This window comes from Dendropsophus ebraccatus, chromosome 11, assembly GCF_027789765.1.
Source record: "Dendropsophus ebraccatus isolate aDenEbr1 chromosome 11, aDenEbr1.pat, whole genome shotgun sequence".
NCBI classification, from domain to species: Eukaryota; Metazoa; Chordata; class Amphibia; order Anura; family Hylidae; genus Dendropsophus; species Dendropsophus ebraccatus.
In genome coordinates, this window is record NC_091464.1 from 52,984,831 (window position 1) to 53,129,009 (window position 144,179).

The window sequence follows — 144,179 nt, forward strand, 5'->3', positions numbered from 1 at the left end:
AGCATATGATAATATCTAGAACCCAGTGCTCCAGACACAGACATATACTGGCTTGAATCTTAGCGTCAGTGTCTCTGTAATAGTAGCTACAGTCTAGTGGATACCCTAACAATTATACACTTCCAACAATCTTTTACTGCCCTCCACAGCATTACAGCCACTATGATAATCATCAAGACGTTGCCTGTGCATTCGCTATTCATCAGCTCAGCTGCCTTCTTACCTTATATCTCACCTGGCGTCCATTTATCTGTGGGATCACTATGCACCAGTTTTTGCTTCCCTTTTGATTTTGCCGTTCACAGTGGAATTGCATAATGACTACAAAAAGGTCTTATGGTTTTTTTTCTTGTCAGAGAACTAAGATGAATCTATTCATTCTCACTGGACTATACATTAGTTTCCTGCGGGAAAGGTTGGTCTTCTCAGGGTGAGGTATTTGCTTTTAAGAAGGACAGGAACTTGTATTTCAAAGCAGCCTGAAGAATAGTCATATAGTAAAAATGGCTCCAACAGAAAGTGCATATATAGAGAGCAAAGAGAGTACAGTCAAGTATGATAATTCATGAATGCGCTCAAATGTCTCGCTCTCAAATGTTCCCTTGGAATTTGGGGGGTAACTGATGTTTATGTCCAACAACTTGTTCCTAATGTCCGCTTGTCGACTGATTTGATATTTTGTGCAATGGTAAAATATATTATTATCGGTCGCATATCTCTCTGTGTAAACAGGAGATATGCAGCCAAGAACAGTGCATGTCAATGGCTGTACGAACAATATAGCGATCATTCGTGCAGTCTGCAAGCCGACACCGATGACATCATACATGGTCCTATATTGGGCCACATAAAAGAATTCCTGACTCCATGACACCTTTACTAACCCCCAGATCTTTGCACATAACTACTTTTTTTTTGTACTTATCCATCCACCAGTTCAAGCAAGCAATATTTTACTACAGGTGGTCCTCGGGTTACAACGGTCTCGAGTTACATCGTTTCGTGGTTACAACGCTTTATTCAATGCCTTATTCCGACTTAAACGGTATCGACGTAACTCGAATACATGCAGCGGCAGAAGAATACAGCACGATACTATACTGGTACAGTACTCAGTTATGCAGTTCGAGACTGAGGATATTGAAAAATTATGTAGGGTACTATGTTAGGATAGGCTAAGTGTTTACAGGACAGTACTGTTGTTATGGTACAGTACTGTATGAACATATGATCCGACTTACATCGAAATTCGGTTTACAACGCTGCGTAAGAACGGATCACTGATGTAAGTCGAGGACTACCTGTATATTTTCTGACTTTGTGGATGGAAACATCCGGCTCTGTACTTTCCTCCTATGCAATAGTCTGTTTATCCATCTTAATTGTTCTGTTAGTAAAGTTATGCTTGACCTGTTATCTGTTACACAGTGGGCAGAAGGTCTTTGCAATTTCCCTGAACACATCAACTTAAAGGGTTACTCCAGCAAAAATGTTTTTCTTTCAAATCAACTGGTGTTAGGAAGTTAAATTACTGACACCAGTAATTTGAAAAAAAAAAAACATTTTCGCTGGAGTATGCCTTTAACCTCTTAAGGACATATGACGTACCGGTACGTCATATGTCCGCACTTGCACTTCAAAGCGGGGCCGCGTGGCGGCCCCGCTTTGAAGTGCCGCGATCCCGGGTGCCGCGAGTAGCCCGGGACCGCTGCTATTAGCGGGCACGGTCTGATCGCCGTGCCCGCTAATTAGCTAATCGGAGGCAGCTGTCAAAGTTGACAGCTGCCTCCGATTACCGGAGGCAACGTTTCCCTGGGGTCTAGTGGGGGAGATCGCTCCTCCGGGACCTTGTCCCGGAGGAGCGATCTCTGTTACTGATGCCGGCCGGGGACACGTCCAAGATGGCGCCGTCCTCGGCTCGGCACTCGTTCGTTTTCGGCTGCAGCAGCCGAAAGCAAACGAGTGCCGATCTCATGGATCTCTGCAGCATATCTATGCTGCAGAGATCTCAATGAGAGATCCAAGTGTATATACTAGAAGTCCCCCAGGGGGGCTTCTAGTATATGTGTAAAAAAAAAAAATAAAGTGTTGTTAATAGTAAAAAGCCCCCTCCCCTAATAAAAGTCTGAATCACCCCCCTTTTCCCAGGTTTTAAATAAAAGTAAACAAATAAATAAATAAATAAATAAACATGTTTGGTATCGCCGCGTGCGTAATCGCCCGAACTATTAATTAATCACATTCCTGATCTCGTACGGTAAACGGCGTCAGCGCAAAAAAATCCCAAAGTGCAAAATTGCGCATTTTTGGTCGCATCAAATCCAGAAAAAATTTAATAAAAAGCGATCAAAAAGACGTATATGGGCAATCAAGGTACCGATAGAAAGATCACATCATGGCGCCAAAAATTACACCTCACACAGCCCCATAGACCAAAGGATAAAAGCGCTATAAGCCTGGGAATGGAGCGATTTTAAGGAACGTATATTGGTTAACAACGGTTTGAATTTTTTACAGGCCATCAGATACAATATAAGTTATACATGTTATATATCGTTTTAATCGTAACAACTTGAGGAACATGCATAACAAGTCAGTTTTACCCCAGGGCGAATGGCGTAAAAACACATTTCCCCCAAATAAAAGAAATGCGTTTTTTTTTCAATTTCACCACACTTTGAATTTTTTTCTGGTTTCGCAGTGTACTTTATGCAAAAATTCAGCCTGTAATTGCAAAGTACAATTAGTGACGCAAAAAATAAGGGGTCATGTGGGTTTCTAGGTGGAAAAATGCAAGTGCTATGACCTTTTAAACACAAGGAGGAAAAACCGAAAACGTAAAAACGAAAATGGGCCATGTCCTTAAAGGGTTAATAGAGACTGTTAACAGAGGCAGCATGTAACCAGTGTTCATTAGAGAAACTATAGATTTGTCAACAAGCTTTATTGGAATGACAGTGATTTTGCTATCCTGCACTCAGGTGAGTAATTCTTATAGAACAACAGGAATGCAGTTCCCCATTGTGTCAATTGGTATATCGCCAAATCCATTATTTTGATTTCATTGATCAACTATAAACAAATAAATGTAATGAAATGTCATTCTGGGCCATGATGCATACAAACATACAGTACCTAAAAAGTGTCACTGTTACCAACAGCAAACAATCCGATCTCTTCTTCTATTGTAAAATCTACACTAGGAAGATGGACTATAGCAGGTTGCTATGGGCAGCACTAACCCATTTTCTTAGAACGGTTCTTATGCCTGAGGCCTATTGTGGTACGCAGCACTGAATGACCAACAATGCAATATTTTTCTTTCTTTTTTATGAACAAAAAAAAAAAGAATAAAAAAACAAGATAAAGAAGAGACAATGGCACAATCAATGATTCATGCTTAAACAGCTTCTACTATAAATTCCCTGCCACAAAGGCTTTCCATGTTCTTTTCCCTGTAAAGTGATTGCTACTCTTATGTAGAAATTACCAGCGTGAACCAAGACTCTTCTCTAATTAATCTGCATTTCTAAGCACTCGCTCCCATTGTCTATGTGCATGAGTGATAGAAAAGAGTAAGAGATTGCCCTAAACCTAGAATGTGGGCATGAAGATAGAGAGTTTATTCACCAGGCAGTATTGGGGGGGCACAGCAAGGGTTTCTGAAGAGAAGTTTACTGTAAGTGAACTAGAAAGATGGTACTACGCTTTACATCTACCTGCACAAGCAAAGACTTTACTGTCCCAATTCATCTGTGTCTTGGTTCATAAAACACATTGCAGTAGGTTTAACCCCTTAAAAGGAATCAATGACATGAAAATTAGTTATAATGCTAAGGAAATTTCTAAAGCCCCCGTTCCTGCCCGATGTTTTGAGAAAACGTACATTAATTAAGTCCCACGCTGTATGTAAATCACCCTGAGGTAGTCATCTGGGCGTCTTCTCATTTTCAAGTAGTCACGATCCCTTGGACGTTCCAGCGCTGTAATCAAGCCTGTCACAGGCAGAGGTGGCAGCAGGGAGAACTGTGTTAGACTGGAAAGAATACTTCACTTCCTGCCGGACATACAGCAGCTGATAAGTACTGCAAGGCTTGAGATTTTCAAGTAAAAGTTTTGCCTTAAAATGACAGCTGTCAAAAATTAAAACATAGCCTGAGTGTGTGCGCATCTGCAATAGATCAGCTACATATGTGACTCTTTCTTATGGTGCGTTTACACAGAGAGATTTATCTGACAGATTTTTGAAGCCAAAGCCAGGAACAGACTATAAACAGGGTGCAGGTCATAAAGGAAAGACTGAGATTCCCGGTCTTTTCAAGTCCATTCCTGACTTTGGCTTCCAAAATTGGTCAGATAAATCTGCCTGTGTAAACGCACCATTACTATCCGATAACTCTTTCAAATCCAGGTTATATTGCAGCTCAGGCATTTTTAGCTGATTTAGTAGTTTCTATTCTACAGTTTATCCATGCAGTGTAACTCAATGCTATAAAAGCTGATAGTAGTATACTTATTTATACTGCAAAACAATAGAGTGCTAATTAAAGCCTAACTTTTATTATTTATGCTTAATAAAAATAAATCAAAACAATCAAGTGAAAACCGCAACATATAATTAGGCTGATTATCTAAAACCATATGCAATTAATGCATAAGCATAAGAAATACACCAGGTACCTTTCACAAATATAGTGATACGAAGGGTAGTGATTAACTCCCTCTACTATCTAGGCCTTGGTATACAGTTCTCGTAAAGTAGTACAGTCACCCCAAAAAGCCTAGCGCCCCACACTGGACCCTGACCTTACTTCACCCTGGATAACCCTGATCTCCCTACACATTTTTGCCACCAGTGATGGTGATTCGATGGTGTCCTCAGGGGTAAAACTTTGGTAAGGTAGCTAATAACCGTAGTTAAAGGGTACCTGAAACCAGGGGCACAAACACCCCAGGCAATGAAGTAACAATTCTTCAATTACATTTGTTCAGCTTCTGCCTTTGACTATGTGTTCAGGTATTTTCTTGATAGCAAGAATTTATTTATTAAGTCTAAATAATAAAAGTTATGTTTTAATTAGTGCTACATTGATTTAGTTTTGAACATCTAGCTGAGGTTCTAGTCCTTGTCATTTGATTTGTGTAGAAACTTCCAGTCATTATGTCTCTGTTATACTGGATTTAGCCATCTCTGCTGAAAGTTTCGAGTTTGAAGAGCATGTAGTGCCTGTGGGCTCCTGAGATGTAAATCTGATGCTGGCTAGAAAGAAATACTTTATCTTCCAAGTGTCAGGAAGCAGTCTCCTCTGAAAAGGAACTGATCACCAAAATCTTCCATTGGCAATTTTAATTGTTCCTTTTTTGTATGCGATGTATTATTGGACAGCATACACCTGTGATTACACATGATATGTATTGAGTCCCTAGCATTGACTCTTTCTATGTCTAATATGCCCGAACAATCCTGCTCACTCTCATGTTTGTAACATTTACATATAAATCAGAGTTATAACGAGTAGCCATGGGGATGGAGAGGAAAACTTATATCAGGACAATTAAAGGCTTATAATTATATTGCTCTCCCCTCCCCCCAGTTATTTTTATCATATCTTTTGCCTCGTAGTAATCTGCATACATCTTTCCACTCTTTTCTTGATCCATACTTATCACCAACTGCACTTCCCTTCAAGTGGAAAATGGAACCTTTAGTTGTCGGATCCCGTAGCAGCTGCTCTATCTGCCACCTTTAATGCCACCTGACCAATGCACCTCTAGTGCTTTGAAGGGATTACAATTACATCACATATAAACCTAAACAAAGCGTATCTCCTTATCTGTAGATATCTGTAGAAAACGTTCATGTGGGTTTGATCGCTTTACAGCAGCTATAGGAAACAGGATTGTTTTTTGTGTATAATTTCAGCAAATTTTTGAGTAATCAATAATTTGCTCAAAAATTTGAGAGTATTGCTAAAAAAAATGTAATTATGACTTTTTTCCAATACTTTTCCGGTGAAAGCATTAATAAATCCCCTCCGTGTCTTTTTTGATGATCCATCCAATTCTCAATCTCTTTAACCTCGCCCTTTTGGATGTTTTCTTAAAATAAATGTGAATCATAAAGAGTTAATACACTTCAGATTTATACCTTATATCAATATAGAATCAGCAAAAAAGATTCAAAGATCTACACCATAAAACCCAATGTTTCTATAAATTAAAAACTAATCCTTGGATTTTCAAGTCCTTCTTCTTTGTTCATGTATTCGGCTTTCTATATCCATCTGTACACAGAGCTGGTTAACCTCTATGTGCAAACAGCAACACATGTTATTCCAACAGATTACACTGACTAAATTTCCACAACAGAACTGCTCATAAAATATTTACTGGCTAAATTGCTTGGAACATTGTAACTAATAATGTCCATAGCTGGAGTGTAAACAGGAACACAAGGAACACCAGGAAGACAAATCAATGGACAGTTGCACTAATTGTATTTTTCCCCTTCTCCTTGCTTTGTGTGTGTATATATATATATATATATATATATATATATATATATATACAAAGCAAGGAGAAGGGGAAAAATACAATTAGTGCAACTGTTAACAGACATAAAGAAAAGTACTTCATACATAAACCCAGAGCTAATAAAGTTCATATCATCTCATAAGATGATCTCATAGTAATGAGAAATGGTACACCACACACTGAATAACAAATAACAGGAGATCCTGGTGCCCATTTTTCATGGATTTCCTCTTCCTTTTTTGCTAACACTAATGCATCTGTGGACAGCAAATTCTCACCACCCATTAACATGGAGTCAAAATAAACTTTCAATGGGCTTCCTTCCATTGCATCAGATTTTTGACAATTCTGATTTTGTCCCCATTGTATTAGCCATAACACGCTTACTGTAAATATACAGACAATAGCAGTTTCCCTTGCAAATTTTGTAAGACAGCGGGGAAAGGGGGGGGGGGTTCAGAAACTGCAATTCTCATTGCATTCTTATTATACTTTTGTCTGCTGTACCCACCTCTTGACTGACAGATGATACACTGACAGATAATGTCGCTGGAGATAGGACTCATGATGCATGGTGAACAATCACTGCCCAGTCCCTTAAGGCCCTACTCCACGGAACAATTATCGGCCGATAATCGTACCGTGGAATAGAGGGCAACGATCAGCCGACATTGTTCATGTCGGCTGATCGTTGCGTCGCTTGTTTTTCAAACATGTTGAAAAACGACTGTAATATCAGCGATCTGCAGCTGTCGCTCCGTGGAATAGGAGCGGTGGCAGCAGACCGCCAATATCCTCTATGGGCTGCCCGGACAATCTAGCCATCACCTGGGCAGCTCTTTTGCTCCTCTGCATCACAGAGGATGGAATAGGGGCTTTAGTTCTCATAAAAATAAGCCACTGTCAGAGCAGTCTGGCTGCAGCTTACCCCTCTCCATGAAGAACACGGAAACGCTCAGCCTTACCAAACATTGCTGTGTATAGGTAAGGCAGGAGATGTATGGCCACCATTAGACAGTGTAGGACTAGACTAGAAAATGTACGAATTAACCAGATTTATTTAGTTGCTCAAGCTGTCTGAAAATCTGGTTTGTGTTTCTTGCTGTCTAGTTTAAGTTTGCACCTCCTAAAAGTTGCAGGGCACTATTCAAATCTGCTGTAGTCAACACTAGACACATGTATTTGTCTCTCTCAGGGCATAAGGAGCACACAACCTTATCAACTTGGGAACAATCCGGTTTGGCTGGGACAGACCTCTTCCGATCTAGTGACTTCTCATGCATCCACATCTCTCACTCACCTGATGAGACTCCTGCCATTTTACTACCCTGCCTGTCACATACCAGATTGCCCCTGGAAGAAAAAAATTAAGTAAATGGGAGCTGTGCTGCAGTAACCTGACTAAATCAATAATCATGTGCACTATAATCGGGGGAAGGGGGTATTCAAAAATCTACAAACACATTGGGCCATAAGCCCACAAGGGGCCACCCCAGCTTGTATTCCCCGATCTAATAAAACGTAACTTTTAATAACTCCTATAAAACAGGATGAACTGTGCTACTAAACAATATAAAGATACGTGAGCTAAAAACACAGTGCGCTCAACCACATAGATTTGCCCAAATATCCCTAATAAATCATCATATAGATGGTATAAATATAGATATTGTATTATATGGGAGCATCACTGCCGTTAAAACACACAAACACACATTGTCCCTGCGACTAGTTTCGCCCTAGCTTGGGCGTCATCAGGCACGGGACAAATGGCCTGACATCACCATTACACAGTACAGTATATGGAATTGAGGCTTCTGGTTGGATATATTGTTTAAATACTGCCAGATATTGGCACTTTGCCGATGAGTTATTTATGGCCCCCATCCATGTATAGATCAAGGGTTCCCTGGCCTCTCTGGCCTGTTCACAGCACATTTCAGATCTCGAGGGGCTCAGCTTTTCTTGGCTTCCCATAGGTTTTCCAAGTAGGTATAATCCTTTAATTCCCATTTAATTCACTAAATTGTTAACAGGTTTATTAACTTTTATTGAAAAATGTCCCTCATCCCGAATGTAAAGATAATAATGTGATAATTACTTAGAAGTAAATCTAATAATTTTGGGTCTGGTTCAAGAAGTCTGACTGTCAAAATGGATCACAAAAAGTTCTGATTCTAATTAATCCACATTTTTTGTAAAATTTGGAGCAAATAAAATTTAGACTGAATCAATTAACTTATCTACAGTATACTGACCCCTCATGAAGCTGCTGGAGTTGGCAGCTATATGCCTAGAGGGGCGTCTTATGTATTCCCGTATTAATTCACATACTGTAACTTATTTTCCTTTACTCCTTTTTTCTTTTATGCTGATTTATATGATTTATAGTTTGCCTATTATTGCCCATTTTTCTCCATTATTGGAGAGCCACAGGCTGGGGAACAGTGTTGTGTATATAACTCTAAGGCCTTCTTCACACGTCCTGTAATTGACATCTATTGGGTTATTCACATGATCAGTAGATTACAAGGACGCAAACCAATCCTGGGAAAAAAAAGGACATGTCCTTGTGTGGACCCAGATTTTTTTGCAGATTCTCTCTGTTATTTTCTACGGACTGTAACCTTTTGGCATCTGTATTTCAGTTAAAAAAGTAAGGATGAGTCATTAGTTGAGTCACACGTTAAAAGGTTGTGTTTTTAAATTACAGAAATACGGATGCACTACATATGCCCAATCTGTAACTTTTTAGCGGATTGTACGGGTGGATAGCGGGAGGAATCTACGGACATAACAAAATACTGAACGTCTGCATAAGACCTTATAGTATAGTCAATTGATGGGACCATTTTCAGCATGAATCCTGTTTAAAGGAAAGTTCCCATGAAATTGTAAAACAAGTGGGCAGGCACAAGGACAGATAAGTTTACTTTGTTTATTACTTTCTCGCACCCCCCTGCCTTCCTCCTATTTTTCACTTTCATGGGACCTCTTTGGTCGTTTTTTGTTTTTTTTTAATTGTTGTTAATCTAATTTTTGACCTTTTTAACTTATTTAATAGAATCTTGTTATAAGAGTTATAGCTTCTAGTCATTCCATATTTCATTTGTTTTTGTGATTTTGTGACTTGTGATTTATCCTATAATCTTGTTCTGGGAATTTTAGTTCACACTCCTTACACATGTTGTTTTCATTGTTTTTTTTATCTTAAGTCCTGATATATATATATATATATATGTGTGTGTGTGTGTGTGTGTGTGTGTGTGTGTGTGTGTGTGTGCGTGCGTGCGTGCGTGCGTGCATGTGTGTATGTTCTATAGATCCTATAATGGGAGTTATACTTGATGTTTATTACATGTTCATTACGTGTTCTTTTTCATGATGATAAAAGTTTGACAGCAGATGAAATCACCTTTACTATGAAGAAGAAGATGATGATGATGATGATGATAAGGGTGTTTTCCTAGAAAGTATCCATCACCTGTTCATCTGCTTTTAGCTAAGACCTGCCAGGCATGGTTGATGCAGAGAAGTGACTTGCATGCAGCCATGCTGGGTGTTCAGCACCAGGGCCAGCTCCCAGGCTGCAGCCTGCACTCCCCAGTCACTAGTGAGCTCACAATCCATCCCATCCAGGTGGAGAGCTGTCAGTTAGTGGAAACACACTGTTGCACACATACACAGAGACACAAGAGCACAAGCCCCACCTCTACCCACAATCCCCTGACTGAGAGAGGAAGATAGGGGAGGATGTGATCGCAGGAGAGCAGTGTGCCCAGCAGCAGACGGGATGTGATTGCTGCAAGGAGTCGGCTTTGTGCTAGAAGAGCAGAGGGGAGCAGCATGTCTGTCCATCTTTTCCAGTAGAGAGGACCCAGCCTAGCATTAGAATGTATAGACAGCCTGTCTAAGCCCATCACCAGGCTACCCACCCTCCTGGGGAGAGTACAGAGATAGCAGAGAGTCATCAGAGATTGCACTGACCTATATTTATCTATAGGATGCCCATCCATTGTGACCCCATACACTGAGAGCCATCCCCTCCTAGAGAAAGCTTCAGCAGAGACCTGTCCCCTCTTGTCTCCCAGCAGCAGCCCCCCCAGTGGACCCTCTGAGGGCTGAGGATGAAGGATCGCACCCGGGAGCTGCGTGCGGTGAGTATCTCTGGTTCCTGCCTGTACTTGTTGCATATGAGAGGTGCCTAGACATGTTGTTGGCATGGCTGTGTAACAGCTCTACCAGCTCTAGACTACAAGGAGTTTTTGTATTTTTTATGCCTTATGATAAATATTTGATTCCAAGGCTGTCTGTGTGATGCTGCCATGACATGGGGACAGTTCACACTTAGCTGGCAAAGATAAGCTCAAAAATCATGATATGATGTGGGTTGGAAACATGTTTTTTTTTTAAACTGGGTGTGATGACCATTTATTCCAAACTGGTGAAGAGTCTCACCTGTAAGTATTCTTATACACCCATGCACCTATGTGTCTTCAATATGGTGACCAGTGGTGATATACTGTAGATGCTACTTTCCTAGACTTTATCTATGATATCCATGTAATATCTATAAAATATTGTTTTTCTTTTTTTTTTTAAGTTGCTCATCCATGAATAAAATCCTATGTCTGGTCATATGCTATGTGAAATGGTGCCATCTGATGCAGTTGCAGTGCTGGGGGGTATATAGATAGGAAATGGTTAACCAGCGCACATCACACACACTGCTGGCTCATTAACAGAATGCGTTCCAGCTCATCAGCTTCATATGTAGTATATCACCTTTAAGTATATATTCTAAATTCAGCTCTTGTTGGCTGATGGGAAGAAGCAGGGCTCTGATATATTGTGTACAATGCTGTCAGTGCAGTTGCCTCCCTTGTCAGATTCGCTCCTGCGTGCAGCTCAGCATAACATATAATTATAGTGTAACAGATGCCTGTTGCTTGAAACTAGATTTCAATTAGCGCTTTGAAGTCTTGCATAGGCTCTATGGCTTTACATAGCGGTCTATGGTGTTTGGTGCATGCTGGGAATTGTAGTTCTCTAATACCTGGAGAGCTACAGGTTGGCAAACACCAATGAAAAGGTGTTTGTTTTATTGACCAACTGGATATTACGAGACTGCCTTGTTCCTGGAGGAATATCTGGCTATTCCTGTGTTTTGTGATTTGCAGCTGTGGCTCCACGGACCCTTTTTTTTTTTGCTTGTCCACTGACGTCCTAGACACATAGGTGTGCACAGACACTTCCATAGCTGATACTATATTCTCCACCCATTTCTAGTTCTGCATGCTTGTCCTGATAAAAGAGCATTCAGCATTCTGCTAGAAAGCCCAAGTGCAAGCAATAGCCTCCACGTCACGGCTGGAAATACCCAATATGTCAAATCCACTTTTTATCAGTCTACTGGCCGCCTCCCTGAACAATCCTTTATGGCCAAAATCTGACCCAAGTGTTCGTCATTTCTTTTTGCCAAAGTTTTTCCAAAACGTTTCCATTTTGTCCGTTCATGGCTTGCACAATAGTAGCAGATCATCCCTAATACAGTGCCCAGCTGGTGTTAGAAAAAAAACACCCAGAGATAAAAGCAGACCCTTGCTTGGCACTGCCAATAGTATTCTCATGATATAAAATCCATCTATTGTTTGTATAAGCAATAATGCATTTCAGGTATAGTAGGGCAACTGTCCCTAAAAAGCCATATTGCTTGGCTTTGTTTTATGGAATAAACAACAATTGAATTTTATTCCTGGCGTCTCTGGAGAGTACTAATGGCAGTGCCCAGCAAGGATCTGCTTTTATCTCTGTACAATTTTTCCTACTGACAGTTTCCATCCTCAGTTTGCGGACTGGATCCTCTAAAGCTTGCAGCCTGATACAGTGTCCAGCCCTACCTCTGCATAACAGGCCTCTATCTTCTAATAAAAGGTGAAAGTCACGCCTAAGGGGATTAACTACTCTTGTGCTCTCTTCCTTTTTCCTCTCTTTTTCTTTCTCCTCTCTATCTCTCTCTGCATACCTGGTTTTTGGACCACTGATATGTATACATGGGGTTTTCATTATAACTGGTGCGGATGAAAAAAAATCAGATCCCAAACTGCAACCCAATGCCAAGCACACTGGTAATTCTTTAATGCAGCCTTCTGCACACATGACTTCTATAGATTTAAAATCCCCCAGCAATACCATCTGCGCTGTGCATACACATCCCCCTCCCTGTGAAATGACAGCACAGTGTTTGCATGCATGTATCTGTGATTACACAGCAAAGCCTATGTTACAGTAAATACTAGGCTGCATGGATTGCCTGCTGTTTAGCCTGTACATGGAGTTGGATGCATACTGGTTATGTCATAGATGACATACAAAGTTTTTCTCTAGATTAACAAGTGTTACAGTCCATCTATTTCAGACTGGACCTAAGCCAGGGCTACATCATATGGGCATTGACGTGCTGTTAAGAGTGCAGAGCAGCGGCTCTTACATGCTAGTCACGCCTGTGTACTGCAGGCAGTGTAAATGCTGGATTCCTGTCACATTAGAGAAGATATGCTCTGTGAACAATGCATACATTGTTCCCTAAGCTTATCCGTTTCTAGGTAAGAGAAGCTATGCATTTGCATTCTTTTCAAAATCTTACCCAGCACGTAAATGCATCCGCTTAGGCATATAGCAGCTTTGAACGCCTTTGCAGCATTGAACTTGCCTTTTCCTATAAAAATAAAAAAAAGTAAGCTGTTGCACTGACTCTTTTAACTGAGCCACTTTTAGGATTTTTAAACCAGTACAGACTTTAAATATGATAATGTTTTACAGGGTTGTCAAACTCAGGCCCTTCAGCTGTTGCAAAACTACAATTCCCATCATGTCTGGACAGCCAAAGCTTTAGCTTTGGCTGTCCAGGCATGATGGGAATTGTGGTTTTGCAACAGCTGGAGGGCCTAGCTTTGACACCTGTGATGTAGTAGTTCAAGTCCTCTACAGACATGATATAGATAGATAACATAATGTCAATGGGAGGTTCAAGACCCTGGCCCCCCCAGCCTTCTTCTCTGGTTTCCACTAAGATAGGTCATACTCACTTATCTCTGCCCCCTCCCTAGTTAGTAACCATGCATATTCAGACAAACTAAACATACATAGCAGTGAAAGAGCTGGGAGCTGGATATCATATTTCCTGACTAGCAATCACAATTTTTGGTCTACCTAAAATCACAAAAACATATATATATATATATATATATATATATATATATATATATATATATATATAGGCTGTGACATTTGACAAACACAAAACTGCTTCATACAACAAATTCAGTCCAGTTACAGCTATATAATGTACTGCATGGTTATATTGTAGCTAGAAATAAGCTTTAAATAGATATACATAAGACATTATACCCACTACCTTCAGCAACAGTTAATATCCACACTCCCACTCTCTCTGTACTCTAATTAAAGCAGGAATATTTGCACGCCCAGCAAATTCTTCATAGAAGCACAGGTCTAGAGAGACGTGATATAGCTGACTCTCTTTAAGTGACTGTACGGAGATTTATGTAGGCTTTTTTGTTATCTCTTATTATACCATGGGGCTTTGTTAATCCTGTGGCGTCATGTAATGGTCATGGCAAGATAGTTTAATTAATATTCATGCCTGCACTTGGGAAGGATCAGCGGCTTCTGGGGTATTTTTCGCAGGTCTTTGTTTGTAGACAAGACAATTATTTATCAAGGTTAGGCCCCATGTGTAAGTCGGCTCCCGGACCATAGACCCGGACCATGTTGGAGTGTAATATCTCAGACTAAGCTTGAAAAATATAGAAATATCTTAATGTTTTCTTGACTTGAAGACAATTGCCAACTTCATTCATTTTCATACAACCCACAGTGAAGGAGAATGAAGGAGGAGGTCTCCTTATTTCCTTAAAGGGGTTATCCCACTAAAATAATATTTGTTGTAGTTCAGCAGTATTTATGAAAATAAATATGTTATCCATAGCAGCTGATTAAAAAAGCTGTTTCTGTTATGAGATAGCAGTGCTAGTGCCTCCTGCTGTTCCTTGTTCTGCTGGTTTCTGTGTTCAGCTTCTGAAGATTCACTGGTGGACACACACGTTCTGTAGCTGACCTTCTCACCAGGCTCATTGATATCTTTGTGCATTTGTACATCATATAATTCATTTAAATAAGCTAGTACAATACAGTTCATAAGGAAATGTCTTTCTCTTAGGGAGTGAGAGAATGGATTTATGGGAAGTACTGTTTTCCTCTCTATATTCACATATATAAGTCTGTAGAAGTGCACAATAGGATGTATATGAAGCGCAATTTAAATAAAAAAAGAAGGATTAATTGGCAGGGGAAGTGGAAACCGGGGATTTACTAAGGGCCAGACTGTAATGCACTTCTGGAAAAAGCAGCACCTTGGTCACATGACCACATTGGCACCCACAGAAATTAAAGAGACCAGAGCTGCAGAGAAGTGAAGAAATAGGCTACAAGGGTCAAAATGACACTGGAGAGTGTCTGTCTTTACATGCATAGTGTTATAATATTGGCACGTATTACTGCAGGGCATCATTTTTCATTTTGTGAGATAACGTCTTTAAGAAGCAGTGGTTGTGTTTTTGTTGTGCAAGCTATACACACCAAGGTTGCATTCAGGTGGTAAAATGAATATGACTAAAGATGTTTTCCCAGTAACATCATTTATGATATATACACAGGAAAGGAGATAAATGTCTGATAGCCAGGGGTCTGACAGTCAAAATGCCCATTGGTTAAAAAAAAAAAAGCAGTGCATTGCACACAAAGCAGTAGTGCACTTGTATCACTGGGGCTCCATTTGCTTCAATGGGACTCATGGAAATGGTACTTGGCTCTGTCATTCACACAGAGACTCATGGACGTCTGTTCTCATGTGATTAGTGGAGGGGAACACACTTAAAGGAGAAGTCCGACGAAAATGTTATCTATGTTATCCAGGAAGTGAAGCCTTGATGCAGTAGTAAGTACAGAGAAAAAAAGCACTTTATAAGCATTTCCCATAATAAGTGTATATTGGGGATTTGTATAACTTTTGGGGGGCAATACAATACTTTAATAAAATTTTTTTGCTGGACTTCTCCTTTAATGTTTTTCCTTTTTATTATTGAAATTTAACTGATCTAATAAAATCATCTCCTTTCCAATTAGACAATAAACTTGCTCCCTCCAATGGGATTTTCCCTCTATTAGCCAATGAAAAGTGCTGCTTATAAAAGTGGTCCATTAATGTATGACTGGGTCAATCACTCAACTAAGTCCACTGTGGAGCAGCATGGGTGCAGGTTGATGGGACTGAACCATTGCCCTTACTGATAAACCAGTCCTTCAAAAAAATTGTAGCACTCAAACAAATAAAAAAAACCTCACAAGTTTATTTCACCAATGTGCACAGACAGCAACGTTTCATTAAGGGGGACATGTGTGAAATGTCCGGCTGAGGTATACACCAGGGAGAAGGTGCAAATTTGCCCCTTCTCCCTGGCGTACGCCTGCCATATTCCCTGCTCGCCCAATGGGCAGGCAGGGAGGGTTTGGGGGGTGGCTTCCTGCCACGCCTCATTTATCAGGATTTACACCTGCTCACCTGATGGCTCACCATGCTCGCAGGCATAAATCATGATCAAAATCTACACCTGTTGGAAGCAGGTGTAGATTTGGTACACTGGGCACATGTTTGGGCACCTGGCCAGCCAGATTCCCTAAAAGCGTGTGCCTCTTAGTGAATACGGCCAGGGAAAAGGGGTTTCGCTTTTCAGTTAACGTTCTAAAAGTTCAGGTTTCAGCATAATAAATTAGACACAAGTTTCCAGAACAATTGTTTTATTAATAGGAGATTTTTGTTTTTATCAATAAAGGACAACTCCGGCAAATTTTTTTTTAGCTTATTTAACACACATTACAAAGTTATATAACTTTGTAATGTGGTTAAATACCCGGTCTGGCCCCCTTCCCCCACTTTCGGACCCACAACCCCCCCCTACCCCCCCCCCCCCGGAAGTTAAAGAATGTATACATTACCTATTACGATCATCACGGTCCTCTTCTCCCGGGCGGCATCTGGCGGTCCGGGTCTTCTTCCTCCTCGACGTCTTCATGGATAGTGAATGGGACGGAAAAGGCTGCTGGCTTGCGCACCAGCAGCCTTTTCGTTGGCTGGAGCGCATCACATGGCTTCCAGCTTGTTCAGCCCTGATTGGCTGAGGTTGCTGGAAGCCATGTGATGCGCTCCAGCCAATGAAACTGGTAGCCTTTTCCATCCCCAGGACCCGGAAGTCAGAGACATCGGAGACATCGGACACCCGGAGGGATGGTGAGTATGGTGTCTGTGTGTGTCTGTTTTTTTTTTTTGGGGGGGGGGTCCCGACGGAGTTGTCCTTTAATGCAATGACCTCATTATTTGGTTAATAGATATACCACATGACAAACTATAGATTTGGTGATGATCTGTTATGAACATTGGTTTACTGATACCACACCGACATATTGGAGATCTTTGTGGTGTAGCAGATTTTATCACAATTTTTTTCAATGGTTCAATCTTGCAATATCATATGTAATGTGATGCATTCTTTACCACAATGCAATATTTATCATTGGGGGAGAAGCCGATTCAGGTCCTGTGTCGAATATCACAGGAGCTTGGCTGTTGCATGATAGCAGGGCTCCTCTGCGGCACCTAAGTGGTTTGAGAGCATCTGTCACCCCATTCTCACCGGGGTGGCAGCATTACTGGAATGTGGAGAGGTTTCCATGGCAGCTGGGAGCCTAATAAAGGCCCCCAGTTGTGCCATGCATTCGCGTCCACTCAGCTTTGCCATTGGCAGGGTCAGGTAGGTCCTCTATTAGCTTTATGTTGACAGGCACCATTCACTGCACTGCAGTGGTAGTACAGTATTTTATGAAGATATGAAGATAGCAAGTAAGTCCTCTTGCCGGAATAATTAAAAGTTTTGCATAATATAAATTTTTCCATTAAAAAAAAATCCTCCTCACACCTCCCGCCAAAAAAGAAATTCTTCTCTTTTATTTAGAACTTTAAAAAAAACTTATAAGCATACATAGTAGTATTGTCACATCCTTTACCACCTGAGCTATAAAATTATGTCTATTTCTTTTGCATGATGAACACTGTAAAGTTAGAAAAAAAACTGTGCCAGAACTGCTGTATTTTATTAATCCACCTCTCAAAAACAAGCAGAACCAAAAAGTTGTCCCACATAAAAACCTTCACCTGTTGCCTCTTCTGGCCCATTTTTTAGTAAATACATCCATTCTTTGTAAAGTTACAATTGTTTTTGAGGAACGGATTCAAAAGATGATGAATAATAAATGTGAATAACAGTCCAGAAGGAATGAATGGAAAAATAGCTAATTTATTAAATTTCTCAAAAATATTAACATATATACACACAGCCCATGTATTGATCTACTTCAAATCACTTCAAATTTCTTCTTTCTGCCTTGCATATATTTCTCATGTTCTGTTTTACTGGGCTATAATATCACTGACAGACTAATCTATGTACAGTACCCTCTTACGCAATGGAGGATAATAGGAACTTAAATGTGTATTGAATAGCCATAAGAATGCACCTAACCAGACAGTTCCAGCAGAAGAGATTTATCACTATGTATGTGAGATCAGTCCATCTGTCATTAATGGGTAAATGCACAAATGCTGTCTCATATACAGCTTATCTACTCAAGTCCACTATTGCTCCCTAATTCCCGTAGTCCAAGTCCAAGATAATACTAAGACTTACTGGTGGGCTGTCAGGATTTTTCCCTCTGCAAGCTCCCTTAGTGGTGGGTTGTCCCGCATTACACAACTTTTAGTATATTGCTATCATATAGAGAACAGTAAAGAGCCTATACTTACCTCTCCGCGATCCCCCAGTGTCGCTGGTGTCTTATCTCACTCAGTGATTGGCTGAGCGGGCTGCCACTCCCGAAACAAGTTCATCTCAGAAATGGAGGTGCGGCAGTCAGCGGGGACACCAACGACACTGCAACAGGACACCGGGGCAAGTATAGGCTCTCTATTGTTTTCTATATGATGGCAGCAATATGTTAAAAGCTGTGTAATGTCAGACAGCCCCTTTAAGTGCACCATAGACCCAGGTTATTCATAGAGCTTTGGAAGCTAACTATGACAGCATTAAAGTGGAGCTCACTATACAGGATCATTAACATTTTATATATATATAATCATAATAATATAATATTTATGTTTATAAATGTAGGTACCTGTAAAGTTTTATGTGCCTAAATACCTTAATGTGAATGTACCATTATGAATAGTGATTTTTTTTTTTTTTTTTTTTTCACTACCCTGTCAGCACCAGTGTGGGGATCCCGCTGGCGTGGTCCTTTTTTCACAATACCGCTTATCATCTTGTACACCAACCCGCTTTATGTGCTAGAAGCAGGCCTAGCGCCCACAGAGTAACAATAGCCCCTCCTTTGGGTGAGATGACTATGCTTAATTTTTAATGGAGACACGTCACCCAGTGGAAGGGTGGGCGTCCTTACACTGGGGGCGCCAGGCCTGCCTCCAGTGCATAGAGCGGGTCGGAGCACAGGATGACAATAGCGCTGATCGTGGGAATCAGGCAGTGCTTTGAAAAAAGGACCCGGCCATGAGGATCCCTGCACCAGCAGGGTAGTGGGAAGAAGAGTTTCACTATTCATAATGGTAAATTCACTTTAACGGCACTGCTGTTCCTGCTCCCTGCTGCTTGTAACTGTGCATTAGGAGACAAAGCTTTTCTTCTGCATTTCCACAGCCCCTATCCCCAGCGTGAGACCTAGAAACACATTACATTGGGCGCCTCCATTGAGGTTTTAGGCACCATAGCCAATATAGAAGTAATTTAGAAAAATGACAGTTGTGTACTCTACTGCATGATGGCCATTCTCTATAGCTTCTCACGTACCGACTCGCAGCATTAATAATGCTGCGAGTCGGCTAGATCCTGGCAGATCACTTTCACTACATACACACAGCGGTCTGAACGACCGCTGCATGTATGTAATTCTGCCGACCGCTTAACCCCTTCAGCTGCCGCCCGGCTCCCGCTCTGTATACATTACCTGTCCTCGCTGCACGGGGTCCTGGAGTACTGCTCACCCACCCAGCCAATCAGTGTGTTGCCCTGCCGCAGCCACTGATTGGCCGGGCGGGAGAGCAGTACGCCGAGACCCCGTGCAGCGAGGACAGGTAATGTATACAGAGCGGGAGCCGGGCGGCAGCTGAAGGGGTTAAGCGGCCGGCAGAATTACATACACGCAGCGGTCGTTCAGACCGCTGTGTGTATGTAGTGAAAGTGATCTGCCAGGACCTAGCCAACTCGCAGCGTTAGTAACGCTGCGAGTTGGTACGTGTGAAGCTACCCTCAGGGTACGTTCACACGTACCAAATCCGCAGCGGATTTTCTGCTGCGGATCCGCAGCAGATTTCATCCAAATAACTGAACACAGCATCAAATCTGCACCACTAAATCTGCTGCGGATCTGCTGCAGATCCTGTACGTGTGAACGCACCCTTACCCAAGTGTCACTGTCGTTAAAATTGTTATTGCAGAAATCAATAGTACAGGCGATTTTAAGAAACTGTGAAATTGGTTTTATTAGCCGAAAAATGAATTTTTATCATGAAAAAGCATTTTGAAGCTCTCCCCCTGTCTTCATGGTTTCCCTATGGAGAGAGAAAGTAAAAGCAGCAAAACAGGACAACAAAGAGTTAATTTACATTCACATCGGGGGCTCTCTCCTTTGACAGGCATCATGGACCTCTCTGACCTCTAATTAGGGCTCTGAATAGCTCCCACGCTGAGCAATCCTTTGTTCTTAGCTCTCAGCTGCCCCCTAATCTCCCTCCTTCCCCCTCCCCCCTCCCCTCTTCATAGACCAGACAGATCCGACTGATGAAAAAACAGTCGAGATTTTCTGATTCTGAGGAGTGGATAACAGAAAGGAGAGGAGGGGGGACCTGGGAAAAGGCTTTTTACATGCAGATAATGGCAGATTTGGCTAATAAACCCAATTACAAAGTTTCTTAAAATCGCCTGGACTATTGATTTCTGCAAAAAATTTTTACGACAGTGACTCTTTAAGCTTTACAGTTACACTTTATAATCTTCTCACACAACTCCTCCTCCTCTGTCTATTTGGTGTGTTCATTCCACTCCCCATCCCAGACTGGTCGCCCCCCTCCAGCTGATATTTACCCTGTGATTACTCTATTATATAGGTGTTACAAATTGACTAGTAACACATCTAACCTGATAGCTTGTTTAAGCAGCTGCTTTATTGCATTGGGCCTTGGTGGCTGAGGCCAATATACTATGCTAAATACATATTTTTGGAATAGTTCCAGGACTTTTAGCTTTGTGCAATAAATTATAATCTAGCTGAAAAAGAACATTGACAGAAAATTTTTAACCCCCTCCCCTCAGGAGACCTAGTTTATCCTGTATAAATGCTTCTTTCACTATTAAACGCCGATCTCTGGGCTGTAATAATGACATTAAATTGGATGGATTTATAGACTTTGCAGTGTTTTACCATATGTTTTTCCTCCTATCAACATAAAAGGTGCCAACCACACCTTGCATGTATCTATATAGCTATAAAGTATACACTTACAATATACAGCCTATACAGTAGCAGTTGCAAGAAGAGTAAACAAATATGGCCAAGTCGGCCTTAGTACAAGTGAATAAGACATCTTGCAGCCAAGTGAACTGAAAAAATACTGAAAACTCAGGGTAAAACAAAGGGCACATTCAACCATTCAAACAAAGGGACTTGAATATATAAAGTTAGGGTGAAAATTATTTTTTTTATGTATTTTGTTTAGTTTTAGGTATTTTCATGTAGTGTAAAATATAAAAAACTTAGGGATACAAAGTCCCCTTTAATCTGGAATCAACTTAAGGTCCAGAATTTTTACAGAATATTTGCCAAACACAAGAAAAGTAATCGTCATCAAGTATTAAGTTGCTTCAACACTTGCGACAGTATAACTTGGGCATCTCTACAGTGTCTTATTCTGTTCCGTCTTCTCAATGATTTCTTCAGGATTAAAGGGCATGTATCACCTAGATTATTTTTTTACTGACTAGAGTCAAATATTACTGAGTGTACTCTGGGACCTTTGAAAAGGTCAGTCCACAGACAGCTACTATTGTCTTCTCTATCTACTGGTGTCAGCTGTCGCTGCAATGCTGTACAGATCACTTTACAGCAGTTTCCTTTTATCTTAGCCCCACTGGTCAGAATGAAAGTTGCAGAATCTCAGGATTATTAATTATGATATAAATGGAAAATGAGGGGAAAATTTCACCAAAAATTCTTAAAAAATATGTTTAACATAAAAACATTATTTAAACAATAAGTAATTTTCTGATGGCACATTCTCTTTAAGTGACAGTATTCTTCTATCTTGTTTCTAGGCATACTGTATTTCCTGCTCTTTTCCCTACAGAGCTGTAATTTTAAATAGTGTTTTAATAAAATGTCCATTATAAGATATGAATTTCATCTGGTTATTAGGTTTTTTGTCAAGTGTAAGAATAGCCCTGATTATAGTAGAACAACTTTAATATCCATTGAATGGACATGGTTATGAACCGAAATGCTTAAAGGGGTTATCCAGCGCTACAAAAAAATTGGCGACTTTTGCCTCACTCTTGTCTCCAGGTCAGCTGTTGTTTGCAACTAAGCTCCATTTACTTCAGTGGAACTGAGTTTTAAACACCACCCAATCTGGAAAAAAGAGCGGGGGCAAATGGCCATGTTTTTGTAGTGCTGGATAACCCCTTTGACCCCTTCCAGTCTTCCTGATTTTCTATTTTTAACCAGAAGCAGTTTTATCTAGTGTTTTATTAGTTAGCACATAACTGTATTTATTATTTCTACAGCCCAAATCCATAACCTTACATTTATGCACATTAAACTTCATTTGCCATTTCTCTGCCCAAGCCTCCAGCTTCTCTAAATCCCTCTGTAATATGATAATATCCTCCTTAGTGGTGATTACTTTACCCAGTTTAGTATTATCTTCAAAGATGAAGATTCTACTCTGTAACCCCTGTACAAGGTCATTAATAAAAATATTAAAAAGTAGACCCAACACTGACCTCTGTGGTACCCCACTAGTAACTAAAACCAAATCAGAGAATTTTCCATCAATGACAACCCTCTGTTATCTATCACTCAACCAGTTATTTACCCATATATATATTTTCCCCTTGTCCCAGCATTATCATTTTATGTACCAACCTACATGCGTTACAGTATCAAATGCCTCTGAAAAGTCCAGATACACAACATGCACAGCCTCCCCCAGGTCCAGTCAAATAACTGACCTCTTCGTAGAAGCCAATCAGATTAGTCTGACAGGACTCATAAATCCATGCTGGTGCTGCGTTATAAGATTATTTTCATTAATATACTCTAGTACAGCATCTCTTACAAACCCCTCAAATACTTTACCCAGTATAGATGTTAGACTTACTGGCCTATAGTTTCCAGGATCACTCTTTGATCCCTTCTTGAATATTGGTACCAAATTAACTATGCACCAGTCATGTGGAACAGTCTATGTCATTATGGAATGTTTAAATATTAGGAATAAGGGTCTTTCTAACACAGTACTTATCTCCTGCAAAACTCTGGGTTGGATACCTTCTGGGCCCAAGGATTTATGTGTTACATATAACAGATTTATTCTCCTCTAGAAATAATGCTTATAGGGGAAAACACCTCCTCGATATGACATACAATAGAGTAGAACACCTCTGTGGGCCCATCTATCATATTGGACCCTAAGAAAGGTACAGTATAGGCCAATAGATTTTAGTGGATGCTTCGTTTATATGGAGCCATAATGTGGTCATATGCATGAGACCTTAGTCACTTGACTTTTTTTTTTTTTTTTTTTTAGCAGTAGCAGTACTACCATATAGTAGTAATACCATGTAATGTGATTTTTATAAGAATTTACATTTACCATTTCATTCTATAAAGGGAAACATTCACAGATCAAGCTGCAATAAAAGAAGGAGAAATCACTAGCAAGTGGTTTGGTCTTTTATATATTTATGTGTTTTTATATATTTGTATAGATAATGATTTCTTGCTGTATTGTATCAGACTGAGACAAACACAAACACGTTCATGTCAATGGGATTGTAATGACTCTTATGACCATTGACCATCTCGTTCTTGTATGGAGCCACATGCTGGGTGGCAGCACAGTGTAAGACTCTTTCTTTACCTGTTGATTGAGATCCGGAGAATATCTTCACAGGAAGAACACTTCACTGCATAATGCCTGGAGAGCTTCTTTTCTGCCAGCGGCTCACGTCAGCCGCAGCCTCGAAGATGTGGACATGGCAGAGTGATATGGTAATGGCCCTTGTGTTATAATCGTACACCGTTTCCTGTGTTTTCCATTATGTCAATAAAGCCAGGGCACACTTCTTAAACCATTAATCCTTCTTGCTTAGTAAGAGGTCTAATTACTAGAGGGAAAGAAATTGCACATTTTTACATGCCATTTACTATGACTCATCAGCAGACATCCATTGATTCCCAGATTGTTGAGATAATCTATTCATTCAGGTAAAAGGGAGAGAAGGAGCCAAAAAAAAAACTTGTTTTTATATTTGTACATATGTATATATATATTTAATATACAAAGAAAATAACTATTCCCCTTTTTTTAAAGGGGAAATATTGCCTTATGATCTATGCGCATTATGTTATAGATCTGCAGGGGCGGAGAGAATTAATATGGGGGCAAATATATAGTTTATAATTTGTCAATTTATAAACCTTCTTATTCTTGGCTTAGGAGTCAAGTGGGTGGTCTTGTGAGTGAGTGACTGACTGACAGACTTCCATTTATAAGATAGCTGTCAATCACTGAGTAGGGCCACCCAACCTGGCAACATGTCTCCCAGCACAGCTTATCCAACTGCTGCCTTTGAACTCTGTGCCACTTTGTGCTGCTCCGCTCTGGGTGCTGGAAAAAGCTGGATCCAGTCCTGGGAAACTTCTCCCAGTTTCCCAGGACTGGATCCAGCCTTTCCCGGCACCTGGGAAGAAACGGCACAGACTCCAAAGCCAGCAGCCTGACAAGCTTCCAGCTGATCCTAAACAATCTCTAGCTGCAGTGGTTATGTGACATCTGCAGAAGAAATACCAAACCTTTTTAAAGGTTTTTTTTTTTTTGGGGGGGGGGGGTATACCTTTAAATCAAGAATCTAAAAGTTATTCAGCAGAAATTCAGCTAAAAATACTTTATATCACTTGTGCTCTCCTACTCTACAACATTATGCCTGCAGATTAGGCAACATGTTTAATGTGACTGGTTCCATTTAACACTGGCCTGACCAGAAAAAAGTTCAGTCTTGCCTTACTACTTGGAAAATTGTTTCTGATCTACTTCGATCAGTTAAAGGGGTATTACCATCACTTAAACTTTTGTTAGGTGATAGCGAATGCAAAAGAAAGCAATTTTGCAAATAATTTTATTAACAAAACTGCTTTTCTTTGTAGTTTGGCCTCTTTCTCTCCCTTTACTTTTACCAGCTCATTGCCTAGTTTCCTGACCACCGATCTCCGCATGAGAGAGGTGGGCGGGCTGTAAAGCATATAAATTGTGGGGATTCTTGGGACTGGTAACTATAGTTCCACTATCTCCCACTAAGCTTACATGTATCTCCACGGCTTGGATTGCCTCTAGAGACATGTGTAACCTCTGTAGGAGAAGCAGCGATGCCAAGCTGATTCAGCTCATCACCGCCTTGTCCCATCCGCAGTGGTGCTGAGTTGAATTCCCGATGTGAATTCCCCTATAATAACTTAAGGCTTGCCGATGACAATCACCGATCTTGTTGATCAGCGCTCATTTGCTGGATGTTAACATTTACAATAAATGCATCATTGTTGCCTGCAAAGCAGCTGTTTACACAGGGCGACGTGTGGCCGATAGCGACAATAGAAATGGATGCACAGAATATCAGCTAGTGAAAAAGTATTTACTTGCTCCTCAGCTGATGGCTGGCCCTTTTATATGGGGTAATTATCGGGAACAAACGTTAATTTGTATAAACACATTTACATATTGCAAACAAATATAGGAACAAAGCGCTTGCTGTGATCATGTCATTCTCTTTGAAGCACTATAACACGGGGTCCCAAAAGAAAGAGAATTGAACTACCAAACTATATTTATTGTTAAATTTATGAACAGATCTTTCATGTGTAAAGCAGTTTTTAATGCTTTTGCTTTTTGTATGTGCCAGCTACATCCCAATTTAATTATCAGTATTGCCATACAAGGTAACTTAAGATTAATAGGCGTTTAAAGGTGGCAATCAATCGTTTGGCTGTCAGTTCTCTCTCCCAACCGGCTCCCATCCTCCCCATACATAGGAATGTTTGGCATAGCCAAGTATTCCTGTGTTCTTAAAGGGAAGGTGTAAACAGCAATAAGAAGACTCTCACTGCAGCTTACCTCTATTGTAACAAAGGGATTAGGCAATGACTTTCTATCATGCCTGACTCCTATCTCCACCGACATCATCTGTTAGGTGCCAGAGTCCAAACACCAATAAATAAACCAAAGTCTGCAGCACACCATTGAGTTCAATTCCAGTCCAGCAGTGATTTATTCAAAGATAAAGCACATAACAGTGAAGCGACATTTCAATCCTTACAAAGTGACCATTTTCAAGCCTTGAATAAATCACTGTTGGACTGGAATTAAACTCAATGGGGTGCTCTGGACTGCCCTACCACGGGGGGGGCTCATCTCATTCCAGGGCGCATGCCGGCGAGATGTGCGGTCCAGAAAGGTGTGCGGGTAAAAGTGGAGTGTGTTCCATACAACAAGGTCTCTCACTATTATAGATGTTTAACAGTTGTTTTACTTTATTACTGATGACGCTTGATGAGTAATACCCAGCTGCTCTGTATGAATACATTGATTATTACTGCTTTTGTGATCCATATTAACACTGAATATTTACACAAGTGGATATACATGGCTTTTGTATATGCTTTCACTATTGTAATGCACTTATGAACTTTGTAGTGTGTAATAATACACCGTTTACCCGTGTCACGGGCTGGGCCAAACGCTCGGCTCCCGGCCTCACCAGAGCACGCGGCACACCTGTCGGGCACGCTGTTGCATCCCTAGTAGCCGGCTCAGCTGGCAGTGCATTTTGTTTTACTGACTGGCGGCCTGCACTGCCAGTCAGATTGAAGGATAGGTCCTGGGGCTGGAGTCTCAGCACCAATCACACCTGGGGCTGGGACTCCAGGCTCCATAAGTATTCTCCTCTGTTTATGGTTCCCTGCCTGTGATAGAGCCTTGTGCTTCAAGCGTTTCTTGACCTAGCATTTTTCCTGAATTGCTATACTGGTATCCCCGACTTTCTGGCTTTGACTTTAGAATACTCTTTAGGATTACGTTTTTGTACCACACTGACTGCTAGTGGCTAACCCTGACCTCTGTCCCTGATTTATTGTGTTTTGTATGGTCTTGTCTGCGTTCAGTGTTCACTTATACAGGTTAGGAACTGTTGACCAGTTGTCCACTGCCGCCTAGGGCAGTTGAGACAATTAGGCACGGACGGTGGGGTGGGTGCCAGCGCCAGGGCAGCATCTGTCTATTGTTGTCCAGTTCCCTAACACTGACAACATGTTTTTATTCATTTTGTTAACAAGGCCCAATTCACACTGAGCAAAAAACAGCGGACATGTCAATTCTTCGAGCGGAGAGCAGCGGCAGTGGAGGCGCACACGCCCTCCCATAGAGATACTGCAGGACACTGAGCACGGCGGGATTCCGTGGTGGAATTCCAATATTTATACTCAGTGTGAACTGGGCCTAATTGATTGATGAAGATTGCAATTGTCACATGATTATATAACATGTGTGGTTGAGACATGTTCAAATGCTCAAGGTCTTGATTGTGAGACTGAAACGTTGCATTTGCCTGTACATGGATTGAATAAACCACCTTGATTTTTTTCACAGACTCTGAAGTGCCGCAGTATTTTGCTTTCTAATAACTACATACCGAGTGATCCCCAGCTGGGACCCACCGCTAAGATTTCACTAGTATGCTGCTTCTTTTGTTGACGATAGATGAGTTAGATAGATAGATAGATAGATAGATAGATAGATAGATAGATAGATAGATAGATAGATAGATGGATAGATACTGAGATGGGAGTGTGGTCTCTGTATGGGTGTGTCTTTAATTGAAAAGTGAAATTAAAGTGAAAAGTAAAAACAGTGAAAGGACGGTGAATAAAGAAAAACTGTGTGAACAACTAAAAAAATAACCACTGTTTGCAAAAGAGGTCTAAAAATTATTGACATGACCATTTTGTCTGTCATTTTATACACTGTGTGCATTGGACGTCTGTCATTCCATAACGGACATCTTTTTAAATATAAAAGGCGGACATCTTTTCTCATTTTTTTGACGTTGTGTGAACATAGCCATTACATGGTTTTGTTGATACGTTCACATATTGCAAAGAAATATTAGAACAAAGCAATTTCTGTGATCATTTACCTCCCTTTGAAGAAACATCACAAGGGATCCCATCAGATAAAAAATTAATAATAATCCATAATTACTTTCATATTTATTGTTAGATCTCTCATCAACAAGACTTTTTTATGTTTTTAGTTTTTTTTATAACATGCTTGTTATAACATGACTTTGAAAGGATTGCCAATACCCCATAGCTATTCTATTGTTCCTATAATAATTTTCATTTGACCACTGATTACTTTCTTCTAGATAAATAAGTGCTCCTTATATTTAGAAGTATAAACGTATTAATAATTATGGTGTTAAATGGTTGTTGAATGAACCATGTATGTTCAGCTTCTTTCTTGGACTTTTATTTCACATTATACTTGGCCATAGAATTACTTGCTAATGGAGTAACACAGTGAGAATGCGATGGTGTCCGCAAATCATTGTAAGCCTGAGCTCCTCCGGGTTTGAGAGTAGGGACAACTATATAGACACAAGGGCCCCTTGCAGCTGTGTTCTTCATGTATGGTTTTGGCTTGTTTAGTACAGTCAAATCAGTCTTATTGTCTCAGTGTTTTTAGCCTCTGGATTGTTTAGTTCAAACATTGCTTCATAAGTCCCTTGGGTTGCTGCAGAGCAACATACCGATACTTGACAGCGTCTTTATTGGTAACCAGGCTTGAAACCTTTTGCCCTGGGCCGTTCATTAATCTGCCTCCCTCTGAGATCTGCAATACAATAAAAGATGGGTTTACAAAGTCCATTTTCCCCTACTAAATATAAAGCTTCATCACAATCAGTGAAACTACTTTGGTAGCGCAGTTGCTAGGACATTGGCCTACATGAGTGAATATCTGCATGGAATCAAACTATGAAAATACTTGCTCTATCAGATTATACGGGCACATGAATTGCATTTATATAGATTTTAATCTGTTTTACATCTCACAAATGTAAGAGCTTCAGAATGTTGGAGAGTGCACTTGGATCTGTCTTACAGAAGGGTTTCCAAGCTTCTATATTGGCTGGCAGATATAAGTTCTGTATAAGGCCTAAAGCGAATATATCATCAGGTACAGCGCTTTGGGTATTATACCTTAATGGATTGGTGGTGGCGCGGGGATAACGGTGGTGTAATCCTTGTAGTCCTATCTGAACAGCACCCCAGGAGGGGAGATTATCACACTGGGGGCAGGCCCGTGCTCTGTGGCGGGCCAGTGCTCCTGAAAAGATTGGTGCCATTAACCAGGGCGGTGGTTAAAAAAAAAAATAACCATGCCACCGGCATCCCCGCGCTGGCGCTATTAAGGTATAATACCCAAAATGTTGTAATTGGTCGTCTATTCACAAAAAAAAAAAAATGCAGCCACATGTTAGCTGGGAGTCCATGAGAATGCATGCCATACTCACATGGCATTTTTCCAGCCCTTTTTGTTGTTTTTAGGTTCAGTGGTAGTTTTTCTAAATCACAGTATGCAATAGTATTTTTTTTTTCCCCATAAACTGTGGCATTTTTCCTTACATAGATGGGTGGATGCAGCCAGACTCCAGCCTCCATGTCCTAAAGAACTGATAACTAGACTATATGGAGCAGGTGGTCTTTTCCTGCTGACAGTCTTCTATGTTTCTAACTAAATATTCACCATACGTAAAGAAACGCTGCTAACAATGCCAGATCCCTGTGATATAGAGGTCAGAAGTAGTGATATAGAGGTCATACAAAGACCCACATTTATCAGCTCTCTGTCAGCGCTCATGAATCATCAAGGCCCCAGAGGAACTACCCGCTCAGCTAGCCCATGACTAGAGCTGTGTCCTGCCTCACTTACTGATTGGCTGAGCAGGTATTTCTGAGTGGGGCTGTGACATCACAGGATCGGGAGCCTAGAGGGGGACCAGGAGCCGTGACGCTGCACTGCAGGGGCACGGGGACGGGAAAATAAGACTTCTTTATTATGATTCCATAACCCATGTGCCCCCTGGATTTTTCACTGTTGCCCTGAATACTACTTTAATATCTGACCCTCTCTCTCTCAAGCACACAGTCTGCTGCAGCCATAGGGCACACACACACACACACACACACACAGCCTGCTGCAGGCATAGCACACGCACACACACAGCCTCCTGCAGCCATAGCACACACACACACACACACACAGCCTTCTGCAGCCATAGCACGCACACACAAAGCCTACTGCAGCCATAGCGCACTGAAAAAAAAACACACAATCTTCTCTCAGAGAAAACACCCCATTGAGCACAGAGGTTACTGCTGCACTACTACTTCTCCTCCTCCTCTATATTACACAGGATATCTTCATATTACACTGCTGCTCATATACAATCATCCAGCATGGAAAAAAATGCTATATAGTGTCCGATATCTTTTCCCCGACCATCACCTATCTAATAGGGCCAGTGCTTTATTACTGATATATGGAGGAAACTAAATGTATGTAAGAAAGTGTTTTTCATTTTTTTTTAAATAAGGGCCTTAGATTGATAGAGCATAACATATATTGATAAGAAACATTTATAAAAATCATATAAAAATTCAATAATAAAATTTTGAAAGACTTTTTTCGGTACACTTTTCCCAACTCCGACTCCAACTAAAACTAGCTCCAACTCCACCTCCACAGCACTGAGAAAAACACCAAAGCACAGTAAAATTGGGTGGGCATTTTTTTTTACGTTTTTATTTTAGACAAAAAAAAATAAACACTATGCAGTATTTGTTAATATAAAACAATAATAGCAAAGCAAATCAATATCAAATCATATAAGAAATATTTAACCATTGTGAAGTGCAATGTCTGTATAACCACAGAGCATAATTTTTCTATATTCACAGTCCTCATGCCTAATAATGCATGGCAGTTGTACTATAAAACAGGATTATTATCATATATAATTTGTTTTTTATGTGTTTTATAAAACTGACATTGATCAGAAAACATTATTGGAAAATATGCACATATAAAATAGAGTAATAACAGTGACTATTAGAATGAACTGTGAAATTAGCAGCCACAGAGCAGGTGGTAATGTGCCTAGTATTACAATAAGAAGAATGCCAATTGTAATCAGCATGTTTCCTTCTTATTATTTAATTTGAATACAAAATACAATTTTCAACTTTATTGATACAAGAACGTCTTGAGTGCATACTTTACATGGGATGATGCAGCACTAAAGGTACAGCAGCGAATAGTGAAATATTCGAATATTCGATATTCGAACGAATATCTCCCAAATATTCAATCGAATATTCGATCCAATTAAAGTCTATGGGAACAAGTATTTGATTATTGAAAAACATCTATTCGACCACTTGGAGGTAAAAAACGAAAGCTGGGGGTTTTAAACGCTTATCGAATATTTATCGAATATTGTGTGAACTATTCTATAATATTCGATAGATCGAATACCTTACTATTCGATCGAATATCTATTCGATTGAACAGTATTCGCTCATCACTAATCAGGAGCACTAACCTTCCTCCACTGGCTCACTAAACCCCACCTACAGCTGTATCCTCTGCTGTCTGTTTCAAGTGTTTGAATTAAATTCTGCAGAGCACAGAGAGCATATATTTTCTAGCTTTTTTAGCTTATTGTATCTAATTTTCCTTTAAAGAAAATATGTCAATGGGCATACATCACTTAAAGGGGTACTCCAGCGGGAAGAAAAAATCTTTCAGCTGATGTCAGAACGTTAGATTTGTAATTTACTTCTATTTAAAAAATCTCCAGTCTTCCAGTATCAGCTGCTGTATGTCCTGCAGGAAGTGGTGTATTCTTTCCAGTCTGACATAGTGCTCTGTGCTGACACCCCTTTCCAAGACAGGAACTGTGCAGAGCAGGAAAGGTTTTCTATGGGGATTTGCTACTTGTCCCCACTAGGGCTCACAATCTAAACTGACCTGTCTCTATGTGGGAGTAAACCTGGTGGGATGTTGTCCCTTGCTGAGGTGTTGGGTGAGCTTATTCCAGGTCAAACAATTCAGATGTGTGTGTACATCAAGGTGTCTGAAGCCCAAATAATAAGAGTACAAGCCAAAAAGACAGAAATGGCTGCACATCGCACCCATGGTTGACACGAAAGCTTATTCAGCTACATTTAAAACCAACATCAGAAGTTAGTATATAATTTGGCCAAACCATATTGCCTCATGTACCACGTCCAGGTCTTCTGATACACATGAGTCCCTAACCAAAAAACATCCCACTGCCGGTCAGCGACCATAATCCCCGCAAAACGTGCGCAAGCAGAGAAGAGGGGCCACGGAATGGCCCTGCAACCCCATTGTCACAGGACCAGACCCTAAAGGGCCCCCCTGAACCCTGCAGGTGCCACCGGCGGAAAAAGTGGACGACAAGCAACACAAGTGTGAACAAGCTCTTACCTCTCTCCATTCCTCTGCAGGTACAATGAGAGAATACTAGGAGATCCTCCCCTTATGTACACAAGTGCTTCCTGCTAATTTGGATCACATGGGTCTTACAAAGCACGAGTGCTAGCCACAATGAAAAAAGGGACAGAATACATATAATATGTACAAGCCAAAAAGACAGAAATGGCTGCACATCGCACCCATGGCTGACACGAAAGCTTATTCAGCTACATTTAAAACCAACATCAGAAGTTAGTATATAATTTGGCCAAACCATATTGCCTCATGTACCACGTGCAGGTCTTCTGATACACATGAGTCCCTAACCAAAAAACATCACTGTGACGGTCAGCGACCACAATCCCCGCAAGACGTGCGCAAGCAGAGAAGGGGGGCCACGGAATGGCCCTGCAACCCCATTGTCACAGGACTGGCACGGTGTGGACTTAGTGTAGGGACCCATGTGTATCAGATACCTGCACGATGGTACATGGGGCAGTATGGCTTGATCAATTCATACACAAAATTCTGATGTGTTTTTTATTTAGCCTAGGGGCACTAGTATCAGCCATAGGTGTGAGGTGCAGCGCTCTTTTTCTTCCCTGAACCGTATTTTGTTTCTCTCTTTTCTCCGTGTTTTGCACTCCTCCTGGTGAGACCCACATGACCACAATCAGCAGGAGACACCTGAGTGCTCATGGTTTTAATCCCTCCTGTCTTTTCCCATTCTGTCTGCAGCAGCTATGGTGAGCGCAATACCTCATCCAGACTTGTGCTGTTTGGGGGCGACCTTCTCTGCCGGCGGTGCTGGCCGGGTTCTGGTGTGGTGTTTTTGGGTCTGGTCCTGTGGCATGGGGGTCGCAGGGCCGTCCCATGGCCCCCGTTCCCTGACTGTGCACGCCTGCGGGGTTGGTAGCCACTGACTGGCACGGTGTGGACTTAGTGTAGGGACCCATGTGTATCAGATACCTGCACAATGGTACATGGGGCAGTATGGCTTGATCAATTCATACACAAAATTCTGATGTGTTTTTTATTTAGCCTAGGGGCACTAGTATCAGCCATAGGTGTGAGGTGCAGCGCTCTTTTTCTTCCCTGAACCAAATAATAAGAGGACCAACATCTCAGGTAAGTCATTTGCAAGCCCATTAGAAAAAGATCTGAAGGTCAGAATTGGGAGATCAGCCAAATGCTTTACTAGGCATTGCTCCCACCTAGCCACAATCCTTCTCCACATTGATGAGGGGCAACACCCTGAAACAGCTGTATGTGGATGGATACCTGGCCTTGGTTTTTCCCTTGTCATTACATTGACTTATAGGGCCACTTAATATGGTGGTTTTGGTGGTTTCCCTACAGGAGCCACCCCTTGGCTGGGTCCTTCCCAGAGGGATATCTGGCTAGTCCTGTGTTTCGAGACTCTTTAATGAGGCTCCACCGGCTCTTCTTTTGCAGAATTGAGACTAGTGAATAGAATAAGCCAGGTCATAATGGGTCACACCTCATTGATAGATTGTAGGGATGATAGGGACTTTCTGTAATGACAGCTTTCTATAGCCATCTTTTGTGGCGTATTTGTTCATTTCTCTACCTGATGAATGTTTTTTTTCTCTATAGTAACTTATATAGAGTGTATTCTTCTATTAATCTCATACAGTTTCTCCTGGTGATTAAAAAAAACAGTCCACTTAATGCTCAATCTATCATTACTATCAGTGTAACTGTGTGTTATTATAGCAAATGTAGCAAATAATCAGTTAGCGCCCCAATAATTTTCTCATCTAGTTAAGTTGTTCGGTTATATTTTCACAACAAAAGAAGCCGTTTTACCTCCTCTTATCTCAGTCGGATTCTTGTGGTATAATAAACCTATAGAATAAGAGAAGTATGTGAAGGCAGAGCTGGATTAAGTATAGGGTGTAGACACAGTGCAGTTCCTGGTCACTGGGGTTTCATTTATGCTACCCTATAGGGCTCGATTGCATCAATTTCACTAGATCATCACATGGATTAAAGTCACAATGGTAGATGAAGATTAAACACTATTATTGAAATAAGATTGTTTGGTATACTGTAGATCTGGTCTTGCAGTAGAGAATAAGAAAAGGCGACGCTCACATATAGCATATACTGGTGAAGGATGCCAAAGGGTTGGGTATCCCACCATACCAAGTTTGTTATAACAATATTAAATCACTAAATTTTAACCTACATGGTAACTATGTTTCTTGCTGGCTTCTTAGACTGTACACTTGAGTCCTCTTGAAAATACCCAATGTCTCAGATTAGGTTTACAGTGTGTTTACAACACCTACCACAGTTATCCACTTTTTCCCCTTGGCATTACAATGACTTATAGGGCCACTTAATATGGTGGTTTTGGTGGTTTCCCTACAGGAGCCACCCCTTGGCTGGACCCTTCCCGGAGGGATATCTAGCTAGTCCTATGTTTCGAGACTCTTAAATTAGGCTTCATGGGTTCTTTTTTTGCATGTTTGTATTTCCCAGGAAGCAATGCACCTAGGATTTTACTGCATTCAGCACTTTAAACGGAAGCCGACAGTGTTATCTTTGGCTGGTCTCCATGAGATCAGTGAACTGTTTCCCATATGGCTTTACTAGGCATTGCACCCACCTAGCCAGAATCCTGCTCCACACTGATGAGGGGCAACACCCCGAAACAGCTGTATGTGGATGGTTACATGGCCTTGGTTTTTCCATTGTCATTACATTGACTTATAGGGCCACTTAATAGGGTGGTTTTGGTGGTTTCCCTACAGGAGCCACCCCTTGGCTGGGCCCTTCCCGGAGGGATATCAGGCTAGTCCCATGTTTTGAGACTCTTAAATGAGGCCCAATGGGCTCTTCTTTGCACACAGTTATCCATTGGCTTAATGCCAAGTATGGGATGACAATATATACTGTGGCATACACCCATTCATTTTAGAGGCCCTAACCACGCTTTTGAGTAATATTCAATTAGCATACACTTGTAGAAAGCATCTCAAGCATACTCACTAATAACCACATTCAGGTTATTGAAATGAATGGGCCTGCCACTGCTCTCAGTAAGTTGGAGCATTTTTCATTGCTTCCCTTATGGTAATATAAGATTGGGAATTCATAGCCTATAACATATCTTTTGATGCAAAACTTAATTTGCAAAGCTTGCCAACCAATATGTCCTACACCACAATATAGTGAATAGACCCCTGGTTTTACTGGTTTGAAGAGAAGCTAAATGTAATGGAATTCACAACTGAATTGCAGAAATTATTACAACTAATCATTTGTGAAATCTAATCCTATACATAAAATATAGAAAAAAAATCTACTATTCAATATAATTATTACAGTATGTGTGTACGTGACATTATGAGTAATGTTTTAGCCAACACTGAAGTGGAAGACCTATGTCTATATATATCATCTCAGTAGTGTGCGGTCTAAATAAAATGTTCTTATTTAACAGATCAGAAAGTAGGCTAAGCAGCTCATCCCTCACACACCTTCCTAACATATCTGCTTTCTCTCCCCTGTGAGTTGGCCTAAGCATTCATTATAAAGATGTGATGATAAAATAGCTTTTATGACCAGCGGAAATTAGGCTGAAGAGCTGTGATGTCTTTTCTGCCTTCTTGAATCCTACTGTAGTAGAACATTTAGTAGCAGTGGCGGGTTAAGTAGACCATAAGCCTGAGGCTGTTCCACAAACGTGGACCCTCCTTCCCCACCCTGCCATGCTGTCTTTCTATACTGCCAGGTTTAATTCTCAAACCCAAACAATACTCCTTTTCTTTTCTTGAATGAATTTTTGTTGATATGACAATTGGGTTTTACCAAGCATCTTGCCAAAAGGGTGGGTCCCGATATAGTCTGACCGTGTCCAATCATAAGGATGTGTCCTCTTGACAAGAGGAATAGTAATACACAGCTTGTCCATCAGGCCATGGGGGGGTATATCAAGTGTGGAATACCTATATGCTGGTATTACTTAAATCCATGCCACATGCCGCAGATTTACTGGGATGCACATACTACTGATACCATTTGGACCCCTAAGTTTTGCGGTCATCACCAGCTATCATCTATAGTACACCCAGACCTGACCTTACAAGTAATTCACACATAAATAATTGCAGACCTCATACAAGATTCCTACATTAATTTAGACAACAAACCAGACCCCTAAAAAGTATCAAACCCCAGATGACTAAAATAATCCAGAACAAACCAAAATAAATTCTACGCATTATTTATGGTAGTGTCCCACATTTTTATTTGCAGTCATTTGAGTATCTCTTATGGTATGGCTTCCAGAGTTTAAATCCCATATACCATTAACCCCACTTATAACCTATTCAATATGGTAAAAAACTGGAGGTCGCTAACAATTTCAGCTGTTGCTTAAAGTGTATCACACAGGGCACATACAGGATTTCCTTTCCCATAGTGCTGAAGAAAGAACACTGGACTGAGTGGGCTGGTACTGTGCTGGACTGATGATTTATTCAGTACAGTATATTTGATGGCCTGCGGGCTGAGAAGGGGTTACTGACGCACTGGGTTTGTAAAGTGCTATGTCAGCAGAAAGTAAAGCAGCAGCAATGCAAGTGAACTGTTTGGCTATGTTCACACTACATAAGTGCCGCGGAAATCACGGCCGTTGTTACAACGGCAGTGATTTCTGCCGCACTTACGTAGTGCTGCAGCCTGAGGGAATCCCGGACGTAGTGAATACACTTGGTATACAGTACCAGCCAGGATGCAGTATTGCGTAGTGCTGCAGCCTGAGGGAATCCCGGCTGTAGTGAATAAACTTGGTATACAGTACCGGCCGGGATGATCTTTTCAGAGACCGGGTCACGGAACGGCCGGTCTCTTACTGAGTGTGAACATGGCCTACCACTAAACTCTGAGCTGCTACTGTTGTTGCTGTTGAGAAGCTTATGGTGTGGGGCTATGCAGCAGAACTAGGTATATATCCGGCAGTAGGCAGATACACAGCCCAGATTCACAGCTGGAAGGTACAGAGCCCAGACTCTCTTCTGCACAAAGCACATAATAAGCCTCAACCAAGTCTCCAGTAATTTGTCCTGCTGAAAGAACTTCCCCCTGAAGCTTTTTCTCTAGGGGTAAGGAGTCATTTTTAGTAAATTAAGTGATTTACAAATATGTTAGAAATTGCATAGGCTATAAACTGAAGTTAGGTCATTTAAAGCAACAGTTATCATTTAAGGTGATTGAATAGAATAGAAAACCAAGCAAAAAAATTATTTAGTAAAATATGGCAACTGCTGCTTGAGTAATATACTCTACATACAGTATTTATATATCTATAATTTTGTAGTATTTAGACCCTTTTTTCATAGACTCCCCAGTTTCTTATATTTTTCTCATATCATAAATAAAGTGCACCACACAAAAGAATCTTTGCCAGGACAACAACTATTATTGCCCCTCTATAGTAATGATCTGAATTTTTTCTGTTATTTTTTTAAGACTTCCCCTCTCATAAGTGAGCATAATGGTGTGTTTACACAGAGAGATTTATCTGACACATTTTTGAAGCCAAAGCCAGGAATGGATTTAAGAAGAGGAGAAATCTCAGTCTTTCCTTTATGACCTTTCTCTGCTTATAGTCTGTTCCTGGCTTTGGCTTCAAAAATGTCAGATAAATCTGTTTGTGTAAACAAACCATTAGTTAGTACTATATTGCAATAAATACCGTATGGAGCTATATTGGTTTGTCAGCTAGCATGAAAATAACCAATTCTTTGGGTTTAATGTGCCTGTTATCTGCATTTGCCATTTAATTTGATAGTTTTAGCAATTATAAGGGGGTATCAGTCATTTGTCCATCACAAAGTCCTTACAGAAAACATCAGACCTCACTTATTATCTGATAAGTGTGGGGGCTATTTTACAAAGCAATGCAATGACTAGTTCTTAAAATTACTGTCAGATGTATTCGTTCAGTCAGTGTCGGGCCCTGAAGACTTCACCAGGATTTTGTTTCACTGTTGATGCTAATTACAACTGAATTGTTTGACTGAAAAATCTCAGATCCGGCATTTTTTCAGCTCAGAAAATAGCCGGCCACTTTTGACAAAGACATGTATTATTTGCTGAATTCTGACTTCTCTGAAGCCATGGGATAACGTTTATATAAATTAGGGCAGACATAAAGATTAAAGCCATGATACAATTGGCTTCCATGAGTACAGAGTTTTTTGGGGGACATGCTTATGGGAGAGGTTGATTTATTAAGACCATAATCTCACCAAATCTCCATTCAATGCACGGGCACACTGGATTTATGTAGCGTTGCCCTCTATGCACTCTTTCTCATGCATGCCCTCGAAACGTCACTGGCTTTCCATGTTCCCCCTAAGGCTGTTTCTCCCCAGATGATGGCCGCATGTTAGCTCTGAAGATTCCTGACCTTAGGGCTATGTATGAACTTGAGTACAATTGGCTGATTTAACTTCTATATGTGAACATTTGATATGTTATAATTTACAGAAACTTTATAAACATTTACAATAAAGTACCTTTGTGGTGTGTTTGTACTACTTTGACTATTGTACTGGAATTTTAGCAAACTTTCAGGAACATACCAAAACACCAAGGTAGGAGTACTGCCATAGCTAACCTGTTTCCCTAAAAATAAGACATCCTCCAAAAATAAGGATTTACAATAAAGCTTAAAATAAGGCATCCCCCGAAAGTAAACCCCCTCTGCCACCATGCCGCTAAGGAGCGGGTGGGTTGTCTGGTTATGCTGGTTTGTGATAACAACTACTATACAGTATATAATGTTTTTTTTGTTTTGTTTTGTTTTTGTTTTTTGTTCAACAAAAAGTGTGAATTTTTCTTCATGAAAAAGTGAGACATCCCCTGAAATTAGACATAGCATATCTTTGGGAGCAAAAATTAATATAGGACATTGTCTTATTTTTTGGGAAACAAGATAGGGCTACATGATGCAACAGAAAATTGCATCAAAGTTGTGCAACCTAAATAATTGTGAAACTTGTCTGCAACTTGCTGTTGTGCAACTTTATTACAATTTGCATTGTATCTCTAGTCTAAAACTTTGATTTTCCTTAAGTGTTTCATCATTTCCAAGTATGTCAGTGCATTATAATACGGGAGCCGTATTTTCATTTAAATAAACTTCTAACATTTTATAAAGAAACATCAAAGTTTAGATTGGTTTTAGGGGTGCGACCCCCTATGATGTCTAGATATAGCTGAGAGAAGCCCACAGCAGAGCACTTCACCCCCGACTCCCACAAGCTGATTGCATTAGTCAGACTTCCTGCAATCAGATTGAGAGCCAAGCTGGATACCAAAGCATACTGTTACACATCTAGTGATCAGAGGTGGCCCCAGCACTGAGACCCTGACCAATTGTAAACTTTTGACATGATTTTGTGAAATGTTTATTCAAATGACAGTAACTCTTTTAAAAATTTAGCATGTGTGGAAACAGCTAAACAGCCATGATGCATTTCCATCTGCTATTTACACCTTTGGCCTGACTCTTTGCACCTAGCATCTGACATCTATATTTGGAAAAGGGATGTGCATACGAATAGTGAAAAATGAGATATGGAAATGACAGCCTTAGGCTGCAGCTATGTGGTAGTCATAACCAAGTACATGTATCATAGGGAGCGCCAATCATTGTCAATGCACAGTCCTACATACAAATACATATACACATATTTGACTAGAGTTTCCCTAAAGGACCCATCACTGCTTCTGTGACAATAAGAAACAATATTCACCAAGCAACAAGAAGACAGAAGCAGGCCATAAACGTTGTATAATTGCTATGAAGGTGATGTTTTTGCTGACAATTAACAGTACCAATCTCCCATTATTATGCACGTTTGGCTTGGATGAATGTGTCCATGGAGGATGGAGGGATAAGACGCTGCCAGACGTCACCAACGTGTCATCTATCCCAGGGGGAAATAATTGTAATCATTTTGAAGTCTTTAATGTTTATAACATACATTTAGCCTTGGTACAATGAAGTAGTAGTAATAATTTTGTCAAATGTATAATGCATGTACATCTTAAGGGTTTAGAAGAACATACAGTGTGTCAGATAAAGGTTTAATCATCCAGGAGATGAGTGCAGTGCGTGTGTGGGAGGCAGCGACTTGTCTGCTCTTGTGATTCTGTTCCTGACGACAAGCAGCTCCAGGTAGCAGGGGCATTTTCAGGATCCAGGGGGAAATCAGACCAAGATATTGCTATAGGAATAGCAGAGCGGCAGTGTGAGAAGCAGGTTTTGCAGCAGTCTCTTTTTAAGGTTTGTCCCTGAGATGCATACATTGTGTTTAATGAAGTGATGACTCATTGACTAAGATAACAGACTACAGAGGCGTGACAAAGAATCACCATGACCTTGGAAAGTTAAGCTCTTTCAGGAACATTGAACTGTACATTCAGCTGTACAATGACTATTCACCCGAGAATGCTGGCAATGGACGTTACACTACTGTATATCAGATGTGTATGGTATGGAGCTGCAGATTTGTACACTTGAGTTTCCCCCTAGGACAGATTAACTTTACCATAGACCCCAGACTGTGCACCAAGCTTGGGCCCCCCACCCCACGGTAACTATGGCAGTACTAGTGTGGTGTTCATAGTACGGGATAGATAATGTCATATTCACCAGGTACCTGCAAAGTTTTATGGAAAATGATTATCAGACAGCACTGTGCTCACTTTTAATTTTTTAAATGACTTCTATTTTGAATTTGTATCCCTACCCTCACCCCAGACTGGTCACCCTGTATCCTCCTGCCCCAACCCTAGACTGGTCACCCTGTATCCTCCTGCCCCAACCCTAGACTGGTCACCCTGTATCCTCCTGCCCCAACCCTAGACTGGTCACCCTGTATCCTCCTGCCCCAACCCTAGACTGGTCACCCTGTATCCTCCTGCCCCAACCCTAGACTGGTCACCCTGTATCCTCCTGCCCCAACCCTAGACTGGTCACCCTGTATCCTCCTGCCCCAACCCTAGACTGGTCACCCTGTATCCTCCTGCCCCAACCCTAGACTGGTTACCCTGTATTCTCCTGCCCCAACCCTAGACTGGCCACCCTGTATCCCTCTGCCCCCATCCCAGACTGGCCACCCTGTATCCCTCTGCCCCCATCCCAGACTGGTCACCCTGTGTCCTCCTGCCCCCACCCTATATTGGTCACCCTGTATCCTTCTACCCCAACCCTAGACTGGTCACCCTGTAACCCTCTGCCCCCATCCCAGACTGGTCACCCTGTGTCCTTCTGCCCCCACCCTATATTGGTCACCCTGTATCCTCCTTCCCCAACCCTAGACTGGTTACCCTGTATTCTCCTGCCCCAACCCTAGACTGGTTACCCTGTATTCTCCTGCCCCAACCCTAGACTGGCCACCCTGTATCCCTCTGCCCCCATCCCAGACTGGTCACCCTGTGTCCTCCTGCCCCCACCCTATATTGGTCACCCTGTATCCTCCTACCCCAACCCTGGACTGGTCACCCTGTATCCTCCTGCCCCAACCCTAGACTGGTTGCCCTGTATCCTCCTGCCTCCACCCCAGACTGGTCACCCTGTACCCCTGTCATTGTCCTCCCTGTCCCTTTTCTACATACCTGTAGCTTTATTCTTCCTCCTCCATAGTGCAGACTGTACAGGACAGGCAGCAATTCTTTTCAAATTATGGCAGAACTGGAGCCAGAAGATAATACCAAAAACAACAAATTTTGCTCCGCTTTTGTGTGGCTGTGTAAACGAGGGCTTGTACCTCGTGAAGTCCAACGGAAGAAAAATCACACAATGCGGTTTCTTTTTTAAAAATGATCACTATATTGTAAATAAGTTTCACAAGATATCAGGGTATAACATATTCACCCATATGTGCAGAATGTCCAGATGCAGACACAAGAGGAAGATAGTTCATATGCTCATGTTCGAGCTGCAGACATCTCTCTGAAAGAGAACAGCGCCAGGAGATAATACACCAGTGAAAGTATGAGTCTGTTCGGGGGACCATTTGCCCCCCAGGGCTGCTGCTGCGGTCTGTTTCTCCCCGGGTCCCTCACGCTCTAACTTCAGAGCGACTTGTCAGTTGACAGGCCGCTCAGCCAATCACAGGCCGCGGCGGTCCCGGCCTGTGATGTGCTGAGTGGCCTGTCAGCCGGCAGGCCGCTCTGAAGCTAGAGTGCGCGGGACCCGGGGAGAAAAGGACCGCAGCAGCCCTGGAGCGTGGATAGATAATGTAGATTGTCAGTTGCAGGCCACGCACCGCTATTATTCGTAGTGGTGCGCAGTCGTCGTCGGACAATTATAGGTTCTAACCTATATCAACTGATCATCGGCTTATCGTTGTCTTTATTACACAGAACGATAATCGGCCAAAACGGACCAATTCAGCTGATTATCGTTCTGTGTAATAGTACCGTAAGTTCTGCAGGCAGACAATAGATCAGGTGGCAATCACCTTATAGCAGCTTTATAACTAAGCTATATTGCATTGGTCTACTGTTTGGCTAAACCGTCCATCTTTATCCAGATTTTTTAAGATAACTGTTGGCTAAATGCCCATAAGGAAGATGCTATTCCTCTGAGCCCCAGTATTGTTTCAGTTGGGAAACAAATGATCAGGCATTTGAAACCCCAGCAACAAGGGAAAAGATGAGTCCAGCTCCCGGCCAGGTAAATGCAATTCGAGCTTTATTGACACCTTCGCACCGTGCGCACACTGCGGCAACCCCCCCGAAAAGACGCCAACGTGTTTCAGCTGCCCACCGCAACCTTAGTCACGGCTAACCTGTATCTGGAAGGTTCACAGCTTATAATCACAGGTACCCAGCGTGCACCGGACCAGACTCCTCCCCTCACTCGCGCCGGTGACGCGAGCACCTGGACTAATTAGCTAGCACGACCCAGGAGGTCAAATTCGTGTGCCTATCAGGGGTGGCGATACATCAAAAATGCTAAAAGACAAAGAGGCATTTTGGATGTTCTGTCTCAACACCTGTTTTCCGCATGGTATGAACCTACGCAAAGAAATGTTGCTTTACTATTAGATTGCCATACGTTTTCCATTCTCATTCTTTTCCTCTGTCCACTAATAAATGAATTCCCATAGCTAGAATTGCCTGCATTGCCTGTTATTATCATTCTATTCATTGTTTCTATTATTGTTATGACTGATTATGACTGAAGCTAATTAGTCCAGGTGCTCGCGGCATCGGCGCAAGTGAGGGGAGGAGTCGGGTCCGGTGCACGCTGGGTACCTGTGATTATAAGCTGTGAACCTTTCAGATACAGGTTAGCCATGACTAAGGTTGCGGTGGGCAACTGAAACGCGTTGGCGTCTTTTTTTGGGGGGGTTGCTGCAGTGTGTGCACAGTGCGAAGGTGTCAATAAAGCTCGAATTGCATTTACCTGGCCAGGAGCTGGACTCATCTTGTTGCTTGTATCTACACTTGTTGGAGCGAGAGCCCGTGCTGGGAGGCCAAGGTGGAGGGGGTAAGCTGGCTACTTCTTTTTCCCAATGCGGAGCAGTCGGAAGACAATCATGCATATTAGGCAGCCAAAATCAGCACTTTGGGCTTGCATTTATCTAATATGTATACCTTGTTTGCAGAGTGTAGATCAGCTTTGCATTGGATGACAGCCTGACTAATGTTACCTTGCTGCACAGGTTTTTGAGGTATTCTTCAGTGGTATTTACAGATGATAGGTAGTAGCAAGCAGGGGCAGCCAATATAATGTTCGTAGAGGTTATCAACAATTTTTTTCCCTAAATTGCATTTCTATGCTGAGTATACTTTCTATTTTATTGCCCTGCCTGTGTTTCAGTATTTACTTTATCTGTGTCTTTAAATTCCAGGAGTTTAGGATTTTACTTACTCTCTCTTAGGGTGCGTTCACACGTACAGGATCCACAGCAGATCTGCACCAGTTTTGATGGTGCAGATTTGAATCTACAGCAGATCCACAACAGATGCGCAACAGATTTGATGGCCCAGATTTAATTTGCTTTGAATCTCCAACTTCAAATCTGAGCCATCAAATCTGCTGCAGATCCTGTACGTATGAACGCACTCTTAAGTAATATCTATTAACTTAAAGTGATTCCACCAGTCTCCTCACTTAATCTTTGCACAGTGTCACTTAGGTGGGGCTTCATGGCAATTGGGCCCCATCTCCTGGCAGGTAAAAGGGCCAAACTGCTGCAAAGCCCTGCCTAGTTGACACTGTTCACCGATTAAATGATCTGATTATTCACAGACAAGTGTTATACAGGTATATATGAAATGTGCAGCATCTAAGCTTGTACACATAGAGTAAGGGGGGTGATAATATCACTTTTCTAATAATATAGTGTTTTATACTAAACAGTGGAACTATAAAAAAAAGATCATTTTTGAGGACCTTTTAGAATAACATTTTAAATTATTATTATTATTATTATTATTATTATTATTATTATTATTAAATAATATTATTATTAGGTTTTAGATGGGCACTGTAACTAAAAAATTACTTCTGAAATGTCTTAAAGACTGCATTTGGGAGTGAAGAGCTTAGCTGAGCTCTTCTTGCAGCTTCATATAACACCCAGACCGCCCCATGAATCCTAGTTATGTCCTTGAATATCATCCATAATAAACAATACATAATAGTTAGCACTCTGTCATCAGATATAATAGATAGTACTGTATCATCAGATACAATAGGTAGCACTCGATCATCAGATATAATAGGTAGCACTCTATCATCAGATATATTAGGTAACACTCTATCATCAGATATAATAGCTAGCACTCTATCATCAGATACAATAGGTAACACTCTATCATTAGATATAATAGGTAGCACTCTATCATCAGATATATTAGGTAACACTCTATCATGAGATACAATAGGTAGCACTCTATCATCAGATATAATAGGTAGCACTCTATCATCAGATATATTAGGTAACACTCTATCATGAGATACAATAGGTAGCACTCTATCATCAGATATAATAGGTAGCACTCTATCATCAGATATAATAGGTAGCACTCTATCATCAGATATAATAGGTAGCACTCTATCATCAGATACAATAGGTAGCACTCTATCATCAGATATAATAGGTAGCACTCTATCATCAGGTATAATAGGTAGCACTCTATCATCAGATATAATAGGTAGCACTCTATCATCAGATATAATAGGCAACACTATCATCAGATATAATAGGTAGCACTCTATCATCAGATATAATAGGTAGCACTCTATCACCAGATATAATAGGTAGCACTCTCTCATCTATCACTAGCAGCATGTCTTGATTTTATTATATTTGACCTTGCTTTGCTTTACTGGTTGATAAGTCTAGTGCACTGGAGGTTAGCCATGCTCATGTACGTCTTATTTGTGGTACACTTGATTTATGGCTCCAACCAACAATATCTCCACAAAGACTTTTAACCCGTAGTTTGATGCACAAGAAACTGTATGCTACAATGCCCACAATACTGTGTAGTAATAATCCTGTCCCTTTTACAATGGTAAACTGTAGTGTATTGAAAATATTACCATTATACCCTGTAGGGTTACACATAGTCTTCCTCCATGGTGTTTTACTACAGTACTAAAATCTGAAGTGCATCCTATGTAGAGAGAAAGCGGAAGCAAGGATGTGGGATGCTGCTAGATAAGATGGCTCATCTCACACTAAGAGCCTTTCTTTATCTTAACAGCAGCAGATAAAGACATTTAATCCAAGCCAGAGTTAACCCTTTATTTCCCATTGCTGATAAGTTCCTATGATACCAAGGTCACTTATTCATGTTGTTGTTGTTTTTTTATTATTATTTAATTTTTTTATATATTTTTTTTTTCTTCTGGTTCCCTGACCGGGTTGTTACATGCATCAAGGCTGTTATATGTAAAAGTAAAGTAAAGGAGTACATATGTCTATAAACCTAGCCTCCATATGCAGAAAATGTCACATTTTTTCGAGGACCATCATTTGGACCACCTACAGGATCTTCAGAAATCAAAAGTAGGGCTTTAGATGTCAGATCTTCCCCTACTATATTTTCCAGCATGCCATCAGAAGTGCTCAGTAGCTTTCCATACACTCTCCTATCCCCTGTCTGCATTCTTTCCTGCACACATCTTTCTCCTATAGTGGATTATTGAGGTTGTGCATGAGTGGTGTATGCCATGATACGCACATGTGTCCAGATGTTGCCACGCATCCCTAGCCTAGTAGTTTATACTTAATGCACATACGGATTTAGGATGGCATGAATTCCACAGTACTTCTAGATTGCTGCTTATCTGAATGTTAACAACTTCTGGCATAAGCAGCCAGGCTCTCTATTCTAGCACATTGCATTTTTCAGTGACAGTGTGAAACCTGAGAGGGAAGACAGAAGGTTTTAACCATGTCTGTATTATTAATAGCTATATACACAGTACTCAAAGTGTATACAGTGAAATTAAAAGGCGTGGAGGAGTAAATTTCCTGCTTGCTGGCTTGTAGCCATCACGGCATCCAGAGTATATCAGCCCAGAGTCAAATTATGGCTGTCAGGGGTTGCATGGGAGGCCTATGCTTTTTCAATGGCAGTGTTTTTGCACCATTGTTTCAGATGGATAGATTGACCGTGTTTCCCCGAAAAAATAAGACCGTGCCTTATATTTTTTTCAAAAACAAGAGGGTGTCAGCGGCGGGTGAGCAGCAGGTCAGGCATGCAGCAGGACGTGGGGAGGACATGGACCAGGCTGCCTGCGGTGGGTGCTGGCTTCGGAGGTCCATGAGGGGATTAGGTGAGTCCTGGGTGGAGGCGGGTGGCAGCGGCTGGTGGTAACGGGCAGCCATGTTTTAGGGGAGCACCTTACTTTCGGGGGGGCGTGGGCTGGTTTAGAGTAGGGAATGCCTTATTTTGGGGGGGATGCCTTACTTTAGGCTATAGGGTTGAGTAGTTGGGGTGTCCTATTTTAGGAGGGTGATTGATATATATATATATATATGTATGTGTATATATATATATATATATATATATATATATATAATGTGAGAGCAAGTGGCATGGAAAAGAACAATAAATCAGCTTATTCTTGTGTTTCCTCCTTGAATTTGTCAAAGGTGCTGAAACTGTAGTTCTGCATCGACCTGGATTGGAATCACCCAGTGACAATAGAGGGTTGTGCCTGATAGAGGCATCATGTCTTTGTCTGTTCCTCCCCAGCACATGACACATAGCACGTCAGCACAAGGCTGCAGTCTATAAGCTTGCAGCAGATCAGCTGGGTAGGTACATGCACAATCCCTATCTAATCACTCACCTTACAAGGGTTTTTCTCCCAAAGCCTACATTTCTTTTCGTTTCATCTCCTGCCTGCCTGTAAATGGAGCACAAATAACCTGGCATTTTAATCAATATATTTATAGCTTGGCCTATTTTCCCAGCCTTCATGTTCCAGCTGGATGTCATAAGTATATAAGAGTTTGTAATAATCCAACCTGGATATAGTCTGGATCAGAATGTAGACACAGAAGCAAACATAAATTATATAGGACAGAGGAATAATGCGTGCATACAAGTATGTAAGGTTTTGTTACATAGAGTGTATCTATCCATGTCTGTCTATCTATACCAGGAATGGGAAACCGTTGACCCTCCAGCTGTTGCAAAACTAAAATTTCCATCATGCCTGGACAGCCAAAGCTTTGTCTTTGGGTGTCCAGGCATGATGAGAATTGTAGTTTTGCAACAGCTGGAGGACCAAAGGTTCCCTATTCCTTATCTACACACACACACACAAGTAGATCAGCCAACCATTACAGCCACTGACATGTGAAGTGAATAACACTGGTTGTCTTGTGACAAGAGAGATTACAGAGAGAGGCAGAAAGAGAACAGTCAGTTTTCGTATTTGATGTCTTAGAGTCAGGAACAATGGACAATTTTAAAAGGCTTTTAACACTGGACAATTAGTGATCAGCCAATGAACGGCACTGCTCATTTGTTGGCTGGTTTCTGGGATTTTGCCACCTTAAAAATGTTTGTTTGTTGGAGGACCACACATCTTCCTGTGTAAGAATTTGACAGATTCATCAGACAACACGTTGCATTTTGATCCGATGCAGTCTTAGGCTATCTAGTGTAAGTTTACACCGTCTTAGAACTCAACAGTTTTCGTAAATCTGGGTCGTTGTGTTTATTGGTCCATATATTGCTTTATGTGTTCTGGATAATAAAATGTTTGTTTTTTACCTCAGATAATCCCTCTGAAGTATTTTTGACTATTGACGCCCTCTCTAATTGTAGCAGATGGCGTGAAGTAAGATCTTTTAACTAAATGCAGTAAAGCAAAACTTTAATGTTCTGATATCACCCAAGGGAGATAGAAAGCAGGCGTAGGAAGCGGTGCAGTATGAGACTGGTCTGTTCCTAGGAAGTAAAACAGATGAAATGGAAGTAAAAAAGTAAATACAGATTGCTAGGTAAAAAAAAAAGGGGCAAACTATTTTCATGTTTATTTTTGGAATAATTGGTTAAGAAAAGGGGGTTAGTTATCTAATGTGCACCGAAACCTTAAAGTGGGTATAGCAGACTGCGAGTGTAGACCTGTTGTGCTACTCAAACAGTTTGGCTTTGGGCCACACCAGGGGGGGGAGTCTAAGTTCCCTCTAGGTCTTCACCCTTTATCCCACTCCAGGATGCGGAAGCTGGACTTCGATGGCCAGAGGATACCGGGTCACTCCACAAGTGTGGTCCTAGTGTGAGCAGTAGCTGGTCCCCAAAGACCAGACAAAGCTCTGAGGAACAGGCAGAAAAAATGTATTTAGCAAGCCGGGTCATCAGGAGAAATCAGTGCAGTACCAGGGATGGGACGGGTATCATATCAGCCAGGCGGCTTCAGGGGCAGGTCAGACAAAATGAGTCGGCAACATGATACAGGCAGAAATCAGGAAGAGAAGAAAACACCGGAAGATACAAGCAGCTCTAGAATGAGCATGGGGTACAGCAGAGGAGCAGACAATGCGGTAGTAGCAAGTGGGTGAAGAAACTGGATGGCGCTACTGGTGGGTATCACCTAGCAGAGTTACAGGGGGCTAGTAATCTAATGTGCACACAAGCATTAAAGGGGATTTCTCTTTATAAACAATCCTTTTTGCATTGGAGCAATCACACTGATCAATTAATGTTGCTGGTAAAAATCCAGTTAGACATTTTTCATTCAGCTCCTAAAAGCGGGTCTCAATTCTGGATGACAGAAAAGGTTCCCCAAGCCAAGATCCACCTTCTGTTGTATTTGTATTCCCTAATGGGTTATATAGACAGGGGGTATCTTTATGAGACAACCCCTATAAAGATTTAATTTCATTTAGAAGAAGTCTGGCTTTTTTATTTTTATTTTAAAAGGCATTTCCCCCCAAGTTGTGACGTCATCAAATTGCTGACCCGGCTGATGGACATCCCGCTCAGCCAATCAGTGACTGGAGCGGTGTCCCACCCCAGTCACTGACTGGCTGAGCGGGCTGTCCATCAGCCAGGTCCTGATCCCAGAGCCCAACAAGGGTCCCGGTGATTCAACGCTGCACAGGCACAGTGATGGATAGTTGTGCTTGTTATGTTCGGTTCCTGCCCCTGCCTTCTCCAAAAATAATTGCAGCCCCGGACTTCTCCTTTAATGTCACATTAATATGTTAGGAGATGGTATTGGTGGCATCTTCTAAACCAGAAAGATTCCCAAACTGAGTAGAGCTGGTACACCAAGCTTGTATGTTCTTGTATGTTTGGATATATTTCCTCTAGAATTCTGAAGATATTGCTAGAAGAAGTATCCTTCTGTGATAATTGGCCCTAGCGAGTATATTTGGTATATGGATTTGGTATTGTAAGATGTTGTGGCCAAGTCACTGTGAAGAAATATATCATCTGTACAGCAGATTGTGCCAGCTCTACATAAATTACAGACATGTTGTTTTTGCTAATAACTACACATTTTGCAGGGTTTTTTTGTGTGAAACAATATTTTTGGGCTGATGGGAAGTCAGGAGGATCCATCAAGATCCATTGCAAAACAGATCTGTCATATCCGTTATGACATTTATTAAACCGGAGCTCATGACTATAGTAGACTATGGGTCATATTAGAGCAGGGGGGGGGGGGTGCAAATACAATAGATCTGTGGTACTAGTAAAACACCTGGGGCACTTTCAAGATAAAAGTGTGAACAGAGCCTAATATAATTTCTGCAGGGCAATGTGAACTCACATTACCAGTAAGTGTAAATTTAACAGCCACGTCTTTCATCCCTAAGGATGGGGCTCCACAGCAGCACCTTGACAGTAAGCCATGCGACAGTAGCATTTCCCTTTCAACCAAATGCATTGTAAAATGTTCGATTGTTTAATGTTTTTGCCTTTTTTCTTGGTACAATGACCAAGCAAACAGTCCAGTCACTGTTTGTTTTCCAGCCTGTAAAATGAGAACCGTAGCCTTATAGGTAGACATGGACTGGGCCTTGACCCTTCATGATTGAGAAATTTCCCGTTCTGCCTATTACTCCAGCACCTGCCATCATACATTAATCTATACGCCTAAAGAAGCATTTGTGCAAACCATTTGTGGATATAATGAAATCATTCACGTGTGGAAATTGATCTACAGACCTTAAAATAAATAGCAAGATAAAAAAGGAAATGACAGTGGATTTTTTTTATGGTAATTTACTTGTTAACCATCTAAATTCTGAGCCTTCTATCTTGGAGACAATCTGTTATTATGGCTGACTGTTCTCTCTATTCCATACCTGGATTTATCTGTACATATAGAGGCACATTTGTAAAACATGTAATTCTGCTGACAGGTTTGCAAACATAGCACAATGTTCATGTGATATTCACCAAACTAAGAAAATATGTGCAGTAGATTCAAGCCAGTGTATATGTCTTATTGACGGCTACAGATGGATGTGGATTTGGCAAAAATACTGCTTTTTCGAAAGTCTTTCTGCAGAGCTGTAGTAACTTCCATTCCTGTATACAGTATGTCACAAGTTAGCATAAGTTTTCCTCTTTCTTTCTTTTTTTATCTTCTTTTGTAAGAAAATGATGGTGCACTGTGCTGTATTTTATGAAGACACCCGCCATATGGTGCTCAGTTACTGAACAAACAACTATACCATACATAGCCTAACTATCAGCATCATACAGGATGTACATATAACAGTGCCATACACTTATCTCAAGCTGTACACTGCTGCTGCTTCTGCTGCTGCCACCACCATACACTACAATATACTGTATAGTGCCGCACCCAGGGTATACAATAATCTGATAACAGTGTTATACTGCTATATAAATAATATAAAGATTCCTTGTGGTGCCCCCTTTAAGAGGTTTGGCTGATACTTCATGTAAAACACTAGGGCTGGCCCTGATCCCACTGTTGGAACGCTCTACAATTTGCTCAGCTTTAAAGAGCTTAATTCTCTAGCAGCATCACTGCAGGGAATGTGAAGGATAACATGGAACCCAATGAGTGGCCAGTAGGCTATGCTTCTTTTCTCCAGCTAGGGACAAAGTACGCTGTTTATTCAAAGGATATTATTTAATATGTCTTAATATGTTTTGTAAAAATTACTTTTCTAAACCAGACAACTCTTCCAAGCCTTGTAGATTTGAAGACACATGTCGTAAGCCGGGGTAACTATGCTTTGTTGTGGCTGCTGTGTGGGTGTGTAGGGTCACTTGGGCACTTGTCACGGCGGCCAGGAGTGGTGTGTAACCCACCACCGGGCAAATGGGCACTGCGCTTAAGGTTTGAATAACAGGTGTATAGGTGCAGGAGCAAAAGAACAGACCAGAGTCCAATGACTTAACCAGGATTACTCGGTTTACTCATAAGAACTTCAGGGCAATACAAGATAAATACACTTTGGTAACTGCAGGTGCAGGCAGGAGTCAGTAAGGAAAATGTTGTGACAGCAGGGTAGAGGAATGTCTTGAAGGCCCTGTCCAATACAGCAATGTACTCTGCCGGGATAGCGTAGTAGAAGATAGAAGTAACCTAAGCCAGGCCCTGGCTTCACTGCAGCAGGAACTGTGCTCTCTGTGTCTCTTCACTGACTCAACTAGAAAACCCTCCCACCAGGAACTAGCTCATTTTTATAGGGGTACATTAGCTAGCCAGTGATTGGTGGGGCTGTGTGTAGGCAAGACAGCAAAAAGAGGATAAGCAAAAAGTGAGGAAAACGAGCCTGCACCTGTGACAGGAGGAAACACAACATATGACATACAGTAGTTAACCCATTTCTACCGTTAGCACTGCATAGTACGGTACATATAATAAATACAACAATGACACCTAGTGGGGAAAAATACACAATACAATCTCCTTCATCCCCTTTTGTGTGAACCTGAGAGAGAATTACTTTACCCAGGCATATAAAGACTTAGTGGCACACATGTGCTGGGACACTAAACACATATTTAAACTTTGGCAGTCTATATGCAAACTAGGTAATCCCCATGAGTAGAGTTGAACAAGTTTCGAGCACACTCGGGTTTGCTCAACTCTATTCACCTCCTCTCTTTCACTCTCCTGCATGAGTGAAGTGCAGGGCTTTCAGACCACTAAAAAACCTTGGGATCATTCAGTTCTGGTTACAGACACCCACAATCATTAGAGCAAGAAGCACTGTGAGCTAGACTTGTTCACTCCCCAGTTGGTCTGTGCAACAGGACGCCAACTGGAATAGAAAGTCTATGGGACCATTTCTGGTCTTGCACACAGATCAGCCACATACTTCTCCTCTCTGGTTCTAATGACTGTGGGGTCTCAGCATCAAGACCCCTACTGATCAAAACCTTTGACATGTTGCTTTTGTTTTGTTTTTTTTTACAGTTACACACTAAGCAACTGTTTTGTTTGTTTTTAAATACTGGTGCTTGCATATAATGAGTCAAATGTCTACACTGAGATAGGCTATCCCATCATGGTTATTTATGTATGACTATCATTCCTCCTGAAGGTGACTATATGTGGAACAGTTTTCTATTGTGTACATTGATGTCATATTCATGTCCGTGTCACGGTCATTTTACCGCTGTGTACATTGATTGAATCTAGGAAGTGAATCTATTGCCTCTATGTGCGCAGTGTTTGCTGTGCACACATTGCTGGCTTTCATACACGCTCACTAATGGAGCTGAATCCAGAGAAAGATCCTGTCATGCTGGATTTTAGCTCCGCTGTAATCCAGAAGTAGGTCACAGGCTGCTTTCTTTCTGAAAGCCAAGAGAGGCCTGGTTGGTTAAAGCAGATCCCGCAGGCTTGCACAGAGGATGCCGGCAATCCCATTGCACTCTGGGGGAGGCACCATCAAGGCCAGAATCTGAGAACAGATGGGCTTACACCAAGAGTAGTAATAGAGGCACCATTACAGTGCAGAATGGAAGGAAGTATACAAATGAGAACGCTTTAGTGGTACACAGGGGGATGACAAAAGGAATTTGTGAAATACACACCCTGCAGTTATCTTGTATTAACTCCACTGTTACCTTGCACACAGCCCTTCTGCAAAGACCATAATTATTTACAATGAAGATGTCCAATTCCCCCATAAACATGCACATTAATTATATAAAAAACTTGCATGTTTATTCTATATGGCCCCTATGCAAAGAGAAGATAATGGCTGTCAGACACCACCAATGCCTTCCATCTAAAAAACAAACAAAGCTGTTTTCTCCTGTTGAGATTCATCCCCAAACTTCTAAAATCTATGGCCAGTGATGTTATATATTGTAAGTTCAGGGTGAGGCCTTACATAACTGTAAAGGGTTAGGGTATGTCCACAGTACGGAACCTAAGCAGATCATCCGCCACGGATTCTGCAGCTTGTCCCCACTCGCAGGCGCACACATATCCGCCTGCACCATAGAATCCATTCTATGGTCAGGCAGATTCCACCATCCGCGCAAAGAATAAACCTGTTTGATGGAATCTGCCACCCTGGTGTTTCCCTATTTATGTTCCAATTTTTGCAACCGAGTGGGACTTGAGGGGCTATTTATCAGGGTGGTGTGGTGCTCTCCCCATCATGGAAGCACCCCGTGGCATATCTGGCTACCCCATGTTTTGAGACTCGCAACCGAGACTCCACGGACTCTTGTTTTGCATATGTGCATAGAATGGAATCTATGGGACAGGCAGATTTGCGCACGTCCGCGAGCAGGGACAAGCTGTGGAATCTACACCGGATAATCCGCCAGGATACTGTAGTGTGTACATTCCCCAATGCGGCAATGTGCACCCACAATATTATGGTCAATAGTTTTACCAGATGCAGGAGAGGAACTGACAGAGGAAAACTATAACTGAAAGATTTGCACCATTTTCCATGTTTTGGACACTGGTTTGGGGAAAAATTACTAATATAAAACCTAAAATACTGTGTGTAGATCCAGGCTATAGATGCCAGTATCAGTCGGAAATTATTCAGATAACATCAGATGTCCAGGTTTCTACACCACAATTGCACGAGCGTGTCCCAGTACTGGGAGGCTGCAGGAAGACATTTTCCATAGCAACATAGCTCATTTGCAGAGGAGCACATGTAAATTCTCAGGTGATAGTACTTTTAATGTATACCAGACCAGCTGAGAAAAGCCATATTTGAGCATATTTAACAAATTCCCATTGGTCAGAGCCATGTAAAGCAATGTAAGGGTTATTATCGATAATTGCATCTTTCACTAGATTTACCCTTGCCTTATGAATCATGTATGGTATAAAGTCCCTACGCACAGCAAAAAGATTGTTGGCCTATTTTTATTAGAATCGATAAATGTCAGAATGTTATATAAGAAAATGTAAAAATCGCATGGTACCCTTTTAAGTTGGCCCCTAGCTCACTGTCACAGGTTCAGTAGCCCCTGTCTATTCTGGTTACGTTGGTAAAGCATTGAGCTCCTTTAACAATATAAAGTGGAGTTCCTGGTAGCTCTGGCATAGGTCCAGTTTTGTATGTGCACAAGTAGCTGCTATACCAGGTGTACATCAGGGCTGATCCTGGTATTTTACTACATGGGATGTTGTGCTCCCTGCATAACACCCAAAGGCAGGTGCCCTAAAATCCTGAAAAAAAACATCAATAAAAACCGTGTGGCATTGTTGTTGTTTGTTTTTGTTCTTTTTTTTTGCAAAAAAATGCAGCAGGCAGAAATTAGTTGAAAGTCAGTGGAAATTTATCATCTGCCTTACATAAAGCGTTTTTGGTGTGACTTTTTTCTCTTCTCCTTGGTGTTTTTGAGGCTCTTTGGTAGTTTTGTCAAAAAACAGCATGTTGAGGTTGTGGCGATTTTTTTTTTTTCCGGCAAACTGTGGTGTTTTTTCTCCCATAGACTTCAATGGGATTGTTCTGAAAAATGCCATTGTTGTACACATTTTTTTTCTGGTGTTTTTGTCACCTTTTGTGGTCCACCAACTAGGTCATTTGATGGCACAAGAAAAAAATTAAGCACACAAAAATGCCTAAAGCACAAAGAGATTATTCACACATATAAGTCAAAAAGACTAGAAAACATTCCAGGAAAAAAACACAGTGCGCCTCACAGCTCTACACAGGCCGTGCACACCCAGAACTGACTACAGTTACAGTGTATGACTCACAGGAGGCATCTTTGTTAAGTGAATTACAGTGGACTTCTCTGATCTGAGTCACTCACTTTTCCTCTCCATTCGGCCTGGACCATCATGAGGACTTCTCTCAGGAATGAGTCGTCCCGGTAGGATCTGCCAGACAAACATTTTAGGCTCCTTGCTCGTACACCATCAGCATCCTCCACATCTATGTTGCCCCGTCTGTGCCCTTATATAGTGGTTAGTTCCTTCTGTAGCCACATAGTAGTTAGACCCTTCTGTGCCCCCATTAGGCCCCTCTGTGCCCCTACATAGTCAGGCCTCTCTCTATGCATCTGTGTATGTATGCATCTATTCCCTGTGCAGGTAGCTCCCCTAGAAGGTAGTATTCCCCATATTGCTATTTCCACCCTTGGGTAGTGTTCCTGGTGGTTAGACATACCCCATGTAGACACTCCACTATAGGTAATCACCCCCTGGTAGTCTCCCCCCTCTCTTCATGTCGTCATTCTTCCATAGGCATCCCCCCATGCAGTTTCCTCCCTCCATATAGGTATCTCTCCTCCTATGTAGTTACCTCCCCTAGCAATTAGTCCCTCCCATATAGGCATCTTCCCTAGTAGTTAGCCCCCTTCCTGTGGGCTTGTTCCACCCCCCCCCCCCACACACACACACACACACCTACCTTTCCCCCAGTACAAGCATCCCTGTGTAAAAACAAAACACAACCAATACTCACCTAGTTGCAGGTGCTGTGTCTTCTTCCCCTCCCTGCTCTGAGATCATCACTTGTGCAGCGGAGAGCTGGAGGAGGGAGCGGGCTATTGTGGCCAGAGGCAGAATGCTGCCTCCGGACACAGGAGTGATTGGCAGGGTCAGGAGCCTCTGTCATGGACAGAACACTTTACCTCTTACAGGACTCCCTGCATCATAATTTATTATCATGTAGTGAACTCCAGAAGGACTAGGGAAGTACGCTGCTGAATTAACACAGCTGTGTCAGCTAAATAGTGAAGGGTTTTAAAGTAAACCTGTCATGACAGGCCACTGCCAGATAAGTTGAGCTTTCCTCTGTAAGAGTGCGTTTACACATAACGGATCCACAGCGGATTTCTCACTGCGAATTAGCAGCGAGATCCGCTGCTGATCCCTGCCCTGTATACTTTATGGGCAGACAAACTCGCAGCAGGATGCACATCCCGCTGTGAGTATGTCCGCAGCCCGCCCTGTTAAACCCCCCACCACCGGAGCACATACTTCATCTTTTCCCCGCTCCGGCTTTCTTTGGGGCTCCCGACGTCTTCACGTCCCGCTCAGCCAATCAGTGCGCTGCGGCGGGGCAGCGCACTGATTGGCCGAGTGGGAAGGGCTGGGAACCCCCGAAGTAAGCCAGAGCGTGTAGAAGGTGATGTATATGCTCCGGCGGTGGGAGGTTAAGGGGCGGGGTGCTGACATACTCACAGCTGGATGTGTATCCCGCTGCGAGTTTGTCTGCCCATACAGTGTACAGGGCAGTGATCTGCAGCGAGAAATCCGCTGTGGATCCGTTACATGTGAATGCACCCTTAATCTGGAACACGCAATGAGACCACAATGCATGAGACCCAATGGGGTCACACGCATTGCAGTGTCATGGCATGTTCGTAGCCATGGAGACCCAATTTCCAAATTAACAGATGAAATGACAAGTACACTTTTATCTGTTCCAGAGCTCACTGTGTCATAATAAATTATGATGCAGGGAGTCCCGTAAGAGCTGAAGAGTTCAGTCTGTGGTATACAAAGAGCATACAGACCACATATCATCCGTATATCACGGACATGTGAACGCAGCCTTGCGCTATATGACAGGATCACAGCTTGTAACACTTTGGCCATTGCACCCAGCAGTCATGTGGATGGCACATAACCATTGCAGGTGACATCAGTAAGGCCGACATTTCATCTTGGGTCTATCACAACATTTTTATTGTGGCTATTAAGTTTATTTTTGTTAAAAGTATTATAAGACTGGAGTGCAGAAAAGTGAGGATAGAAGTGTAGCTGGAAATTAGGGTACAAAGCATGGTCAAAATAAAACAGAGACTAGGAGGCAAAACCATAGCAATATGTACATCTGCATTTAGTTGTATAACTTAACGATTGTCGTCTATGCAGAGGGACGTAGCTGCATCATAGCCGTTATAGTCTCTTCATTGGAGTCCTGATATTCCTTCTACAACTGCCTCAATTTTATAATCATCCCTGTAATTTATTACATTGCTCTAAGCACTTGCACTTTTCTCATTGATCGTAGTGCATGTTAACTCTTGTCTGTATACTGGGAACACCTGACACATCGTATGTTAATAATGCACGGTGGGTTTAATTAGCAGAAAACCACAGTTTGCCCTGCATGACCCAGTTCTGTGAATTTTTCTGCTCCAGTGAGATAATCTATAATATGTTCTCCTTATAGGAATCAAATGGTCAGCATTATGCATTGTACTGGCTTTCCACTCCAAGTAGTCTGGAGCGTCCTGTCGGCAGACACCCCTCGTCTTAATGGCATTAATTACTCAAGGCTCTGTAATCTTCTTTATTCACTAATAACTTGAAAGAGTCTTATCCCATTCCTCCCTTATAAGACTGTGCCTCAGGCATGTACTGCAATGTTAGGAGATGGTGGACATAAGTAATAGGTTTATTTTGTCGTGATATATTAAAATAGATCAGGTGCATAGACACAGGAGCCTATTAGATGGAGTCTGGATTTTTAGGTTTTGAGTGGCTGCAATATCTGGATCTTTTAAAGGGGTTTTCCATCGCGATGAGCGAACCTCCAGCATGCTCGAGTTCATCTGCACCCGAGCATTCGGCATTTCATTAGCGGCGGCTGCTAAAGTTGGATAAAGCTCTAAGGTTGTCTGGAAAACATGGATACAGCCAATGACTATATCCATGTATTCCACATAGCCTTAGGGCTTTATCCAACTTCAGCAGCCACCGCTAATAAAATGCCGAACGCTCGGGTTCGGATGAACTCGAGCATGCTTGAGGTTTGCTCATCTCTAATCGTTACAAAAACATGGCTACTTTTCCCCCTCTCTTGTCTCCATTTCAGGTGTAGTTTGCAATTAATCTCCATTTACTTCAATGGAGCTGAGTTCCAAACCCCACCCAATCTGGAGACAAGAGAGGGAAAAAAGTGGCCATGTTTTTGTAGCGCTGGATAACCCCTTTAAGGTTCTACTGAACCAGAATTAGATCATCATAGGATCCTTTGGTGAATTGTGTCTGGTACAGCAGAAACCTGGGAGGTCTGAGCACCGAGACTGTAATACAGACATAAAGATACCTTTAGGCCTCATTCAGACTTTCATATGAAGGGGAAAAAAGTACGGCTCCCGGCCGTACATTACACTGTGGTCTATGGCAAATCTGAGTGCAGACACAACCAAACATTTCAATTGAAATAAAGTGATGCTCATCCGGCAGTCCATACTGCAGTATCGGCCGGGTGAACATCTTAGACATAGGTCATTGTTTGACCTGGCCAGGTCGTACAAAAGCCGATGTTCATACAGTGTGTGAACATGGCCTTGATGTTAATTCTGTGAGTACAGGCCAGTGGTGTGTTCATCTGTTGACTGTAGCAAGTTACACTGGTAGTAGTTAAATGCACCATTTTTATGAAAGTACAAAAAGCAATTATATAAATAATTGAGAAATAACGGACAATATCGCTCAATTCCTTAATCTGGAATATATAAAACCAGCAGCATTTCAGAAGTATTCACTGTGTGCCCCTCCCAAGGACTAAAAGTGGAAGGTTAGATATTTCACATTATTTATACATCATTGCTTATGTTATTCTTATGGCATCAATACGTTTCCCAAGGGTGGCTTTTCTTTTTCATGTGCTGTGTTATGTGCATAATAGATATTGTATATGTACAATATGTGCTGTGGGGGCATTATGGCATCTTGCCCACTGTCTAAGGCCCTATTACACACACAGATATCTGACAGATTGTTGGGACCAAAGCCAGGAATGGATTTGAGAAGAGGAGAAATCTCAGTCTTTCCTTTATGACCTGTTTATAGAACAGTCTGTCCCTGGCTTTGGCTTCAATGATCTGTCATCTATGTTTTTACATAAATCTGTGTCTAATAGGGTCCTTATTTGACAGATAGTGAAGCTTCTTTGTTCTGGATTACCTGGGTGTAAGCAGTGTCTGCATGAGCGGGTGTCTCTGAGAGCACCTGCAGCAGGAGGCCAGTGACGTGAGGGCCGAGGGGGGGGAGGGGGGCACACCAGATGTTCCCTTGGACAGATGGTGTTTCATTTTGCAGGCTGCCTCTTAAACAACACTGAGTGTTTCAACGCCATTAACTCCTTCACTGCCACCTTTTACAGTGTAGGTGCACCAAGAAAAATGAAACTGTAGCCTGAATTGCAATGCCCCTTAAAACATTGAAGCCGTCAGCAGTATCTGGCCATTTTTTTCTTGTAAATCATCAACATTGAATCTCTGGTATGGAGACAGGTTGATCTGGTCTCCTTTCCCAGTCTAAATAAATACTTAGTAAGACATCTCCCTCTAGCACTAGGATGGCCCCCTCTATTTGCTTCCTCTATTGAGGACAACTGATAGCCATGGGTTACAAGCACGTCCATTGATTTCAATAGAAACAGTAAAATGCACTGTAGAGATGTAGAGGAAATGATCAGAAGGCCTGCAGCATCTCCAGCGATAACAGCTGATCGCAGGCAGCAGGATCCACCATAATCACTGAGTCACAGTGGGAGCTGTTTAATTAAGGGAGGTTGTTCTAAGTGGACAATCCCTTAAATTTAGCATTATTATACTGTGGAGGGAAGGTGGGCTATGTGCATTATTTGTCTTAATAGCTAGGTATCAAGCTGTTATTAGACAAATCATTTACAAGAACAAACATTAGTGACATTCTGGCTGCTAAACTATGTGGCCCTAGCTCACGTTTACTTCAAGAGATGTCGGAACTGACCAATCTAGGATTCAGGGTTTTTTGTTTCCAGAAATAGCGCTACTCTTGTCTTCAGTTTGTGTGTGGCATTGCAGTTCAGCTCCATTGAAGTGAATAGAGCTGAGTTGTACTACCACACACAACCTGAGAACAGGTGTGGCGCTGTTTTCGGAAGAAAACAGCAATGTTTTCCTGTTCCTGTAATTCACAGGTGACAAAGTTCCATCCTGTAAATCACAGGTGACAACGCTGCACCCCTCCAGCTGTTGCAGAACTACTAGTTCCATCATTTGGAAAATCTGGAGGGCTGCAGGTTTGACATGGGACCATTTAACATTGGTAAAGTGGGTCGCATCTATGGAGAATATTGAATGAGATGCTAAACATCTAAGATTCCCCCCTGCAATGCTTTGGCAGGCCATTGCGGGTAGCCAGGGCTAGCCGCTGTCTGGTGCTCTCTGCTGCATTGTTTTCTGCATGTCTTATGCTCTGTATTGCTGGCTGCCCTGGCATCCCATCCTCTTGTTCAGCATCCACAGAAATACATAAGTGGGAGGAAAGCTTCATGTGCAGTTCAGCTCTTGTAGAGAGGATGATATATGACAGTGTCAGCTCTGCTCTCTCACGGCCAGTAATTCTCTTGTTGTATTGTGAGGGAGGTGGGAGCGACACTGCCTTCCCACATAACATCAAGTACCCAGTGACAGCTCCTCTCTGGTAATCCACCAAGAGCTGCACTGTATTCTTCACAGGGAATACTGCCGCATTCATGTATGGCTGGGCTGGAAAAAGCCCATGTCTATGGCAGCCTGTGATTCATTCACCTCTGGAAATGGGTCAGCGAGCCCCCACGGTCAGCCATTGATTTAGGGCTAATGATTCTTCCAAGAATCCATCACCATTGTTAGTGGATCAGACAAGCAGAATGGTTTTCACGTCTTAAGTCAGGAATAGAATGAAAATTATTTTTATCCTTTATCTGTAATTATTATTAACGCTAAACGATCTAAAGTATCTATCGCTGGTCACGTTCTGTAGCAGTATGTTTAGCTGGTAGGCATGGTGTGATAGTGGGAGCCTGTGCCAAGACATTGGCACCAAGTCTTATTTTCACAGACGAAACTGGGCAGGTAGCAATCTGAGTAATTTTAGAGACCACGGGACATCTATGAGCTTGTTCTATATATAGGGGCTCATGTGCTTAGCCATATTACTGATTGCTGTCAGATCAGTAATTCAGTGGCCATATACTGCTAAGTGCCTAAACTGTATGGAGGTTTTGTCTCAAGCTTTTATACACAACTCATAAAATGAATATGCAGAATGGATTGATGCTTCTAGGCAGGGGTGTAGCTAAAGGCTCATTGGCACAGGTGCAAATCCCCCCCCCCTTCCTTCACACACATACCCAGGGGACTACAGCTCTCATCAGTCACTGTCAGATTAAACTTGTTTTATCCAGGGCTCACAGGTGACATCTACTTTTATCGGAGATGTTCTTTTTTTCCTTTTTTTTTTCTCCATTCAGCCCAGACCAATATAAAGACTTTCTCTTTCTATCTCTCAACTACTGCCACATGCTGATCTCCCTATAAATCATACTGCCACAAATGGTGCCCCATAAATAGAATACTGCCACACACTGTAGCCTCGATACTGCTACATTAAAAACCAGAAGTCAAAAGTTTCCATACACTATATGCCTTTAAACAATTTATGCCTATGCCTTTAAACAATTTGGGAAAGCCCATATGAGGATGTCATGGAAGCTTCTAATCTGAGTTAGAGACACACCTGAAACACATTGCTTCTTTGTGTAACTTCATGGGAAAGTCTAAAGAAATCATTCAAGATATCAGGAAGAAAACTGTGGATTTGCAAAAGCCTCGTTCATCTGTAGAAACAATTATATGCAAGTACAAACCATATTGGAATGTCCAGCCATTATGCTGCTCACATTCTGTTTCCTAGAGAACGTGCTTTGGCACAAAATGTGCATAACAACCCAAGAACAAAAGCAAAAGACCTTGTGAAGATACTGGCTGAAGCTGGTAAAGCCCCTATTACATAGGGCGATCAGCGGGAGCAAGCGAGCGCCAACCTCTCAGGTCAGCGTTCACTTGCTTTTTGTTCCCCGCTCACTGCAGGTGCTATTACATGCCGGCGCTATTATTGAGGGGCTCCCCAGACAATCTTTAGATAGCAGCAGCCTGCTGCCGCCACTCCTATTACGCGGAGTGTTGGCAGCTGATTGTTGCTGTCCTAGTCGTTAGGCTTTGAACATGTTGAAAGACGTTAAAAGACAGTGATCAGCCAACATTGTGCATGTCAACTGAGAATTGCCTTTTATTACACAAAGCAATTATCGTTCATAATGGTTGTAAAAATATAAGTCCGATAACCGCTTTGTCTAATAGGGCCTTAGGAGTGTGAAAATGAGTACTATTATCAACATGGGCTGGAAGGTCACTATGCCAGGAAGAAGCCATTATTTCAAAAGAAACATAAAAAAAAGACAGGTTAATGTTCACAAATGCATGCAGGAACAAAGACCTTACTCTTTGGAGATGTCCTGTGGACTGACAAAACTTAAAATTGAACTGTTTCGCCATAATGACCATTGTAAGTTTTGAGGAAAATGGCAGAAACTTGCAAGCCTCAGAACACCATCCCCACTTTGAAACACGGGGGTGGCAGCATGATGTTATGGGGTTGTTATACTACAGGAAAGACTGGTGCACTTCACAAAATAGATGGCATCATGAGGAAAGAACATTATGTGGCAATACTGAAGCAACATCTCAAGACATCAGCCAGAAAGTTAACGTTTAGGCGCAAATTGGTCTTCTAAATGGACAATGACCGGAAGCATACTGCCAAACTGGTTACAAAATGTCTTAAAGGGGAACTATAAGCAGAATAGACAAATCTAACCTGCAAATAGACCACTATAGCACCCGGGACACTGAGAAGGAAGGTATGTGTCCTCCTCTGCGCTGGTTTCACATTAGTCGGCATATTCTTCAGCCGAGAGCACTGTTAGAACGAGCACTGCCTCCTACCCATCCCCACAGCATCCAGCCTGCCCACTCCATTGATAATCAGAAAATAATAACAATGCCTTTAAAAAATCTCCAGGAACTAACTGGATTTTTATAGGGATGACCGGGTGGGTCTAACCTCCTATTGGTGGGGCTGTGTAAGAGAGAGGAGAGAGAAGAAGTGTAGTTGTCTAAGGTCTGTGTGTGGTACCTGCACCTGTGATTGGTGAGAACAAAAAACATACCATACAGAAGTTAACCCTTCACCTTCAGCTGTGCCAATACAAACAGTTTAGAGGAAGTGAAACACCTAGTGGTAAAAGTGCTAACAGCAGCTTCATCCCCTTTGTGTGACACCTGAAAGAGTTATCTTTACTCAGGTAAATTAAGACTTAATGGACCACCTGTACCGGGACACTTCACATGTTGTGCCCCTAAATAGAATACTAAATACTGACACTCATTGTGTCCCTGTATACAATACCTATACTGTACATGCTTTGCCTCTGAAAACCATACCACCATATTGCCATTGAAAAAAATATTTCTACATATTGGGACCTGAATACAATACTGCCACATGATATGCCCCTAAGTGAATAATTATGCCATTGTGCTCTTTTAATAATTATGTCCCTGCCCCCTAATAAAGTGTGTCCTGCTCTATAATATATTGCCACTGTCCCCATATAAACTGTGCCACTGTCCCCATATACTATGTTATGGAGCCCCAATTAAACTGTATAACTGTCCACATATACTGTGCCACTATCCCCCTTAGAATACTCACTTGTTCTGGGTCTGTGCTGTTCCGCTGCTCTGGCATCTTCTAAACAGGTCTGGACAGGGCAGAATGATACAGGAAGCATCATAAGTGAAGTGCTGTAAGGAAGGGAGCCTAGGGTTCCTTGCTGCAGGTAGCACTTGTATTGGCATTGGCAGTTGTGGGGCATGGTCACAACTGCAACTGTAAGCCTTCACACGTTCAGTAATATTTTCTAGTCCTGAAACAACCCGATAAAAATTACGGATTGGACATCCGTAGTACATCCGTATTGCATCCGTATTTCTGTAAATCCGTTTTTACTACTGACTGCTTTATACAAGTTAATAAAGTTGAGTAGGTTTAAAAAAAATAGCACCAGTTTGCCCAACCCCTAAAATAAATCACATGATCGCTTGTCAGCCTGTGGTTGCTTAGAAACAGAACCTTGTGACCTATGAGTCATCCGTATTTTCTTTACGGGAATACGGAAATGCGGATGCCAAACATGTTGCAATCCGTAAACAATTGATTTCAATGAGAGGATCCGTATAAAAAAATCTGGGTCCGCACTAGGTCATGTCCTTTTTTTTCAGCGTTGATTTTCATCCGTTTCATCTACTGATAGTGTAAATACCCCAATAGACATCAATGAGCACTAACTCTGATACGGAAATACGGATCCGTAAATTACAGGACGTGTGAATAAGGCCTTAAACCACTACTTCTAGTAGAGAATATGGTGCTTCATGCAGGCATCATACAGTAGCACATGGGGTGCCTGCAGGTTAATACAGACCAGTAGGGTGTGATTGAAATGTAATTTGACCAAAAATGAGAAATTGTTGTCAGAATCACATCGTGTTGAATTCTTTGGTAAGAGGTCAAAAAGGAACCTATCTTCTTTTTCATGCTGCCTGAACCAAAAGTCACTAGGGTAAATCTTGGTGGCTTTTCCCACCCTGCCAAACTTGATTAATAGCTCTCTCTTCTGCCAGAGTGAAGTACGTCACTCAAGGCAGGTGGGCCAGGGAGAAGCCCCCTATGACCACCCCAATGATTCATGAATGTGATGACAGGTTCCATTTACTTGGCTTTCATGGCATGTGTCCATGAGTTATGGGGTCCACTTTTGTTGCACTTTTTTGTATATTTGTCTACATTTGCTGTACATTTACATTTTCATTTTTGTTACAGCATAAGCATTGACATTTCTGATATAATAGATATTAGGATACATTTTCATGTAGCAGATTTTACGCAGTGGACTTTATGCTACGGACTTGATGCTGTCAATTTTATGCTGTGTTCAGTCATTTATTTACATTGATTTACACAGCATCAAATCTGCAGCAGTCTCACTGTGTGTGAATGTGAAATGTTTCTTGGTGGGCACTGGGCACCCTTACATGATAAAGCTGTTGACTTCTATGCGAACCTATTCAACATCAGATATTGTGCCAACTTTCTGATTTCCATTTATTTCAATGGAATAAGGGAACCAAATGGGAAAATAAGTGACATGTCACTTTTTTCTCTGTGGCCCTGCTTTGAAGTCCCCATTTTATTCAATGGGGGCTTCATGCACTACACTGAGCGCATCTCTGCGAGAAACCATGGTACAGAACAGCACATGGTAGGATTATTGCCCATAGCGCACGTACCCTAATGGGCACTGACGTATGATTTTGCAAACATAGCATCATAGTATTGGGAGGAGTAGGGAGGTACACAGGAAGCTGCGGACTGGCAGATTAGTAGTCTGAGTCTGCAGATACTAAAATACTTGTCTTAAGCTGAGAAATAAACAGGCCAGTGTGTTAAAGACTGAGAGGCAGCTGCCTGTTCTCTTCCCAGCTGCTATCAGCTCTCCTGAGTGTAGAATCAGGATGACTTGTCCCAATGGAGGGCTTGTGTATTCTTTCAAGGACAGTTATTGATCTGTCTTGACAAGACATGCATCCTTACTGTAAGCCGCACTTCTATGTAAGTGGCACATTACCGCCTGACAAATAATGTTTTAGTGTGAACGGCACCATTAGTAGAAGCACACATCCATTTAAGTGTGACAAAGCCACAATTGAGGTGCCTTAATGGCATGCTGGCTTACATTTGACACAACTGATCCCAGTATAAAGTCATAAGAGTGAAGATACCTCCAAGCTTAAAATAATGTATGGCTCATGCAAATTATATAAGGCTGGTGTTGAAGCATATCATGCCTAAGTTCTTGACAGATCTTCTTTGCTTTATGGAAATACATTGCAAAATGGCAATTCTTTTTTTTTTTTAATTTAAAAATTAAAACTTGTGTTCTGAATCGTCACCACCTTGATATTCTGAATAGAAACTAATAGTAGTAAACCGTGTTATACCCTCTAACGTCTGGAAAAAATTTTTTTTTATTTAGAAGGTTTTCACATCAAAAACATGACGTGTCACTGCCTATTATTCTGCAATGCAGATTAAAGGGGAACCTTTTAATACAAACCTGCAGATATGTACCTGTAGGGGAAGAGATGCAGATTCCAGGGATGCTCTTTTAATGTTTCTCTGTGGCACTACTTTTAGGTATTTGTAGCAAAAGGAAATATGTATATTGTCCTGCGTTGTGCATTGCGGACATTACGGCCCCTTAGTGCACCATCCCACCTGTCTATCGACTCATTCATTGCCTCCTTACTGATGCATGTTTATATACACATAAGTAGTCATGTCTCCTTCGCCAGATATCATGCATGCTGTGTGGCACCAGGCTACTGTTACTGCGCAAGCCCAAGATCTAGGCTAAGAAAGGCGATGTCACTACTACTTATGCATATACAGTGGGGAAAAAAGTATTTAGTCAGTCACCAATAGTGCAAGTTCCACCCCTAAAGATGAGAGGCGTCTTTAATTGACACCATAGGTAGACCTCAACTATGGGAGACTAAATGAGAAAACAAATCCAGAAAATCACATTGTCTGTCTGATTTTGTAAGAATTTATTTGCAAATTATGGTGGAAAATAAGTATTTGGTCAGTAACAAAATTTCATCTCAATACTTTGTTATATATCCTTTGTTGGCAATGACAGAGGTCAAACGTTTTCTGTAAGTTTTCACAAGGTTGGTACACACTGTTGTTAGTATGTTGGCCCATTCCTCCATGCAGATCTCCTCTAGAGCAGTGATGTTTTGGGGCTGTCGCTTGGCAACACGGACTTTCAACTCCCTCCAAAGGTTTTCTATAGGGTTGAGATCTGGAGACTGGCTAGGCCACTCCAGGACCTTAAAATGCTTCTTACGAAGCCACTCCTTCCTTGCCCTGGCGGTGTGCTTTGGATCATTGTCATGTTGAAAGACCCAGCCACGTTTCATCTTCAATGCCCTTGCTGATAGAAGGAGGTTTGCACTCAAAATCTCACGATACATGGCCCCATTAATTCTTTCATGTACCCGGATCAGTCGTCCTGGCCCCTTTGCAGAGAAGCAGCCCCAAAGCATGATGTTTCCACCCCCATGCTTTACAGTAGGTATGGTGTTTGATGGATGTTTTTCCTCCAAACATGACAAGTTGTGTTTATACCAAACAGTTCCACTTTGGTTTCATCAGACCATAGGACATTCTCCCTATACTCTTCTGGATCATCCAAATGCTCTCTAACAAACTTCAGACGGGCCCGGACATGTACTGGCTTAAGCAGTGGGACACGTCTGGCACTGCAGGATCTGAGTCCCTAGCGGCGTAGTGTGTTACTGATGGTAGGCTTTGTTACATTGGCCCCAGCTCTCTGCAGTTCATTCACTTGGTCACCAATCTTGTGATCATTTTGACCCCACGGGGTGAGATTTTGCGTCGAGGGAGATTATCAGTGGTCGAGGGAGATTATCAGTGGTCTTGTATGTCTTCCATTTTCTAATTATTGCTCCCACAGTTGATTTCTTCACTCCAAGCTGGTTGCCTATTGCAGATTCAGTCTTCCCAGCCTGGTGCAGGGCTACGATTTTGTTTCTGGTGTCCTTTGACAGCTCTTTGGTCTTCACCATAGTGGAGTTTGGAGTCTGACTGTTTGAGGGTGTGCACAGGTGTCTTTTTATACTGATAACAAGTTTAAACAGGTGCCATTACTACAGGTAATGAGTGGAGGAAAGAGGAGACTCTTAAAGAAGAAGTTACAGGTCTGTGAGAGCCAGAAATCTTGATTGTTTGTAGGTGACCAAATACTTATTTTCCACCATAATTTGCAAATACATTCTTACAAAATCAGACAATGTGATTTTCGGGATTTTTTTTCTCATTTTGTCTCTCATAGTTGATCTCTACCTATGATGTAAATTACAGACGCCTCTCATCTTTTTAAGTGGGAGAACTTGCACTATTGGTGACTGACTAAATACTTTTTTCCCCCACTGTATGAATGAGCCAGGACAGAATGGTGAACGCCCCCAGGGCACCAAATTTATTTTAAATACCCCAAAAACAGTGCCAGAGAGGAAGATAAGAAGAGCAGCACTTGAATCTGCATCTCTTCTTCTACAGTTACATATCAGCAGGTTCATATGTACAAATCCTTGTGTGTGTGGGTTTATACCCTTAAAGTCAAAGCAATGAGGTGAGGATTCCATACAGTGTTTACCTTGTTTCCAGGGCAACCACATTCACTTTCATCAATTGTAACTGTGATATGTGCCGTGGCCCAGGTAGCCATATAACTTAATGGTTCATCTAATGATGAAGACTGGGTGTCAGGTAAAAATACATTTGAAACAGATGGAAAATTTTACTATAATTTTGATATTCTGTAATATGTAGCATCATTGCAAAAAATAAATGATCCATATATGATACCATTTTGCCAATAATACTATCTCTCTTCTTATGTTGGCCGTTGAAATAATGTGGTCAACAGTGGTTGAGTCCAATGGCTGTGGTCATATCTTCCAATCAGGGATCTGTGGATCATTATGTACATTTGGCTAAGATTAAAAATTTGTGATCTTTGCCAATGAAAAGATCTTCTGAGTGGCAATGATTCTTTCAGCTTGGACAGCTATAATGTATTGAGTAGGGCTGTCACCAGCCATGTTGGTACAGATCACCGTGAATGTCAATGTCCCTTATGAGCTTACAATATGTCTTGATTCTGAATTGTTTCCTAGCGGTTAATGGATAAGACACCGGTGGCTCTTTGTGGTCTTTCTTTGGTGAAGTAGATGAATTGATTTACATGTGTATTACATAGACATGTAGACAATAACATGACTAGAACGTAAATATGAGCAATTAGCTGCAATAATAGAGAACATGTGGACAGATAACACAGAGCTCTTAGTCTGTACACAGATATGATGCATTATGAAACATCATTGTCGTGGCCATCATCTTGTGAAGTTGCAGTTTTCAGTTCATTTTCTCCCTTGAGGTCTTGTTCTCTGTTGGGAAATCAACATAGCTGGAATTGTAAGACGCTTATCTGCCTTATATCAATAGGAAGCAGTGACTTCATTTTTAGTAGCTTCCTACTGGCAGCCTTGTATGTTGGGAACTGTCAGTTCCCATGGGCCTATAAACAATGCAGCTCCAATTGTAAAAGATCTCAGAGGTAAACCTATAAATACATGAAGTGGTATCTTAGGCAATGTATCTACGTATGTTGTATGTTACTCTTACTACAAAATTATTCTAATGGGATTTCAGAGAATCTCCCATGTAGCGGGTCTCAGACTAAGATAAACAAACTCAAGTATATACTGTTCTATGATGGGAATATTGGATAAAAGGGAAATTGAAATAATCATTTGTTTCTGTACAAAGGCAAGCATTGAGTTTCTAAAGGGCATTTTCCATAGGTTCTGTGTGCCATGGTATTGTGTAAGGGTCCAATTAGACGGACCAATCATAAACGTTAAACAAGCGTCAATCTGCTAGATGGACGCTTGTTTACTGAGCTATTACATAAGCTGACTATTGGGCATCAAGGGCTGCATGGACATCATTAGTGATGTCATTGTAGCCCTTGCCTTTAGTGTTAAATAATAAAGTATTGACTTACCTTACCATGTTCCCTGGTGTCCTTGGAGGCCTTCCCAGTGTCGGGACAGGCCATGGGCAGTGATTGGCTTAGCAGCCGGGGGACTGTCTTGGCCAGTGATTGGCTGAGCAGCCACGGCCTGTCAGTGCAGGGACCGGAACAGAAGGAAGAGCTGCAGACAGCGGGGAGAGCCTCAGAAGACAGCTGGGAACCTGGTAAGGTAAGTTAATATTTTATTATTTTATACTACAATCATCAGCCGTCGGCGATGCATCACTATTACACGTAGCGATGTGCACCCAACAATTTTAGGGCCTAAAAAAAGATCGGCCGATCAGACACTTAGCCTAATAGAAGGTCTCACAACCTAAACTAATAGGTGTCAGATCTTGTCAAAGACTCTCACTAAGGTCACTCCTTCCTCATGTTAATTTGCGAGGTAGGGCCTGCATAGATCAGATTTGGTGGCAAACTAAAACCTTCAATTCATGCAGGAATAGTTAGTTAATAGATACGTTGTCAATAGCAATATTTATGTACTGTAGGTAGTATGCATCCAAGTAATGGCTTTTCTGCAGGTCCATATGCAAGTCCATAAGTTCAAGAAACTAAAGTTATCTATCCTACACAGTGAATGCCATAAAAACATAGCCAGTGCCAGAATTACTAGTTTTGATCACATCAATATGGTAATGTTAAGAAAAATTTTAAAAAGGTTTTGGGGAATCATGCGAGGGAGTGCATCCTCAGGGTCAACACATCTTCCTTGACCCTTCAGCATGATCTAGACCGTTTCAATTTAAGTAGTAGTACATAATTATCATACTGGCCCATGAAATAAAGTTAACATGTCATTCATATTACATAAAGAACCAAAGACCATTTGTTTCCATGTCAAAACATAGGCCATTTATTAAAAGTTTCTTAATGCAGTATATTATAAGGTACAGTAAACTGCGCCATTAAAAAAATAAATTGCTCCTGTAAAAACCGAGCTCTTGTATGGCTATGGTAATGAACAAATTAAATTCCAGCTCTTAGAATGGAGAAATTGTAAAAAGGAGGAGACCAAGCCACCAAAAATAATTCTGAAAGGGAGGGATTTTTCCAGATTTAGAACGATGATAGATCATTCATATGACTTAACAGCTAGCCATAGTCTAATGTACATGGCCACCATGAATTGTTTCCTTCATCTAATTTTTAATCTGTAATTTATAATCTGATATTGGGAAAGCATACAATGGAGTGACCGTACATTGTACTATGATTATCTATGGCAGCTGTAGAAAATTGAAATGATTTACTAGGGTCTCTTTTGCTTGAAGCATGGCAATGATGCCCACTCAGGCTTGGGGCCCACTGGAGCATCTTCTTTTAATTTAAGTGGCCAAGCCAAGCCTGGAGCTTTAGTTTCAACTAGCGAACCTAAGAACTTGGTTTGTTAGGAAAAACTAGTGGCTGAAATGTGTTGTAAGTTAATTCAAAGTCAAGGTCACCGCAGTAGACAAACATGTGTCATATAATATTGAAATTCAACACACAGAAGAGACTATTATTGGTGCACGTTATTGAAGTCTCTTTTTTTTTTAAAGATAAAATTTCAATTAAACATGTATTTGGTAACATTTTTCGCCAGGTATTTTAACTTACTGAAAGGATAGAAATATTTAAAAGGGTCTTTGATAGATATTTTGTGTAAGATGTACAAATATCTGTCACCACATATCGGGAAGCCGCTTAACATGCTGAAAGAATAATCAGCCCATTAGTTCACTATGAATCAAGCAACATAACTTAACAGTAAACTTGATTGACATCTGGCCGTATTGACAAGCCTTGGGATGAATTTGATTGATCTCATGTTGACCATCACAGATATCAAGTCTAAGTGGGTTGTAGTGATGCCATGCAGCTCTGCGGGCTTGTGCTTGACTCTGACCTAGGACAACACCTGCATGGATTTTTTATATCTTCTTCCTTTGTTTTTCCTTTCAGACCTTCGGTTTCCTCCAAAAATATATTTGTAGGTTATTTGGTTTCTAGTGTGATCAGCCCTGATACAGAGAAAATAGATTTAGAGCTCCAATAGGGACAAGTACTGGTGTGAGTGATGGCGTGATTACATGGCGGTAGAATATTTTAAGCAACATGAATATATAGGACCTAAGGTTAAACTTCATTGACTACTGGGTTTATTTATTGTCTTTCTATCCTTTTTAGCCAATGCCACATGTATATTACTTCTATACATTATATACCTGCTATTCTGATTATGCAAATGGCTAGTTACATGGCTAGTGGCTTCAGTTTTGGTTAAAAGGCATGTGCAGTCCTACTTAATACACTAGGCTATAAAGAAATAAATGAAAAACTGCTTGTCTTGTAGGCTAAAGACAGTGACGAAGATGATGAAGTGGCTGTCAGCTTGGATCGAGACCGCTTCATGGATGAATTCTTTGAACAGGTATGATGTTGTGTGTGTCTCCCATCTGTCTGTCAGGAAAGCATCATCCTTAATATGATAAGGGCTTAACAATGACTTAGTAAGGGCAAAGTTATTGAGCTATGTACAAAAGAAGAATTCTCAGGAAGGAATGACTCATGTCATAGAATTCCTTCCCTTCATTTCTGAGCAATTAAACATTAAAAGAAACATTAAAATGAATGAATAAAAACCTATTTATTACACGTTCCACCTCTATTCACACCATGTAGATGTACGGTAAGCAAAAGCTTAATCTCCCAGTCCTGTCATTTTTTCATCTACATTACTGCTTGTATATTTTGAGCGGATAATTCTTCTGTAAATCCTCAGGTGGAAGAGATCAGAGGTTTCATTGACAAGATATCCGAGAATGTGGAGGAAGTAAAAAGAAAACACAGCGCTATCCTTGCTTCTCCCAACCCAGATGAGAGTAAGTACTAATATTACTACACAACTGGATGTGTTTGTAGCATTACAGTTAGTACTATTATTATTATTAATATACATTTACATGTATTTAAAGGATAACCACTGAAAATTTTAGCAATCTCCAACATCCAAATTCCTATCTCAGGCCCTGGTGTAAGAAAATCGGTGGGTTATCTTGCTTTGTGTTTCTATATGGATAACCAGTAGTTATTCAACAATTCTTGTATTAAAAAAAATTAAATAGTAATTCAATTGGGTGTCATTTTCATATTTAAAAAAATTGACATGTCATAAGCCTGGGTACTAAGAACCCATTTGTTGAGTCACTATGGCTCAGCTCAGCTCACATTCATTAAGAATTTAATTCAGAATACACAACGAAAACTATGTAGAGAAGCAGGGACTCCTGTCAAAGACAAGAGTCCCAGCTCCTCTACTTTAAGCAGCTATGCTGTATACTGTCTAGGCAAAGAAGGTTAACATCTTACATGCATCTTATATCAGCAGGCTAGGGCAGGTCTGTTTTTAGGTTTTAACAGTTTTAATATCATGCTAATAATGCTTTTGATGCACAGGTTTTTGACCCCTCTGTACACTGATATGGCTTCCCTCTCGCTCTTCTAGCAATGTTCCCTAATGAATATTGACGCCGCCCCCTCTGCAACAGACATTACTGCAGCCATTACTGTAGAGGGGCAGCCCCAGTATTCATTAGGGGACTTTGGTAGAAGAGCAAGAGGGCAGTCATATCCGTGCACTAAGGGGTATAATACTGCCACAGTAAAGTGAACAGCCTCATTAGCGGTTTAATTTCATAAAAATTATGCAGCAGATTGTCATACCATATGAAAGGTGCCAGGTGCACTCATTAAGCTTTATCGAGTTAAGATTTCTTGTGTGTTTGTGTTTTTCACCTCTGTGTGCCGCTAGACTGTTCTTCAAGATCCTTATGGTTAAAGTATTTCATCCCTGTTGAATTCAAAACTAGTAAACATAAATCTGAAGCCTAAGAATGTTTGCACATGTCCATGTTCAGCCTCTGAAATACAATCCATGTGCTGGCTGCATTTCATGGACTGAACAAGTCTCTGTGAATTATCAATGATGATGCAATTAGATGGCTAAATGGCTAGAGCACTCCCCTACCAAAAGGACATCTTAAGGCCATGTTCACACAACGTAAAAATAATATAAGGCCGTATTTGGATAAATATGTCTTGATCATTATTTCAGGCTGTATTTATTCAAATACAGCTGTATTTTACCCTTATTTTTTACCTTGTGTGAACTAGGGCTTAAAGGAGAAGTCCTGTGAAATTTTTTTATAAAGTATTGTTTTGTTCCCCCCCCCCCCCCCCCCAAATACACATAAAGTGCTTTTTTTTCCTGCACTTAATACTGCATCAAGGCTTCACTTCCTGGATAAAATGGTGATGTCACGACCCGACTTCCAGAGCTGTGCGGGCTGTGGCTGCTGGAGAGGAGGATGGCAGGGGGATGTTCAGTGTCCCTCCATTGCCCTGTGTCCCTCTGCCATCATTCTCTCCAGCAGCCACAGCCCGCACAGCTCTGGAAGTCAGGTCGTGACATCACCATTTTATCCAGGAAGTGAAGCCTTGATGCAGTAGTAAGTGCAGGGAAAAAATCACTTTATAAGCATTTCCCATAATAAGTGTTTGTTGGTGATTGGTATAACTTTTAAGAGGAAATGCAATTCTTTATTAAAATTTTCGCCAGATTTCTCCTTTAAGCTTAATTCAGTAAGAAACTGGTTTCACACAGCCTTGAAATTTTGCAAAAACACAAAAAAAACACTTTGGCATTTATTTGTTAATTTTTTCCTGCGAACTGTGATGCTTCTCTAACATAGAGTGTAATGGAATGTCTTCTGTTTGTCTCAAAAACGCCAAGGGCAAAAAAAAAGCCATTCCAAACTAAAGTCAAAAACGCCAGAAAAATAATAAAATAATTTTTGTCAGTTTTTCAGATTTGTTTTGGAAGCCAGAAAAATGCCACACAAAAGCTGTTGTACTGTCTATCATGGTAATAAATGGTATAATAACAGACTATTCCTTTAGATAGATTCAAGGCACTCTTGATTGTGACTTATTCTCACTTAAAGGGGTTATCCAGTGCTACAAAAACATGGCCACTTTCTTTCAGAGACAACACGACTCTTGTCTCCAGTTCAGGTGCGGTTTGCAATTAAGCTCCATTCACTTCGATGGAACTGAGCAGCAAAACCCTGCCCAAGCTGGAGACAAGAGTGGGGCTGTCTCTGGAAGAAAGTGGTCATGTTTTTGTAGCGCTGGATAACCCCTTTAAAGGGGTTATCCAGTACTACAAAAACATGGCCACTTTTCCCCCTACTGTTGTCTCCAGTTTAGGTGTGGTTTGCAATTAAGCTCCATTTACTTCAATGGAACTGAGTTTTAAAACCCCACCCAAACTGGAGACAACAGTAGGGGGAAAGTGGCCATGTTTTTGTAGCGCTGGATAACCCCTTTAATACATTGCAGTAATATCTTCTACCTAAACTTTAATATTGACCTGCCCAGTCCAGTTAATAATCAGCTGGGTAAGCGGCTTCTGTGCTGAGTTTATTATGTGCGGCTCTGTCAATTTCTGCTCATCAGAACGAAGAAAAATGCCCCTGGGGACAATTAATGTGGGTTTATCCCATTCCCTTTATTTCTTCAGACTTTCATATGCAGAAAACATACTGCAAATGTAAATTAAATTGCCAGAACTCCCTTAAGTAAACACAGTACGAAATATCTGACTTCTATATATCACCAACAGAGATGCAGTATGGAAATGTTTATTGCATACATCAGTGGCTTCAAACAACAGCCACTGTGAATAAAATGCTGAAATATATGATTTTTATGACATTCCACACACAACTAGTAGAAAAAAATATGGGATATTAAAATAGTGTTCTGGTATTAGAAAACTGAATATATTTTATTTATTTATTATTATTATTATTATTATTATTAACTATCACTGTAAAAAATATAACTTACTAATAAAGTGTTATTACTAATAGTACTGGTATCAGCATGTTTTTGATTAACAGGAAGTTGTGTAGTCCTTTTCAGTGTTGTGTTGTCTTAGCAGCTCTGTCATCCTGAGACAATGTTTCATCTTCTGCTTTCTCAGGAGGTTTTGCTAAATCTTGTCTATGAGCTCTAGCCCCATCCCCTGAGTGATATTATCACCTCTCACCAGTACAGTTTGTTTACAGCATGCTGCCTTGTGCTGAACAATGCCACATGCAGAGGAGCAGACAGAAAATGAATACAGCAGCAACTGCAGACTCAGTGACTATGTTGAGAAAAAAATCTACTGTGTAAAGAAACGTTCTACAGCTGCTCTGGGCTGGAGTGCTGTGTTAGGGGAGTAGGGTGGGTGGGAGGCTTTGATGAAGAACTGAGGGAAATCAGTGTATTTTGTGAATTGTATTACTGAGCAACTGCTCAACCTGGAAGAGCTGTGATTTCTGTCATTGGAAAAGATGAGTACAGACCCACAATACAAATGGATTTTAGGTGGTTTACTGAGTTTGCAATGCTATATGCTTTTGCAGTCCATATTCTCTGTCCATATTCTCTAGTCTAGACCACATCTCATACATATTTGATTGTCTGAAACGTGTAAGCCAGGCTTTTGGGGATCTATGCGTGGATTGCTTTCTTGTTGGCGCTAAAAGCATTGGATATTTTGTATTGCATGTAACTGACCAAAAGTGACTATTTAAAACTGATGATAATCCTGACATGCTAAGGCTGTGCTTATGTAAAGCCACGAGACATGAGAGAACCTCAGTCTCCCTGAATCTGATTACCAGTGGCTGAAGACGTTGGATGCAGTCCTAGGGAGTCTTGGAGGTTGCACCTCTGCCACATCATGGCCACAATCTAACCAAGATGTTTTCATCAGACAAGCATTGTAAAAGGAAGGAAGATACTTCAGATAGACATATATTATTATTTTATTTTTTATTTTTAAAGCACCCTTGATGCCAAAGCACTATACAAGTGTTAGGGGGTGACAAACAAAACATTACACAATAAAAATATGTTACATGAATAAGGTAAATGGCAGACTGGTACATAGGGACAGAGGATCCTGCCCGCAAGGGCTTACAATCTACAAGGTAAGCAGAGGGAGACAGAAGGTAAATTGCAACCAGTCAAAGTATAATGCAGAATTATTGTAGGTTGTAGCCTAGTTTAAAGAGATTTTTCAGGTTGCTTTTGAAGGTCTTGGTGGTGGATGAGAGTCAGATGTGTCGGGGTAGTAAGCTCCATTGAGAGTATGAGAGTATGGAAGCTCTGGCAAAAGCTCTGGCAAAATCTTGGAGGCGGTTGTGTATGGTATGAACAAGGGGGAGCACAAAAGGAGGTTATTGGAGGATCGAAGGGTGCATGAGGGACGGTAGCAGGATATCAGGTCAGGCAGGTTGTGGACAGCCTTGTATGTCATGGTCAACAATTTAAAATGAATACATTGGGCAACAGGGAGCCAGTCACGGGTTGGATTGGCAGAGTGGAGAGGCAGAGTGACAGGAGAGGTCAGAAAAGGAGGGGAAGGCCAGAGAGGAGGATGTTACAGTAGTCCAAGCGGGAGATAATGAGAGCATGTACCAGCAGTTTTGTTGAGTCAGAGTTGAGAAAATAGCGTTTTCTGGAAATGTTTTTGAGGTGAAGGTGGCAGGAGGTGGTCAAGGTCTAAATGTGCAGTTTAAAAGACAGGGCAGAGTCAAAGATGACCCCAGGGCAGCGGACTTAGCGTTTGGGGGACAGAGTGCAGCCATGATTGTAATTGAGAGATTAGATGGTGGGGTGGCGTGAGATGGGGGAAAGATGATTAGTTCTGTTTTGTCCAAACTGAGTTTTAGAAACCAGGAGGAGTAGAAGAAAGATATAGCCAATAAACACTCTGGAATCCTGGATAGAGAGTTTAAATACGCACCGTAGAAGTAGATTTGAGTGTCATCGCTATTGAGGAGGTATTTGGAACTGTGGGATTCTATAATGTGTGCCAGGCAAAAAGTATAGATGGAGAAGTGAAGAAGCCCTAGGACAGAGCCTTGGGGGAAACCAACATTGAGAAGGCGAGAGAAGGTGGTGAGGGATTCGCAGACACTAAAAGTGTGGTTGGAGAGGTTAGAGGAGATCCAGGAAGGGGCCATCTGTGTCAAAAGCCAAGGATAGGTCAAGTAGAAGGAGCTCAGGGTACTGGCCTGAGGCTTTGGCAGATAGCAGATCATTGGCCCCTTTGGTGAGGGCAGTTTCTGTGGAGTTCTGTTGCATGAGAAGTGGGAGCACAGTTTAAAGGGGTAGTGCGGCGCTAAAAAATTATCCACAGAATAACACACATTACAAATATATACAACCTTGTTAATGTATGTTATGTCTGTGAATTGACCCCTTCCGATGTCCCACCCCCCCCCACCCGTGTACCCGGAAGTGTGTGGTGCATTATACATTACCTGATCCGTGTCGAGGGCCGTCCGCCATTTTGTGCCAAACATCATCTTTGGACGGACGGCCGAATCCTTGCCGCCGTCCCCCCTCTGCCGCGACACTTCTGGGTACACGGGCGGGGGTGGTGGGACACGGGAAGGGGTCAATTCACAGACATAACATACATTAACAAGGTTGTATAACTTTGTAATGTGTGTTATTCTGTGAATAATTTTTTAGCGCCGCACTACCCCTTTAAGCTAGATATGGGTTTATCCCAGGCATGGTTACATTCAACTACTACATCTGCTGGAAATGTTTTAATCTTTAACCTGTACAAAAACATAGAAGATTGTTGACAGACTTTGCATTGTCGGCCGATTATTGACATTATAATGGAATCATTGATCTGAATATCTCTGAATGTAATAGATACCTGGATTGTATGTAGGTAGAACCTTTTAGTGATGATTCACATTGGGATAGAGATTACTCGAGCTCATTGGAGGTCATTGCGGTGACCAGCAGTAGAGGAATAGCAATTACCCACTTCTGCACAATTGACAAGAAAATAACTTACCCTTCAATGACGTAAGGAGAACTTTGTGGAGCTTTTGTTTAGTTAAGTTACCTTTTTAAGTGCCACTGGAAAGTATTTCAGCAAGAATTGCGAGCTGACATTTTCTGTGTGGGCAACCATGTATAATTTGTTTGTTTTGCTAGAAAACAAAAGGAGCTGGTTTGCTAGTTTCATTGCTTTTCTTGTACAGAAAAACTCCATTTCAGGAATAAAGTAGTGTTTTCTTACTGCTGCTCATGAACTGAAAAGGTATACGCATACACCCTTCTATTAACTGTGTGTGGGATTTGTTTTACATCGAAACAGACCAAAACTCTTGGCTTCAGTTTTTTTCCTAATTTTCTACTTAACTACAGTAAGATATGGGGGCCTTTAAATTGTGTTTATCTGTCTGGCATAATGACAAAGACATTATGTCGTTGGGAGTATCTGGACCAATGATAATAATGGCAGCCCCTTTGGTGTATATGTAACGCAAAGCCTCTATAAAGGACATGCATTGAGCGGGGGTGAAGGCTGGTCTGCTCCAATGTTATAATACCGCTACTTTAGTTGTAATTGCTTAAAAAAGTTATATATATAATGCTTATGATAGAAAAGTATCAGAACGCACTGTGCATTGCAGCTGCCTGTGTGTGGGGTGCATAGATAGAGACCAGTCAGAAAATCCACTGGCAAAAACAACTACAATGGGCACATAAGAACTGAACCACTGAGCAATGGAAGAAGGTAACCTGGTCTGATGAATCAGAACATCATGAAGAATGACACTGCGTCAGAATGTAATGTGAGAAAAGAGCTGTCTGGCAAGAGTCAGTGTGACGCTCTTGGCAATGTTGTGGTAAACATTCAGTCCTGGCATTCATGTGGATGGTAATTTGATTTGTACCATATACTTAATGTGTGGCTGTTGTTATAACTTTCAAAGTCTAAATCAACAGTAGATGTGATATAAAGCAAGTTTGCAATATACAATCTTTTTTTTTTTTTTTATCTGCTGTAAAACAAAGCTGAACTTACCAGAAATGCAGGTCCAGTCTCCAGAAGGCAGATTTTCTGACTTGTGCTGGTTGAAAAAACAGACTAAACACAGGAATTCCATCCAGTACAGAGAGTCACGGCTCAATGTGTTCATCAATCACATGACTGCCTTCTCTCTGTGAGCGCTCAGATGGCCTGGGGAAACACAGGACTTCCTGTTTTCGGTTTCCTGTTTTTTGAGAAAAAAAAAGTAAAAAAAAAAATTTCTAAGATCTCAGCTCAGACAGAAGAAAAGGCATGCAGCACTAGTATGGAGCTGCACTGTGGCCCTCAACCGTCTGATGTGTGGACAACTGAAGTCTCCTGCACGACCAGGTGGTGGAGCACCTCTGCTCAAGGGAAACTCAAAAGGGATGAGAAAACGGTTCAGGTTCTCATTCTTAATCATCCTGTGCATAGGGTGTCTCTGCAGGAATCATAGTTAACCAGTGCAAGGGTCACAAGTTCAGCCATAAACGGCAGTCAGGCAGAAGTGAGAAGGGGCAGAAGATGTCATCAAATACAAGCCAGTTTGGAAGCAGAAGAAGCAAAAACAAAAACTTTTGCAACCTGCCTTTGGAAACAACTTGACTTAATGGCTCAGGCCCAGGGCACTGTGGGAAGGCTTCTTAAAAGGCTGGAGCTCAGTGGCTCTTGTTGGGGTCAAGTGCATCTAAAGTACACAGTAAAAATGTCCATACACTTTGGTCAATTGTTGGCTGAACCTGCTCAAAACAGTAGTTTAGTGATCCTTTTCTTCTAGCACAAATAAATACAATTACTACCAAAAAGAAAGCTTTCCCGCAGTGCCTGTTTCCCAATTGTTACTGTAACATCTTGCCACTGTCACTAGAGATGAACGAATTTACAGTATTAAAGAAGCCTGCTGCCGCTCTGTGTTACTCCTCACCCGGGGCTGGAAAAAGTTGGATCCAGTACTGGGAAACTGGGAAAAAAATTTCCCAGGACTGGATCCAGCTTTTCCTAGCATCCGGGGTGGAGCGGCACAGGGTGGCAGTAAGTTAAAAGACAGCAGCCTGATGAGTGGAGTGCAGAGATAATGTAGAGCTTCATTTAGTTATTACTGTAAATTCGCTCTTATCTAGCTGTCACCCTGTCTGATGAGATGTTTTTTACATGCTGGAAGTTTAATGCGGAGAGCTTGGATTTGGAGGGCGTTGCCAAACCCGAAAAATTTGTCAAGTTCACTCAGCAATAATCTTTACCTTAATTGTTTTCGTTGTAATATAATGGGAAGGATTGAGGAAAACAGATAATGGAAAAGAGATGACAGCCCTGCTCACCTAGGAAGTCAGGCATTTATTGCTGCATTTCAGTATGGCTGTAAAATACCATAGTGTTTGGTAATTTATTCCCCAGCGAATGCACGCTTATCACTCAGTCACACTTGTCTATGGTCTTGGTTCTTGACTCTCCTCTTAAAAGGCCTTGAATGAGGGATCACATGCTTTTTGGGGCTGTGTCAGTGGCTGTCACTATTACCAATTAAATCAGAATACTCTGAGCTCGTTTTTCTATATATGGAGGCTGGAGATGAAGAAGACTTGCTCCTACTGCTCTGTTTGAAAGGTATAATTGGATTTTGAGGCACTTGTAGCCCTATGTTCCCCAGTGATATGCTGTCTCGCCTCAGGCCCTGATGTATGCTACCATTTTACACATACAACCGTGTCGTATTTGGTAGGAAATATGTCAGGGACTCATATATCATTTACATCCATTTCTGGGAGCTTCTTTGGAATAGAACTTTCTATAGTACTTTCTAAGTTTTTTCACATTTACATTTAAGTAAACGAGAGAAATATGAATAAGATATCCTGAGACTGAACCGTTTTTATAGCAATATCAGAGCCACGTTAGGAAAGAATAAAATGTCCAGGCGTTTTCCTTTAAATCTTTCTCTATCAAATATGTATTGTTTTCTTTCCATACTCTGTTGGTTTTGCCATCATTAGTGCTCATGCGATGATTTTCCACTTGAATTATTTAAAATCCATTCCACTTGGGTACCATCTGCAGACTAGATGCCATGGGACCTATTCCACTGCTTTAACATATGCAGATCTTGGTTGCTAGGATGTGCCTTTTTAAGCTTTGAAGGGGTAAAAGCCCTTATGGGTAAATGTATTAATGTTGTATAAAGAGAAGTCTGAGTTTGAAGCTTATTTGTTTCTTTTCTGAATATTCCATGGTGCTAATATGCAACAAATGATACAAAGTTTTTTTTTTTAGATATTAAACAAAATGGCAATAATGTTACAACTATACCGCTAACAGTGGTTCCATTATGGGCACGGATTGCAAATTGTTTTAGTTTTATTTGCAGTTGCAGGAAAAAGTCAGTGAAATTACCTGTGTTTCTGCATTAATTACTAATATAAGGTAAACTCAGTGTAATTAAACTAACAACCCACAGACAGTTCTACTGTTCGGGTAGAATACACATCCACAGTGCAGAGAGAAGATGCAAATGACACAGACCGCTTGATAAATCTGTTGCATACTCATATTGTCTAATCTAAGTTTGGACCAACTACTAGAAATCAAAAAACAAAACCGATCCTAGATATTTTCATTATGTATGCTACATATGATGTCTCATGATTTTGTCACATTCCTTGATACATGTTATGTACATTTATTTTTGCTGATCGGTTTTCAATAAAAAGGCCATAGGCTGTATCCATGTTTTACCAGACTCTCCATGGCTTCATCCAACTTCTTCTGCCACCGGTATTCAAATGCCAATCAGATTCCAGCGTGCTTGGGTTGCATTCATCTCTACTTATGAAGTCACTTCACCTTTTAACTAGATCATGCCCTATATTACAAAGGCCAGTCTGTTTGGACGCAGGAAAAGTGCTTAAAAAGCATCTTAAACTCACATACATGGGGGGATTTATCAACTGTGTGGTCCTGAGTTTTTGTGTCAAAAAGTCGCTGTACCTAAAAGGGGAGGCAGGGACAAGACACAAGAGTGAGCCCTGACACTGAACCCACCAACTGTCCCTACCTAATTGCCTCAAACGGCCCTAGGCAGCCGCGGACAACCACGACGACGTTCCCTGTACTAGATACGTGCACACAGAACAAGACAGACAAACAAACACAATAGTGGATAGTAAAACAAGCGAGGTCAGAACCAAATGGGCAGCGCAGTACAAAATCAGGTAACAATCAGATCAGATCAAAAAGTCAAGCAAGAGGTCAGGTAACAAAGTTGAGCAAGCAGAGGGATTAGGTATGGGGATCGCAGGAATAGACAGGGGGAGCTGGGACCAGGGTATGAAACCTAAATAACCAGCCAGAAGTATACAGTCTGGGAGAGTAATATAGGAGGCCAGGGGTCTGGTCCAGAATACAATTGGACCATCCCCCTGATCTTCAACCACAGGCACCTGACAACAAAACACATCCACTGGCAGGAAGACCTGCCAGTCACAGAAAGAACCAAAATAAAAGATTAACCATGAATTGGCAAGACAGAACTCAGCAGGTGAAGTCGGGTGTGTCCATGAAATCAAGTGAGCAGACAAAATAAACCAGTGTTCAGACTAATGAAAAACAAAAAACAGAAACAGAACAAACTCAAGAGAATCAGCACCTTTTCGGCTGCACAGCACGAGCCGAGGGGCGCACCAGGCTACGCAAAGATATAGTCCTGACAAGCGCACACTTTTGTGTAATCACTTCATTGATCAAAAATATGTAACTTCTTGTTTCTGATTCACCGTCCAAGCAAGAAATGTGTGTTGCAGACCACTCTGAGGTTTTTCATGTTTTCCTTATTCTTTTGATGCATATTGTCTGCTTTGTTGTTTAGTACAAAAGAAAACTAAGAAAAAAAATTAATTTATATAGCAAAAAAAGTCTTTATTGAATTACATATATAAAAGCATTATTAAAAAGAAAGAAAACCAAACATTAAAAATAGAACAGTGGCTGTCCCGGAGGGGATGACTTGTAATACATAATCATGCAAGCTGCCGTCCCAGAACCAAACAATATAAGCGGACAAATCAAGTATAATAACATGTAACATCTGACCGGCTCAGTACATAGTTCGCATTATAAAGTGCTAGTGCATGAAATTAGTGCTAACTGTACGTTTTATGTCTAGTGTAAGTCTCCTCAAGTTATCCATAAACATCCCATACGCCACACTAGATTGGGATCCAGCATATAGTTTTACCATGAGCAGCCTCAGGGACGCCACCAACCTGACGCGCGTTTTGTTGCCTTCATCAGGGAGACCCTCTAGGATAGCCACTGTTCTATTTTTAATTTTTGAAATAAGACAAGAGGAAAACATGAGCCAGGAGGATCGCACCTGTAATCCTGTTACATGAAAATGTGTGAAATAAAAGTATAGGTGGATTCTCATCTTTTAGCCCCTTGGGTTTTATGCGTATCACCCCACTTTTGGGTAACTCGTAGCATCGGATGATGGCTGCCGGCCAAAGGATCCGGGAAACGAGATGCTCCCAGTGTCGGGACCCGTGGTTTCATGCAGTGGAGAAATGAGGACCTAGGTAGGTATCCCGGCTCTGCCAAAAATTCCTTCACAACGAGTGGAGTATAAAACATAAAATAGCTGATTTATTGGATAAAATCAGTAAAAATGTACATAAAATAAGCAATTACACGTTTCAGGAGTTGCATCTCCCTTCATCAGATTGCATGTATACCATGTGCCAAACAGCTAGTTTATATGAGCCAGGCGCCAGGTATGCCTCTGGGCACATCACTCAGGGCCCACCTTCTGTTACTAGGATACTGGACGCTCACTCTCTCCGTTGGCCAGCAGGAGCCTGCAGCTGCTCAGGACTTGGTTACAATGTTACTGCTATAAACATTCATTCATTCATTTATTTATTTATTTTTCAAACCCCCTTTTCCTGCCTGTTTATGAAAGAATACATGTCTAACAACTCATGCTTTATATTGTAAACCACATTCTTTGTCCTTTTGGTCCATCCATACCTCGGACCTTCTGATGCATTATGTTACTATGGCTCACTGTTTACTATTGCTTAGCCCCGCCCCCTAGGCGGGACTGGCGCCTTTTTTCAGCTCATATAAACAAGCTGTTTGGCACATGGCATACATGCAATCTGATGAAGGGAGATGCAACTCCCGAAATGCATAATTACTTATTTTATGTACATTTTTACTGATCTTATCCAATAAATCAGCCATTTTATGTTTTATACTCTACTCGTTGTGAAGGAATTTTTGGCAGCGCCAGGATACCTACCCTGGTACTTTTTTCTTCTCTCCACTGCATTTTTAATGTTTTGTTTTCTCTCTTTTTAATAATGCTTTTATACATGTTATTCAATAAAGACTTTTTTGCTAAATATATTTAGGGTTTTTTTGTTTTTGTTCAGTATTGGTGCTGTAGTAGCATAATAAACTTCATGCATATGAGAAGACACTGATCATTATTTATATATTTTTTTGCATGTGGCCAAACTTTGAGTAAGTTTGTTGTTTAGTTACAGACTTCCTGTTCCTGTTTACTGGACTCTCTAGCCAGTAATATATGGGAAGGAGTATACCTTAGAAAGCATATGGAAGGACAATAAAGCTGGCTGACTAAAGCCCAGACTCACGCTGTAAGCAAGCACTGACGGCTATAATGTCTGTTTGGCCCTTGCTCTAGTCAGCTGAAGTCTGCACATCTCCAATTACATGGAGCAATGTGCAGCCGACAGAAGACTATTTTTAAACATGTTGCAATTAAACAGCAATTAGCAGCAAGTGTTTGCATGCTCCTCGGCTGATCACTGTTTCTATTACACAAAGAGATGTCTACCTGATTTGGCAGATAATCGCTCCATGCAGTAGGACTTTTACTGACTAGATTGTAAGGCAATGGGTCCCAATGGCGTTCACCCCAGGGTTCTTAACCCCTTAAGGACAGAGCCAATTTCGATTTTTGCGTTTTCGTTATTTCCTCCTTGTGCATCAAAGGTCATAGCACTTGCATTTTTCCACCTAGAAACCCACATGAGCCCTTATTTTTTGCGTCACTAATTGCACTTTGCAATGACAGGCTAAATTTTTGCATAAAGTACACTGCGAAACCAGAAAAAAATTCAAAGTGTGGTGAAATTGAAAAACAAAACGCATTTTGTTTATTTGGGGGAAATGTGTTTTTACGCCATTCGCCCTGGGGTAAAATTGACTTGTTATGCACGTTCCTCAAGTCGTTACGATTAAAACGATATGTAACATGTATAACTTATATTGTATCTGATGGCCTGTAAAAAATTCAAACCATTGTCAACAAATATACGTCACTTAAAACCGCTCCATTCCCAGGCTTATAGCGCTTTTATCCTTTGGTCTATGGGGCTGTGTCAGGTGTCATTCTTTGCGCCATGATGTGTTCTTTCTATCGGTACCTTGATTGCGCATATACGACTTTTTGATCGCTTTTTATTACAATTTTTCTGGATTTGATGCGACCAAAAATGCGCAATTTTGCACTTTGGGATTTTTTTGCGCTTACGCCGTTCACCGTACGAGATCAGGAATGTGATTAATTAATAGTTCGGGCGATTATGCACGCGGCGATACCAAACGTGTTTATTTATTTATTTGTTTACTTTTATTTATAACCTGGGAAAAGGGGGGTGATTCAGACTTTTATTAGGGGAGGGGGCTTTTTATTCACAACAACACTATATATTTTTTTTTTACACATATACTAGAAGCCCCCCAGGGGACTTCTAGTATATACACTTTGATCTCTCATTGAGATCTCTGCAGCATAGATATGCTGCAGAGATCCATGAGATCGGCACTCGTTTGCTTTCGGCTGCTGCAGCTGGAAGTAAACGAGTGCTGAGTCGGGGACGGCGCCATCTTGGAGCAGTCCCCGGCCGGCTTCAGAAACTGAGATCGCTCCTCCGGGATAACATCCCGGATGAGCGATCTCCGCCACTAGACACCAGGGAGACGCTGGATCCGGTAATCGGATGCAGCTGTCATGTTTGACAGCTGCATCTGATTACTGTATTAGCGGGCACGGCGATCGGACCATGCCCGCTAATACCTACGGTCCCGGGCTACAAGCGGCACCCGGGACCGCCGCGGTTCAGAGCGGGGTCACCGTGCGGCCCCGCTCTGAACGCCCTTACCGGCAATAGGGCGTACCTATACGCCCTTTGTCGTTAAGGGGTTAAAGAACTCGGATCTGTGATTGCTGCCCCCCTGGCAGATTTGTATAATCAATCCCTGCTAATGGGAGATGTTCCTGATGATTGGAGAATGGCCAATGTTATACCCATCCACAAGAAGGGGAGTAGAGAAGAGCGCAGTAACTACAGGCCAGTGAGCTTAAAGGACAAGTGCCATGAAAAACTTTTTCCCAGTAATTGAAGCACATTGCAAAGTTATATAACTCTGTAATATGCTTCAATCACCTATCTGCCTCCCTTCCCTGTCTTTTCCCCCCTCCACAGTCACCAAGCTCTTCTCTCAGCTCCTTCTCCTGTTACACTAGCCTCCCCCCTCCCCTGCCTTGTCAGGTGACTCAGCTTGCTCAGCTCCCATTGGCTGAACAACTGCAAGCCATCACTTGGACTGGGGAGGGGGGTCTGCTGTAACAGGACCTAGAGCAGCCCTCCTGCTGATGACTCATCCTCACAAGAAGGAGCTGCCTGGTGACGGTGACGACAGTAATTAGGTCTGCGTGAGTCAGGACACTTCCTGGTGGGGGGTGGAGGGGGGAAAAGACAGGGAAGGGAGGCAGATAGGTGATTGAAGCACGTTACAGAGTTATATAACTTTGTAATGTGCTTCAATTACTGGGAAAAAGGTTTTCATGGCACTTGTCCTTTAACATCTGTAGTAGTGAAAATTATGAAAACGCTTCTAAAAAAGAAGATAATGAATCACCTACAAATAAACAATTTGATGTATACAAATCAGCATGGCTTTACTGAGGGCCGATCATGTCAGACTAATCTCATTGATTTATTTGAGTATGTCGCACAAGTGTTAAATAAAGGTCATGCTGTAGATATCGCCTATCTGGACTTCAGCAAAGGCTTTGATACAGTTCCTCATAAGGACCAATAGAGTAGTTAGAGAAAATTGGACTTAGTCCCTGGATAGTTCAGTGCATTTTTGGTTGGCTGAAGCATAGATATCAGAGGGTTGTTGTTAATGGTGTATATTCCAAGCAGAGACTGGTTACAAGTGGTGTGCCACAAGGGTCTGTTCTGGGTCCTATTCTTTTTAATATGTGTGTAAGTGACATAGGAGAAGGTTTGGTAGGTAAGGTTTGTCTGTTTGCTGATGACACAGAGTGCAATAGGGTTGATATTCCTGGAGGTGTCAGTAATATGGAAAATGATTTAGCTTTACTAGATAAGTGGTCCAAACTATGGAAACTTTCCAAATCTAAAATAATCCACATGGGGAGAATGAATCCTCTGAGTCACCAGCTACAGTTATAACCAGAAGGAAGAGGGAGATTGGGATCCCACTGCATAGAGCTCTGGTGAGGCCACATCTGGAATACTGTGTCCAGTTCTGGAGACCTCACCTAAAAAAGGACATTGATAAAATAGAACGGATCCAAAGACGGGGTACAAAAATGGTGGAGGGTGTCAGGGTTAAACCATATCAGGAAAGACTTAAGGATTTCAATCTGTATAGTCTGAAGGAAAGAAGGGAAAGGGGGGACATGATTAAAACCTTTAAGTATGTTAAAAAACTAAATAAGGTTCCGGAGGGAAGTTTTTAAGAAAAAAATGACCCACAATTTTTTTATTGACCTCTTGAAACTTTTTAGCATGGGCATGTTCTTTAGAGAAGTTTTGAAATGCTTCAAATGCATTACATTCAGTTTTTAAATGCAAATGATTGGTGATGCACATTTACGCCTGCATGCCTAACATGCCGATTAGACAAACTTAGCCCATTTTTTGCCATTTTCCTCTCTCCTTGCACGCATGTTTCTTATAACACTATAGATAACTCTTGCCCCTTATGCATCTGTTGCTGCGTGACTATAAAGCACACATTTCTGTCACCCCGCTTCTCCGCTTGCTTCAGGATTATCTCTGACGGAACAGTTTCTGTTTATTTCTCTTACGAGACATCAAAACATATTTTTTTTTTATCCTAAATGCAAGCAAGGAAATGCCAGAAGAGGATTCTATAAGCCAGGCAAAGGGATGAGTGTACATTCACTAGGGGAGGGAGAGTGTGCGGTGTCAAGGCTGGGGGTGGGTGTTCCCTATGCTAGTTGGTGGTGAGGGCTTTGTGTGTGTCTGTGAATCATGACTTTGTACAGGTGGCAGCTGCTGAGCATGTCACGGGGAGGTTGTGACTCACTGCGGGAGGCCCGACATTACTGAATAGGCACCCAGCTGCTACAATACTACCCACGCACTGCCGCTGGGCCACGCAGCGTCATCTCTCTGAGGGATGATCTGCAGGCCTTGAAATGTTGCTGAGCCAAGACATGTCTGGCTGGCTGAAAGGACTTTGAAAAAGGTGACAAGGAGAAGAAGCTCTGCAGCTTTTATTCTCAGAGGACTGCTAAATCTTTCAGTGAAGCTAATAAAAGGAGTTGTTAGATCATCGGTTATACATACATATGAAAATGCATTTGGAGGTTGTCAGAACTGGAGACATTTTTCAAGGCTAATGCATTGCAAAAACACTGTACTGAAGTGACTGAGTGCACAAAGAAGATTGTATTTAGACAGGACATGACATGGGCTTTGCTTAAAGGGGTTGTCCAGTTTTATCCAAATAAAGTTTTACAAGCTACATATTCTTTGTATTTTGAATTGTAATGCCACAATGTTTAGTTTACAGGAGAATATTTGTGTGTAAAAATGGAAGTTGTTACCAGTCAGTATAAGGGAAGTATTATATGGGCAGACGTGTGTTAAAGGGTCAGTGCTTGTTTAAGGAGTCTGCTTATCATCTGCCACCCTTTAATTCTATCATTCATGGCTGCACATCCTCTATTACACAGGGAGATGTGTGGCCGATGAATGATGGTCTTTAAACCTATTTAATAGATGCGATCAGCCAACAAGTAAACATTTGCCTCTTCATCAGCTAATCGCTGGGCCTATGACACAGGGCTAATATAATGGTTGCTATATCCCCAGGATCAAGTGGTGTAGTGCCAAGGAGTAAGGGTACCTTTGATCATGGATCATACTGTTGTCCTTACTGTTTTACACCCGAAATTTCTTCTGTATAAAATCAAGCTGTTTACTGCAAACCCTGACTCTCTGGGTGTAAGGACAAGGGAGGTAGGGACAAAATGAGACAGTGGGCCCTGAGTCTGAACCCACCTACTGTCCCTACTTACTTGCCTCAATCGGCCCTAGGCAACCGCGGACAACCACGAAGACGTTCCCTATACTAAATAAGTGTAACAAAGAACAAGACAGACAGACAAACACAATAAAGGGAAGTCAACAAGCCAAGTCAGAACCAAACGGGCAACGCAGTACAAAATCAGGAAACAATCGGATAGTCAAAGGTCAAGCGGGAGGTCAGGTAACAAGTCGAGCAAGGAGAGGAATTAGGAACGGGGATCGCAGGAATAGACAGGAGGAGCTGGGATCAGGGTATGAACATTAATAGCCAGCAGAGAAGGACTGACTCTGCTTTCTTTTATGAGGATCAAGAGCACGGTATGGATCTTCATTGGACCTGCACTCTGATCCTCAAGGTTCCAGAAAGGCAGAGGCATGTGTCAATCACAGATACTGCTCAACTGAAGCAATCAGGTCTAGCAGTGATCACTAACTCCTGCATTGCCAGGAAGCTGAGAAGCAAGCGGGTGTATCACATAAATGCAAAAACAGGCCCAGTTCACACCAGGCTCACTGCACATTCCTGACACTGGGCTAATTTCCCATTGGGGTGCTCCGTGCCTTACCATCCATTCAAGAGAACAGCAACAAGTGGTGATACCTCAAAAATGTCTGGGGACTTAGCATTGGGACCATTGGGTACAATTTCTTAAATCTATTGCTTCTTCAAGAATAAAAGCCCCTGACATGTACCAGAATCAATGCATTATGACTGTGTCAGTGGTGTGTAGCAGACTGTAGGATTTATAGCCACTAAAATCTGCGGCTCTGCAAAGCTGCCGCCCTGAGCAATAAACTCATTTCACCTCATGGCAGAAGGGGTCCTGATTGGTAAGTATATGTGCATGTTTGCAGCAGGGATAAAAAAAACTGGAATGCCACTTTAACTCCCACTAAACAGTGAATGGGGCCCTTTGCTTCCCGCCATATTCTTTGTATTGTGCAGGTGTCAAGTTGATCAGCCAGGGTGCCAAATCAGGCCATTAAAATCCCCTTTAAGTTGTGTGTATCAATGTAGTGCTACACTTCATTATCTGTTTTGCCAGCTGTATTGAAGATGCCCAGAACTGACAGTGGGAGCAAAAATATGGTAAAACAATTGCTTAGATTTACCCATCCAGTCCACCAATACGTAAACCACAGGTGTCGAACCTGCAGCCCTAAGGTACAATTCCCATCACGCTAATGCAGACATGAATGGAATTGTAGTTTTGCAACAGCTGGACAGTCACGAGCTTGACACTACTGACTTAGACAGTGTAAACCTAAGCTAACATAAACTGTAGCATACCTTTTTAGTAGAAGTTGGCTTCCTTCCTGCGTCTTGAAGCAGCATCACAGCTTAGACTAGACGTGTCAAACTCAGGCCCTCCAGCTGTTTTAAAACTACAATTCCCATCATGCCTGGACAGCCAAAGCTAAAGCTTAAGCTGTCCAGGCATGATGGGACTTGTAGTCAGGGCAGTTTCTAGGTCATTTCGGCAACAGGGCGAATCTTGATGAAAGCGCTCTCCCTCCCCCACCCCCCCACCCCCCCACCTCACTCAGTTTAGCCCTGGGGAAGGAAGGAGGGCTTTTATCAAGATTCGGGTTATTAGAAAGAAGCAGTGTGTGTGTTGCGGCATAGAACAGTGTTGCACCCCTGCCAAATAATGTTCCACTGAATACAAAATCATTATACAGTGACTCACAGGTGACGTCTTCTTTGATCTGACGGGTCCCTTTTCCGGCCCGGCCTCCATGACGGTTTCTTTAGGACCTGCCAGACAGACATCTTAGGCTCCGCACTTCCAGCAACTTCCTTCCCCTTTCCCCACTTATAAGGTCCCAAACTGTATGCTGGGAAAGCTGGTGACCTCCATTATACACTGACATACAGGATGCTGGGAAAGCTGTGTGACCTAAATTACACTGACATACAGGATGCTGGGAAAGCTGTATGACCTCCATTATACACTGACCTACAGGATACTGGGAAAGCTGGGTGACCTCCATTACACTGACATACAGGATACTGGGAAAGCTGGGTGACCTCCATTACATTGACATACAGGATGCTGGGAAAGCTGTATGACCTCCATTATACACTGACATACAGGATACTGGGAAAGCTGGGTGACCTCCTTTACATTGACATACAGGATACTGGGAAAGCTGGGTGACCTCCATTACACTGACATACAGAATGCTGGGAGACCTCTATTACACTGACATACAGGATGCTGGGAGAGGTGGATGACATGTAAACTTTGGGGGGCGGGGCTTATCACTGGGACAGGGCTTATCGCGCGCGGGGGGGGGGGGGGATTATTGGGACATATCTGGGACTCCCTCTGTGCAGGATTCCCCCACCAGATACTCACCTGTCACCCTGCAGCCTCCAGCTCTTCTTCTTGGTATGTCCGTCCTCTTCTGGCTTCCGGTGCAGGCAGCCACCTGTCATACACAGCCACCTGCACAGGAAGCCCCTGTGTCTCTGCCCCGGCTGCTGTTTCCTTTAGCTGTGCGTGCTGTACGCACAGCTAAAGGTCTCTCTGGCCGGGGGTTTTGGAACTTAGATTCCAGATACCCTGGCCAGTCCTGAGGATGCAGGGGCTGCGGGCCGGGTACTGTCAGATGCCGCAGGGCGCCCCCTAGCTGTGGGCGCCCCGTGCGGTGGCCCGGCTCACCCGCCCCTAGAAACGGCCCTGCTTGTAGTTTTGCATCAGCTGGTGGGCTTGAGTTTGACATCCCTGGCTGAGGGTCCGTTACACACACAGATTATCTGATTATCTGATTTTTGCAGCCAAAACCAGGTATGGACTATAAACAGGGAACAGGTCATAAAGGAAAGGCTGAGAGTTCTCTTTTTTCAAATCCATTTCTGGTTTTGGCTGCAACAATCTGGCAGATATCTGTCAGATAATCTGTGTGTGTAAACGGACCCTTAGACTGTCATTTCTTACTCTTTGAGACTAAGAACATTGTAGTGAACTGAACAATTGTGGCTTACTAGAATATTTATTATAAAGCAGGGTGATAGCGGGGTGTGCAGAGCTTTATGAAAGTGGCAAAGCACTCAATTATTTAACATTCTGGAACCGTTGTCAACTGCATTACACACCAAGAATAACGCACACATCTCTTCTAGGTTTCTCTTCTTGCTTTCTCAGTACGTGTCTGCCTTTCTTCATTTCTTCTTCCGCTAACCATCAGCTTTGTGTCCACCGCTTTTTTTTTGCATAATCTTTTTTCCTGTCTCAATGTCATTATCTGTTTCTAAGCCTTCTCATATCTTTGATGCTTTATTCTTGGAAATGGCCGGGGCAGTATTGTGGATACTAGAATGTTTGCAGATAATTATGCCTCTCTAGTCGTAAAATGCAGCGTGACTCAGAGAGCAAGAACTGTACAACCATGGGTGTAAGTACAATATGTAACTTTTCAGCCACTAATCTGCATAGTCTAAAGCAGGTCAAAGGCTTCACGTCCTGCACTACAAAGAGGAATGGTCCAGTAATATATTTAGCCGAGTTCTGTCCCTTTCTATCTGCTTCATAGCCCATGACTTTTTAAAACCTTTGTACCTATACAATAGTTTTCTTAACAATCGACTCGTAATGTAAAAACCCTGGGCTAAAAAAAAACAATCTGAATAACCCTAAAACAGGTCCCTTTCAGTAAGGCCTCAGGCACTTAGCCATACTATAGAGTAGAAATGAGTGCTACTTGAGCATACTCGAGTCCGATCATTCAGCATTTAAATATTGTTGAAGAAGTTGAATGCAGCCCTAGGGAGTCCTGGAAAACATTGATACAGCCATAGGCTGTATCCATGTTTTCCTCGACTCCCTAGGGATGCATCCAACTTCTTAAGCCACCATTATTCAAATGCCGAATGATCAGACTCAAGCGTGCTAAAGTAGCACTCATTTCTAGTGCAGAGTAATAACAGAACTCCTATTTGTGTGTTGAAAACCTTGTTGATACCTTTAATGTATTATGTAGAAATACAGAATTTTTCCTGGTAATGTGAATGACTGCTACATCAGTGATATGATAATGATATGCTCCATCACATGCCTTATATAGAAAGCTGTGTTCTTCATAGGGTCTAGATGACAGCACCTTGGCTAGTTCCATACTAAAGAGCCGCATGGCGTTTATGCAGTTATGTCTTACAGGTTTCAACTCATGGGGCCTAGGTGGTCTAACCAATCCAAGACTGAGGGACTGAATGAGATTAGAAAAACACTGCAACTGTCAGGAACCGGACAGCAGGACAATACAAGACAGTGAGCCCTGACGCTGAACCCCGCCCACTGTCCCTACCTGCTTGCCGCTATCCGCCCTAAGATGGCGGCGGGCAACTTGGGGGCGGTCCCTTTACTGGCTTGGAGGGACACAAAGACAAGACAGACAGACAAAACACAATAAAGAGTAGTCCACACTCCGGGTCACAACAATCGGGCAGGCAGCTAGCAGGAATGGTCAGAAATACAGGCAAAAAGGTCAGAATAAACAGAGCAAGAATAGCAGAACCAGGCAGAGACAAGCTCAATATCAGCCAAATACTTATGGGGAACCAGGAGACAGTTCCAGCCCCCTATTGGACAAGGCTCCTGGTTCCAAACAGAATCACCTGCGGATCAGAACTGGCAGCAGTGTAACTCCTTCATAGCCAGAACACAAAGCAGACGGGTGGGGCTGAACACAATACTAGAAATAGACCAGTGTTCAGACAGGGTTCAGGTACTGCACAAGACACACAAAACACTGAATATCAGCGCCATCTCAGCCGCGCAGCACGAGCTGAGGGGCGCACGGAGTTCATCCCAGGCACATTCATGACAGCAACTTTCTAAAACACAGTACTATGTTGTGAATAGACTGCTGGGATGTCCTACTGCATACAAGTGTGGTAGTGTCCCTGGAAGAGAGTAGCCATGTGTGTTTTTTTATTTTTTTTAAACAAAATCTTTTATAACCATTTTAAAGGGATTCATTCATTGAGAAATGGTTTACTCTTTTTTCAGAAACAACACCACTGTTGTCCATGAGATGTACATACTGTAGAATTACATTTTATGGATATATTGCAAAAGAAAAAACTTAGTTAATGGAGAAGTGGGGCTGTTTCTGGAAAACCCTGTTTTTTATACTGGACAATATAATTAAATTTTACTGTCATTTCAAACAATTTTGCAGAAATCAATTGTATTAGCGAGGATAAGAAACTCTGTAATAGGCTTTATTAGGCAAAATAGCTTCCTTTTTTACTGACAAAACTTTTCCATGTAAAAGAGTGCCTCATTTTCCACAACCTCTTTAACAAAGGCCTGATGTATTAGGGTATATCAGATATAATCGGGAGGGGGTGTAGTACCATCTCAATAAAGATTTGACAGTTGCTTCCTCATGTAAAGCACATCTAAATGCTTTGTAAACATGTTGCCATTTTTAAATGGCCACTGTCACCAAAAGATAAACTTATATATTATGCTTATACTAACTTATACTAACATATACTTGTATATGTTATAGAGACATAACAAAAGAATTTATTGGTCAGGGTCTGAGCATTTAGACCCCAGCCAATCAGGAGAATGAGAGGCCGGAACTTGTTCTCTTCAAGCTCTTTGTCAAATGACCAAGACCAATGACTGTAAGTTAGGGCCCTATTACACGGGACGATTATCGTGCGAAAAATTGTTAAATCGTTCTAATTTAAACGATAATCGATCTGTGTAATTGCAGACAATGATTGAAAAATCGTTTGTATGTCGTTGATCGTTGATTCGTTCGCTGTAATTCCACATTTGTTTGCTCAAGTTTCGCATTTTTTCACTAATCGTTCAGTGTAATAGCACATTGCCCATCGTTTTTCTGGGATCAGAAGGAATAAATGATCATAGTAACGATTGCAATAATGATCGTAACTAACGATTATCATTCTGTGTAATATGGTGAACGATTTCAGGTTAACGATAAACAATCTCGTTTGCGATCGTTAATCGGTAATCATTAAAAATCGCTCAGTGTAATAGGACCCTTAGTCATGCCAAAGTGCGTTTCTCTCTCTACTTGTTCTACTGATTGGTTGAGGTCTGAGCACCTTCTGCGACATGTCAAATGCAATGCTTGATTTAATTGGTTTTCAGAAACATGGTAATTTTTTAGTATTAGACCTTCTTTCTACCGTCTGTATCTGGGATATCAGAAGTAAAATATTACTGAACAATATGTATCCAATAATAAAGATAAAAAAAATAAACAGTTTGGATGCCAACAACCAGTCAGAGCACCTGCAATGTAGATTTTCACTAATATTAGAAACATACATAAAGCAAAAAAGCTCCTGTATACTGTGGTGCACATTTATTGGGTCACATTGTACTGAGCAATGATATTCTCTGTTTGTATAGTAAATATTGGCTTTAGTCAGCAATATTCATAAAAACGTAGGGACCAGGATAAGAAAAAAAAGCACTGTTGCCAGCCTTTTATTGTAGTATGTATTCTCAGGCCATTCACTGGCTACTACCAGCAGTAGTTAGTAAGCAATGATATACAGGAATGGGCTGGGTACCAGGATTTTTGATGCCCATTGAGGGCAGTAGGACACGTTTCTGCATGTGACTAATCAATGATCCAAAGAGTACAGTAGATTTTCTACTAAATTAAATATCTATTTTTTTAAATAATGGAAGGTGCGACACTTGTCTTTATGAAGGCTGATTTTAGAGAAATAGGAGGGTCTTAGAAGAGATACAATTACAATTTGGTGCGGACAAGATTTAAAGCAAATCTGACCAGCCCCAGGGTCTGCCTTTCTCCTAGGGCCAGTATTGTGACACGTTTTATTATGGTGGCACGGCGAGGCAGGGTGTCACTGAGGTTGGGCCTAGAGCATTTGTATCCTAGGCCGGCAGCGCCTCTCTCCCTGCCTTCATCCAGCCCAGGGGTGCACTAAAAAAAGAAGAGAGCCAGTGAGGCACTGCAGGCCTAGGGCACAGATGCTCTAGGCCTCACCTCATTGAGACCCTGCCTCACCGCACCACCAGAATAAAACTTGTTTTTTGTCATAATACCGCCCCCGGAGAAAGGCCGGCCCGGACATCGTGTGATGACAGCTAGAAAATGGTACTGGTGGTTTGGGTGAGTGGCAGTCAATGCAAATTTACTTTAATGGCTACAAGGTAAAGTTCAGGTAAAATATTGTGCATCTAGTGTTACCCTTGCTTGAATTAAAGGTATACGTTGTTATTCCTATGTACATGAGAAGCAGCACTACATCATATAAATAGTTTTCCCTCTACTGACTCCATCTCTGTCACTGGTCCCTGTGCTAGTGGGTTAAGGCTAGCCTCTATAAGGTTTCCCATACATTGCGCACACACACACACACACACACACACAAAAGAGGGCATTCTGCTTCCTTATATCTTTGTAGCACACCATTAAAATCAGCAGCATGGAGGACATTACAGTGCAGTGCTAAACAGTATAAGCTGTAAATCCAGCACTGGGGTGAGATTTAACACTCACTACGAGCTGCAGCCCTGTGTACGTATGTTTGTCTTTGCAGTTAAGTCCTCATTCCACTCCCCTCTCTATAGTCTTTAACTGGCAGCATTTTCTGAATTTTTCTCAGTTAACTGGTAGCTAGAGATGAGTGAACCGGGTTTGGGTTCGAGTCTATCCGAACCCAAACGATCGGCATTTGATTAGCGGTGGCTGCTGAACTTGGATAAAGCTCTAAGGTTGTCTGGAAAACATGAATACAGCCAATGACTATATCCATGTTTTCCACATAGCCTTAGGGTTTTATCCAACTTCAGCAGCCACCGCCAATCAAATGCTGAAAGTTCAGGTTCGGATGGACTGGAGCATGCTCCAGGTTCGCTCATCTTTACTACTGGTAGTGCATCTTTAAAGACAGATTGTGTTTCCTTTTTTTTTTTTTTTTTTTTTTTTTTTTTGTAGGGGATGATAAGTGAAAAAAGAGGCATTTTACATTACCATTTAAATTCCTCTAAATATTGAAAATAACTTATTTGTGGCTTTTTTGTTTGGCGGTAACTGCAAAAGATGTAGTGAGGCCTGTTAGCAAATTATCAATAGAAAATATAGATAATTGTGATAATTGTGAGGAAAACAAAGTTGTTGTTTAACTGTAAGTAAGTAGCAGATAAATCTGTAGAGTGCATGTTGTACACAGGGTTTTCTACCTAAATTTATCTTGTCCATACCGTGACAATCCAGTTTTGACTCATAGTCTGGTTGTTAGGGATACACATCCTAACAACCAGTGCACATCCTAGCAACCCGAATGTGACTGTTTGCTCATCTCCACAGCTCTGGGCAGAGAAGAACAGAGAGAGATAATGAAGATGCTTCAACAGTGCAATGCAAACCAAATCAATGCAAAGAAAAATTGGGGAGGGGGGGAACCTTTAAATTACTCTTTTTTGCTGCAAGGTTTGGTGGTGGTCAAAGAGAAAAGGGTTCAGGACTAGTATCCGATCTGTCAAAATGGTTGGGTTTGGCAATGTTATGCCACCCTAGAAAGTCCTGGAAAACATGGATACAGCCTATGGCCTGCGTTTTCCTGGCAGCCCTAGAGTGGCATCCATTTCTGATGCGGAACCTGAAAATTTTGATAAATCTGTTCACAAGGAGTCCCTCTGGAGGGTCACCATGTAATTAAACAATTTCCCAGCAGTGTTGTCTGTCTGGCAGGGGTTTCAGAAGCTCGATCTGCAGCGATCAGTTGATTGTGAAGCCACCTTGATCTAAAAATGTGGTTTTCTACATGTGACTCCTTTACCCACAACTTTTTCAGTTCCCTTTCTAATTATTAATGGGAGATGGCAGCAAAGTGGAGATTAGCTGTGTCCTAATTCTTGATATTTACTCTAGTGTAGAAGTGGAGCAGTTCTCTATAGGAAACAGATTCAGGTTTTATTTTTGCATTGTGGTTTTTTGCATTGTAGGTCTATTACGTTCCAATCTATCAAGATTATTGCATTTTACCTTAAAACAAATGACTGAGCCAGGAAGGCCCCCATGAGAGTCGTTTGTGCAAAATGTATGGTGTAATGAAATAAAACTAATTGGTTTATCATATAAACAGTTCAGTATTGACCCCCCCCCCCCCCCAACACACACATACACACACACACTACAGCATAGCTAAAATTCCTAATATCCATCAACATTAGATTTACTAATTCTGATATCTATGTAATATAGCATCCTTAAAGGACAACTCCGGCAGGACCCCCCCCCCCAAAAAAAACCACAGACACCATACTCACCATCCCTCCGGTGACGATCGCCACTCCATTCGCCCGCCGTGCGCCTCACCGTCACCTGCGTCCGCTGTCCAGCGATGTCTCTTACTTCTGGGTCCATGGGAGAGAAAAGGCTGCCAGTGCGCTTGCGCAGCGACAGCCTTTTCATTGGCTGGATCACATTACATGGCTTCCAGCAAGCTCAGCCAATCAGGGGGGGGGGGGGGGGAGTCGGGGGTCCGAAAGTGGGGGAAGGGGGCCAGACCTGGTATTTTACCACATTACAAAGTAATATAACTTTGTAATGTGTGTTAAATAAGCCAAAAAAAAATTTTTCCGTGGGAGTTGTCCTTTAAGTGTTATTATTGGTTACAACTAGTGATGAATTAACTTGACAAATGTTCAGGTTTGTGCGTGCCTCCCGGTGCCTGGAGAAGCTGGATGCAGCCCTAGATCTGCCATGAAAATATGTATCCATGTTTTCCAGGACTCCCTAGTGCTGTGAACCCATGTATAAGTGATAGATGGAAGATATAAAGTAAGAGAAAATATCCATCAGCACTGTGTCTAATGGCCAGGAAATATTTCTGCTTCCATGTGTGATGAACTAAACTTAAAGGGGTATTCCACAGACTAAAATAATATTATTTTTTCTAATACATTGCTTCAATAAAGTTACTGTATATTACTTTGTTTTATAACTTTTATTAAAATATTTTTTGTTTATTTACATAACCACTTCTGTTAGTGACAGCAGTAAGGACTACAGTAGGACTACATACTGTGCAATTCCATGGGTCAGATCTACTAAAGGAGTCACTGTACGGAAAAGTGAACCGCTGACAGTAGTATGAACACTAAGTCTAATGTAAGGGAAATACGGCTTCATAGGAAAAAATGTGTCCATTGGTTTCTTACTCAACAAGTAAAGCATCCTGACAGGTTATCCAGGGATACGGTTACCAGATAGACATTTGGGTAACTCTTACAATTTTTGGGAGAGAGAGAATTTGGAAAAGTTAAAAAAAAAATATGGGCCGACCTTCAGATAAGATCTTTTCATAGAATGCGAAACTAATGATGTTTAAGTGCTTGTACAAAAATAACGTTCTCTAGCTTACTCTGCAATATAGTAATGTGTTAATGTCACGTTTGAGCCGCCCTCCTGTGTCGGTCTATCAGCACTCTCTCCCTGTGTCTTGCTGCTATTGCTTCCTGTATATAATAGGACAGCTGCTGCTTGTCATCACCTATTCTCACCCTGCTGATTCTCTCCACAGAAACCAAGGCAGAGTTGGAAGAGCTGATGTCGGATATCAAAAAGACAGCCAACAAGGTCCGCTCCAAGCTGAAGAGTGAGTGCTCACCACCTCTCATCTACTAAACAGCCCTCTTGTCCAGCAGCTTCGGTGCTGTGCACTCTACATATAAGAAAGAAAACACCTGATATATACCCCAGTGTCCTAGTGAAATAGCCCACAGTGTTAGGAAAGGTGAATCAAAATTGCAGGATTTTATTATTGAAAGGTATTTATTTTCGATAGTTTTTATAGACAGAAAAAACTTCCAGCACATCGACCAGTTAGCTGTGAAATAGAATTATTTGTTATAGTCAAAAGACATGAAAAATCTCAAAACTCATTAGTTACTCAATAATTTATGATAGCAAGGTACCAATTGTGTGTGTGACCCTTGTGGTAACTTTGCACCCACTGATCACTGTCCACAATGGTGCATGTACATACATAGCGGAGAATACACAATACTCTGAGCTAGGAACAATGTGGTATGTCTAAGTATTTATTTATGTAATCTGTAAAACATGTAGCATACTCTACCATGGTAAAAATTAGCGAGGGAAACCTAAAACGTAAGGGCCCTATTCCACGGGTGACGATTATCGTTTAAATTATCGTTACATCGTTCAGATCTAAACGATAATCCTTCGGTTGAATAGCAGTTAACGATTAAACGACAAACGAGAAATCGTTGATCGTTTAATAAGACCTGGACCTATTTTTATCGTTGCTCGTTCGCCAATCGTTCGCATTGAATAAGACGTCGTTCGGACGTTCACAGTAGCAAAGAACGCAATAGTGACTACAAGACGACCGTTAACGATTATGCGAACGATAATCATCCCGTGGAATAGGGCCATAAATGACCGCTGTTATATTAAGTAACTTCTCTTTAAATTCCTAACATATTTGTAACATACTTTACTTACCTGAGAAATATAGCTCTAAAATCTTAACCACTTTATGTCTCACTTCCTTGCAATCTGTTATCCACTTCCTGTCGTTAGGGAAATTCTGTCTCTAGTAATTGACAGAGTAAACAGCACAGAATATAGAAAGTGAGGGCGAGCATGTGTTCTGTGCAACAGAGAGAGAGAGAGAGAGAGAGAGAGAAAGATGAACCATTCATCCTGCTGAAGATGATTCAGAATGTTCTTGAAACATAAAGGCTTCCCAGTCATCTCTGACCACCCATAACGTTTTAGGCAGCTGTGCTTTTTGCTATTAGCAGTGCACTTACCGCTGTATGTTTACAGTGTTGTAGAATGATCTTACCCTTACCCATCCCTTTAGCTTGTCAGCAGCAGCAGAAGTTCTGTGCTCAGTGTAACCCCTTCCTTGTTATGCTGCTGTTATTGATTTCATTTCTGCTTGCAAAGCCAGTGCATCACTAGCACCTTCTCCCCTCACATGCTATCTATAGTACTGTGTAAATCATCCCCCAGCACAGTGCCAACCTGTTCAGTGCACGTTTACTAGCAGTATGACATGGCATAGCAAAGAGGAGTATGTATTATGATTGGCCAGAAAAGAATGGGAAAGGAAATGTGTGTGTAGTACTGGCAAAATGTCTAGTTCTAGTCCCACCTCTGAAACGGAGAGAATAAGAAATATCGGTTCCATATATTAACATGATACAAACGCAACAAATAGTGGCACCAAGTCTCCATCACCAAGGTGTCCCCCTTCGGAGCAAAATCAATGATCAACAGTTATATGTATGGTATATAATGACTATCAATCCTATTGATCATCCATAACAGACGCCAACAACATACAAAGGTGTAACAAGCATTGCATCGCTTTAACAACAACAAAAAAGATTCTACTGAATTGGCTTAGGTTTCTACAGGGTAAGGCTAGGTTCACACTGCGATTTCAGCATCCGTTTAACGGATCTGTTTTTTGTAAAAAAAATATTGCAAAAAACTGATTCATTTGTGTGCATCCGTTTTTGAACCAATTTTCCATTGACTTCCATTATAAAAAAAAAAAAAAACGGATTCAAACGGATGCGGGTTTTTTGACGCACAATAAAGTACTGTTGACACTACTTTTTTGACCGTTAAAAAAAACGGATCCGTTAAACGGATGCTGAAAACGCAGTGTGAACCTAGCCTAAGGAGTTCAGGGGCTAGTGATACAGGAGGGCAAATAACTGGGTATTAGAATGAGTAACCTTTTGTACCAAAATACCACACCCTAAACCTAGACAGGGTGTCTGCCCAAAAAGGGCATCCCCACACAATCCTGACCCACTCTCTACATCACAAAAATAACAGTCAGCATGGTGTCCAGTAAATGCATCAAGTGATAACCGCTAGAATTATCATATTATGCAAAGATAAATCAGCACAATCACAACACATATCATTATTTAGAATGACACGAGAACATGTCACTCATAATCAGTATAAGATTTATAAATGGCCCATAACATCCAACGTCCTGACGTGTTTCCACCTCACAGGTTTCATCAGGGGATTATAATGGAGTAAAGTTGCATCAAGTAATAAGATGAGTCCAAATGCTATGATTTTACCATAGGCCGAGGTATAATAGCAGGCGCACCGATAAAGCGAGAGTGCCAAAATCAGCTGATTGACAGGGAGCCCTAGAAGTTATATGGCATTAGAGTATTATAAAGAACTGTAAAAACAATTTGTCATTGCTGACATTCTCATCACTCCTGTCCTTATTGCCATCAGACAGCCCCTAAGTACGTGCATTTTCCAGCAAAATATTTTCTATTCACACCACATGCATTGCCTAGGTGATCCATTCATTAACTGATGGGAACTTAGTATAGAGATCTATTGTATAGCTAGTGAACACCAGTCTTGTGGATTGCAGTTATCACTCAATACCTAAAATCAATCGGGAGTGCTATGAAGGTGTCTGTGTCGCCCAAGCCTTAAATAGATAGAAAGGATTAACAGGCTGCTAAATGGCTGCAGTCTATTCAGGCTGTGCCTCCCAGGGAGCGGCTGCTAGAAAAAGTCTTATTCAGATACATTTATTGTGAATTACTGTGTGTGCTCAGTAGCTCTTCAATTGATAATTTGCACTTAAACACTTCCAATTATATAAAACAGAGCTGTCCAAATGTATTTAATTTTATTATGTGCCGGCAGGCTAAATAGCATTCATTTATTAGAAAGGAGTCTGTAGAGCTTGTTACAGATCTGCTGTAGTGCAACCTATGGCCTGTGAATTTAATAGTCTGCATATTAGAGACAGAGCATCATTCTTAATACGTTACCATACACATAGCGGGGGGATTTGTAATTTGTAACCTTTTCACATCTTTTTTTTTAACTTGCACATTCTCTATTCACTATACCCCCATGGTGGAGAAGTTGCAAAACACAGATAAGATAGGCAAAGTGAAACAAATTTCTAATTAGACAAACTATAAGCAGAGGGATTATAACTAAGTTCCCCTCCTTCTCTTTCTTCTTCTCTGGAACAGGAAGGGACCTGGGAACTACTTGTTGCTGTAGGGTGAGGGAAATCCAGCTTTCCCTTAATAAGATATAAAGAATCATATCTATCTATCTATCTATCTATCTATCTATCTATCTATCTATCTATCTATCTATCGTGTAAGAATCACTAAGCAGCACTCCTCTTGTAAGGATGCCAGTAGAAGGGTCATGACCACGGACCACAAATAGCTACAGTTCAATGAAAATCTACAGCACTTCCAATTCAGATGAAAAAAGTGACGTTTTTTATTCCGTGCAATCTTTGTTATGCCTTGCACGGATTAAAAAACTTCACTTTTTTTTCCTTTGAATTGGAAGTGCCGTGGATTTTCATTGAACTTTATCTATGTTTGACAGTGATACATATGATAAGATGGGAAAATTTAAACCTTTGATTTTTCTTATTTCAGATATTGAACAAAGCATTGAACAGGAAGAAGCCATGAACCGCTCTTCTGCTGACCTGCGCATCCGAAAAACACAGGTGAGACAGCACTAATAAGTAATTGAATTGTACTATCTATAGCTCCACGTTTACCTGCAGTTTTCCAGGCTACCAGTACAAAAAAAAAAACATGATCTTACACCCTCCAAATCTTGTATGCATACTGTTGCATACTTGTTTCTATAATTTATGCATACTGTATGTGGTATTGATGGAAATGAAAAGACGTAAGGCTGGATGCACACTTTTTGCAATAGTTTTTTGCATCCGTTTTTGCAAAAAATGGATGGAAAAACAGATGCATTTGTGTGCATCGGTTTTGATCTGTTTTTCCATTGACTTTCATTATAAAAAGAAATGGATCAAAATCCATCAGGTTTTTTTTTAACGTATACAAAATTAAGGTCAGCTACATTTTTCTGTACGTTAAAAAAACAGATACGTTTTGATCCATTTTTTAAAATGGAAGTCAGTAGAAAAACGGATCAAAACCCCACAAATGCATTCGTATTTTTCAGCCATTTTTTGCTGAAAACAGATGAAAAAACGGATTGCAAAAACGGAGTGTGAAAATTTGTCACACAGCTATCAGATATTCAAGAAAAATATAACATCATGGGGCATGACTAGGCAATTGCACGCCAAAAATGCAAGTCCCTCACAAAACACAATAGACCATTATACTCTGATAGTATTGTACACCTTAGCTGAAGGAGTGCTGCTGAAAATAAGAACCTATTGATTTTCTTCACACTCTGCTTTCCTCCTAGCACTCAACATTGTCTCGCAAGTTTGTAGAGGTGATGTCTGAATATAATGCCACTCAGTCAGATTACCGTGAGCGCTGCAAAGGCCGTATCCAGAGGCAGCTGGAAATCAGTAAGTTTTTGAATTTTTTTGTTTGACTATAAGGAAAACCTGATTGATCCATAGACCAGGCGGTACGCTTTTGTCATGCTGTTATCTAAAATACTGTAAAGCTCAAGCCCACTATAGAACTGACATTATTATTGTCATCTAAGGTTGACTGGAGCACTTTACTACTGTAACCATTTGGTTTCCAACTCTCATTTTAGGGGTCCCTTAGAAAATAATCGTTTTCCCGGGCAAGTGCTTATTTTTCTCTTTGTAACAATTTGGATTAATTTTTTTTCGTGTCCAAAAAAAAATCCATTTCTCTTCTAATCATTGCTGTTGTATTAACGTCATTATCACCCATTTACATTGTAAGATTATCGGCTAAGTTCACACTACGTTTTTGCAATCCGTCTTTTTCTGCAAAAAATTGATGAAAAAACCTGATATATTTGTGTGCATTTGTTTTGATCAGTTTTACAATTACCTCCAATTTAAAAAAAAACGGATCAAAACGGATCCGTTTTTTTTTTTTTAACGTACACAAAACGTTAGTCAAACTCTTTTTTTGTGTCCGTTAAAAAAAAACACATCCGTTTTGATCTGTTTTGTTTTTTTTTAATAATGGAAGTCATTGGAAAAAGTGATCAAAACGGATAAACACAAATGCATCCTTTTTTTATCAGTTTTCTGCAAAAAAACGGCTTGCAGAAACGCAGTGTGAACCAAGCCTAAATCAACACCAAGGTTTCAATGCATGATATTTAAACTTGCAAAGAAGGGGTCTCTTGTCCATATAAGACAGTTCATCTAGATATAATAGCTGGTAGGTTACAATTAAGTCTCCGATGATCTGTGATGATTTGTGTGGATGATGAGAGGCTTGGTGCACTGTAAGGTTTCAGGAGGTCATGTGACTGGCGGACAGCTCTGGAGATGTCTGATCATTTTCATAAAGGAGACATCATCCCTGCCACAGCTCATATTTATAGTGACAGTCTGCTGAGAGAATGACTGAGGCAGGAAGAAGAGGAGATGGAAGAATATCTCTTGGGGTTGGATGTGCCCTTGAGTTCTGCCAGAGGTTGTTCTATGATTTGCAGGACTAGCCTATTATTTATATGGGAAATGAGAAGTGTCCTGTTTGCTAATACATGAGGGCACCATGGAGTTAGAAGACTAATAGGTACATGGCCCTGTAGGCTATAACTGGCTCTCTGTCATTGTTACTGATTTGGATCCTACGTTGGAAATATAGAGAATGCAGAAAGAGCAATCAACATGTCCTACTTTAGGCATTTGTCCAGACTTTAACAGATAGAGTCTAAATGGGAATGTAAGGATTCTTGTCAGTTTGTCAAGTAAATATGTCTGGACTTCATATAGTTTAAATGGGGCTGCAACTTTGGTGTTCTTATTATATTATGTCTTCTACTTACAATACAATATATTAACAGGAATGCTTAACTGGGCACTCCGGCGAAAATCTTTTTCTTTCAAATCCACTGGTCTGAGAATTTTATATAGATTTGTAATTTACTTCTATTTAAAAATCTGAAGTCTTCCATACTTAGCAGCAGCGGTATGTCCTGCAGGAAGTGGTGTGTTTTTTTTCAGACACAGTGCTCCCTGCTGCCACCTCTGTCTGTTACAGAAACTATTCACAGCACGAGAGGTTTTCTATGGGGATTTGCTACCTCTCTGGACAGTTCCTGTCTCGGCCAGAGATGTCAGCAGAGAGCACTGTGTCAGACTGAAAAGAAAACATTTCCTGCAGGACATACAGCAGCTGATAAGTATGGGAAGACTTGAGAATTTCAAATAGATGTAAATTACAAATCTATAAAACTTTCTGACACCAGTTGATTTGAAAGAAAAAGATTTTCGCTGGTATACCACTTTAATGGGATTACATGCATTTCCCTTTATTTAGTCATTTTTCAGCTTACCTAACCTGTATTGGGTAAATATTTCCCACATTAGGGACCTTCATCTTTTCTCTGTAGCAGAGAGTAGCTGCAAAGGGCCTGACATCAGTGTGTATTAAACAGACAGCTAATTTAATTTTACAATGGCAATTTAAAAAAAAAATAATTTCCCATGTGGTGTCACTGTAATGGAATTTAAATGGGCAGAGACATGTCAAATGTTTTGACTGGTCAGAGTCTGAGCTTTTTTTCTGTAGGTGTATTACTTCCAATATGACACAGTGCTCTCTGCTGCCACCTCTGTCTGCAACAGGAACTGTCCATAGCAGTAGAAAATCCCAAAGTCAGTGCTTATAGATTTTCTCTTTTGTAATTTGTTCTTAAAAAACCTAATAAAAACATTGAACCAGAATACCTCTCATGCTTTCCAGACTGGAAAGAATACAACACTTCTGGCAGGACATACAGCAGCTGATAAGTACTGGAAGACTTGAGATATTTTAATAGAAGTAAATGACAAATCTCTGGCATTTTTTGGCACCAGTTGATATGAAAGAATTTTTTTTGTTGAACTACCCCTTTTACGGTAGCTTCAGACACACAGTATCACAGCGGATTTTCTGCTGCGGATCCGCAGCAGATTAGATCTAAATAACTGAACACAGCATCAAATCTGCACCATCAAATCTGCTGCAGATCTGCTGTGGATCTGTGGCAGGTCCGGTGTGTGCAAAGGCACCCTTAACTTAATGGAATATTAAAAACACAGTGTGAGAGCCTCAATGAAGTGTGTAGGTGTCACTGCATGAACAGCAAGCGGTTAATTGTTGGGCTCCTTTCCAGTACTGGCCCTATAGCTTTGGCCTCTACAGTAGATATATATTGGCAACCAGTAAAACCAGTAACAGAACATGACTATACCTAGAGAACTATATATATATTTATATATTTAATAATGCCCAGCAATCTCTCTATGCACTGCGCAGAAGAACATTGAAATATATTTCATAAACATTCTTATTTGATGAAATTTGCAGAGTACAGGCAGAAATACCAAGGCAGAATATGTACAGTACTGACTTGTAGCAGACAACACATGACTCAATCTGGCCCATCCATCTGGCTGTGCATTGCGGCCTGTGGCCCAGAGCACTTTGCGTGATTAAAGTTAGGCCAATATTGATAATGAGTTACATATTTATGTATTTTACATTTTTATATCATTATAATAATGACAAGTAGAAGCAGCCACCAAGAATGCTACTAGTAGTATTTTATTTTGTAAGTTCATTTAACAAGAAAACGTAAGTAAATCCTTTAGAATGAACAGGGTTTCTGCATTGGTTATTAATAAAATGTCCAATTGTCCTTTTCCTTCAGTGTTTTTTAAGTAGCCAATACACACCAAGGTTTTTGCATTTTGTAGCCTCTTCTGTACATCGTTTGCTGTTAACCTTGAGCACTTTCTTCTTACCACTTTCAGGATTGCCGGTTGTGCTCCTGGAGTGTTCTTACGGGATACCCACTTCTAGTGAGAATAGGAACATTTCAGAATTTTTAGAATGTATAGACATTTTGTCTGAACATGGATTGATATAAATCCATGTCTTTAGGCTGAAATCACACATGGCAGTTTTTGTGCCAAAAACAGAAGTGGGTCCAACAGGAAAGAGAAGTACAAGTCCTTCATTTCATTTGAATCCACTTCTGGCTTTTGCACAACAACTGCCATGTGTGATTCTAGCCTTAGCTATGCTTTTGCAGACTTTTGCTGCTTTATGTATCTGACAAGTCTTCTGAGAGATGTTTACATTAGGGCATGGTTCATACTAACCATTTTTTCCCATGTGTTAGTGACCAAAGCACCCATAAAACCCACACTTTCCCCTTCATCTCAGTGTATGGACATTACATCTGCTTGTGTTATTAGTTTAGTTAGATTGTGTTTTTTCCCTATATTGGGATGTACATAACAATCAGACTACATTGTATTAGTAATCAATGCAGAAATCCAGGTCATTCCCCAGGGTTCACTTACTTTTTTTCTTACAACTGTGCAAAGAAACTGTCATGCAGATGTTGGCTGGGTTTGTGGCAGAGGCAACCATTGTGTCCTATGACATGATACATGATGTGGTCTTTCACTGACTGTATTCAGAAAGCAGAATACTGTATGCATACATGATGGTTTTTTTGTGTGTACCCAGCTGGGAGAACCACAACAAGTGAAGAGCTGGAGGACATGTTGGAAAGTGGAAACCCAGCCATCTTCTCATCAGGGGTATGTTACCTCTTATTTCAATTATTCTTGAGATTTTTGGACTGGAATTCTATGGGCCGACTGTTCACCCTTATCTGTACACAACATGTGCACTTCCATTTTTAGTTGTAGTTTCTCATCGTATTTCTAAACGGAACATATCCTGAGATGTACAGAAGAACAACACAGAGCAGCTTCATCCCCCTATGGTGCATGGCTTGAAATCCAATAGGTAACAGAAACACATGAAGCCAGCTTTCTAGTTATGATTAGAGATGAGCGAACCTGGAGCATGCTCGAGTCGATCCGAACCCAAACTTTCGGCATTTGATTAGCGGTGGCTGCTGAACTTGGATAAAGCCCTAAAGCTATGTGGAAAACATGGATTTAGTCATTGGCTGTATCCATGTTTTCCAGACAACCTTAGAGCTTTATCCAAGTTCAGCAGCCCAAGCTAATCAAATACCGAACATTCCGGTTCGGATCAACTCGAACCCGAACCCGGTTCGCTCATCTCTAGTTATGATTTAAAAGCATATAGTTTCCTTTATTTCAGAAGTCATAGTGGGCATACAGTACATGGTAAAGCAAACTCTCAACAAGGATAACAGAACAAATTGATGCATTTCAGCTCTCTCTGAGTCATATTCAGCCATAACGTCCTTGTGATCTGGGGAAGGGGTAATCTGTATGCCCCAAAACACATTATCTGTTGGACCTAATAAAATATGGTCAGTGTGGAGGGACTTTTTATGAGATCTTCTATCTCATGACAATGACACGGGTCAAGGAAGCTGGTATGTTGAAGGGTCACAGAGCTTTCACAGGTCCCTCAGAACATATAGTGCATCACAGTCTATTTTGGGCAGGGTATGTTGTTTATAGTGCTCATGCTAACCCCTGCCCATGGGCATGTGAGGACTCCCCCCCCCCCCCCCCCCCCCCCATGTGGCCTTGTCTGATAAATCACAATTAGTTTTACATCATGCAGATAACTGGGTGCATGCCTGTCACCTACCAGAGAGACAAAATGGTACCTGGACGCTACATGGGAAGAAGGCAAGCTGATGGTCAGCAAGTTGGATGCTTCAGGCTCTATTGCTCATTATAACCAACTCTAAACCAATGGCCCAAGCTCTTAGTGGCAGCTCACAATCACTAGTGCAGCCCAGGCCAAGTTCATGTAATAATAGGTTTCCAATCTTATTCCTTGCAGATCATCATGGACTCTAACATTACTAAGCAAGCTCTGAATGAGATTGAAACTCGGCACAGTGAAATCATCAAGTTGGAAAACAGCATTCGGGAACTGCACGACATGTTTATGGACATGGCAATGCTTGTAGAGAGCCAGGTGCGTAAAAACTTAGGGCCATTTTTAATCCGTATGATGCTCTTTAGGAGGGACAGCTCATTCCTGGACTCTGTAAAAAGAAATTGTTCGGAAATATACTAATAAAGCCTCCCCATATTTTTCCTTTACTGTAATGATATAGGATTAATATTGCATTTATTGGGTATATAAATACATAAAATGGAGGTGCTCTGGTCAACAATTTGCACTCGGGCATTGGGTTTCTCACCCTCCCTCCTGTCTTTACTTCCCATGCTGCGTGTGGGATGAGCGCTCAGCTGGTAGGTGCAAACTATCTTCATGTTGTGTTTTTTAGTGTGTGTTTTGTGCCTATGTATGTGGTACTCATCTTTGAGACCGCCTATGTGTCCTGTTTTCATGGCAACAGCTAGTTGTGACTCATTTATAGTCTGCATGCCTTCTCCTCTATACATTATATAGAAATAGCCTTTATCACTATAATGTCTGGATTGACATACAAATAGCTAAGCCTGGAGCCAAATTTCTTATTTCACTCCACTAAGTACAATGTCATTAGATAGTAAAAATATGTGTGGAATGATAGGTTCTGTGGTTAAGAACTTGATAGATCTAAATACTATTCCATGCCAAAATTTAGTACATGCTAGGCCACATTTATATAGACAAAACTGGAACCCCCCAGAACCTACACATTTGGGCAGGGGTTGAATAAACTCCACCGCATTTGTGTTTTAGGTGCTATACTTGGGAATTGTGGACTCCCTAGTATAGAAGTAAAGGTTGACCTTGGACATCATGCACACGGCCATATCCAGAATCGGTATAAATATAGCGCCCATAGTCTGTTATGAGCCCATATAGTACAAAATAATTCTCAACACACTGTCCATCTCTTGCTGCTTTTCTCTCCTGCCTGCTCCAACCTCTTGTTCCTTGACATACTCTTGTTATATTGGTTTATAGAACTTACTTTTATTGTTGTCTCAATGCAGGTTAAAGCTTATTGGAGCAAGTGGGGCTGAAAGTCACCCACAGAAGAACAGGTAACATGCAAGTGATGAAGATTTAACAGCAAAGTATTAAGTAACTCTTTCTCTGGCCCTCTTCTGTTATCCCTTGCTCACTCTTCCTGTATCACTTTCTACTTCTCTATCTTCTTGCTGTGGTCTTCTTCTAAATCTGATCTTGTCTTCTGTGTTCTCTGACCTTTCTGATCTTTTCTGCACCGTGTCTTTCATGTCCATCTCTTATGGTCATTTGAATGTTTGTGCTACCCTTTTATTTGTCTCTGCTTACTGGATTGTGCTTTAAATCTTCTATTTTCTTCATGGTCGGTCCGTGCCTTGTTCTCTGTAACCCATGTCCTCGATATAAATCTCATTCTCTTACTAACCGATAATGCATGCTTCCTCTCTGCCATGAACATGGCTACGGCCACTTGCATGTGTCTGATCTCGTATGTCGCTTTTTTGTATTTCTCCAACTTCTCTGTGTTACTTTCTCTCTCTTGATGTCTTCCGAAACTTCTCTGGCTCCTTCTTTTTGGCCTCTTCTGTTTCTCCTTTTCCTTGCCCCCTTCTTTCTACACACCATCAGGGAGAGATGATTGATCGCATAGAGTATAACGTGGAACATTCTGTGGATTATGTGGAAAGAGCCGTGTCCGACACCAAAAAAGCTGTCAAGTACCAGAGTAAAGCCAGAAGGGTAAGTAGCTAGTCATGGTCACACTCGATGTTTAGCTAGGCTTTCCTTTACCAACAACTTGTTCGCTACCGTTGCTTTGTATCTAAAATATCTCGAGTGACTCAACCAACTCCCAACTATGCAAAAGAAAAAGTTCCAAACTGCTGAACCCTAATCATGAAGGTATAACACAAGGTCTTCATACCTTCTGATCAAGGTTCCATTAGGGAAGCGCATGTGATCCACTCCCAGACATTCAGAGCGAACAGTGTAAAGCAGAAAAATGATATTCCACCACAACTTTCCTATAAAACCAATAATCGTTAATCCAGGTTCTTCATAAAATACAACCAGAATAGCGTTCTGCAACGCGTTTTACCTGTTACATCTTTATTACTCTCAACTCCCAACTATCTGTGGCTCCAGCTTTTTGATAAGACCACCCCTTAATCTAGACCACATTTTTTGTGACAGATTTTTAGTCCACCATAGTGGCCATAGAAGACTACCTTTCAATGCAATTTTGAGTGGTCAGTTGAAGGAGGTTTCATTGTACACCACTGATGGAGTAATATGATAGCTGTACTCAACTACAGGATACCAACAAGGTCACTACTGAGTTCTGAGGTCTAGTTTATCTGCTGAAAGAGCAGTACCCAGCTACTCTTTCATTAGACATTCTATTAAATTCTATATTTGATGGCAAAGCTGTTTTTTTTACATCAAAATGATGAATGCTGGAACCCAAGGGACTCCAATATATGTCAATGGGGTCTGTCAGTCACTAGTGGTATCCTGCCATATGATAGATCTGGGACAGTGGATTTGCTTCTTTTATGGCTCCTTTTATGAACTGAAGCTAAAAAGCAAGTACTGAAACGAATGTTGATCACTCTAGAACCCTAATCACAGTTATGTTACTCCAGTGGTGCCCAACATTTTTTAGCTGGGACACAAAAAAGAGCCGGTCTTGCATATTTTTAGCAGTTAGTGGTAACTCAGTCCATAGCACAATACCACAATGTATATCCCATTTACTTGCTTCAGGTAAACCATTTTAGCATGTTTCATTGTAATATACATTTTAGAGCGCTAAAACATGTTGACGACTCCTTCTATCTTGTTTCTGCAGAAGAAGATCATGATCATTATCTGCTGTGTGGTGCTTGGGATTGTCATTGCATCAACGTTTGGAGGAATATTTGGATAGAGGACAGAACAGCAGCCGCAAATTGCATGTTCTGGACATAGCAGGAAATATGCGGTAATCAGTGCAAGCCGCTGCTGAAGGTGGGGGACTGACAGCGAAAACACGCTTCCCAAGAGGAGAGCCCCTCTGCATGACTACCCTGTGTGTAACCCAGCGCACGTACCCAGGGAGAGACTGTTTGCTGAGGGAGGGGGAGGAAGGGGTTTAAAAAAGCCAGACCACTGACTTGGGATTGGATGCAAAGCGATGCCCGTGCTACTTCCCTCCAAGAAGAGCATTCTCCAGCAATGGTGGATCCGGCTTGGTGCTTTTAGGGATCAATATAGGGTTAGATTTCCTGCACTGCCTTTATATTCTGTCCCCATGCCCACCAGATGCCTTTTAGGTTGGAGAAGGATCTGTCTCTACCACAGCCAACTAGACACCAGTGTTGGGCCAAAGTGCCAAGCAGAGCCAATTTTTATTCCACCATATTCCTCCCCCTCTGAACAAAAAATAACTTGGGACAGCGCGCTGGGACAGACCATGTTGGCCTCCCCTTTGCATGACAGGGGTTCAGTGTTTGGTTAAACATTTTAAGGTTGGAATATGTTTTGTGTGACCCTCGCCCTTTATCGACACCTCTCCATGAGAGGGGCACATTCCCATTTTTGTATCATGTGCATACATTTCCTTTTGTAATTGTGTGAGCAAGGTGTCCACCCGTGTGTGTATATGTCTCTCTAAACCACATATGCAGACGAATCAATGTGTGAGGAGACTCCTTGTGTACTGGAAGCTGTGGAGACGTCACAGTGGGGCAGGGAAGAACCATCCGTTCGAGTCTATGATGGTAAACCAAGCCCTGAGGTGCCTTACGGCTTGTGCCAGACGGGAGTTAACCCCTTTTAAAGTTAGGAAAAACTCTGTACTTTCCCAACTCTGAAGGGATTAATCACCAGCATGCTTTGTGAGGAGAGTTTTTATATTTGGTGTTATATCTTCCTGGTGTATTTTGTCTGCAGCCCACCTGTGGCATTTAATAAATGACGTGAGTTTGGGGACATTATGCGTCTCACTATTCATTGTTCCAGTTATTAATGTAACTAATAAAGTACAAGAAATGAGTAAGGCCTCATTCACGGAACACGGACGTAGAATGCATGTAACGGACTTCCCCCACCCCGGGCTGCATCTGTGATAAGATGCTGGGGCGGGGGAACTGTATTCATATGCACCGCATCTTATCAAAGATGCTGCCCGGGGAAGGGGGAGTCCGTTACATGCATTCCACATCCGTGTTCAGTGCAGAACAAAAATTGTGTAAATGCGGCCTAATGCCAACCAAACAACGACTTCACACAATGACATTAATGGTTAGCACAATGTATATTACCAAAATGCTAACAAAGAGGCATTCATAAATGTCACTGACTAAGCCAGCATAAGAAAAAGTGCACAATCTGACAATTTTACAGGGCAGATGATAAATTCCCCCATAACAGCCCACTGCAGCAAATCAAGATGGTAGCCTCAGATGTCATTTCGCTTAGGTCAAGTGAACACACAGACATGAAGGGGACACTGCACCGCAGGAAAAAAAAAATCATAGTTTTGGAGAATTGAGAATATTGACAAATTGTAAAATAGTTTAAAAAAATGTAAGCCTTCCCCCATCATTCTGTACTCGGAACCCCATAATGACAAAGCAAACCTTACATATTGCATTGACAGTAGGTGTAAGATGCTGGAAGACAGAATAGGGTCACACCTTAACCTACAGTCCACCCAACACTTGGTGTACTGGACACACAAATTGGCAAGAAGTACTCCTGACTATTGCCAGCAAAAACACAATAATCTTTGTTATAAATTGACATTCCCTGACAGCACACTTTGTACACAGAAGGCTAGACAGCATTTATCACCACACCTGTATACCATCCTTTACATGTCGTAGGGATAGCCACACCTGGGCCAGGAGCTGCCAAAACCAGGTGGTCCCTAAAGCTTAGGTAGGGATTTAACAGGGCCTTTCCATACTCACCTACTCACTTATCTGGCCCAACCACTTTTGTGGTGACTTTACTTAGTACTTAGTTGAAGCCCCTTTGGCAGTGATTCCAGCCTCCAGTCTTCTGCATATGATACCACAAGGTTTGCTCATCTGTATTTTAGGGATTTTCTGTGAATCTACACAATAGATCCTCTCATGCTTGGTCAGGGTTTATGGTCAGGGTTTATGGGGACCTGGTTGACACTTAAAGTGACTCTGTACCCACAATCTGCCCCCCCCCCCAAACTGCTGGTACCTTCGGATAGCTGCTTTTAATCCAAGATCTGTCCTGGGGTCTGTTCGGCAGGTGATGCAGTTATTGTCCTAAAAGACAACTTTTAAACTTGCAGCCCGTGCCAAACTGGAGTATCTGTGCCCTAACTTTGCACCATCCCTCCATCCCACCCTCTTCATCATTAGGAATGCTCCAGGCAGATTGTCTCCTATTCGTCAGCTGTGTGAATACTGAACATGGGCTGGATCGTAAACCACCTGTGCAATGTTCAGCATGTCAAAAATGTTCCAGTGGCATTCCTAATGATGGAGAGGGTGAGGAGGAGGGATGGTGCAAAGTTAGGGCACAGATACTCCCGTTTCGCATGGGCTGCAAGTTTAAAAGTTGTTTTTTAGGACAATAACTGCATCACCTGCTTAACAGACCCCAGGGCATACCTCGGATTAAAAGCAGCTATCCAAAGGTACAAGTGGTTTGGGGGGGTCAGATTGTGGGTAGAGAGTCGCTTTAAAATTGAGGGTCCATTTACACAGAAAGATTATCTGACAGATTATCTGGCAAAGATTTGAAGCCAAAGCCAGGAATGGATTTGAAAAGAGGAGAAATCTCAGGCTTTCCTTTATGACCTGATCTCTCTTTATAGTCTGTTTCTGGCTTTGGCTTTAAATCTTTGGCAGATAATCTGTCAGATAATCTTTCTGTGTAAATGGCCCCAAATGGTGCATTTACACAGAGAGATTTATCTGACAGATTTTGGAAGCCAAAGCCAGGAACAGACTATAAACAGGGAGCAGGTCATAAAGGAAAGACTGAGATTTCTCCTCTTTTCAAATCCAGTCCTGGCTTTGGCTTCCGAAATCTGTCAGATAAATCTTTCTGTATAAACACACCATAAGGCCAAAACATTAAATCTTGTATTCAGCCGGTTAAAGAATGTTGTCTCTGTCTTCCTTTGTTTTTTTGCAAACTCCAGGCAGCTTTCATACATCCTTTACTGAAGAGGCTTCTTTCTGGCCTCTCTGCCATTAAACCTATAGTGGTGGAGGCTGCAGTGATTGTAGACCTAGACATTTCTCCCATGATCTTTGGAGCTCAGCCAGTGACAAGTGGGTCTTGGCCACATTACTTACCAAGCATCTTTTCCCCTTTTTACTGGTGGGGTGGCCAGCTCTATGAAGAGTCCTGGTTGTTCCACGTCTTACAGGTATTATGGAGGTTACTGAGCTCTTGGGAACTTTTCAGGCCAGAATTTTTTTTTTGTCCCCTTCTCCAGATTTACACAGTCCTGTCTCTGAGCTCTACATGCAGTTCTTTCCCCCTCACGGCTTGGTGTTTGCTCTGATATACATTGTCAGCTGTGAGACCTCATATAGACAGAGATGTGTCTCTCCAGTCATCTGGATTTACCGCAGCTGACTCCATTCAAGGTTTAGAAACATCTCAAAGATTATGGAGATTAATGGGAGGAACCACAGCTAAATTTCAGGTGTCCTAATAAATTATTTGCAAAATGAGAGGCATTCATTTTTTTTTCTACTGTGTCATTATAAAAGGTCTGAATAATTATGTCCATGGGAAATTTAATTTTATAGTCGCTTTGCAAAAATGTCTAAAATTCAGTTTTCACGTTGTCATTGAGGGGTACTGAATGTAGAATTACGGGGAAAACTTTTTTTTTTTTTAGTACAAGGCTGCAACATAAAATGTGAAAAAGTGAAAGGGTCTAAAAAACTTTCTATATGCATTATATCATTCATGGCTTCTAAAGGCTATGCTCCCACTGCGTAATAATACTGTCGGAAGGCATATGTCTCATTAAATAGATGGCCGCTAACAATGATCAGGCTCATAATTAGCGGCCATGTATGTTACAAGATGTCCTTCTTACCCGATATTTTCCCGAAGTGGGAACATAGCCATAGACTGTAAAGCTCATAAGCAGAGACTGTTGTGCGAAATAGCACAACAGAGTTCTAAGAAAAGATGCTCCATCATTGTTAATGAACAGGACCTGCAGACATGTCCAGAAAGATGAGAAGTCCTCACCAGGTAGTTATTGGAAATTCACTTTTTGCGAGATAAATCCTTTTTGTTGCTCTGGTGAAGCCGAGGAACTCTTTCAAACTGCAACAACTATAATATCATATGAACTGAAATGGTGACATTCTGCTGATATGTCAGTTTATTGCTTACATTCACACTTGAAAGGAATTTATGTATAACATGGAAAACTCCTCTTTGAAAAGACATCTTCTAGGTTCAGCCCTACATATTTTTTAACCCTGACGCCCAATGACAGCACCCCTGGAGAGGACCTCCCACCGCAGGACAGGAAACCTGTAAAGATAAAATCTTGACACGCCTCTCCACACCTCAGTTCAGGTTTCCTGTCCTGCGGATGGGAAGCCTGTGAAACAGTCCCGATCCGGGATGAAGATCTTCGATACCTCTTCCACGCCGGCTGCAGGTCCTCCGGTGGCTGTTGCCTTGTGGGGCTCCCTGGTGGAGTAAGTCTGTCTCCGGACAGCATCCTTGAGTCTGGTGGGGGTCGGGACCGCTGCTGCTTCTCCCCGCTGCGCTCACCGCCGCTCCCGGCTTGTCGGGGCTCGCGCTGGGGGCGGTGTGGGGGCATGGTGGAGCTAGAGGGGCCATGACTCTGTCTCTCCGGCTATGCGTTCTGAGCATGCGCACGCTTCGCTGTGCGTAAGCGCGCTGACGTCGGCGTGCGTACGCCGTGACGTCACTTCCGGGTTTCGCCGGCAGTCTCAAAAGGCCGGGGGGAAGCGGCAAACAGCGTCCCACATGCCTTCAACGTCCGAGGCAACGAGACTCCCCACCAGCCAGCCTGTTAGCCTTCTGGATTAAAGCTAACACTCTCTCTTCCCAGCATGTCTGAGCACTCGGAGAGAGGAGAAAATGGACGCCATAGCCGCAAGTCCTCCAGATCATCCAGCCCGGTACCTGGGGGACAGGGGTCTACAACTGGGTGAGACAAACCCTTTTTTTCCTTTATTAATGGGAATGTATATTTACTTTGTAGGGATCCCGTACAAGCTCTAGATCCGGGGGAAAGGCACAATCTAAGAAACATCATAAGGAATGCTCTGAGTGCAAGACTCCCTTAAAAGATGATTATACCAGATCCATATGCCCTTCTTGTGTAAATAATCTGGTAGCACAAGAATCTTCGGCCTTAGCGGAAAGCATTAAGAGAATAGTTAGAGACGAAGTGCAGCTGTCTCTTAAAAGTCTCTCTCAGCCAGCCCCTTTATCCTTAGCCTCTACTTCGGCTGCTGTTAAAGAGAATACAGTTTGTGACCTCTCTTCCTTTAGAGAACATAATACAGAAGAGGGGGAAATACAACTAGTGTCCTCTCCTGATGAGGATTCAGACAGCGGCCCTAAAAGTAAAGCCCTGTTTCCAATAGAAGACACAGACCAGTTAATTAAGGCCATTAGAGTGTCTATAAATATGGAAGAAACTAAACAGGCCCAAACGGCAGAAGACGCGCTTTATGAGGGGTTAGCCCCTAAAAAATCTCGCACCTTTTCCCTACATGAAAGTATTAAAGCAATTATTAAAAAAGAGTGGCAAAATCCAGACCGTAAATACTTTGTTCCCAAATACTTCAAACGCAAATACCCCTTTGAGGAAGGTGAATGTAGTACTTGGGACAAACCCCCAGCAGTAGATGCTCCTGTGGCTAAAGTGGCAAAAATCAACAGTCTTCCCTTTGAAGACCTGGGGTCTTTACCGGACCCAATGGACAGAAAAGCGGACTTTTATAACAAAAAAACATGGGAAACAGCTACAGGGGCCCTAAGAACCAGTGTGGCCAGTACTTGTGTCGCAAGATCTCTCAGAGTTTGGTTGAATGATCTAAAATCCACTCTGTCTAATGATCAATCTTGTGACAAAATCATAGATTTCCCTATTCTTTCCAAAGCAGTTGATTTTCTTGCAGATGCTTCAGTAGACGCTATCAAGATGTCTGCTAGAGCAGCGTCCCTATATAACTCTGCTAGACGGGCCCTGTGGATCAAATCATGGAAGGGGGACATTGCCTGTAAGGGGAAGTTATGTTCCATTCCCTGTAATGGGGAATTTCTATTTGGACCCGTATTTGATTCTTTGCTAGAGAAAGCATCTGATAGAAAAAAGGGTTTCCCCTTTCAGAGATCTCAAGAATCTTCAGGGGGCAAAAGACAATACAAAAAGTCCTTTCGTCCCCAACAAGATAATAGGAAATTTAAAGTTTCAGGGAAAGGGAAAGGATTCCTGATTAATAAATCCAAGGATGACAAACCTAAACCTCCCCAACAATGACGGGGTCCTGGTGGGAGGCCGTCTGACTCTCTTTGCCCAGGTCTGGAGGAACATTTCCTCCAGCCCTTGGGTACTGAGCACAATTTCTTGGGGGTTACTCTTGGAATTCAAGAGCGCCCCGAGAGTCGGATATCTTCCCACCAGGGTCTTGTCAGATCAAATAAAACAACAAGCTATAGAAGCAGAAGTCCACTCTCTGATAAGGAAAAATGTCTTAGTGCCAGTTCCTCCAGCAGAAATAGGACAGGGATTTTATTCTCCGTTATTTCTGGTGAAAAAACCCAATGGAACATACAGGACTATAATAAATTTGAGGGACTTAAACAAACATTTAATGTACAAGAGGTTCCGGATGAAAACCCTGAAGTCAGCAATAAACCTGCTCTACCAAAATTGCTTTATGGCGTCCATAGATTTGGAGGATGCATACTACCATGTACCTATACATCCTTCCCACCAGAAATTCCTAAGAGTTGCAGTATGCCTGAGTGGTCAGTGGGTACATCTCCAGTACAAGGCCCTACCGTTTGGCATTTCCCAGGCCCCAAGGGTCTTTACCAAAATTGTAGCAGAAATGACAGCTCACATCAGAAGAAAGGACATTCTTCTGATTCCTTACTTAGACGATTTCTTAATAGTTGCAAATTCAGCATCTCTTCTCCATCAACAGCTCTCAGAAGTGTCTTCAGTGATCAAATCTCTGGGTTGGAATATAAACATCAAGAAGTCCAACTTCATCCCATCCCAGCAGTGCATTTTTCTGGGAGTCCTCCTGGACTCACAACAACAAACATCCTTTCTCCCTTCAGCAAAACAGGACACTCTCAGATGCCGCACTCAGGACTTATTTCTGAACCCCTACCCCACTTTCAGGGGTGCGATGTCAGTACTAGGTCTCCTAACATCCTGCATCCCGGCGGTGCTGTGGGCCCAATTGCACACAAGGACACTTCAAAACAACATACTCCAAAATTGGGATGGGAATCAGAGTTCCCTGAACCATACGTTCAGATTATCAGCAGAAGCCAGACTAAGTCTCCTTTGGTGGCTGGAGCCAGCCAATCTCTCCAGAGGGGTCAGGTGGTCTCCAAATCACCAGGTCAGAATTACCACAGACGCCAGCCCATGGGGATGGGGGGCACACTCAAGCCAGCATCATCTACTCCAGAGTCCATGGCCTCCTCACATCACCCACCACTCCTCCAACTTCAAAGAGCTATATGCAGTACTCCTAGCCCTAAAAGAGCTATCCCCTCAGATATTATCACAGGATGTATTAATTTACTTGGACAATACTACTACAGTGGCGTATCTCAACAAACAGGGAGGAACCAGATTAGAGACTCTGTTAAACCTTTCCTCACAAATCTCTCTAGCAGAACAGAATCTCTTATCTCTTGTGGCGGTCCATCTCAAAGGCTCCCTAAATCAGACAGCAAATTATCTCAGCAGAACTCATCTCCTACAGTCAGAGTGGTCTCTGAACAGAGAAGTCTACGAACTAGTCATAAAAAGGTTTGGTTCTCCGACGATAGACCTGTTTGCAACCAAAACCAACAGGAGACTACACAGATTCTGTTCTCTCAACCCTCGGGATCATCCGACAGCAGTCAATGCTTTTTCCCTTCACTGGGGTTTGGAAAAGGGCTATGCATTTCCGCCACTCAGACTAATCCCCAGAGTGATAAAGAAAGTAATCGGGGACACAGCAACGATAATTCTAATCGCCCCCTTCTGGCCGAGGAGGCCATGGTTCACTGTTCTCAGACAGCTCTCACTGACTACACCATGGGTACTGCCAGACAGGGAGGATCTCCTCGTCCAGGGACCAGTCAAGCATCCGGGGGCACCCCACTTGCACTTGACAGCCTGGATGCTGAAAGGGTAATTCTAAGAGGTAGGGGTCTGTCGGATGATGTTATTAATACCCTATTGGCTAGCAGGAAGGATGTAACCTCCTCCATTTATTTAAGAGTCTGGAAAGCCTTCCTGAGGTTCGCAGATGGTAGACAGGATCCATTAGGCAAACCCAACATTCCCCTAATTTTAAGTTTTCTTCAAGCAGGACTGGGTAAGAACCTAAGACCCAGTACTCTTAAGGTTCAAATCTCAGCACTTAGCTCCTTTTTAGACTATAAGTTGGCAGAAAACTCGTTAATCAAAAGATTCATCACAGCGGCAGTCAGATTAAATCCCCCTAAAAGAGTGACAGTGCCCCCTTGGGATCTAAATCTAGTTCTAGATTCTCTCACAAATCCGCCATTTGAACCGCTAGATGACCTTTCCTTAAAAATATTGTCTATTAAACTAGCCTTCTTATTGGCCATTACTACTGCCCGTAGGGTAGGAGAACTGCAGTCCCTCTCAGCATATCCGCCCTACACTCAAATTCTAGACGATAGAGTCATTATGAAAACCCTACCTTCATTTTTGCCCAAGGTGGTTTCCGAATTTCACAAGAATCAACAGATTGTTTTGCCCTCATTTTGTGACAATGCTACAAACAGGGGGGAACAAACTTATCATTCACTTGACGTTAGAAGATGCCTCCTTAAGTATCTGGAGGTTACACAAAGTTTCCGTTGTTGTGAAAATTTATTACTCCAATTCTGGGGTCCCAACAAAGGCAAAGCTGCGTCTAAACCTACAATTAGTAGATGGATCAGACAAGCCATTACTATGGCATATACAGCCCAAAATAAGACCCCTCCTGCTTATTTTACGGCCCATTCCACTAGGGCAGTAGCTACCTCCTGGGCAGAACGGGCTGATGCTTCCTTAGACCAAATATGTAGGGCAGCCACATGGTCTTCGGTCCATACATTCCTAAGACACTATAGGTTACAACTAAACCCTATATCAGATTTGTCCTTCGGCCGAAAGGTTCTTTCGGCTGTGGTCCCGCCCTAGAGAGGATTATTATTCTAGTCCTCCAGGGGTGCTGTCATTGGGCATCAGGGTAAAAGCACGATTACTAACCGGTAATCTTGTTTTCATTAGCCCATGACAGCACCCCTCATCTAAACCCTACCCTATTATGTTTTTTGCCAAATATTATTTATATATTAGTTCTTTTAGTTTATTTCCACTCCGCTGGAATACTTGTTTAGAACTGAGGTGTGGAGAGGCGTGTCAAGATTTTATCTTCACAGGTTTCCTGTCCTGCGGTGGGAGGTCCTCTCCAGGGGTGCTGTCATGGGCTAATGAAAACAAGTTTACCGGTTAGTAATCGTGCTTTTTATTTAGACAAAGTATAGATACCCTTCAGTACCATCTGGTGGTTGAAATACTTAGTGCAACTTTTTTCCCTTCTGTTTTACCAGAATAGGTAAAACAAAAGAGCTAATTTTTGGCGTTTTCCTGTATGACCATTTGACACTTCTCTATCAGACATTCCCTTTAAAAAGAAATTGCAAAAAACTTTCCATTATACTGATGAGACATTAAATCTACTGTACCAGAATCCTTTTAGCAGTCCCATGTTGCCTTTCCTACCTGAAACCCAAGAACATACTAAGGGTGCATTCACACGTAACGGATCCACAGCGGATTTCTCGCTGCGGATCCCTGCCCTGTACACCCTATGGGCAGACAAACTCACAGCAGGATGGACATCCCACTGGGAGTTTGTCAGCAGCCTGCCCAGTTAACCCCCCCGCCAGAGCATATACTTCGCCTGGTGCCTGCTCTGGCTTGTTTCGGTGCTCCCAGTGTCTTCACGTCCCACTCAGTCAATCAGTGTGCTGTGGCAGGGCAGCGCACTGATTGGCTGAGCGGGACCTGCTGGGAATCCCCGAAGCGGGGACCAGCGGCGGGGGTTAAACTCGCAGCGGAATGTCCATCCTGCTGCGAGTTTATCTGCTCATAGAGTGTACAGGGCAGGAATCTGCAGCGGGTCTCACTGCTAATTCGCAGCGAGAAATCTGCTGCAGATCCATTACGCGTGAACCCACCCAAAAAAAAAAAAAAAAAAAACTACATTGGAAGATTAAAAGTCAATTACAAAGATAAGCTGATAACCACATAGGTCAAAGATGATGGAGGTTTTGCATGGAAAAGAAGATATTCCCTCCTGATAAGCCAAACATATGTAGAAGGAGGAATCCATTTATAATCGGTTATGTAAACAAGGGATAAGCAGATGAAGATGCCAAAACATGTTCAGGAAGCGGTATTCATGTTAATTTTGATGGAATGGACACTTCCACATAGTTGATGTTGGTAGTTTGCACATATTAGACATCAAGAAGGAATTATGGTGTGACTAGTAGTAACTGTAAAGACAATAACAAATCAGTCTATACCTCTTTACAACACTAATGGAGATTTTTCTCTACACATTCAAAGGGCAGTGTGACCAATTCTTAGGCTAGCTTCACACTACATTTATGCAATCAGTTTTTTCATCCATTTTTTTTCAAAAAACAGATGCATTTGTGTGCATCTGTTTTGATCCGTTTTTCCATTGACTTCCATAATAAAAAAAAAGGATTAAAACGCAGTGCTTCTCAATTCCAGTCCTCAGGCCTCACCAACAGGTCATGTTTGGAGACTCTCTCATACAAAGTGCACTGAGTATAATTATATCACCTGTGAAATTCTAAGGAAATCCTCAAAACATGACCTGTTGGTGACGCCTGAGGACTGGAATTGAGACGCACTGTTAAAACAGATCAGTTTTTTTTTTTTAACGTACACAAAAACATAGCTGACCTTACTTTTGTGTCCATTAAAAAAACTTTTTTTTATAATGGAAGTCCATGGAAAAACGGATCAAAATGGATGCAAAAAACGGATTGCAAGAACGTAGTGGGAACCCGTCTTTTTAATATAATAAAGGTAATCTAATGGGTTGTGCTGACTACAAATTTAATACGGACATGGAAAAAAAGAGCAGCTGCACCTCACACCTACGGCTGACACTAATGCCTCTCGGCTACATTTAAAAACCAACGCCAGGATGTTGGTATATAATTTGATCAAACCATATTGCCCCATGTACCACGTGCAGGTCCCCTGGTTCACATGAGTCCCTACACTAAATCAAAACTGTGTCGGTCAGCGACCGCCAATCCTTCAAAGAGAGCGCAAGTAGGGAAGGGAGGCCATAGAATGACCCTGCAACCCCACTGCCACAGGACCAAACCCCAAGGGCCCCCTCAAATTTATTTTACAAAGGCATTTAATATTAAATTATGGAGGCAATTATAACACACTGTAGGGCCAGATTAACACAAGTCATTCTCTACCAGCAGCTCCCCCCAGGTAGTCACACAGCAAGCCTTTTAAACAACAAATGGCTACAGAACATAAACAAGAAATATAGGATTTGGGTCAGAGGTGCACAGTCTCCATTGTATTGATGAGACATGAATTCCACTATGTGCACAGTCATTAAAATTTCTATCCCATAAGCTATGCTGCCACAAGTCTGTGCCTTTTTGACCTGAAAACCAACAGTAACTAAGAGACACACAGAAAGCATCCTGCATCTGGCTGAAATTAAGGTTTTACAAGTCTAATAACTAGATAAGGTGTCTGTGGCTGACAATTGTTTTGTGGAGAGGGATCCAGGACAGGTTTATCTTCACAGAGCACAGTACACCCTCCTATTCTTTACTCCATATTCAGAAGGCACTGCAAGTCCATATAATAAAGAGGGATCAAATACACAGTCTTCCCACAAGGAAGAGAGTCACTGTATGAAGTCTAAAAATGAGGTCTCCTCTTGCGCCCACTGAACTTTGTGTCAGGCCGAACTCCCCTAAATTGACAAAAAACATAGTTAAACAAAAGTCAAGACCAATATACAAATGTAACATATAGACGGCCTTACAGTATGTATTAGCTCTATTCACCTTGTATTAATGGACTGTAAATGCTACATATACATACAAGGGATACAACTGTCCACAGAACACCTTTGTGAGAAAATGTGAAGTACAGGTTTTTTATAGTACCTAACTAAAAAACTGTGCGAATATCACAATCAATGGCTGCAAAGAAGGGCATTTTAGTTTCTACATTACCTAGTATTAACTTGGAACCTCATTCATTCACATAGCCTTACACCTTCACAAGTGGCAGGTTCTCGCACCGATATACATAGTATAAAAGCAGCTCACTGATCCAAAAGCAATCACTTACTTTCCTTGTCTTCTGCGTCGTTCTTTTTTCTCCAGTACCCAGTCTCTGCTTTTCTTTGCTGATTTCCCTCGGATATTTTTAAACCTTAACCTGCATTATAAAAAGTAGATTCTGCTTAGAAAGATTGATGTATATTGATAAATGTAAGAGGAAGCCCATGGATAGAGTCCAGATATCATGACTCTGCCTACATACTACCTGATACTCCCCCTACGAGTCCAATTCAGTCGACTAGTAATTGAGACACATAAGTTCTAGACTGAGCTGCACTCCCCCCCCCCCCCCCCCCCCCCAAGATCCTTACGTGTTTCTCTTCCCCCCTCAGGTTACCCCCCCCTCCCCCCCCCCCTCTCAGTGTTTCACCTCTGTTCCCCATTCTTTTCTATTCATCTTACCATAATTGAAGACCCCTTGAGACACTTACAACTTGCACACACATCCCCCCTCAGTATATCCAAACGGGTGTCCTGCAGTCCCCTCTTGTTGGGACTGCCACTTCTGTTAGTTTGTTCTATGTCCTCTCTCTGTTAGAGCTATGTTCTCTTATAGGCGATGTTGACCACCCATATTGTACTAAGATCTAATACTGGTGCTATGTCTATCATCGTGTTTATCCTCCTGCTTTCTCCCTGCAATGGGAACTCATGAGCCTGTATTTCTTGTATACGACTGTCTGTTACATACTTTCTGTTAAAAATCAATAAAAAGACAATTGATAAAAAAAAAATGTAAGAGGAAGGAAAACATGCCAGCACCTAGAAGCAGGCACGACGTGAAACCTCTGTTGCTCTTTGTCCATCTTGGGAGCTGTGAGGGACGCTACACCCTTTCAGCAAGTACAGACAGACATATCAGTATAGCGAGTGCCTATAATGTGTTGTCACAACTCATTCCGCATTAGAAACTGAGCAGACATGAGAAGAAAATATGATGGTGATGGGTTACCTATAGCGTTACAGTCATTTATAAAAAAAAAAAAAAAATGTCAAAAGTTTTGAAAAGTGGGTGTCTCAGCGCTGAACTTCCACCTATTTCTACATAAAGAAGGGAAAAGGGGATGTGTACACAATGAAGAAGCAGCATGATACTGAGGGTAGTGATCCATAGGGATATTATTTTTTTTAGTGCCTAGAAAAGGATACTTTATTCACCCCTCCTAGTACTAGCTACATTGTTCCTATAACATACCAGACAGTTACCATAATAAATGCGTAGGTACTATTGTACATTCCCCTTAACTGCTGTCTGCCAATGAAGCAGAAATCTCTGATCGGCTTTACAGTCTACCACAGCACAAGACTCCTAGTGTCTCTTAGACATCACACCTACAGTCACATACTGAAATCAGAATATGTTTATCTACATGACTCATCCATTACCTCTCATTGGTAAATGATGCCTGATGCTTTGATCCTTGTTCCGCTGACTCCTCTCCCAGACCCTATGAAAAGGTGCATTATTAGCCTTCTAAAGTCAGATAAAGCCACATAGCAGGTAGGCAATACACAAGCCCTGTACACCTAACAATTAGAGACAGGTTTTTATAAGAAGTTCATTGACAGAATTTTAAACCCGAATAAATATATATTTTTTTTAGTTCGATCATTTAGCATTTGAATACCAGAGACCAGGCTGTATCTATGTCTTCCTGGACTCCCTAAGGCTGCATCCAACTTCTTCAGCCACCGGTATTCAAATGCAGAAAAATAAGACTCAAGCATGCTCATCTCTAACCTATTTAGATTAAAAAGAGGAATGGTGCTCCTTCACTTTAAGTGTGACATAATTACTGAGCATGTATTTTGGAGTATATAACTTGCTGAAACCCAGTGTCTGGATCCTGCTGCTCCCGGCTTCCTGGTATCATGCAGAAAACACCCGCTCTTTGCTGCTGTCAGTGAATGACATTGTTAGTAAACATTTCCAGTGGCGGTGGTACTGGACTGAGCAGGTGAGTATAACTATTTTTTATGGCCCGCTTACCTGACAGAGGGCAAAAAGCTTTAACAAAATAATGCAGAACATTTATTACAGACAGCTCTCTTAGAACCTACCTTGGGCAATACTCCTGATACACCTGCAAATAGGCACAAGAAAAACCTAAAAATAAATAACAGAAAGTACATTGATTGCATGACAGAAATACACTGCACTTATATGTATTGATATAAAGTGCACTAGAAGCAGAACTCACTTTTTAGCCTTGCTGCTATTAGGATAGTCCACTACCATACCACCGGTAAATCCAGCCCTCATTGCCTGAGCCGTTACTAATTCTAGCTATAGAAAGAAGCAATAAAAAGTCAGCAGAGGCTGTCAGTGACCTTACACAGGTATACAAGACTACAATATAGTACAGTGCTTCTCAATTCCAGTCCTCACCAACAGGTCATGTTTTGAGTATTTCCCATACAAAGAACTCCTGTGATAATACCTGATGCACAGAGTATAATTATATCACCTGTGAAATACTAAGGAAATCCTACAAACAAGACCTGTTGGTGAGGCCTGAGGACTGGAATTGAGAAGCACGGATATAGTAGACAGAGAGGAGAATAGCATTACAATAGACTGCTCCCCACCTGCTCTGCATTCTCAGGATACAGCTGCAGGACTGCACGAGCCCCTCGAGCCTGCAAAAAAAGAACCACCAGATTAATACAGTTTGGCTCATGCTATAGCATAGGAAAAAAAAACGAAACTCTAAAAGTATTTAAAGTGAATGTACCATCAGGCCCGGGATAAAGCACTGGAGGTAGGACGATCCGCCCACAGTGGGAGGAAATCCCAGCCCCTCTATGACGTGGCTCCATTAGAATCAATGGAGTCGCGTCATAGAGGGGTGGTGGTTTCCTCCCACTGGGGATGGGTCGGCCTGCCTTCAGTGCTTCAGCCCGGGCCTTTAAAAGAGTAGTAATATCCACAGCTAGTTCAGGTGAGCAATTAAGTTATGTTAGATAATTACATTGTACTGAAGAATTGAATTTGATGGTGCTCATCCATAGCTACCTTTTCCAGAGGATTACATACCAACATAAAACTGCTGTCTGGCTGCAGGGTAAATTCACCAGTGCTACTCTGTTTATGATTAGAGAACTATTGGAGGATTGGGCAACATAATGGAAAACGGCATATAATGCAATAAAATTCTAATACGGTATATACTTGAATGACAAATAGGGCTATGGCTTCATACAGTCACTTCAGTGACAGGTTGCATGGACATACATCACTGTGTAGCACTGCAGGGATAATGGTATATTACGGCTATAGTAAGTGTCTGGAGTCCTGTTGTGACAGACACACACACCCACACAAATGACCGACAGTCACAAGAAATTGATCCTGGATGGTTTTCTTGTGACTGTCAATTGCAACATGACTCAATCACTTACATTAACTGCATTGCAGCACGATCCTGCAGTGCAACATGGGTATCTTTGGCTGCACAGCCTGTGCCTGACTAAAATCAAGTGGCCCTGGCCTAAATACACTCACCAGTGCAGAGTAAAGAGTTGAGAAGAAGCGAAAGAGCCGTCGAGGAGGGTTATGCGTCTTCTTATCAGCATTACACAGCCACTGCAGGGCTGAAATACTAACAGGAAGATGATGCGTTAGGATATAAAATGCATTAACTGTTGAGGGCATTCTCATATTTTGCTTCACTAGCCACATACCTGATGCAGCCGTCAAAAGTTCCAGGCCGGAAAGGAATACCTTGCCCCATATCTCCAAGGATCAAGTCGCCTTCTACTTCTCGCTCTAATGCCACATCTGGGGGAAGAAATAAGAACAGGAATTACTACAAAGAAAAGGGGTGCAACCGATTAACACCATCAATGAGAATGAGGGACCAACTTACCCAACATGGCAGTACTGATGTCAATGCCAACCCAGTGATGCCCCTCCTCAGTTATGTAGTCCCCACTCAGACCAGAGCCACAGCTGCAAAAAACAAAGGTTTAGAAAAAAAAAATCTAAGCAGAACCTGCAAAGTATATCCTATATGTCCTGCAACCTACCCAACATCCAGGAGGTAACATGGCTGATCCTCAGGCAAGCACAAAAGCTCCACAGCACGCTCTGACATTTGAGACTGAATCTCTATGATACGGGAGCTGTAAGGTAAAGCAAGGAGATAACGCAATACAACTACACGATGTGGAACTGATTATCATCTATGTGTGTAGAATGAATATATTATATATATATATATATACAGATAGAATAGATAAGAATAGGATGAATAGCCAGCCCTTACTTGTGTGTGTATTTCCTGGCTTCCGTCTCATTGTAAAACTATAGGGAATAAAAGAAAAGTAAGCATTTAGTACCTAGATATCAACTGGGAACACATAGGAGAATAGATATCGGATCATACATACGATTCAAAACTAAGAAGTTATTTTGTATACATTAATGCACTGGAACAAGAAGTTGGCAAAATTATAAGCCAGGAAGGCTGGGACTATAGACACTATGTTGAGTGCCGGCTGCATTCTACAAGAGAGCACAGAGTTGTCAGGTATTCCCTAGGACTGCAGATGAAGTATCTCCAGAGCAACACTCTCCCCATCTATGATAGCAATTTAAGTGTCTTCCAAACTGGTAGCAAATATGCAATGATGGAGGATTCTTTAGTAAATGCTATATATATATATATATATATATATATATATATATATATATATATATACATACATACACACTGCTCTGTTAAACCACGCTGAGTGCTAAAAAAGATGTAATAGGTTACTTCTTGATAATAACACCACACAGATTTATAGAAAAATATTGTATATTGTACATTATGGTCTAATACGCCCACTTCCCTAGATGACCACCAGGGTGCTGGGCACCTTCCTTCCATGGTCCCAGCTGAGGCTGACTAGAAGCTACATACCCCTGACCTTTATAGTAAGTTTGGGTGGGGGTGATGTGCTTCTAGAAATGTCTGTGTAGACCACTGACGACCATGAATGGAAGTTATGTGATATTTCCCCGGCCTTGTACATATTTACCTAGCACAATGGGTAACCAGTTTTACAACTACAAGGTTCTTTCAGCCATACAACAATATCAACAAACAACTGTATCCTCCAATGTTTACACTATTGTGAAGGTATATGGCTGGACAGTTGACATAGGTGTGACAATGACTTTTACACACATAAGCCATACAAGGCCTATATTATATATATATATATATATATATTATATATATACACACACACACACACACACACACACAAAAGACATTAAAATAATACATTCCTTCAAATCACATCAATAAGACACTTGAATTTTCTGAAATAAACCTATCCAGGTTTATGATCATGATCCTGATGGAAGTGCGGTAAGACTGGATTTACCGCATACATCCATGTACAGGACAATTGGCCATTTGCTACAATGATCCCTTAGGTATCAGAGCACTGCAGTAACAGATCATTTACTGGAGGAGAAGGTAAGTTACTGCTCTTTGGTTGCTCTAATCCAAAATATCTACTGAACCTATTAGTAAAATAAAATCTTGACCACTAGGACTGAAGATAATGAGAAAATACACTGAACAGTCTCATAAGCCTTTGATATTCATAGTGCTGATCACATCATACACAAAAGATGTAGAATCCTTTCAGGACCTGTTCACATTACAACCTAAAATACACTGTCCACTGAGTTTAGATGAGTAAATGTAGTCAGCTAGTGATTTCCTGCATGTATAGAGTAACCTATGCCATCCCCCATATACAATGCCTGCAGTCTGTCAGGTAAGTGGCAGCTCTCACCAGGTCTGCAGGTCCCGTCTGCTCCGGTCTCTTTACACTCCCAGCCATGGTTCTGGTTGATCCAACACTTCACACGTGAGAGCAGACGCGCATCAATGACGTCATGCTTAGAGTCCGTCAACTTTTCTCCAAGAGGTCGCTTGAATAATGTTTACTAATGTCTCCTCAAAAGGAGCCTTTCACTGCGCCGAACGAACACCGTGTCTTCGATAAAATGGCGGAGAATTGCCCCAGTGCTCAGTTACAATGTCTCTTTCCTATGGATAAGAACCAAGCCTCGTTTTAGGTCTCTCCCGACAACTAGCAATATTACTGGTTGAAAGCGGTGATTGACACATTAACCGGCAACTCACGCTTCTTATTCACAGAGGAACAGCGTGTCACGTGATTGGTTGAAACTTTACAGGCCTCCGCTTCGGTAAAAATGACGGAGGTCAGCCTGAGGTTGTTACGGAGTAAAGCTCGGCAGCGCCTGATAGAAGAGAGGATTTCGTGTGTCAGGGCATATGGCTGTTTGTTGGCTGTACCGTGCCTGGTGTCCTCTGGCATTGAGGCCACCTACAGTCCGCGGTTATATACATTGTGGCCCTCAGGAGCCCACAGAGGCCGGACTGTGGACAGGCTAGTGAAGCCCACACAGGGGGTGTGTTTATATTCTCAGTGGGCGGGATCCAGAGCCTTCTATCACCAAAATGGCCACCGCAGAAATGGCGCCCAGGACGCGGGGTCTCCTCTACATAAGAGCCGCACTGCCTACTATGACATCCTGGAGGTGACCAGGAGCGCCACACAGTCCCAGATCAAGACGGCCTACTACAAGCAGTCCTTCCGCTACCACCCAGACCGCAACGCTGGAAACGAGGACGCTGCCAGGCAGTTTGGTCAGGTGACGGAGGCGTACCACGTACTGGGCAGCATCAGCCTGAGGAAGAAGTACGACCGTGGCCTCCTGAGCATAGAGGATGTCCGCTCCGCAAAGAAACCCACGGGGAAGAGCAGCAGCCCGTCTCGCAAAGAAGCCGGCCAGAGAGAGGCGTCAACCTCCAGCTCCAGGACCCCCGCTAAGCCCATGTTTGATTTTGATGCCTTCTACCAGGCCCACTATGGGGAGCAGCTGGCCCGGGAGAAGCAATGGAAGGAGCGGAGGGAGTTCATAGAGAAGAAGAAGCAGGAGAAGAATATGGCCTCACGGTTCAACACGCTGGGCGAGATGTCCGGGCTGCTGCTCATTGTGTCTGCTGCTATTCTGATCCTGTCGCTGCGATAAAAACAATAACTCTAAGACAACATCTACCCTGGCCCAGGGGGCATGGATACACCCATTTCTCGGGACTTATAAACAGGTTTTCCAATGGCAGTTCTAAGATATAATAGAAGGATGTTTCCATACCTCCCATTCATTATAATAGAGAATGACCCAGTTTATGTGGCAGCCTCTTGGCTGATCATGTAGACTGGGTACCCCAAATGTCCAGACCCAAACCAATCAGACATTCATTGCTCATCCAACAGAATATACATGACTGATGCGAAGAATTCCTTTAAAGGGAACCAATCAGCCCAATCGGGCTGATATGGTTCCCTGAACTGCTGTATACAGCTCCTGCAGCAGCTGTGGCACGTACCAGCTGCAGCAGTAGCTGTATACCCCCCAAAAAAGGACTTCAATCCCCTGGTCGCGTGACAGGCAGCGGCGGGGAAGTAGTCATCTGTGCAGCTCCCCGCCCGTGTCTAGTCACCACGCTCTGCCTGTCAGCGCGTTTGGAGAGGATGATTGACAGGCAGAAAGGTTCCTTACTGGCCTCTCTGCCTGTCAATCATCCCTCTGAGCGCGGTAACTTGATACGGGGGATTAAAGTCCTTTTTTTCAGGTATACAGCTTCTGCTGTAGGAGCTGTATACAGCAGCCCGATTGGGCTGATTGGTTCCCTTTAAGGGACTGGATTTAAAAGAACATAGACAAAGAACCACACCTGTCAATGGGTTGTCCGGTATTGCAGTTCCTTCAACAGAAGGGAGTAGAGTTGAGCTGTAATACCACACGCAGCCTATAAACGTGTGGGGCTGTTCTCTAGAAGAAAGCAGCCATGTTTTTCTAAATTGGACATCCCATTTAAAGAAAAAAAAATGTAATATTTCTGTGCATATCATTTACATCTTCTTAGTTGTGAGGTTTTTCTAGGCCCTGACATTAGTTTTGTCATCTGCATTTTCCCAAAGATAAAAATGAAGCAGCAGACCTTTAACTTTATTGTTATAAATTGTGAAATGAAGAAATTTTGCACAGTTTCCATATTTTCAATCCACTCTGGATTTTGGTTGAAAAAAGACTGACAGAAATACTATGTGTGAATATAGTCCAAAGGGGTATTCCCATCTCCAAAAGTTATCCCCTATTCCCAAGCTCATTGTCTGGGGTTCAGCTGCTGGGACCCCCACTGTGTATTCTCCAGTCAATCTATGTGTGGCCTCAAAACACTTCTGAGCGCTGATAGATTTGGAGGAATACCCCCTTAGGGAAGCTCCAAACCACATGATGCTACAGGCCAAAAATGGTCCTAGGATATCAACAGCTACATCGGTAATTGCATAGGGGAACAAAGCAATGCTGGAGTATACTGATCATAGATGTAGTAGTATCCTACAGCTGGTGGTTGTATCTTTGTGCAGGTGAATATGAAGAACGCTATTAAAGGGGAACTCCAGGTAGAGGTTAAAAAAATGAAACTTTTGCAGAAGCATAATGCATTACTTACCTGTCTATCCCAGTTTTGAAACTACCAAAAATCCATGTGTTGGGGGGGTTGCTCTGTTTTGTGTTTCTGTTCTTCCTGGTTTGGCATTTCCCAGCATGGAATGCTTTCCCTCATGTGATCATCACAGCCCGATCTCCCCCCCCCCCCCCGCCATCACAATCAGTAAAATTAGTGCAGCAGCTGCTTCTGGCCGATAAGAGATGGTGAATCAGTGAGGGGATTGTGTTATCCAGCCAAGCCTTACTTTATGCGCCTTTGAACATTGCCTGTTTCTTAGTGGGATCCCGTCCGGAGCGTATACACATCGTATACGCTCCGGCCGGGATCCGTACGGCGCCGCAAATAACTGACATGTCAGTTTTCTGTGCCCGCAATTCTATGAATTGCGGCCGTAGGAAACCCTGTCCACACAGTGAAGCGAGCTGCTCCAGCCGCTCGCTTCACTGTGTGCTATGGGAAGCTCTGATGTGGGCGCGCGCTGATGCGCCCGCATTAGAGCTCTGCGGCCGGACAGATAATCCGGCCAGTACTTAAGTACCGGCCGGGATGATCTGGGCAGAGAGCGGCCGTTTTGTGACCTGGCCAGGGTTGCGGAACGGCCGGTCTCTTACTGTGTGTGAACATAGCCTTACATTGTATAGACACAACTATATATTTTTTTAATGTACTTTTAACAGAAAACAAGTTTTTCTTATCCGGAGTTTCCCTTTAATGCAAAGCTATAGTTATCTGGAGGTCTGCCATATTTGTTTGCGCCAGATCAGAATATTCTCTATGCATGCTAGAGGGCAACTATGCCAAATAATCCATTGGTCTTGCATAGATGATATGTGCATGCAGCATTATTTTGATCCTGCTCCCCATAGTTTGATATAGGGCACAGGATAAGATGTGTCTGGACATGTGTGAACCCTTATTAAAGGAGAAGTCCGGCAAACATTTTATTCAAATGTTCTATTGCCCCCCCAAAAGTTATACAAATCCCCAATATACACTTATTACAGGAAATGCTTTTTTTCCTGCACTTACTACTGCATCAAGGCTTCACTTCCTGGATAACATGGTGATGTCACGACCCAACTCCCAGAGCTGTGCGGGCTGTGGCTGCTGGAGAGGATGATGGCAGAGGGACACTGAGCATCCCCCTGCAATCATCCTCTCCAGCAGCCACAGCCCGCACAGCTCTGGGAGTCGGGTCGTGACATCACCATTTTATCCAGAAAGTGAAGCCTTGGTGTAGTACTAAGTGCAGGGAAAAAAGCACTTTATAAGCATTTCCCATAATGTGTACATGGGTGATTTGTATAACTTTTTGGGGGCAACACAAAAATTTCGCTGGACTTCTCCTATAAGATGACAGTAATGCCACTTATAGATATAAGCTACAATGCACAGCCACTAGGTGAGCATAGAGCAGCTCTTTGCTGAGTATGTGCCAAAAGTAACATTTGAGAAATTTAGGCCCCATAGACATGGCAAAGCTCCCTAGACTGAGGGTGGATATATGGAGCTATTCTCAGGGGATGAATAATTCCTTGCATAAGGTATCAATATAGAGGTATACACAGGTACAGTAGAGGCCGTAGGATGGCTGCATACAAAATGGAGGTAGAATATGGCCTTATACATGAGGCTAAAGCAAGGGATACACTGCAACATTTGGTTGTCAGTCACAGTACCTTAGTACAAATGTGCAACATTTCACCCTATAGGGAACCTGAGATCATTTTACTGCAACCAAAGGTGACTTGAAGACCTTAAGCTTGTACTGCAATAGGCACAGGGATCAGTGAAATCTGACTACTGATCAGTGGTGGCACGTGCAAAGAAAGTTGTAATGTAACACTGTAGAACTAAGGCGGCCTAGAAAGTGACAATTATCTGGCCAAATCCAGAGGTGAATATTTATGGTGCTTTTAACTTCTGTTTTACTGTATTAAATGTCTACAAAGTGTAAAATCCTTTGGAGAGAAGTCGATGATAAATGTTAAATAACTTTGTCACTATCATTTTTAAGTTCAGTTTCATAGCTCTTTCTCTGAAGCGACGTGAAGCTGTGTCTGGGGGTGATACTGTACTGATGAGACCAGTGCCTTTCCTACGTGTATTGTCCTGAACTCAGGACCACCGCACTTTATCATATTTATTGTACTTGTCCAGATTGTATATATTACAGAATTGTACAGAATACTATACATAAAAGTGGTTATGGAAAACTTGGTATTTGTGTTATCAGTGGGTTTTTTGTTTTTTTTTAATTTTGCAACAAGCGTCTCACACCTTCATCCTCTGACCTGGAGAGCTCGAATCTGTACTTGGAATTTTGCAGGGAATGAGGACTGGGGGGGGCACTGCTGTATGCTATGGGCTGCCCGGATGATCTAGTGATCACAAGGGCAGCCTCCCCGCTAGCTGCTGCCACGTGTAATAGCGGTGGCAGCGAGTGGCAAACGAACGCTGATAGCGCTCGTTTGCTCCTCAGTCTCCCCGTGGAATAGGGCCTTAAGTTTTCATACAGGAATTCCACAGTCCGTGGCATTTAAATTAATTGTTGTTTATATAATACCTCTCTTGTAAAGTAAAATAGGCTAGGGTGGGGGCTGACCTTTCTGTCCACTATGACTTAAAAAGATGGAATCCCTTGAATATAAAGCAGGAAGTGACACCTACTTTAGGTGCCTCATTGCAAGCTTTTGCACCTGTCTTGGGTTTTTATTTTTCTACATGAAGCAATGCGTATGAGCGATAGCTGTGAAAATGATTCCTAAAAAGAAAAAGAATGTAGACCTTGTTAAAGTAACTACAAATCCATATCCACATCAATGGACATGTCTATAGATATTTTTCCCTGTTTAAAAATGCAAGTTTGAGGCTATATTCACCCACTGTTTTTTATTCACAGCAGGGGGCTGCTATAAAGTGATCTGTACAGCACTGCAGCAACATGTGACACCAGTAGATAGGTAGTAGCAGCTCCCTATGGAATGACCTTTTCAAAGGTCACAGAGTTTGCTCAGTAATGTTTCACAAATGTCTAAAAGTTACATACTATGTCTATTTTCATCTATGTCCATGAGGCTTGCTGGAAAGCATGTCACTAAATGCTATTAACAACAGCCCAGGCAAAAGGGCAGCCCCCATAACAACGTGCAAAAAGTGAGTTAAAAAAATTTTGAAAATAAAAACATAATAAAATAAGTTTTATAAAAATGTAGGTGACACTTCCCCTTTAAGGACAGCTATAAATAATCCTGTTTTCACAGCTGTTATTTAAAAAAAACTGCGAACGTAGCCTAATGGTGCGCTTACACAGGCAGATTTATCTGACAGATTTTGGAAGCCAAAGCCAGGAATGGATTTAAAAAGAGGAGAAATCTCAGTCTTTCCTTTATTACCTGTTCCCTGTTTATAGTCTGTTCCTGGTTTTGGCTTCAAAGATCTGTCAGATAAATCTGCCTGTCTAAACGCAACATTAGTGTATTGTGTTGTTTTTTTTGTGGCCTTCTACATTCCTCATAAAAAAATCCTTGAATCACAAGATTTGTACTAGAAAAAACACAGAATAAAAATCAACTAAAAATACATGTATAAGAGCATCCTGTTTTGGAAAACCAGTACAAAAACTGCATGAAAAAGCACATAACACACAGCTTTTGAGGCTTTTTTGGAGGAGGACCAGAAGCAATTTGTCTCCTTTTGCTGTGAAGCTGTAACAGTACCAGCTCGACTCCTGTTTAAGTGAACATCAGCTAAACTGCAGTTACACATTGCCACCGCTACACAGTGAATGGGGACAAACTACTTCTGCTCACATTCAATGTGTAGTGATGATGCAGAACAGCTGATTAGAGTGGGTCACTAATTGCTCAAAACACCCTTTAATACAACAAAGTCACAAAAATATCTAAGTCCGAAATTTTTATACAATTTGACTCGACAAAACAAAAGTACATTGAAAAATTTACAAAATTCATCAAACATGACATAATAAATTGGTGCGTTTGATGCGTGCATGCAAGAAACGTGGATGAGGTGTAAACTAAGGTGTAACCAACCTAAAGTATTATGATTAATGGTGGCACAAGGAAGAGGGGTAACAATAACATTTCCATCGGAAATGTTTTCTCCTTTGTGGCCAGTCTACAGCTTCCCTCAGGACAATGGCTTTTTGCAGTCACCTTTTCCCAATATACACAGATCACTATCCACACCAAAGAGTCAGGGTCCATTTTCACAGAAAGATTATCTGACAAAGATTTGCAGCCAAAGCCAGGAATGGATTTGAAAAGAGGAGAAAACTCAGTCTTTTCTTTATGAACCTGATCTCTGTTTATAGTCAAATCTTTGGCAGATAATCTTTCTAATGCTGGGTTAGCACAGAGCGATTATCGGGCGAATTTTCGCGATAACGATCGAATTCGAACGATAATCGTACGTGTAAACGCGGCGAACGATCGAAAAATCGTTCATTTTGATCTTTTAACAGGTTCTTAAATCGTCGTTCGCAAAAAATTCGCCGATCGTTCCGTGTAAACAGTCGTTCACTGATTTTCCCAATGTGTGAGATAGGCTTAGGCGATCGCAAAACGAATTTTCTGTACGATATATCGTACAGTCTAAACGCTGGTCGTTATAAAAAAAAAAATCACTACTTCAAAATCGTTAATCGTACAATCGGGCGAATTATCGCTCTGTGTAAACCCAGCATAAGGGTCCTATTAGACGAAGCAATTATTGACGATAAACTATCACAAACAAGATCGTTTACCATATTACTCAGAACGATAGTTATTAGTTACAATTGTTACTGCGACTGTTTACTCCATCTGATCCCAGTAAATGAAGGAACGATGTGGAATTACACTGAACGAATACGGAGAGATCCGCAGTGGAATTCCACCAAATTTACTCAGTGTGAACATACCCCATTAACGATCATTTTGGTGTCGGCACCAAACGAACGATGAATGATTTCTCGTTGGTCGTTAGATCGTTGCCTGCATTTACACAAAATGATTGTCTAGATTTGAACGATATAACGATAATTTGCACAATAATCGCCCTGTGTAATAGGGCCCTTAGTGAATGAAGGGTTAACTGAAGACAGCTGAGCAGCAATTACAAGAAATGAGAGCAGTTCAGACTCCCCGGCCAAGGAGAGGCGCCTGACACTGCCCTGGATGATCCTTTGGTGGGATGTTGTAGTGCCACAAATCATGAAGCAAATAGGATTAGGGCTCGTTCCCACTGAGGAAAGGTAGCGGAATTCCGCGACGGAATTGTCCGCCGCGGAATGCCGTTAGCCTCCCGCTCATAATGGGAGTCTATGGGAGGCGCGCGCTCCTGCCCTGTCCGCGCTGAAGAATGAACATGTTCATTCTTCAGCGCGGACAGGGCAGGAGCGCGCGCCTCCCATAGACTCCCATTATGAGCGGGAGGCTAACGGCATTCCGCGGCGGACAATTCCGTCGCGGAATTCCGCTACCTTTCCTCAGTGGGAACGAGCCCTTAGAGAACAAAGTGACAAAGAAACAGGATTTATTTGTATACTGTATACCACAGGATCATAAAGAGTTACATTAACCCTTAGAGGACACAGCCAGTTTTGGCGTTTATGACACGGCCACATTTTTCAAATATGACATGTGTCACTTTAAGCATCAATAACTTTGGAATGCTTTAACCAATCCTTGTAATTCCAAGATTGTTTTTTTGGTGACATATTCTACTTTGTTACTGATAAATTTGGGTTTATAACTTTAGAATTTTTTTTGTGAAAAAACTCCAAAATGTTGTGAAAAATTAAAAAAAATAGCATTTCTCTACATTTGAAAGTCTCTGCCAATAAGGAAAATAGTAATACTACATAAATTATTTATTAATTCATATCTAGAACATGTCTACTTTATAATAACAGCATTTGGTGAACATGCTTTTACTTGTTTAGGATGATAGAGGCCGTTAATGTTTAGTAGCAATTTTCAAATTTTTCATGAAAATTTCAAGCTAAGAAATTCTTTAGGCACCAGTTCAGTTTTGGAGTATATTTTGGAGGCCTGTATACTAGAAACCCCCATAATTTACCTCATTTTGAAATCTTCACCCTTTCAAGTATTCAAATCTACAGTCACACAGTTTTTTTAACCCTTTGGGTATTTCACAGGAATAGCTGCAAAGTAAGAGGGAAAAGTTTAAAATTAGCATTTTCTTTGCAGAGATTCCAATGTAATCCTATGTATTTTTTACCACACCAATTACTGTTACCGATCCACCAATGCCGGCAATTGCCGACGCTGGAACTCCTTTGGGGGTCCAGTGGCAGTTACACTAGACTGTCAGCTATCAGCTGACAGTTAAGTTGCGGCTCCCGGTCACTGTTTGTGTAAACGGCGAGCATCTGAAGCTTCTACCATGACGTATTAGAACTGCATGGTGCGGCTAGGGGTTAACCAAACTACTGTGCAGCCCGGGGGGCACACAGGGCACACACAGAACAAGAAGAGAGGCATCCCAGCCCGCGTCCGCAGAGCCTCGCTGTATACACACTGCACTATAGGGGTGGCACCACTACCGCTGTACACCTGCAGACATTACTATGTACACACCCCCATTATATACTGCCCTACACTACAGATCACCCACTCACATGTGAACCAGAAAGAATCAATGTCATGGAGGAGTACTCAATCTAGTATAGAAATATTATACTATCACGCGCAAATGTATTTGTATACTGTTCCCATCCATGATTCTGTGTCCTTATAATAAGGTCTATCTTTTGCACATACAGTATATGTGCTGCCCATGGCATGCGTATTCCTTTAATGCACTGATCTTCCTGTAGCACTATATAGACACAGCATCAGACATACATTACATTGCTGCATACATGAAAGCACATTAGCTCAGCTTATACTTGTGGCTCAGATTCTGTTACCAGCTGTTCAGCTCCATCATTTGTATTGAGCCTTCTGTCATGTCACATGTATAGGGGTCATATGGATTGGGTTTGCCGGAAATACAAGGGAACTATTTTGCAATGAGGAGGATTTCACAATGTTTGGAGGGAATTTTAGATAATTAGAATAATGCTTATGGAGTTATGAGATCCTTCTTTTTTCATCTAAGAGCAGGTAATAACTCCTCTCACATGGTAAGACGAGGTGAATGTAGTTCTAGAGAAGCATTAGCCCCACACATTGATGCACAGCCTGCTACAGTAAATTGGTATCTCAGGTGGACTTCCTGCAACACTGGCGAATGCAAGGGGGTCTCAAATGCATGCCGGGACCGCAGTGTGAAGACGTGGCCTAAGGTTTATGCTCAATGTACACCGAGCTGTCTAACCTACTCTGGCATAATATAGATGGTTCTTTTAAAGGGAACATGTCATCACTTTTATGCTGCCTGAACCATGTGTCATTAAGAAGATCCCAGATGGCTTCTCACCTACCAGCCTTAAAGAGAAGTTCCACCAAAAAAAGAAAAATGGAGGCAGGCAGTGCAGTGTGGGAAAATAATAAACAATGTAAACTCATCCATCCCCGTGCCTCCATAGCGCCGCTCCCGAGTCTCGCTGATGGATGCTGGATGTCATTTTCTGCTGAAAACTGGGTACGTCATGTACCCGGCTCTTCTAACTGTGTATCCTGTGTAGCCCGCCAGTGACTGGGGC

At 41.8% G+C, this 144,179-nt stretch overlaps 3 protein-coding genes and 1 long non-coding RNA gene across 7 annotated transcripts; 2 read left to right on the forward strand and 2 right to left on the reverse strand.

The window, feature by feature from the left end:
- The first annotated feature begins 10,268 nt into the window (after window positions 1–10,268).
- STX1A (syntaxin 1A) lies at window positions 10,269–116,248 on the forward strand. Of its 4 annotated transcripts, none has more exons than XM_069946301.1 (10): window positions 10,269–10,691; window positions 73,448–73,525; window positions 73,877–73,976; window positions 101,987–102,061; window positions 105,903–105,976; window positions 106,708–106,816; window positions 110,928–111,001; window positions 112,197–112,334; window positions 113,913–114,023; window positions 115,135–116,248. In XM_069946301.1, exons 1-10 carry the CDS (start codon window positions 10,662–10,664, stop codon window positions 115,210–115,212), a joined length of 867 nt encoding a protein of 288 aa, XP_069802402.1. In that variant the 5' UTR covers window positions 10,269–10,661; the 3' UTR covers window positions 115,213–116,248. The 4 variants fall into 4 exon arrangements, with proteins under 4 accessions (XP_069802402.1, XP_069802405.1, XP_069802404.1 ...); XM_069946304.1 differs by lacking the exon at window positions 115,135–116,248 and adding an exon at window positions 113,309–113,359 and having other exon boundaries at window positions 113,913–113,991; XM_069946302.1 differs by lacking the exon at window positions 10,269–10,691 and adding an exon at window positions 26,443–26,500.
- On the reverse strand, window positions 28,561–65,206 carry LOC138768161 (uncharacterized). The gene is made up of 3 exons (XR_011358940.1): window positions 65,073–65,206; window positions 47,940–47,996; window positions 28,561–28,897 (listed from the first exon to the last, which is right to left on the reverse strand). It is a non-coding gene; the product is annotated as an uncharacterized lncRNA (long non-coding RNA).
- Window positions 116,249–125,896: 9,648 nt separating the features above from the next.
- On the reverse strand, window positions 125,897–134,377 carry BUD23 (BUD23 rRNA methyltransferase and ribosome maturation factor). The gene is made up of 12 exons (XM_069946128.1): window positions 133,749–134,377; window positions 132,218–132,255; window positions 131,979–132,074; window positions 131,819–131,901; window positions 131,634–131,730; window positions 131,455–131,551; window positions 130,539–130,589; window positions 130,151–130,236; window positions 130,011–130,056; window positions 129,336–129,397; window positions 127,957–128,046; window positions 125,897–127,573 (listed from the first exon to the last, which is right to left on the reverse strand). Exons 1-12 carry the CDS (start codon window positions 133,794–133,796, stop codon window positions 127,519–127,521), a joined length of 849 nt encoding a protein of 282 aa, XP_069802229.1. The 5' UTR covers window positions 133,797–134,377; the 3' UTR covers window positions 125,897–127,518.
- Window positions 134,088–135,124, forward strand: DNAJC30 (DnaJ heat shock protein family (Hsp40) member C30). Its single transcript, XM_069946129.1, has one exon. It carries the CDS (start codon window positions 134,173–134,175, stop codon window positions 135,013–135,015), a length of 843 nt encoding a protein of 280 aa, XP_069802230.1. The 5' UTR covers window positions 134,088–134,172; the 3' UTR covers window positions 135,016–135,124.
- Window positions 135,125–144,179: the final 9,055 nt, after the last annotated feature.

Excerpts from the sequence above, each read along its gene's own strand:
- STX1A (XM_069946301.1), top strand. The coding sequence starts at position 10,662 with ATGAAGGATCGCACCCGGGAGCTGCGTGCG. Across the intron at positions 102,062-105,902 it reads GGTCCGCTCCAAGCTGAAGA|ATATTGAACAAAGCATTGAA; the intron begins GTGAGTGCTCAC and ends TTCTTATTTCAG. Across the intron at positions 105,977-106,707 it reads TGCGCATCCGAAAAACACAG|CACTCAACATTGTCTCGCAA; the intron begins GTGAGACAGCAC and ends CTTTCCTCCTAG.
- BUD23 (XM_069946128.1), bottom strand. The coding sequence starts at position 133,796 with ATGGCTGGGAGTGTAAAGAGACCGGAGCAGACGGGACCTGCAGACCTG. Across the intron at positions 131,902-131,978 it reads TGTTACCTCCTGGATGTTGG|CTGTGGCTCTGGTCTGAGTG; the intron begins GTAGGTTGCAGG and ends TGTTTTTTGCAG. Across the intron at positions 131,552-131,633 it reads ACTTTTGACGGCTGCATCAG|TATTTCAGCCCTGCAGTGGC; the intron begins GTATGTGGCTAG and ends TCTTCCTGTTAG.
- DNAJC30 (XM_069946129.1), top strand. The coding sequence starts at position 134,173 with ATGACGGAGGTCAGCCTGAGGTTGTTACGGAGTAAAGCTCGGCAGCGC.